The sequence below is a fragment of the Lepisma saccharinum genome, chromosome 18 (genome assembly GCF_977018435.1).
Source record: "Lepisma saccharinum chromosome 18, izLepSacc3.1, whole genome shotgun sequence".
Classification (NCBI taxonomy): Eukaryota; Metazoa; Arthropoda; class Insecta; order Zygentoma; family Lepismatidae; genus Lepisma; species Lepisma saccharinum.
In genome coordinates this window covers 40,988,341-41,132,519 of record NC_139246.1, presented here as the reverse complement: position 1 = coordinate 41,132,519, position 144,179 = coordinate 40,988,341, and the positions used below count along the sequence as shown (strand labels likewise).

The 144,179-nt window shown below is 39.2% G+C and overlaps 2 protein-coding genes across 2 annotated transcripts; one reads left to right on the top strand and one right to left on the bottom strand.

The window, feature by feature from the left end:
- Nucleotides 1-5,400: 5,400 nt before the first annotated feature.
- Nucleotides 5,401-6,477, bottom strand: LOC146002221 (histone-lysine N-methyltransferase SETMAR-like). Its single transcript, XM_083139939.1, has one exon. It carries the CDS (start codon nucleotides 6,475-6,477, stop codon nucleotides 5,401-5,403), a length of 1,077 nt encoding a protein of 358 aa, XP_082996065.1.
- A 32,014-nt stretch (nucleotides 6,478-38,491) lies between these two features.
- On the top strand, nucleotides 38,492-129,479 carry LOC146002022 (dual specificity protein phosphatase 14-like). The gene is made up of 3 exons (XM_083139730.1): nucleotides 38,492-38,689; nucleotides 128,143-128,668; nucleotides 129,209-129,479. Exons 1-3 carry the CDS (start codon nucleotides 38,553-38,555, stop codon nucleotides 129,278-129,280), a joined length of 735 nt encoding a protein of 244 aa, XP_082995856.1. The 5' UTR covers nucleotides 38,492-38,552; the 3' UTR covers nucleotides 129,281-129,479.
- Nucleotides 129,480-144,179: the final 14,700 nt, after the last annotated feature.

The window sequence follows — 144,179 nt, the reverse complement described above, 5'->3', positions numbered from 1 at the left end:
TCGTTAGTTTCTGTTACCTTCCTGACAGCATATTCTAAGGCAAAATTAAAGAGCAATGGATATAATGCATCTCCTTGTTTTAACCCATCATGAATTGTAAATTTGTCAGACACATAAATACCCACACGAATTTTACTTTCTGTTTCACTGGTGCATACTTGTATCATATTAACAAGCTTCTTAGGTATTCCAAATTCGACTAATATATTATATAATTTATCTCTTTTGACCGAATCATATGCTTTTTTGAAATCAATGAATACCTGATGGACATTTTGATTATATTCCCACTTTATTCAAGTGACTTCCTTTTACCTACGCTAAAAAAAGAAATTTTAAAAAATGAATATTAGTCTTTTTTTCAACATGTCCATTGAGAATGTAAATGATCTGTCCCTTTTTTATTTTGTCAGGAAACCTTTAAAGTTTGACATTATAGTTCTTGGACTTTTGTCGCCATTGCACTGAAAGTTTACATCATTGCAAAGGTTGATATATCTATCTACCAGATAGAACACTGGAATTGAATGAGATTAGGTAGTTGTTCTGTAATGGAGATAACACAATTCCATTATAACTTTGTCATTCGGTAGAATAATCGATTACTTTGATTTCACTATTATTCAAAATGTATCTATCTGTTAAAAGCAAAAGTAAGAACCGAAGTCCACCATACCAGCAACACTACTACTTCTAAGCAGCTCCCACAATTGACTGAGGTTAGAATGAAAGTTTGTCTTGTTTTAACCTTTTGACGCCCAAGACCTTTTTCACAAGTAAGCCTCTGGGTACCGAGCCGATTTTGAGCAAAATGCAGAGTTTCAATTAAATAAGTGTAGATCGGAAGCTAATTGTCCTAGAGAGATGAGTGATATACCGTTGTACGCGGAATGAACCAGAGATTCAGACTATATGAAATTTTTGCAAATATGTGGCGAGGGGGAGGGGGCTAACTCTCAAAATTCCAAAATTTCGGGATAAAAATTGTGTTCCCCCACCCTCCCCTCAAGCATGTTCATGCAATAATTAACATATATTATTATAGCTAAAATGCAATTGCGCGATATATATAATTTTTGGTTGACTTTCCTTTTCCAGGTGGTTCGTGCCCTTGCCTTTTTTTCGGACATTCATGCAAAGGTTCTATTTTTATTTCGCGTCTACCACTTTCGGTTAATCGCGATGATAAAGGATGTGATAGGTGATGGAAGTGGTATAAAGACAAATGACCCATCCATATTTTCTAATCCGACATTAGACTTCGCAGTGTATTACGCTAACTAATTTGCCACGGGATCGGCTTCTTCGTGTTTGTCTACTCATCAAATGATTGATTAGTTATTCAAACTATATAGGTAGGAAAGCTATATAACATAACGAAACAGAAAAAAAATCCACTTGACGTCTTCTAGTACTATCATCAGCCTACAATTTCATGCTCTCAAATCCACACAGAAAACTTCTTGTGGCATTAGTTTTACGGAATGGCCTTGGGGAATAAAGATCGCCCATTTCCTGGTTCAGCTCGAAACAATCAGGTGCCTTATCGAAGCTGCTGTTGAGCACGCAGGGTTTCTAACCTACTTCGCCGTAATTCAGTTGTTGTATGTATTGTAGAGCCAACCGCAGATTAAATAGGAGGAAAAATACTTTTTCCGACGGAAAATAAGTTGGCAATGCTACGAACACTGAGGCATTCTTGATAAGACGCCTGAGGAGGGTCGAGAAAACTTTCCTGAAAAAGCGCAACCCCAGTATCGAAGGTCATGCTACACGTGGATTGGCAACTTTCGGGAGCATGCTGTCTGTCTACACAATTCTACCCAAATACCTGTTTGAAAATGAATCTTCTGCTCGCATTTTATTTTTCAAATGTAGTTCTGACATTGTAGTCATTTTGCAATTATTTTTATTTGTTCTTATTTTGCTTTGCTTTTGTCACTTTTATAATTAATCGAAACTATGAAGATGGATGATAAATAGATGAAATTGATGAAGAGACACCTAAAAAGATATTTACAGACCAGGACTCGAACCCGGGACCTAAAGTGGATAGGTTGGGGGGGGGGAGACCGTCAATAACTCCCGGTCACGAACTGGCTTATAATGTTTGTAATTTCTCAGGAGTATTTTTTGTTCTGTTCATGCATAATGCCTGCTTTCGGAAACTTAATTTATAAGTGACACACTTCGTTCGGTGGGGACAAGCCACGAATTGTTTGAGAGGAGGGACAAATCTCATTCATATACTAGATACAATCATGGACTATACTTGAAATGGCCTCCCCGATGGCGCAGTGGTTGCGTCGTCGCCTAGTAATCAAGGGGTCCCGGGTTCGATACCCGGTGGAGGCACAAGTGGTTCGGATTCCACTTCAAACTGAAGGTTCAGTCCCGATTGGCCTTACTGTGCATAAAGTGGACTCAAAACACCAAATCAATCAATCATATACTTGAAAAATGACGTGCTAAACACTACTTTCGGAGATCAGATGGACATGGCAATTTTGATATACAAGATGCACTTTTTCTACTTAGATTGTTTATGTCCAAATTGTATCCTAATAGATAATCTCGCAACAACGCAAAATGTTTAAATTGACTCGAATTCACAATGACTCATATACAGTGTGTTTATAAATGAACGGTGCGGCTTCAAAAATTAATAATAAATCTATTTATTACCTTACACGGACAAAACTTACACCGTAATCAGCAGCAACTGTCCAAGTTTATATAACTTTTTTTAAAATTGGTATAAAGATAGAAATCGAGAGGGGGCAATTGCCCCTCTGTGCCCCCTTGCAGGTGCTCTTGCCGTCTGGAAATAGTAGAAATAGTGCACGAAAGACGTGAAAACTAAATCCATCTTGAGTATCCTTTTGTCTTGCTACTCTTAGATTCTGCAACCTTTCTTTCTATAGTCCAATGTTTGCCTTCCTTACCTCCTAGAATTGATTTCTGTACAAGTTTGAGGGCTAATCTACCCTGCCCCCTGTGGTTGTGCCACAACACCTTCTTCCGCCGTTGTTCCTTTGTGAACTTTCATCGGCTTCAAAATACTTCATTTTCTTCAAGAGCATAATATCGTTTAATAACCGGCGATATGATTCCTCTACCCTAAATTTCTGGAATAAAGTATAATAATATAAGGGCATGGAAATCTGGAAGGGGGGCGAGGATGGCCACCTCTCCCCTTTAGAAAACGAATGTCAGCTAAAAGTATATATTTCACACGTATAATTTGATTTGTCATACTAATTTACATTAATTATTATAATGGGGATGCAGGAATGCGATAATTTCGAATTCAAGTGGTGTTTCTTGAGGGGCAACACTATTATCGGGTTAATATGCAATTGCATATGGCATATTTCTCTGATGTCCATGACGAGGGGGGCATTTTACCCCTCCCCTTGCACCCCGTGCGCACGCCTATTGCTACTCCTTTCTACACTAGTTGGAAGCTTTATTCAGTTTCGAGCCAAAAATGTAATTTAATATCAAATCAGGGTTGTTAAACGTCCACGAACCCATAAATTCTAATGGGTTCTATTGGGTTCCGCAACAAGACTGGAAACTTTTTTATCGCACAGTTTAAATTCGGTCCAAGTTGCGTATTCTTTCATTTCAATATGGAACTTAGACCGTCTTTTAATTGATCCGGAAAGAAGGTCCCTTTGCCGTATTTCAATTGATCAGGAGAAAAGGTCCCTGGAACGATCTGAAATACATAAAAAGGCTCTTTACGGTCCAGATCCATTTATGCTTGCTAATATTCCCTGCTGAACCGGAATTGAATTGATTTAAAATTCCTGACCCTTTAACAACCCTGGTTGAAATTCATTTTTTTACAAACAACCATATTTTTCACGGCTATTTCACATTAATCCCATACGATATACTGAGTTATTTTTCGCAATGTTCCAATGAAAGGTAAGAGATTTTGGCTATTCCTTTTTCTTCCGTGATGTTAAATAGATTATATTCGTCACGCGCCTATAACGTTACTAGCTAACATTTGTGAATTGTTCTTTCCTTGTAACGTTAACATCTACCATACTGAATTTATTTACGTTCCTTATGTAGATGGTATGTACCCAACTGCATTTTGTTCCGTTCCGCTACAGTGGTTTACATTTTGTTACATTCCTATGTAACGTTAATTAACCATATTGCCTTTCACTTCATTCCGTTACGGAGGATTGCATTCATTACGTTCCTATGTATACCGTTATTTACTACCATGTTGCATTTCGTTACGTTTTTTTGTAACGCTAGTATATACCATATTGCATTTCGTTACTACGTTCCTTGTAACTTGTAACGGTAGTATATACCATATTGCATATTACGTTATGTTCCAATGTGCTCATTTCGTTCCGTTCCTTTATAACGTTAATATCTACCACAATACATTTTGTTACGTTCCTTGTAACGTCAGTCTATAACATATTGCATTTCGTTACGTTACATGGGTACCAGCAGTGGAACCATACTTTTCCTCCTACAAAATGGAACGTACCGTGTAACGCAAATTGGGTACGTTACGACTCCCTGGTCTGAACCACGAAAGATACGAAGATCGGCTCTGGCGGAAGTGGAGGAAGTCGTATCCAAACAATATCAGGGCGTTGAAATTGCGGCGCTTTTCGTAATGCGCAAGGGGAATCCCCAAAGGAAATGGGCAATCCCCACTGCATGTGAGCGGAAACTCGCGCAAAATGGAGAAACATGACGAGGGAACATGCTGTCACAGGACGGTCGAAAAGTGACACATGGAGGGAGTCCCCAGAGGAGCGCATGAAGGGCGACAAATGGAACATGCTTGGACAGTGACTGTCGCGCATCCCAGATGGTACGCAAAACGGAGTGATGGATGTACACGTGCATGCTACGTGGAACGCAACGTGCAATTACAATTGCGATATGAACCACTACGTGCCCCCTCCCACCGGGAATTCGTTGAACCCGGGACCTCGAGAGTACAAGGTCAGCCGGAAGTCGGCTCTCTGAGGAGCAGCACCAAATATCCACGTGCCCCACGAATGCAGGGACACCTCCCTAAAAGGCACAGCCAAAAAAAAAAAAAAAAAAAAAAAAAAAAAAAAAAAAAAAAAAAAATGGCACGTACGTATGAAGGGTTTCACATTGGAATGTACAGTATCACTTTGGCGGAAGGAAAACAGAGAGTAGCACAAACAGATAAAAATCAGTAACACAGATATTGACCCTTTGTCCTGAAAAATAGGCAACTTGTGCTAAATCTTGAATCATTGCTGCTTGATGTTTCTGTTCATTACCGATGGTATGAAGGAACGACGATGAACTCGGAATGCAGCACGTAAGCACTGCGAAGGACAGTATGAAAACATCCTTTGGCGTGTGCAGAACGGAAACTCACAACAGGGGCTCAATATGACGACCACCAACATCGATGCACACATTGTACCTTCGAAGAATGTTCTCATACAGACGATTGAAGACCAGTGGATTCTCTCGAATGAAGTCCGCTGCTGCCACAATCCTAGCAACCAGGTCATGCTCAGACTCGATGGGGGTTTCATAAATGAGACTCTTCATGCGCCCCCATAGAAAAAAGTCCAGGGGCGTTAAGTCGGGAGATCGTGGGGGCCACGGCACTTGCCCGGCACGCCCTATCCATTGCCTGTCATATCTGTGGGTCAGATGGTCCCGTACGTCCCGTGCAAAGTGGGGTCGCGCCCCATCATGTTGGAACCACATGTTTTGCCTAATGGCCAATGGCACATTTTCCAACATCTCGGGCAATGTCTCTTGGAGAAAAATCAGATAAGTACGACCTGTGACATTGGTGGGAAGTACGTATGGGCCAATTAAACGACCGGCCAGTATTCCTGCCCAGACGTTGATGCCCATTCGCTGCTGGAACCCACGAGCTTTCGTTGCGAATGGGTTCTCTTCATCCCACACATGGCTGTTGCGGGAATTAAAAACACCCTCTCTGGTGAATTTCGCCTCATCCGTGAAGAGCACCAACTGTGGAAACTGAGGCGTATTCACGCAACGACGCACAAACCATGTGCAGAAGTGAACACGTGGTTCAAAATCTGTGGGACCCATGGCGTGCACCTTCTGGGGGTGATATGGGTGCAGTTGTTGATCATGAAGGACATTCCACACTACAGACTGAGATACACCAACATCCCGCGCTACGATTCGGGTACTCGTACCAGGGTCTTCGTGCACAGCATGAAGAATTGCCTCCTCCACCGCAGGCGTGCGCCTCGTCCTTGGGGCACCTGTGTCCACTCTACTCACAACAAATGTTCCAGATTCAAGAAGACGACGGTTCACTTTTTCGAATATGGTGTGTGATGGCGTCACACGTTCCGGGAAACGTTCCTGGTACATCGCACGGGCAGCCCTTCCATTGCATCTCGCTTCCCCGTAAATGAGCATCATGTCTGCATACTCCTCGAAACTGTATTGCACCATCGTGGGAGTTTTCACGTCCACACACACCCACAACGTCGTAATGTTCCCAGAAGATACGTCGTGTGTACGTACTCAACCAATGTGTCACGTCCAGCGCTCTCTCCACACAGTCTTGCAATACCCAGAGGGCGCAAGGGTCAACTTCGACCAGGGATAGCGAGTGACTCCTAGTATGACGTCAGCGCACACCTTAATGCATCACAGAGGCTACGAACGGGAAGGAACGTCAGTAAGTACGGGTTGGTCGCTCCCGTTCCATGTCCTTCACGTGAGAACGTTAATGACTAACGTCGGACTCGCATGGGATACCTCTACACGCTCTGCAGTAATGTAGTACAGAACAATACGAACGTGTCCCAGCATTCGTGGGGCACGTGGATACGTATTTGGTGCTGCTCCTCAGAGAGCCGACTTACGGCTGACCTTGTACAGTACTCCCGAGGTCCCGGGTTCAACGAATTCCCGGTGGGAGGGGGCACGTAGTGGTTCATATCGCAATTGTAATTGCACGTTGCGTTCCACGTAGCATGCACGTGTACATCCATCACTCCGTTTTGCGTACCATCTGGGATGCGCGACAGTCACTGTCCAAGCATGTTCCATTTGTCGCCCTTCATGCGCTCCTCTGGGGACTCCCTCCATGTGTCACTTTTCGACCGTCCTGTGACAGCATGTTCCCTCGTCGTGTTTCTCCATTTTGCGCGAGTTTCCGCTCACATGCAGTGTGGATTGCCCATTTCCTTTGGGGATTCCCCTTGCGCATTACGAAAAGCGCCGCAATTTCAACGCCCTGATATTGTTTGGATACGACTTCCTCCACTTCCGCCAGAGCCGATCTTCGTATCTTTCGTGGTTCAGACGTTATTGCTCTTTGAAAGAGGTGTGAACCGATTTTCTCACGGCTCTGGCAGCCACACAGTGCCGTTTTCGTAATTTTGCCACATGGCACTTTCGGCTTGTTTTTCCTTCTAGATTCACCCCCCTAAGTTTGTAATGGGAGTTCGAAATCACCCTGTATAACATCTGGCAATAATCAGGTAGATATCTGCTTTATATTTCTGATTCTAATAATATTAGGATAAATTAAGAACATTACACAACATACGAGTACAAATAATAAAACCAAAATAATAAATCGAGAGGAGTACAGTTCTACCCAGTCAATCAATAATTATTCTGAATAATGTTAGATTTGACCCAAAATCATCCGCCCGAATTCCATTTTCAATACGATTCTCAATAACTGCTTAGTTACATAAATTCGAGGCGAAACCGAGAGAAATCCGAAACTTATATCGGTATGATATTTAATTTCAACATAATCTCTATACGTAGGTTTAACTATACGTTTCCGAACATCCCTTGAGGGGCCTCTCCGATGGCGTAGTTGTAGGATCGTCACCTTGAAATCAAGGGGTCCCGGGTGGTTCGATACCCGGTGGAGGCACATAGTGGTTCGGATCCCACTTTAAACTGTAGGTCTAGTCCCGATTAGCCTCACTGTGCATAAAGTGGCCTTAAAACACCAACTCAACCAACCGAACATCCCTTGACAAAGTTAAGGACAAAAACCGGTGAGCTCTCTCAGAAAAACTGGAGATATTAGCTGCTGAATACTAAATATGACACACGTCGATGGGAGTATTTGTCGTTTCATTCTATTCCGTTTCATTATATCAAGTTGGCCATTTAGGATCATATAAATATCTGCAATTATTTATTTGTTAAATTTGTATGGCATTTTTAGTGCCTTATTTGTGCACAAATTGAGGAAAATCAGAATTGTGCTTGTAATGACGGAATATGAAAAGCTTCAATTTATCTGTTTCGGAAGTAGTGAAAATCCACAATTACATCTTTTGTGACAATTGCATGAAAGATAAAATAGGGAGAAAATTTTGACCAGAAGTGACGTGAAAAGTGAACTTTTATTATTAAATAGTTAGTTATTTTTTATGATTTAATGGAAGTAAGAAAACAAAATTCCATCGTCTCTTTACCATCCTTGCTTTTGTCCATTATTGGCAGGTGTAGAAAATCGGCAAAGCCCACTCCGATATTTCACTGCAATCGTGTAGAATGTCGAATGATAATATCCCTAAATTGTCAGAATCGGGCAGAGGTATATTTAGTTGTTCAGTTTTGAACGCTGAATACTTAGACGACTTGATATCATATTTTACAGTATGTTAACATTTTGTCCAAATTTTCTACTCTTTTCCGTCAAAAAAGAGCTCACAAGAAGCTTTCTCATTCACTCATTCCGATGTAAAATTCATTTCCTGAAACTTATTCTACAAAAAATTCAATTTTCAAACTTTAGGGGAGCTTCGATAAAATGTAACTAATATTTTATAGTGGAAGTACATAATTTCTGAAAAATTCATTTGAAAGTTTCGAACGTAAAGCTCTGCATTATTAATCTGAAGCATGTTTATATCTTCCAATCCATTACTTCTTTAGAACTGTGTAACCACCCTCCCCTCTACAGAGAAAAGCTGAAGATTAATTTCCTAAAACCAAACTTTATCGTAACAACCATTTTACACTCATTTTAAAATCATTTTCATGCCCTTAGAAAAGTTTTCTCAAAGTGCAGATTCTGATTATGTGAAGTGCAGGGGCGTAACTAGGCTGGGGCAGCCGGGGCTGTGCCTCTGGGCCCTCAAGGCAAAGGGGCCCCGAAAATCCCGAACACTGTAACTTGCTCGCTGCAGGCAGATTGCAGTAACGTGTGAGGCCCAAAGCTGGTGGTTTCGTACAGTTGCAAGTCTGCAGTAATTATGCCACGATTTCCCACTATGCTAAGCAAAGAGTGATATCGGGGTATAATTATGTAGGTTTTAAAACAATTAAGTAAGGATTGCAACGCTGGCTGGGAAATCGGTTTACGTACAAAAAAAGAACCTAACAACTTACACTTGAAAATTGCGTAAGTCATATTTTAATTTGGTTCTCAATGCTGTAGAAGGTAACCGGTTTTCGTTTTCTGTAACAGTTCAGAATGTCTCTATATATATTTTTTTAGTATTATGCGATGGCAGAGTTAAAATCTTGAAAAAATAAGCCGATCCCAACTGTTAATACACTTAATCCAACACGACGGGCTGGAAAATAAGAAGTTGTGTCTGTTCTTAAAGAGAGGCTTTTTGATGTTTTGAAAGTTTATTTCTCATATAATATTAACAAGCAGGAAGCCAAATGAAGCTATTGGCCTTCAGGAGAAAATTAAATATTTCAGTTTCATGTTATTATTGACTGTTCAATGTAAAGTCTTGGAGCAGATGAATATAACCACACTCCGTGTTCGTATCATCTCCATCTTCGCAAATTAGCCAAAAGTGGCAGAAAAGCGAAGTAAAATAAAGCAAATCAATCAAACGAATCTCGCTATATGCCTTCATATGATCTCTTACGGAACGCTCTCTTAGAAATGACTCAGCTTCGGGGATCATTTGAATGGTGTCGTGGGAGAAGCGCACGTGGGAGGAGCGCACAGTGTGATCTGCGCACAGAGAGAAAAAGATCGTTGATGAAGCGCACATTCAAATGCTCTTCTTTCTTTCCTTGCAGGTGAATGCGCAATGGAAGTTATTACCAGTGCCAAGGGTAAACCTTGTCTCTTACTAGACGGACATCAGTATCGTGTTGGCCGTAAGACTGAAAATGTTATCTACTGGAGATGTGTAAAGGAACGCCGGCCGAAGTGCAAGGGATCACTAAAGACAACATTAAACAACGACTTTTTGGAAAGAAAACCTCATCAGTGTGTTCCGAATGTTGCAGAGTTGGAAGTTGTAAAAACCATGTCTGGGAACAACCCAAAATCCGATTGGTAGTTCCGAAATCTCCTTATGCTTGACCTGACAGTGGACATCGAAAAGAAATGTCTGGTGTTTGCAAGTAACAGTGGCAAGAAATTATTAACATCTTGTGATTCTTTCTACCTTGACGGAACATTCAAAAGTTGTCCGAAACAGTTTGAGCAAACTTATTCAATTCATGCTGATGCAGGAAGTTCCGAACAAACATCTGGCCAGCCGTTTATGTGTTACTAGAAGATAAAAATAAATCTACATATATGCAGTTGTTTACGGCGCTCAAACATTGTGGTTGGACTCCGCAGCATGTTAAAGCAGACTTTGAGATAACAGTAATAGAAGAAATAAGATAAGTGTTTCTTCAAGCATCAGTATCAGGTTGAAATTACCATTTTAATCAATGCCTTTGGCGTCATATACAAAATATAGGTCTAGCCACAACATATAAGGAAAATGAAGATATTAGGAAAATATGTCGTATGTGCGCAGCTTTAGCCTTGATACCACCTGAAAAAATTGAATAAGCGTGGCTATGCATCATGCAGACCACTCCCCAGAATGAAATGCTGATGCAGTTTCTTGACTATTTCGTAGATCAATGGCTGGACAATGCTTCTTTGCCGAAAACCATGTCGAATGTTTATAGACAAAGACGCAGGACAAACAACCCTGTGGAAGGTTGGAATAACAAGTTAAATAGGATGGTGGGAATACATAACCCAAATGTTTATTTCCTCATTCAGAAACTGATGGAAGACGCTGAGGAGATGAGCGCCAAAATTATAGCTAAAGACCTAGGCAGTCCAGGTCGCAAGAAAAGTAAACAGTATATTGAAACCGACAGGCGTATAAAAACAATTTTAGACAAATATGTTGAAACTGAAGATTTATTTCGTGGCCTCAATTCTCTGTCGTAAGTTTGATTGAAGATCGTTCTGAAAAGTTGACGAAGCTGTAATAGAAGCTGCTGATAGAAGAACTTTTAAACCACCTTCGTGTATTAATCTACACGTTGTTCAGTCCCAAGTCTGGAAAGAAAAGTGCGAGGGAAGGTTCTTATTGATAATCATACTGAGCACTAATCCCACTAACACCTGAGACCCTATGCGCTAGTCCCACGAAATCTTGCTGTGCGTTGATCTCACGTGCTCTCCTCCCACGTAATCATTTGAATCACTTGTTGAATTGACAAATAGGCTATTGTGCCAAGGAGGAGGATTTCAAGTGAATTCTCTGACAAAAGAATCAAAAAGATAAAGAAGCATTTTGAAGAACTCTGCCCAAAAACTTTTGTCAACGTATCAATATTTTCCCCGATGATAGACACAATTTGCTCACAACTGAACACTCGGTTTAAACGCATGAAAGCAGTTGTAGACACCTAGAAAGAAATACCTTTTAGTGGCGCGGTCACATACTTTTTTCAGTATTCAGCCCTCATTTTCTCACTTTTTAAGGATTACTGTGTCCAAGGGGGGTTATGACCCCCACCAACCTCTTCCATGGTCACGCCACTGCAACCCTCTTGTTGTCAAGATCTATAAACACTGAGCTTCGCAAAGGACCTGAAAAATTTGCAAAAACATTTCAAAAACCTTTTATTTCCGTCGCAAATGTTATCAGAAGCTCTATCAAACGCAACATAAATGATATGAATGATGTGAAAAAGCTCGCTCATCTCCTTGTGATGCAACCTGTACAGTCACCGGCAATAAAACGGGACAACCAGATCCAGAAATACTGGCTTTCCTTCAATGTGTTATGCGTGTTGCCCAATTCTATGCCGATCAGCTGACTTCAGTAGCAACTTTTGAATTTCTTCTATCGCCGTAGAGATTGACAATACGCACATCTTACTGTTCCTCTCGCAGTAGCAAAAGGAGAGAGATCGTTTTCTAAATTTAAAATTATGAATACTATGATTCAGGAACGACTTAGTGGTTTGGCTTTACTTTCAATTGAAAATATTAGAGCCAAAAAATAAAGTTTAACAAAGCAATCGATGCTTTTGCGTAATCGCTAACATTTAGGAATGATACTGAAGTTAGAAGAATATTACATTCTTCTAATTTTGCGTCGCTTACCTACCTCATTTCGCTAATCGTAACGATGACCATGAATGATGATTATACAGTAGTGGCGATTAGATACCACGGGAAGGAGGGGGCAAGGACAATTTACTTTCTTTCTCTTGTAAAACTGGCAAAAGTGAAAGAAAAGTGGGAAATGTTTAAACACAATTCTTAACTTTTAGATTTTTAAAATTTATCAAAAAACAGTTCTTTTTAATTTTGCGAAGCAACTTTTTATTAGTATTGGGTAGTCCTATAAATACAATATTGATCTTACATAGATCTTACATGTCTACGCTGGAAGGAAGCAGGCAACGTCGACACCTACTGTGTTTCAAAGGCAACAGATCCCGTTGTGGTAGTACTGGCAGAGACGATTCCACACAGGTAAAACAGCGATAGCGAAAACTCAGACGAAGCCAGGCCGGCTCGGTAGCTCAGTGCTTGTCGACCTCCGTGGCGGAGTGGTTAGCACAGCGCGCTGCAACGCCAGGGGTGCCGGGTTCGAGTCCCGGGTAAGGCATGGGTATTTGTGTTTGTCCAAACGTGACAAACTGAGAATACTGTAAAAATTTGAAAAAGTGTAAAAGTTGAAAAGTGTGAATGAAGGGGAATACCACCATTGGTAGAGCAATGGCACGTAATGCCCGGGTTCGAGTCCTGGTCGAGCCTGCATTTTTCGCTGAAAGTTCTACGTAGTTCTCCTGTGTGTGCCTAATTTAATGAATATTGAATTGATCTTGTTTTGAAGCTCTTTGCATCTGTTTTTTATTAAAATGCATTATCATTGTCAATTCACATTGGGAAACCGATTTTATACAGATTTTTATTCAGAGGAGTAAATCTGTGCGCAGAACATGACAACATGGCACACAGCGTTGAACCGTGAAACCTGCTGGCTGGCACTGCGAGTCAATGCTTGAGGTTAAAACACATTTCAAATTCAGAAACTAAATAAGCACATATTTCGAACAGTCATATCATTAATTGAATTTGCCGCGTGTAGAATAACAAGTAAGTGTCGTTTCGGTGAAAATATCGAAAGATTTCGCAGCGCCCCTGTAATCCAGCCACGGCGCCTTTGGGAACCACTGGACTAAGAAAAAAGAGAGGGAAGGAAATAGAAACAGGAAGAAAAGAAAGGAAGAGAGGAGATTCGGAAAAAGAAACAGGAAAAAGAAAGAAAGAAACGAAGAAAGAGAGAAAAGCAAAGATAAACAGAGGAAGAGAAGGGAGACAAACAGAAGAAGACAGGAGCAGATGAAAACAGAAGAAAGATAATAAAAACAGGAAGAAAAAGAGAAGAGACTAATGAAAAGAGAGAAAAGAGGAAGAAAAACGGAGGTAGGAACAGAGAGAAAGGAAGGAGAAACAGAGGAAGAGAAACAAAGAAAAGTAGAGAGAAAGAGGAACATATTGAGAATCAGGAAGAAGAGAGCATTCGGAAAGGAAACAGGAACAGGTCAAGAAAATGAAGGTAAATGGAGGACGTAAAGGGAAAAGCAAAGAAAATAGAGAGAACAGAAGAAGAGAGAGAGAAACAATAATAAAGTGAAAGTGAAGGAAAGATAAATAGAGAACGAAAATGGAGACAAACATAGGAAATACAAGAGAGGATGAGACTAAGAAAAAGAGAGAAGGAACGAGAAGGAGGAAGAAAAATTAGAGGAAGAAGAGAGATAAACATAGGAAGAGAGATAAACATAGGAAGAGAAACAGAGAAACCGAAAGAAAAGTATAGAAAAAATTGAAAAATAGTGAGAGCAAGAAGAGAGAATCAAACATGGGAAAGGAAAGAGAAACAAAGAAAGTAGAGAAAACAGACGAAGAAAGGGAGACAAATAGAGATTGAGACAGAGAAACAGATTAAGAAAGTGAGAGGGAAGGAAGGAATCTGAAACTCTCTCGTCCACCCAAACAAAATTCTCTGGCAACTTGGATTGTGTGGATTGATCATATTCAGCTAAGAATTAAACTCGACAAAAATAAATTGCTATAGAGGAGTCATAAACAGTGCCCGCATTTTGATGACGTCATATTTTATTTCTCATGTAGTATGCATTGCTCTTAAGTGTTAAAATAATGAATACGAAACTCTGGATATAAAAATATGAATTTTAGTGTGCATTTTTCGTTATATTTTCTATTTTTTTAAGTATTTGGTCATGTTTTTGAGTTTTACGTTATTTTTAGTTTTTTACGTCTTTTTGTTGTCTTTTTGCGTAATTGCAAAAAAAATAATGTAATTGCATGACATTTCCCTCACTCATTTTTAGCCACGAAGTGACATTTATCGCCTTGATGTCGGTAACAATGAATACAAGAATTTTATCGCCACGCGATTGTTGGAACAAAGCAAACTAAAATTAACAGACACCTTGTAATTTCAGTTCTAACGTTACAGAAATAAGAACTGTGCCGTTCTGTCATACTCTGAAATAAAGACAAAATTTTTAAGTCATTTTTTAGGTTATTTTAAAGATGATTTTTTCAGATATTTTAAGGCCATCAAAATCCCGGACCTGGTCATAAAAGATTGTCCGGCAATTTTAGCAACATTGTAATTGAAAATAACGCTAGACTTGATATTCTCTTGATGTCTAAATAGAAAATCTATACTTAGAAATGATTTCCACCAAAGGAAACGAGTGTTCATAGACAGAAATCCTCGAGACAGAATGCCATGGCCACACCATGCAAATTAGGACTTTTTAGAGTTACATATAAAATCAATTTCAAATGATATATCAATGTTTTACATAGTATTATTTTCAGCATTTAGGCAAGAAACATATTAATTAATTTAAATAAAACAAAACTTCTCTGTATTTAAAGCTTGTTCGTCTTTATTACTTGTTGAATAATTTTGAAACGTACCAGTGACATCTAGCGACAATCACTTCAATTGCACTGAAACGTGCATACCACAACCCACATATAAAAATCGTGAATTGTAAAAAATTCTGCGTGATGTGAGAAAACTAATGCCAGTTTCAGCATCAGCAAGTTAAAATGCATGTAAAACACCCAAAATTATAAAAACAACAGAACCCATGCGGCCCTGTGTAATTACATGGGGCGCCATGGCATTCTCCTTTACAATTTTTTTCCATTTAGATCATTCGGTTCCCAGGTCTGCAAGAAAAAATGCAAGAAATACGTGAAAACTAATTCCATCTCGAGTATCCTTTTATCCTGCTATCCTCAGTTGAGTTGAGTTGGTGTTTTAAGTCCACTTTATGCACAGTACGGCTAACCAGAACTGGAGCTAGAGTTTAAAGTAAGAACTGAACCATGTGTCTCCACCGAGAATCGAACACGGGACCCCGGGGAGGCCCTGCTACTCTTAGATTCTGCTAGTCTTGTTTTATATTTGAATGTTTGCTCCCCCTTCGTTCCTAGAATTGATTTATTTTAAAGATTGGGGGTAATGCCCTCTGCCCCCTGTGGTTACGACACTTTCAAGAGCACCCAATGAATTATGACATGGTGGGACCCACAGCCTCTGTCGGCCAGTACGCCCCTGTTTGTAGCTGCAAACGATTGGAATTTTGGCTGCTGAAAGTCATCGCCAAACAAAAGTCAACATGGAGCACGTGCTGGCGAAATAGTTTCAATCGCCACACACACACACGCACACACACACTGCTATGACGCATTTGGGAAGATACAGGTTTCGGTGCAATCCTCTTGCGTAACGCATACCTTAGCCCGCGAGATTCGCGTTTAAACTTGGCAACTTAACGAGAGAGGCGCTCGCGTGTCGATAAAACGAAAAAAGAGCTGCCAAGGTGTTTGTGTGGCTGGTCAAGATGCTTCTCCCCGCCGTGTGCGACATCCACGTTTACGTCAAGAAGGAGGCGCATGAATAATGCATTAATGAACCATTCGCAGCCACACAAAAGCGAAGATAAGGCTATTTTTATGTGCGCTTGTTTGGAAACAAAACTTTGAGGAGATTATTTTAGTGGGTTTGGAGATGCATAAGTACTGCGACGATTAATTTCGACGCCTTTTTGCATGTAGATGCGAACAGGAATAGCACCAATGCATGACAATCTTTCGAGCCTTCCAGTGGCGACTAAGAAAAAGTTAGAAAGAAAGGAGAAAGAGGAATAAAAGAGGGAGAGGAAGATAGGAGACTAAGATAAAAGAGGAAAGGAAAGAGAAACAGGAAGAAAATAGGGAGAGGTAGAGAAGAGACTAAGAAAAAGAGGAAAGGAAAGAGAAACAGGAAGAGAATAGGGAGAGGTAGAGAAGAGACTAAGAAAAAAGAGGAAAGGAAAGAGAAACAGGAAGAGAATAGGGAGAGGTAGAGAAGAGACTAAGAAAAAAGAGGAAAGGAAAGAGAAACAGAAAGAAAATAGGGAGAGGTAGAGAAGAGACTAAGAAAAAAGAGGAAAGGAAAGAGAAACAGAAAGAGAGTAGGGAGAGGTAGAGAAGAGACTAAGGAAAAAGAGGAAAGGAAAGAGAAACAGGAAGAGAATAGGGAGAGGTAGAGAAGAGACTAAGAAAAAAGAGGAAAGGAAAGAGAAACAGGAAGAGAATAGGGAGAGGTAGAGAAGAGACTAAGAAAAAAGAGGAAAGGAAAGAGAAACAGGAAGAGAATAGGGAGAGGTAGAGAAGAGACTAAGGAAAAAGAGGAATTTTTCAAATAATTTCAAATTCTGTCAAGCCAATAATCCCAAGCACAAACCGTATTTGCTGAAAGAGTTACAGCACTATATCTGCCATCAGGTTCTGAAAACGATACTCTAGTTTCCTGATCTGTTATGGCAAGAATTTGATTTTTAAAAAGTAAGAAAGCTGATTTGCAAGACGACAACGGAATGAATGTGTAAATATCCGGTGAGGCAGTGGAAGGAAGTTATCAAGCCAAAGAAGTTTTAATGTGTTTTGCTTTGCAGAGTATTAATTATTTTTTTAAAAAAATTTATTATCTGGTTTTAAATTGCATTTCTTCATATTGTATTTACGTTCAGAATATTGAAGATAATATTTCGTTTACAAGCTCCTCGTGTTCTTGTATTCGAAATGTGTCTACACTCTGTCTCAGTTACCTCTGTAGCAAGCGAACGAAAACAAGTCTCTGCTCCATAGATTCCTGGGATAGAGTATAACATGCCATAAAATGAAATTTTCATAGCTGTTTGAATATATATGTGCGTCACTGTATATATTCTATCTCGATGATACGAAGTCTGTAGTCCAGGAAGCTGTACATCATAATAAGCTATTCCAATTATGTCCTCCTATACAACTGTCCCAGCAACGATTTATTCTGAATGCATTTTATTTCGAAGAAATTTGCTGATTCTAAATTACACATTTAGAATTCCTCCCACTAAAACATTCAGAAGGATGTGAAGTACATTCTCTGTTGCCTATACACTATGTAATTTTCAACACTCGTCCGAGACTGCACTAAATGTTAAAAACCTGGGCGAAAAATGTTGAATATTAGATAATACGATAGCCAGGATTTCATGTTCAACGTCCGTACGATCACAGGTGGCGTGTTCATAGACATTACCTGTGAATTTGAAATTTCACGAGAGAACATTAAGGAAAGTAGATTGATTACAATGCCACACCCAAATTCACGATAGTATTTCTGTAATGTGCATTATTAAGTGTAATATGGGTGAGCACATGCATAAATGTGTCTTGAAGAAACAATATCTGTTAACTAAAATTTTTGTAGCACCTCGTAGGCAATAAAACTAGAACGAAATTGAACATGAACCGCAATTACGAAAACAATTTTTATGTCATTCTACGGAACGCGAAGATAAAGTAAAACTGCCAAACAAACGAACTACAATGCGTACAATTTTCCATTTTTACCAGGGCTGAGCCGATTCCGATGCAGATGCATCGGTATCGGAAAGTATCGGTGGGAATTCATCTACCGATACCAGCCGATACTTTTCCGGCATATTGCTCTTTCACGGGGTCCACAAAATATCGCGCGACATTTTCGTGGAGTCTAATTATCTTGGAGATCAAGGAAAATTCCAACTTTCTTTTCATTTCCACAAATTATGAAAGAAAAACTGTATTTTATTTATTTATTTATTTTACCTAAAGTTTCAGATACAGTACTGAATGACCATTTTACACTGAAACAGTAACAGCAGGAAAATAACAAAAACAACAACAACAAAATAGAGTGCAAGATGGCACTGAAAACAAATCAAAATTATACATACATCGTTAACAATTTTCTAAAACTTTATTCTGGCAAGAATATGTCCACATTTGGAGGCAGGTTATTATATGCGTGAGGAAGCCTGTAGAAAAGAGACCGCTGTAGAAGGGAGAGCCTTGTGGTGGGATTGTGGAAGAGCTTAACGTTGCGGGTTGGCCGTGTGGGAACACGTAGATGAAATTTGTTGAGCAGAAATTCGGATTTAATTTTACCATTCATGATTTTGTGCAAGAATTTCATGTCTGCTAATTCGCGACGAGTGTGTGGTGATTGGATATTGAAGACAGACATAATGTCTGTTTTGTGAAGGTGCCTCAGAGAAGGTATTCTGTGGCGAGCAATGGCGAGGAAAAGTTGAGAACAGAATCAATCCGGGAAAGATTTGTTTTTGAAGCCATGGTCCAGATAGGAGAGCAGTATTCAAGAATGGGGGAGATAAGGAATTTGTAAAATATGCTGATTGATGATTGGTTTTGGATTTCAGTGAACCTGTACAGAAGACCGAGAAGACGCATTGCTCTTTTAGTAGTGTTCGTAATGTGCTCATTGAAGTTTAGTTTTTCGTCGATGATAACTCCGAGATTTTTTTGAGAGGTAACTTTTTGATGGGATTGTTTCGAGATAGTAAGCAGAATCGAGTTTGTTCCTTCTTAGGGAAATGGTGAGGCAGGAGCATTTCTTAGGATTCAATTGAAGTTTCCACTGGCGACACCACACAAGTAGTTCTGTAAGAGCTTGCTGTAAGATTAAAGCATCGTGTTCTGATGAGATTTCTGTGAAGAGTTTACAGTCATCGGCAAACAGAAGTATATTTATAGATAGAGAGGACAGTCTGTCAGGGAGATCATGCATGTAAAGAAGAAACAAAAGTGGGCCTAAGACGCCCCCCTGGAGGGGGGGACTCCAGACAAAACAGGAATAAAGCTGGAAGAGTTGCCAGGAAGGATAACACGCTGCTCTCGTGCACTCAGATAGTATTGTAGTAAGGATAGAAATTTCCCATGGATGTTAAATCTGGATTGTAATTTATGAAGAAGGAGATTATGATTTATTTTATCGAAGGCTTTTGAAATGTCCAAATATAACGTCAAGCTGGGAATTTTTTGAGATAGACTGAGTAGCATGTGAAAGTAATACCGATAGATTGGTCAAGCAAGAGCTGCCTGGAAGGAAACCATGCTGAGCAGTGTTTATAAGGGGAGATGTAAACTTTAGCAACCTGTCTTTAATTATTTTCTCACAGACAATGGAAAGAGGTGACAAAAGATAGATCGGTCTGTACGAATTAGTGGAATTTTTGTCTCCAGATTTGTAGATAGGTACAATATTGGCACGTTTGAACAAGCCGGGAAACACACCTGTAGAAAAACAGTTATTAAGTAAGAGGCACAGAGGGTGAGCCAAGGAGTCAGTAGTTTTACGAAGAAAAATTGTCGGAATTCCATCTGGGGCTAAGGACCGGTGCAACGGCAAAGAGGAGAGGAGAGATTTGACTTCTTCAGGGGAGGTTTTAATCGAATAGAGAGTGTGTGAACTGACAGACTTGACTGTAGGAAGAGGTTCAGAAATTGTCTCTGAGGAGAAATTTTCATGAAAAACACATTAAAAAGTTGCGCTCTCTCATCTCCTACAGCGGTGGTAGAATTATGCACAATTTCCATCGGCACGCGCGGGTTCTGGTTTCTTGAATTAACTAACGAAAAGAACTTCTTTGGATCAGTCATACACTCTGATGTTAAGTTATTTACATAATGAATATACTTATTTTTGAATAGTTTTTTTGAGTGCCTCCGAATATCACAGAATGTTTTATAAGTGTGTTCATTGGGGCACTATTTCCACAAGCTCCAAGCCTGTTTCTTCTTTTTCAAAATATATGAATTAGTTCACTATCAAACCAAACCGTGCTTACATAACATCTATTTTAATATTCTGATGTAATTCTTGAATATTCTAAAGCACATTTATTGGTAAATTGATGCATGTAATTGGAGAAGATTATTTACACACCAATATTGATCATATTTTGAACAAATTTTAATTATTACAATTTTCAAGTATCGCTATCGGTGGGAATCGGTGAGAGTATCGGCATCGGCTCAAAGAGGTATCGGCTCAGCCCTAATTTTTACTGAAAATGTTACACCAAAAGTACAGTAATTTATGTTGCAATATTCAATCCACTTGACTTAATTGCTGTTGCTCCTCATTTGTGAAACTTCTCCATCTGTTCTATTTGGTACTTCTTAATTTCATCCGACGATTTTCCCGTTCCGAAGGCTTCTTCTTCAATTGACTTTTTCCATGTTTTCCTAGGTCGACCACGTCTTCGGTCTTCGGTTTCCATGAGGATTCCAATCTAATGCAAATTTCTCTATGGATCCAGGAGGTTTCCGAAGATTATGTCTAATCCATTTCCACTTCTTTTTTTTATTTGGATATGAAAATATTCAATCAAGATTATTCGATATTTACAACTGTAAACTCATACGTTTTCTGTACTTATCCATACAGCACAAATCTTCAAGGGATATTCATTGGATATCTACAACGTCCAGATCAGATCCATGGATATTATGGATATCCATCGGATATCCATTACATATCCATTTCTGGATATCCAATTTTGAATATACATGGATCCAGAACTGGATATCTGAAACTCGAACAATTCTAGATATCTAATACATAGCCCAAACATGTGTAGAACTAGCTGTTAGAAACATTATCCAATTCCGAATATCCAATATGTCGCCAGATCTTGTCCAGAACTGGATATCCAAAACACATCCAATTTTGGATATCTAATACATATGTATATCTTGTCTAAAACGGGATATCCAAACCACGTCCAATTCTTTATATCCAAAACATATGTAGATCTTGTCCAAAATGGGTTGTCCAAAACACATCCTATTCTGGATATCCAAAACATAGCTAGAACTTATCCAGAATAATGCACATAAATAGGATGTTTTTGGATATTATAAAATAATCATAATATTTCCGTTATGTATACTTTTTCATACTTTATAGTGGAATTGAAATAATAATTTTATTGAAGCATTAGCTTTTATAAACTTATTTACCTGATATTCATAGGCTGTAGGCAGGGAAAGATCTATAATATTACATGACGTGACAGGAGTGATTTTCATGTTGGAAACATTGGATGCGGTTCCTATACAGGGTGTCTACAAATGATTGAAGCGGTTCCATGATGTTACTGTACATGTATTATTGAACGTATCACGAAGTAGCTTTACAGTTTGGTAGAGAAACTCAACAAGTTTTGTCACACATTACAAGTTATGGGAATTTTCTGTTCGCTGTGGCGCCGTTGAGCATATTCGTGACTTTCCGAAACTCAATGCTTTTTGTGCAATCTCAAAATTTATAGTTTAGGGCCCCTTCTTCTCCAGCGAACAACAATTACAAAATACGAGTATCTTGACATGCCAGAATATTGGCTCATGTCGCAGTTGGAGACAGTTAGTGAGAACTTTATCCACCAGTTGGATTGTGCTCCGCCCCAGTTCCATTACGATGTCCACAAAATCTTAACCACCAGAGTATCAAACCGATGGGTCGGTCGTTGTGGAAATGATGTTCAACAACTGCTGTCATTGCCTCACGGTGACTTTTTTGTGTGTGGGGCTATGTGAAGGATCTAGTGCTTGTGCCTCCATTATCGAGTGATCTATCAGAACTGCGGGCTCGCATCATCAGTACTTTTGATCGAATTGATAGGGACATGCTGCATCGCGTTTGGGAAGAACTTGATTGTACGGTGGGATCCATGAGTATTACCGTACAAATTGTCCATCACCATGTGTGTGCACTTTATTTGACCCAATAAGAACTTCAAGAATTAAAATAAAACTCAAAACAAGCTGTTGACAACTTCTGCACCAGCATACATAAAAATCCATCGCTTAACAACACATAGGATGTAAGAGAAAAGTTAATGAAAATAGTCATGGACAATTTGCACGGTAATACTCATGGATACCACTGTACAGTTGATGTTCGCAAAATTTCAAAGGGGGATCATATCGAACACTTGTAATGTGTCACAAAACTTGTTGAGTTTCTCTACAAAACTGTAAAGTTACTTCACGATATGTTCAATAATACACAAGTAACATCGTGAAACCGCTTTAATCATTTGTAGACACCCTGTATTTCGGTTGGAAAATGAAGAAATATGCTCACTTCTGCCTAACAAAGGCGACTATCCCATCGATAAATTTATGCTTATTCTCCATATCCATACACAGTGAGGATGGCAGAAGGGAAAAGAGGATTGGACACCTGTTGCTCCAGTCTGAGAGTACAACCTAACCTAACCTATTACCTTTGTCTGTGGTACAACCCTTCCTGTGCTTCATATCCTACAAGAGACAAGAAAATAAATGTACTGTTGCCTCAAATATTACGTGTAAAATGCATATTTAAGTGTAAATTACAACTCTTAGAAGTATCGTCGCCGAGCCGATTTTAATGACCTCAGACAGGGTTTCAACCTTTCCAATGATTTGTCAGCTATGTTGGGAGACGATGACAGTGTTTTAGCCAATGATTTTAGCTTTTTGGGAAGAGCAGGCCTTTTCCACTATTTCTGACGTAGTTTTTAGACAATATTTTACCTTTTATAATGTGTTGTGTTTCTCCTATGCAGACCCCTTTACAACTTGCATATTTAACCTTTCTGAAGGGGATTTTTACACCCATTTTTTAAATTTTGAGATAAGGGTTTTAGATAAGTGCATCTTTCCTGCATACACCGAAAGGGTGCCCACGCACCCAAGTATTTTAAATAATTTTGCAGATACATTCTAAATTACTTTTAGTTGTGAAACCCACAATATGATTCTAACTATGATTGACAAACATAACATTTTCATCGTTAATTGTTACTATTTTATTTTGATAGATTCTAGTGCATCATGAACTGCTTGTAAACTTTGGCTAACTTTGGATACATCTTACCTCTTGCGTGGCGAAAATTGTTCTCGTATAATGGCGTTGGTTCGCATCACATAGAACGTGCATTTATGATAAAAGACCTTTCAATCAAGAACGTATTTAGGGGGAGTCCAGGGGGTCCTGACCCCCTCCGAAAGACTTACCAAGTACTAAAATTGAAGACTAAACTTGGTAAACGCTGTAAGTGCCACAATAATTCAAACACCGTTTTCCACGTTAAACTGTGAAATGTGCCAAGATGTGGTAAACGTGAAATGTGGCTGGTAGCCCTCTAAGTAGTTCAAAGGGCGTGTAAAGAGGTCACTAGTGTGCACGTTCTTACGGGCTGATGTGCGGAACGATGCGATTTCCCAACACTTTCGCTTTTGGCACTTACAACGTTTACCACTTTTAGTCCTCAATTACATCATGAACATACAGGATAATTCACAGTTATTATGACGTTACTACTTACGATAGAAAATCAGGCAAGGCATCAATATAAAGAAAATCTCTGGAAGTTTTATTCCCACTTAGCGGGGTTGTTCTGCTTAGCAGATGTTCCACCAGGATCGCCAGTGCCGCAAAATGGCTAATGACCAGTAGAAGGCGTATTGTGTGTTGGAGCTATCGAGAACTGATTCAATGACAATGGTGCAAAGGCATTTCCACATGCGTTTCGGTAGTAATGCATATGTTTCACATAAGTTTCATCTTTCCGATAGATTTGCCAAAATTACAACTGTGAATTGTTAGTGTCTTCGAAACCGTTGACAACGACTTGCCGTTTCGTCCGTAGCAAGTACTTGATTATCGTTTGGACCTTTTACGCGTTACAGGTGGTTCCCATGTTGAATCTTTATAATGTGAGTCATGTGAGTATATCTTCCATAGTTTTTCTTTATATTGATGCCTTGTCTGATTTTCTCTCATAAATAGTAACGTCATAATAATTGTGTAAAGTTGCACCATTCATTTTGAATTACCCTGTATAATTGTTTAGCATTTATTGTATAATCATTGGTTTCCTCTGAATTTATTGAAAGACAAGGATTATATTTGGATCACACGGCTTTGAAGGACAGGACCAAACAAGATTCATGCACGTTACGACTTATGTATAAAATATTAATCAAAAACTTTACTTTTCGCCAACTGAATCTAACATCATTTTTTTTATTCAGTAGTACATATTGAATTATTCTATTAGTCTATTTGACATTAATTTATTTGCCAAGGCACTTGTTTTTATACAAATTATAGCCCATCTTAACTGCAGGCAAGCTAGATAATTAATAAGTAGCCTACTGTGGTATCTCTATTCTCATTTCGTCTTTTTGCCTATTCATGTAATAATAATATAATATTAATAAAAAAGGTAAAGTGCTCCCCTGTGCATAGCACCACGCCATGAAGGCATATAGGGGGTGTGGGGGTAACACCCCACACTTTCTTGATCCGGTCGTGAGTGGGGGTGATGTGATCAGCATCACGCCCCTGACCGCCTTTACCCCCCCAGGGTTTCCCCCAGGTACCCATGTTATTCGACGCTGCGTGGGCGCCGGGGCCGCTGCCATCGTTAGAAAAGTTCCCGGATTTGAACCAGCCGGGGATCGAACCCGGGACCTTTAGCATGGTAGTCAGACGCGTTACCGACTGAGCCAATTAATTGATTTATATATTTTAATTAGTGTTAATTGAATTTAATATACAGTGAGTGTAAAAAGTGTTTGGACACCATTGATGGTACGTAAAAAGGGGATCCGCTCAGAGTTGTTGGTGCAGGTAGGCGAGTGGAATGAAAACCACATCATTCTACCTCATATACTTGTTTATATAATACAACAGGAAAATACGAAATATATAAAAAAACATCTATATACAATAATAACGAAAATATCACATATTTTGAACCCAAAAACATCACAAAATCACAAACATCGAGATCAGAGCTGTCATCAATTTTTTGTTCCACCAAGGAAAGACGTCAAAGCAAATTCATGAGGAAATCAGTGGAACACTACGGGACTCTCCTCCATCATATGCAGTTGTGAAGAAGTGGGTGGCTCATTTTAAACGTGGCGATTTTTCAACAGATGATGCTCCACGTGCAGGAAGATCAAAAACAGTGACTGTCAACAAAATCGTGGATGAAATTCATGACCTTATTCTTGAATACGCAGAATCTCAGCAAAACGTGTGGCAGAGATTATGGGCATTTCTCGGGAACGCGTTGGTACCATAATTCATAATGACTTGGACATGCGCAAGCTCTCGGCAAAATGGGTTCCCAAAATCTGTCAGCAGATCAAAAGCGTGAAAGAGTGAGGACATCAAGGGAAGTCATTGCCAATTTTGAACGCAATGCCGACCAATTTCTGTCACGAATACTAACCATGGATGAAACATGGTTGTACCACTACGATCCTGAAACGAAACAACAGTCAATGGAGTGGCGGCACTCAGGTTGCCCTTGCCCCAAGAAGTTCAAGATGCAGAAGTCGGCTGGGAAAGTGTTTGCAACATTCTTCTGGGATAAGGATGGAATCGTACTCATAGACTACCTGCCCAAGGGTCAGACATTTAATGCAGAGTATTACTCTGCATTACTCACAAAATTTAAAGACAAATTGAAAGTGCAACGCCGCGGAAACATGAGAAAAGGAATTCTGTTCCTGCAGGATAATGCCCCTGTCCATCGAGCACTGCAAACACAACTGACATTGCATGATCTAGGGTTTCAATGTCTAGATCATCGTCCTTATTCCCCAGATTTAGCTCCATCAGACTATTTCCTATTTCCCAAACTCAAACAACACTTGAAAGGACGCCATTTTGGATCTAATAAGGAGGTGATAAGCGCTACGGAACAGTGGTGTGTGGAACAACCTTCAGAATTTTTTTTCACTGGTCTGCAAAAATTGGAGCACCATGCAAGGAAGTGTATTGCACTTCGGGGGGAGTATGTACAATAACTGTAAAATTTTATCATTCCACGTGCACTTCTTCTGGGTTGGGCTACGAACTTTTCAGCACCCCCTCGTACGTGTATGTCAGTTCAGGTTTATTGATCGTGTTTCACAGAGGTCCTTTTTAATGTTTTTTCACTAAGTGTCCATAGACTTTCTGTGCCCATAATTTGTGGCATTTTTGTTATAATTGTTCATGGATTATTATGTTTTGATATTTTTATTTCGTTGTTGTGCCAAGAAAGAAAGAATTTGAGGTAAAACCATTGCACTTTTATCCCGCTCACCTACCATCATCCACAACGCCAAGAGGATCTATTATTAACGTAACTACATCAGTATCCAAACACTTTTTACACTCACTGTAATTATGATATGACAATTTAAAATTAAACATTATTATTATTCCTGAGACATTTTGTTTCGACACGCTCCCCCCACCCCCCGAAATTTATTTTTAGATACGTGCCTGCTTTCAATTGCCAAATTATCCTCTGAGGGGAGGACGGAAGAAGTAAGGAGAGAGATGACAATTTGGGCGCCGTATCTCCAAGAGTTTCCCGTCATTCACCAGGAGCAATGAAACCAAATAACCAACATTTGTAACAACCAAGCAATAAACCGATATTTATTGCCCGAAGACGGATCTTGCGGTAAGTTATTTTAACTTTGAAGGGACGAATGGTGACATCGCTGGCAGAACATCAATCGCCAGTCTCAATGTATGACTTTATTTTTATCCTTTCTGACATTTCCAACGGTTGCGTAATGGCGACCTTGTAGTGGTTCGGGAGTTCCCCTCCGCTGGCAGGGCTCCTGGGAGAGAGTGCAACGCAATTTGGAAAGGTCACTCTCGCAACGCTGCTGTCGTAAGGAGCGGCGTTTGTCAACACCCCACTACCTGGAGGTGGCAGAAATGTTGAACCCAGCGGAGGGGACATCTGACGTCACAGGGGGCTGGTGGGGGGAGAGAATGTCATAAGTTAAATGAAAACCTTAAAAGTCGAATAAAAATTGTAGGGCAGACTGTATGCAGCTCAAATTTAAATGAGGTATCAACTATTATTTACAAAACGACCTCAAGGCTGCAACACTAATCAAGTGACCTTCAAAATGACAATTTTGTTATTTTAAAGATGGCGCCTCCTATACATATTTGCACCAGTAAAGAGGAGTGGATTCTTGCCCTCTGTCAGCCTAATATTTATAGAAATTTCTCGGCAAATGAAAATTCAATATCTCTGTGCATGTTTACTATAACAGCAAGTTTACTAATAGATGAAAAAATTCGGCAAGGGCCTCACTTCGCAGGCAGATGGGTGGAAAGGCAGTGACTACACGTGGACCCCCAAAGACTTATTCTTCTTAAAGTATACAGGCACTAACTCAAAGCTGAAAATATATGTACATCAGCAATAGGTCTGTGCTAAAATACAGCAAACTTGTGAAACCCTTCATATAGAAATCTACTAGATAAAAAACGAAAACAAATTAAGGGTTTCATGTGACTCTCCTTTGCAATACCGATAAAAAATACTAATATTTTTTAATAGCCACGTAAGTGTAATTAGTTTTAATTAGCTGTCATTTTAATAATGAGGTTTTGATAATGAATGAAATAATAATTTAGCATGCAATAATTTACATTTACAGCAATCCAAGACCTCCAGGCTTTCTACAGCATATCTGTGGATGACATCATCACTGAATCTTTCTGTTGGTTCCTCGTCCACCTCAGTTGACACCTTCACACAAGATTGAAGCGTATCCTGATCAGAGGCGCAACCACGAATTTTTGTCTGGGGGGAACAAGTACCAGGATAACTTACTTACTGCTACCTTCATTTGGTGCAAAGGTACATAAACCTTAATCTTAAATCTCAGCTATCTTATCTACAGGGTAGGGTTCTTTGTAGACAACGAAACCAGACAGGATGCCTTCCAATGGAGACGTTTAAACGAATATATTATTCAAACACAGGATACATGGAGTAAGAATTTTACATGATAAGCTACATTCTTCTATAATTTTCTCGTTTACAGTCAATTTTCATCTCAATCTTCTTCCTTCGCAATGGGCAGATCTGGATCGGGACTTCCTTCTCAATGGACGGTCTGGATCTGGACTTCCTTCTTGATGGACGTTCTGGATCGGGACTTCCTTCTTATCTTCTCTGTGAACTTCCCTCTGGATTTTAATTTATTTAGGTTTTGACTATTTAACGAATTCCTTTATCCTTTTCCAACTTTTTCCTATAAGCTTTGGGAATAATACTAATATCCTCCCTTGGGGCTGCAGTTGGAACGCGCCACCACTAACTAGGTACAACAGAGTGTATACTTGGTGCAAACGATTTACACGCGCATCCAAGTAGGTGCTACGGTTAAACCGCGCTCGCCACTGATGTAAACAAAATTTCCCCTATGGGAATGGTAAATCAATCAGACAGATGCAATATCTGTTCAAAGACACAAACTTGTATCAGTGCTTGGACTTCCTTAATTTTCATATTAACTTACATGTGATCACTGATTTGATTTATAAAATATATATATTAATTTACTTCTTTCCTATTTATTTTTTGTCTTCTTATAATATATTCTATTGTTTTTCATCTTTCCAATTTGCTTTGTTCTTATATATAAAATTATTCACATATATTATGCCAATTCTTAACCTTGCACGCCTGGTGCTGCCATCTCTATTCGTCTTTGGCAAACTATTCACATTACTTGGTCCTATTGGGTACGTAACATTACTTACTTCTTCTTCCCTGCTGTTAGGCGTCGGGGTCCTTCAGCCATCTACTAAAACTCTTCCTAGCTTGTACCATTCTCTTAACTTCCATTAGTGCCTTTCCTCTTTTAGTAACCATCTCTGACAGGTATTGCTCCCATTCTATCCGAGGTCTTCCTCTTCCTCTCCTTCCTTCTGGTCTCGCTTCCATTACTTGTTTCGGTTTTCTTTTTTCTCCTATTCTCATGACATGGCCATACCAGCCCAGTGTTCTTCTCTCTATTATCTCTTCAATTGATTCTACTTGTAGCTGTTTCCTGATTTTAGTGTTCCTGATTCTATCTCGTCTGGTTTTTCCTACGACTCTTCTGAGGTATTTCATCTCTGTTGCTCTTAATCTACTTTTATGCTTATTTTGGAGCGTTAAGCTTTCTATGCCATAGAGCATTGTTGGTATAATTATGGTTTTGTAAATCCTTAATTTAGTACTTTCTTGTACCTCCTTTTTTCCTACTATTCTATTACTTATTTGGTAATATATTTTATTTGCTTTTTGAACCCTGTTATTTATTTCTTCTTCTACTTTTCCATCGGCTGTTATCATTCCTCCCAAATATTCATATTTTTTCACTTGTTCTAGCTGTTCTCCTTGCCAATTTCTAATCTCTCTTCATTTCCATGCTTTGATATATGCATTACTTTACTCTTCTTTGGGTTCACTATCATTTCTCTATCTTGTATTGAGCTGGCCCATTCTATTACTGTATTTTGTAGTTCCTGTTTTGTTGATGTTATTAATGCTATGTCATCAGCATACAGAAGTGATTGTACATAAACTGATTTTTTTTCCTGCCTAACCGCTTCTTTTCATGGCCGTGGGTTTAGGTCGGATGCCCAACAAGCCCTATGATGGTGGACTTATGGGATACCTTGTATTTACATGTTACATAATCTTACGTGCATAAAGACAATAACTTGTGTTTTTTTTTAAAAAAAGGGGGGCTTCTTTTCGGTCCAAGAAACTACGCTAAATTTTAATCTTGGCGAGTTCCTGTGGGAAGATATCCACACAAGGAGAATAGGAAGGTGTGTGTGTGTGTGTGTGTGGTGGTGGTGGTGGTGGGGGGTTCATGCACTCTAGGATCCAAAACAAAAAACTCGTCATTTGCTAATTCATTGAACATTAACCACCAATATGCATGGTTCGCGTGACGCTACCAGTTAGATACCGGAAATTAGGGGAACGTTTTATGAGCAAAGTTTTGCAGCCGCTGAACGATGATGAGGACAGCACGCGATTCCTTCGGAAGTCAAATTAGGGTCGATGATTCGGTGGGAGATAGCCGTTGAGAGTTTTACAGGCCACTGCAGGATTTTGAAATTGCAGTTTAAGCAGTGGCTGCTATTTAATAGGTACTAAAGTGCTATAGTTCGCTCTCAATTCGTTAAAATGATGTTTAAAAAAAAGAAACAGGCACATACCATAGGCCAAAGAAGTTTAATAAACATTAAAGTAAAGTGAAATCTCTTCCCAAATTTTCCAGCGGCGCTATGTATTCCCTTTCTTATGTAGTTTTCTTTCAAATGAATATAATTTCCACTCTGAGGAACGAGTGCATATGTATTTTGTAACCGTAATATATGTTATTATTTACTTATATTTAATTGTGAAATTGAAGAACTGCAGAGGGGAATGTTTAAAGTACAGTCATTTTCTGATATCAACAGTGAATGGGGGTGGGGGTCACATCAAGTAACCGAAATAACGGAATGCAAGTGTCTTTGAAGGCACCGCAGGAACTTCATACTTTACAGAGGTTCTATTATATATATCCCTTAATCAGAATCTTTCCTAGTTTTCTTCCTAATGGTTGTTGCCCGATATTGTCCACAGTGCTTGAATTCTTCTAGCATCGTATGTTAATTGGGCATTTTCCATTGTCTAGTTTAAAAAATATATATATTTTTGTACTTATTTTGTTTTGAGAGAGCACCTCTTGTCTCGTCTTCAGGTGATAGAAGTTCGTTTTACTGATGATGGAGATTGACACGCACCTTCACTGTCCTCTAGGACCTGTCACTGGTCACCTCTGAAATTTTTTCCAATAAAGTCGTATGTATTGTTCTTTGGAACAATTTCAATGAAACAAATCACTGGCAATCCTGAATCGCGTTGATTGATGCAGATCTGCTTCCGAGTAACGGGCATCGCTTCCGATATTAATAAACGGTTTGTTAGCTCGAAAGCGTAGGTTTATGAGGAACTAGCCCAAGGCCAATGCCGACTGGATAATGAAGGCCGAAAGGTACACAATTTGGTCCCTTTTTTTACACAGGAAAGTTGTTGACAAAATACCAAGGTAACTTTGTCAATATTTACATGAATCCATCATTTTGCATGTCGTCCTCCGTGGCCGCGCGGTCTAAGGCGCTGTGCTTTGGGCTCCGACTGCAAGACGGCATGGGTTCGAGTCCGCCTGGGTTCAGTCTCTGGGTTCTCGGCCTGTGAAACAGGACCGGTGGCAACCCACCATCGTAACGAAAATGGGGAGCTACGAGTGAATAGCGTAACCCGGTCTCGGAAATCTCCTATAACGGTTGGGGGTTCGACATGCGAACCCCACGTCACCCCATTACCGGTTGAAGATCTCCACAACTCTAGGGATGATTGTGGGAGGGAGACTGGCAGTCGGGAGATAGGCCAAGGCCCTTCGAGGGCTGTACAGCCACGTGTTATTATTATGTCGTTTTGCATAATTATATCATGTAACTTGGGATTTTACAATATCTACATAAAATAATTAAAGTTGGAAATTACATGTATTTTAAAAATATTTTTCAAATGCCAAGGGGGATTACAAAATAATTAATTTGATATCTAAAACGATTGAAGATTCTTCCAGAATGTGGCACAGATAAATGTATGCTCAGATGTTGCAGTGCTGTATTAGAATGTGATCACGACCAGATTCGACTGGGGCGACACAAGATCGAGCCTACGACGGACCTGTGATTCATCATAAATCCAGTGCGCTAATCAACTACTCAACAGACTCCCCCTTATGAGCGCGAGAAATAGCAGTCGAAGGACCTTGGCTCATTGCAGCACTTCCTTCTCATGTGGAAACACGGAAACAAACAGAGCTTTTTTCGGCCAACGATGTTGTTCCTAGGACGTTAACACTGCAACTGATATTGACCGTCGCTCCAGTGCATTCCCACTGGAATACGTTTGGCAGATAGAAAATAGCATGCAAGGTCGCCCGTAAGAAAATGACGTTTAGCATAGCTCAGGAAGCCAGGTTACACTCATGAACAATCACCAGGTTACTACTACAGGATATCGGGATTCAACAAGTTGAAATTCTTCCCGTGCGGTTAGAAAATAGTATTCAATTTATAATCGAATAATTAAGAAACAAAAGTTATAAAAACACTACAATTAATGACAAGAGTTTGAAAATATTATATTCGTTTAAAAAATTACTTACAGGTACACACGGATGGAAATTGTTTCTTCCAATTATGATTAATTTATAATCAATGTGATGCCAAGTTTAAATTTGAACACACTCAAATTTTCAAACAGTCTAAAAATGCAATTTCATCATGTCCAATTAAAAGTACAGTTTCGTGAAAATACAGTATATATACAGGGTCTGTATTTTAAGTAATGAGAATAAATCCAGAAAACAAAATTTATTACAGATATCGCTACAAATCTTTAGTAGTCTTCAAAGTATGCCCCTTGAGCGTCAACACACTTCTGCAGGCGAGTTTTCCACGCGTCGTACGCTCCCTGTAAGCCAGCAACTAAAACAGCCTTCAGAGCACGCGTGCAAGCCGCTTTGACAGCATCCAGGGTTCCGTGGTGGTGTCCTTTGAGGGCTGTTTTCACTCTGGGAAAGAGGAAAAATCTGCAGGGGCAAGGTTGGGGCTGTAGAGAGGCTGAGGAATCGTTGTGATGCCAGATTTCGTCAGGAACTCTCTAACCACGAAGCACGTGTGACATGGCGCATTGTCATGATGGAGCTTCCAATCAGCGGAAATTTCTGGTCGCACTCGGTTGACCCGTCTGAACCGAGCGGTTGTGCAATTGCTCGTTCGTCAAAACTTTCGGGACGAGCTTGGTGCAAATTTTTCTCATCCCAAGATCCTTGGTGATGATTTTGAGAACAACCATTTTATCGAGTCCTAGCGTATCCGCGATAAACCGCACACTGACACGCCTGTCCGCGTTCGACAAATCTCGCACACGTTGTTCGTTGTCTCTGGTTCTTGAGGTTGACGAGCGCCCTGCGCGGGGTTCTCCACGCTCTCCTGGCCTTCTTTGAACATTTTGTGCCACCGAAACACTTGCGCTTGTGATAAACTGTCACTGCCGTACGCTTTCCGAATCATTTCCAGCGTTGCTGCACCAGATTTTCCAAGGCGCACACAAAATTTGATCGCGTACCGCTGTTCCATGATTTGCTGCATTTTGCTCTTGCACACACTACTTTGCAGACGTCCACGCCACGCGTGATCATGCCTCAACGGACGCCAGCAGGCAACTGCCGCTTGGAGCGTTTTCAAGGTCACACACCCCACTACCTACTCCAACCGGTCCCAGCGGGCTCTGACGTCTAGTCGCGGCAGAAAAAAAATATTCTCATTACTTAAAATACAGACCCTGTATGTTGGCATATTTTGACTGATAATATTTTTTATAGTTTAGAAATGAAAGCCTACCAACCAGGAAAAAAAATGTGCGGACATTGGAGTCATAAATCAAGTCCATATTTTTAAATTTACAGTGCTTAGAAAGATATTAATACTTTACTGAAACCTGTTCAATAATCAGGTTTCAGTTAGCGGAGACATACACTCCTGCCATATGTTATCTATACAGTCGGCTATAGTTCTGAACAAATGACTGGTGTTCACTATGAAGCGTGCGACGTTATATCACCAAAGAACGCGAACATTTATATGATTAGCTTATACACAGTGCATTAGCTTATCGTCATTTCTTGCTACCCAATACGACTATTGGTTTTGCATCTTTTATAACTATACAAAGTCGATTTTTGCCCTTACACATTCAAAGTGTAATGTTAATATTATATTGGGTTGGTGCGAATGAAATGTCCGGCCCAAGTGCGTCATTGTCAAAGACCAAAAAAATCAAAACTACTATACCTGGTTAATCAAAATAGTCGCCCTGCAGCCACACACTTTTGTCAATGCTCAGCCAACAATTGGATTCCATGGCGAAAGAAGTCTGGAGTCTGCGACGCAAAGATCTCCTCAACGGCATGTTGCACAGCCCGATCATCAGCCAAGGTCTTACCTGTTAGGAAGTGATCGAGATGCCGGAAGTGATGGTAGTCAAGGGAAGAGAGGTCGGGAGAATATGCTGGATGAGGAAGGGTTTCATATTGCAACTCATGGAGAGCCTGCACCGTCCTTTGTGCGACATGTGGGCGAGCATTGTCATGCAACATGAGGACACCATGTCTGTGGACCATTGCTGGATGCTTGTGGAGAAGTTTGTGGTGCATTTCATGGAGTTCAGCACTGTAACAATTTGCATTGATGGTTTCACCTCGCCTGCGAAAGACATGGTGGATCACACCCACCATAGACCACCATACCAGCAACAACACCTTCCGTGGGTGGAGAGGTGGTTTCGGAAACCGCCCTGGACGTTGATCACGATCCAACGATTGTCCTGATCGTTTATGATTGTCATAGCAGATCCATTTTTCATCTGAAGTGACAATCCGATGCAGGAAACCATCCCAGTTATTCCTTACACTCAGAGAACTGCACACCTCCAGACGGCGAGTCTTGTTGACCGGTGTCAAATCATGTGGTACCCATGAGTCCAACTTTTTCACTTTACTGATAACACGGAGCCGCCAAACGACAGTGGTATGGTGCATGCCTAACTCGTCTGCAATGGCACGAACACTTTTCCGAGGGTCCGCTTCCACGGGGTTCCTGAGGAGCTCATCCGAACATGATGTTGGTCGATGGCCACTGGGTTCATTTTGCAATGCTGTGTCACCGAAACGAAATTTGACAAACCAGCGGCGAATGGTGCGTTCATTTACCATTCCTGCCCCAAATGCACTGTTAGTGTTTTTGGCGGCTTGCTGAGCAGAATGTCCCAGTTTGAATTCGTAAAGACAAATCACTCACAATTGTGTGTTCTCCATAGTGCACTTTCAGATGACCCTGTTCAGCAACACACTGCCTCCTGACTGTCTGGGTGCTCCAGCCTGTTTGCTCGACGTGTACAGAGTTTATGACGTTAGACCTGTGACCCCAGTCAATCCCTGTGTTGTGTTGTTGAGGTGAGTTTCCCACCAGACGTCAAAGCGGACATTTCATTCGCACCAACCCAATATTATGTGTGAATACTACATATGAGCAAAATATTGATAATATAAGAAAGACAGTTGAATAAAAAAGATACAAGTAACTTTATAACGAATTTATGGACAACTAACTAAATGAAACTGAAAGAAAAGTTGCTGATGACTGCCTTATATTTCCTTTTTTTTGAATAGTCATTTAAAAAAACGACGATGGTTACATTACACAGAGGATAATCAGGATTAGGATTACACTTTGGACATTCCTATCGCCCCCTAATATAAGGGAACAGATCAATAGGTTGATTGATTTATTTTATTTTACTTCATTTTTCTGTCACTTACGCGACGATGAGGATGAGTGATGGTATGATGAAATTGATAAAGGGACACTCACAAAGAACACCCATGCCCAGGCCGGGATTCGAACCCGGGATCTCTGCGTCGTAGTGTGCTGTGCTATTACTCCACCACAGAGACCGTCTGCAATAGTAACCTTTTCATGTATGGTCATTTATAATTTCATTTATAATTACTACTGACGGTGGCGGCGATTGGGGGGGGACGAGGGTGGGAGTTGCCCCCACCACTTTTCGTCACTTTTGCCCCGGCACTATGCTAAACCTTATCTACAAAGGGAAATATATTGTCTTCCCCCCCAGTTTTGGTACTTTGCCCCCCGGGTATTGGAACCCAATCGCCGCCACTGACCACTCACCTACTAACAGTGAGATGAAAACCGGGTTGCGAAAGGTGGTGCTGACAAGAGAGAAAGGGGTGTTCAAGCACCCCCTAGCGCTGCTATGTTCGGTCAATTTGTTCCAATCACATCTATTATTTATTATATCAACTTTCTTTATTTTGTTGTTGTTGCTGTTGTTGTTTCGTACGAAAGCATTGATGATTGGTTTGCCGAACAATTAGATGTTTAGAGAGCAACCAGTAAAAAGTAAAACGTTTGCGTGAATTTCAGTCATATGGGCTTCAACTATTTTCAAGAATATGAAGACGAATTTCTTACGAACGCTACTTCTGGAAACTAGAGGTCAGGGATTCAGATCCCAAATAAGATATATTTTTTTTGATATTGCCATTTAGCCACATCATAATTCTCATAATTGTGTCGGTTAACCCATAAGTATAAATAGAGAATTAGAAGTTACAATACAGTTTCAAACATAATAAATATTTCCATGCTTTGCTAAGGATAAAATATATACCGTGCGTTCATTTCGATCTGCAGCCGAGAGATCGGGAGAAGCGTGGCGGGCGGCGCTGACGGAGATGCCGACATTTGCGGCCTGTAATGCCCGCTTATTTTTATAGACATATGCAGACATTTATATAAATATTGCAAAACGATCACTAACCTGTGTTATAACACGCAAAAGTTCTTCTGTAATTCATCCAAGTTCTGCTCTTATATACACAAAAAAATACGCTTTAGAAACGATGTTAAGAGCCACAGATAATAAAACATTTTAATCATAGTTTTGACCAGTAACGTCCTGCTTAAGTTTATATCCTTGAAAGAGTTTTGTGCCGATGGGGATCGTTTGGAGGTTTTGAATGTGCAACACTGTATCAAGATTACGCTGTAGAAGAAACCGTTAAAAGCCAATAGTGTTCGTGAGCTTCCTTGCAATCCGAAATCTCCGAGCTCGAGTTTTTTGTTCCTTCGCGACTAGATGAAGACAGAGTTATAAATATAGTGGCGAGCAATGTAAACCAAGAGCGTGTTAATTTCGTACTGTGCGCAAGAGTGTTATTCTTGGTTACTTGCAGTTACTTGTTTGTGTTATTGTAGTGTGTATGTGTGACGTGTCAGTGAGACGATTGGAATGCCAGCCGCAAGATTCACGTTAGAACAAAGATTTTTTTATGTATGACACGTACCTACGTGAAAACAAACTCGTGTCGAGACGTGTGTAGGTAATTTGTACAGAAATTCCCATGCGTTTCAACTCCACACAGAGATACGGTTAGACATCTTGTCCTTAAATTACGAGAAACTGTATCGTTAAATTTTAAAACACCTAAGCAAAAACGACGGATTCTAACCGAAGCAAAACTCGATGATATTGGTGCAGCGTTAGAACGTTCTCCAAACAAACCTCTACGCCGTGTTTCACAAGAGGTGGGCGTGTCAAAATCATCGGCACATACAGTCACTAAGCTACTAAAATTAAAACCATACTCTTATAACACAGGTTAGTGCTCGTTTTGCAATATTTATATAAATGTCTGCATATGTCCATAAAAATAAGCGGGCATTTCAGGCCGCAAATGTCGGCATCTCCGTCAGTGCCGCCCGCCACGCTTCTCCCGATCTCTCGGCTGCAGATCGAAATGGACGCACGGTATATATTGATTATTTCAAATCGTTTTCGAATAATTACCACTATGAGGGCGAATAATGATTAGACACAATTGAGTAAGGGACAAACACACACTTATAAATCGGGGTTGCTTGTGTACCTCATCTGCTTCATCATTTCAATATTATCCCTATCATCACGATTAACGCAGAGATTACGAAAAGCGGCGTAAAATTGCCAAAATAGAATACATTGAGAGAGCATATGAATATTAGGCCATTCGATGGATGATGTATACCTGTTTACATATAAATTTGAACACACACCAAACGTCAACTTAACCTTAAGTCTTAAAAATTCTATCTGGTTTCAGTGGCTGGAAGTAACAGAGCTTTACTGCACTCTCGCACATGGGGAGTTTTACAAATTGAAAGTTTTACCTATTTATGTATCGAACGCTCGACACGGTAAACAAGTCCATTGCGCCGTGTGCGTGTTACATGCCACGCAATTCACCATGAAACGGTTCGCAGTTCTGTTATGCTGTTGGCGTAATCATTGCATGAACGTGGCCTCATCCGAGTGACAGGTGCTTGTCTATGTCTGTGTGCTTCTGAATGGTCGAGTCCGGAAAGAAGAAGCGACAACCGTTATTTCCCAAACTTGAGCAAACTCTGCCAGAACCTGAGCAACATATTGTACGCACGTCAAGTTCCGAACAGATTTGTCTACCTAGAATAGATTTCCTTGACAGGTAAGTGATCAATTACTTATTTCGAACCAGTCAGAAATCAAATCGTCACGTTCGACATGTTGAGAATAGTATTTCTGCACAATTTAGCCCAAATTCAATACGATAACTGCTCTGATACCGGGTAATTCAGCTTTAACTTTCTTCCGCTTGTACTCATGGTTTATTGTATATTGTTCACACCACAAAGCACAAAATGGTTTTGCAGTAAGAATACACCAGACGAAATTTACAAGTTATGTAGCTTCTTTTTTACATAAATTAAAAGGAAGGATATTGATCCTACGTGGAACACTATTTGGACATTCCTGTGTTATGTGTGTGACTTTTACACCTAAAATGTACAGTTCTAGACATGAGATTGGATTAAAATATTCATAGCGTTACCCCCACACCCCCTATACGCCTTCATGGCGTGGTGCTATGCACAGGGGAGAACTTTACCTTTTTTTTATAACAAACTGATTTAATCAAATTATGAAGTACTTTGTGGTGTCTGCTAACAAATGAAAAAAAAGAGGAGTATAATGGCATAGCCTGAATGCATGAAAAGCATTAATGAAAATGTATTACGTGTGTGACGCTTTAAAAATGTAGCACGGTTTGACTTCATTTTCTGTGAAGCATACAGAGGCTAGCAGTTTCTTTTGGTGAAATATGCAAATTAAATGCATTCACAAACATTTAAACCTTAATGCAATTAGAAACAATAATAATTTTTAGATTGGTTTACTTTGTTATTTACATGGAGTAGGACCACTTTTCGAGGAATACCCTATTTAGAAATTTTAGACTTTTGACAATTCATTGTAATAAAACGAACTCTTTGAAATGAAGCACAGTTCGTTGATTTCTGAGATGGCATCTAAACAAAAATGCTTCTCATATTCAAACTCAAAGAAACTATTCACCTCCCTATACGGACAAGAGAATTTCGCAAAACTAATCATTGAGAATGCCCTTGCACTTACAACGACTACATATAAAATCGCAACTAATACCTAGTATAGGCTATTATTTGACAATTTTTCAAGTTATAGTTAACGTACTGCATATTGTTTACTAGTAGTCGAAAGCAGAAGCTCTCGCTTAAACCAGTTCAAAATTTAAACCAACGATACTATAACAAATGTTTTCCTAGTGTTTAAAACCTACAAAGAAAAATGAATAGTGAAGCCATAATTTCCAAACGTGTTCTCATTACACTATTAGTTTTAAGCATATGCAATAGGAAACCTGAGTGTAATTAGAGTTGTTTATTAATCGTATACTAACACGTATCAACATAAGATTCTTGTAAGTGATTTCGTGTAACTACCGTATTAATTCTTCAGGAGAAGACTGTCATTATTATAGAATCATGACAAAAGTATCCAGATATTCCAATAATTTTATTCCTATTGGGCAGACAACAAAGTTAACAGGGATACAATATTGTTTTAGATGATAGGGTGAAGGTTGCAGGAATTTCAACACATTTTTGAACGACAATTTACTCCTAACTGTACATAGTACGAATATCCAAGGTTTTTAGAAGTATCGTATATCCTTGAAATAATAACTTTGATATCCAAGCAAGGGAATGCCAACAGGGTATATCAGTCTACATGACAGCATTCATTTAGTCATAAGCCTCGTCTAGTTGGCTGCACTTTTTGACACTCGGTGCAGTGCAGGTGTATCCAGTGTCAGCGTGGTGCAAAAGTGGTGCAAGGAAATTACGTTCAACCAACTAGACGGAAAGCGGTGCTCAAGTTCAGAAGATTCAACAAATGCCTGTCTGCTGTTTTAAACGGTCATTTGATTAGTTAGCACGCACCACGTGACCGTACACTACATACACCGGTCCGGAAGGTAATGCAGACACCAAATACATTACTTGACTCCAAATCAACCAACTAGACGACTCGGTATTGCACAGTGAGCGCAAAGAGAGTCAAATAACGAGACTCTGACGTCTGGCCAGTTTGGTATAGTTCTCTGTAGGGCTGCGTTGTTCTGTGTTTTTTATATATATTGAGTGTCCCTTTACCTCAGCTTTTAAACGGGTCTGGTGGAGTCACATCCAGGTGCTAACAGTCACTAAAACTATTTGCTAACAGCTCTAAACCTAGCGCTCCTAACCTAACAATTCCTAACCTAACAATTCCTAACCTACAATTCCGCTTAGTTCTAATAATGCATGTGTGGTTAGGTAAGGGGGGGCAGATTTAGAACTCTTAGCAATTAGTGTTAGTGACTGTTAGCAGCTGGATGTGCCCGCACCAGACCGCTTTTAACCTGGTTAAAAGTTTAGTCCTGAGACACGTGTTGCTTTTAGTTAAGGTAAGGGGCTTGACCGGGGCCTCCGAGATACTTATGTACGGGCGTCACACAAGCTTCCGTGACGTCACAGGACTAGTCAACTATAGTTAATTTACAGCATCTAACAAAGTGCATTATAAGAGTATAATATTTATTTTTCTAACTGAATCGTCCTTTGTTATTCATTCAGAACGTTGCTTTCACATCATGAACATTTCAAATGTTATACGGCATTACAAAATACGTGAATATTGTTGATCCAACCTTTTCTGCATAATGTACCTTTATTTTTCAAATTATCAAGGGCAAAAAATGCCATAGAGATAAAATTTGATCCTACATTGATACTTACTCTAAATTCGTAAAGAATTATCATCGTTAATATATAATTGCTATTGAATTGCTGTGGATTAAAAACTTACGATTCAACTTATGCATGCAAGATAATTTTGTAAAAGTTAGGTTGAGGATGAAATTTGGTATTAAATAAACTTTCCAACTTTGGGAACTGAATTCCCGTGTGTAACTTGAATACATATTTAATTTTCTAGAAATCCGGTAAATATTTGGCTGCATAAGTTTGACTGGTTTGGTTGAAGGTTACAATCTTTTAGAACCATTTTTCGTATTAAAGATTTTACATCAAGCAAAGAGAAAAAGTGTACACATACTAATGCAGCAAACGTACTAGCCTAACCTATTCGAAATACCTGGATGCTAAGAACACTAACCTTAAAGATCTAACAGTAATTAATCCTATGAAAATCGATTTACAATCACACGGAAAATGGGAATATTAATGCAAGCGACTTACTTTAATTAAGAAGTCCAAAGCAAAAAGCAGGAGAACACAATAAACCTCATGATCTATCATGAGAATATCCTTATAATTATATCCCTTTTCGGTAGACAAGCTAGATATGGTAAAATTCAAGAGACAAGTTGTTTTTCAGGATACGGTGTAAGTTTTAGGAACATCAGCGTGTATTTAATTCATCCCTAACAAGGACAATTTACTTGTAACTGTACCTGGACATGTATTGAAATCGTACCATGTTGACATAAAAGTTCATATTTATATTGTCCCTTGTACTTCGGGTATTTAGAACAGGTTGATATAAAATCTCGCTCTCCTACTTTTATACAGAGTATAAATTTAAATAAAGCAAATAGGATACATGAAATCACAATGACTGACTGTGCAAGTGTACGAAACGATTCGTTATTCAGATTCTTTATAAACTAGTAAATGTTCACTTTAGCAACTTGTCTACAGATTTTCGTTCTACATTTCCAATTACCTTAAAAGCTGGTAACACAAGAACACATTTTTTACAGTTCGCTAACTACATCGCAATAATCATAAAGCTTTCTCCCTGTCTTTGACAGAAATAACCGACAAATACAAAATATAACATCCATTACTGAGTACAAAGGTATAAAATTTGTGAAATAGGTTATTAGAGTTGAACGAAGTCGTAAAATTCCATTATGTACGTACATTATATTTCTTTCACGTGATGTACAGGGTGGGAAATAACCTTTTGCTAGGGGTCTGCAGGAAAAAGTAACAACAATTAAGAAATTATGGTAATACCAAATGTTTACTACGACAATTGTGGTTACAAAAACATAATTAAAAGTTAGTTCACGACAAGGCACCTTGCTTCAAGGCAAATGCTAAAACCAAGATCTTCTTCGGCGAAGTGGCATTGACTTCTTCAGCAGTTCTGAATGGCCGGGTGCATCACCGGACCTGAATGCAGCGGAGCACTTTGGGGCTATTCTGAAGGACGCAGTTGAGTCCTTGATGATAGTGGAACGCGGACCGGACCGCTATTCCCGGCCAACACTCCTTGCACATCTGGAACAAGTCCTCCGTGACATGGAATGGAATACGGACTGTTTGCGAATCTTCTGAGCTCCTACCCTGATCGTCTTCGTGCTGTGAGAGAAGCAAACTGCGGACATACTAACTTTTAATTTTGTTTTTGTAACCACAATTGTCGTAGTAAACATTTGGTATTACCATAATTTCTTAATTGTTGTTACTTTTTACTGTGGACCCCTAGCAAAAGGTTATTTCCCACCCGTATATCATCAAGACCGTAATTTTTGTAAACCGGAACATTCTCGAACACACACATTCTCGATCTCGGCTATTTTGGAGGTGATGTGATCAGCACCACGCTCCGGTCGGCTTTACCCCTAGGGTTGCCCTCAAGGTACCGATTGATTTGAGGCTGGGTGTGACTCGGAGCCGCTTCATGTGGGGAATAATTCCGACCTTAGATCACCAACCCCGAGTCTCCCGAGTGACAGTCAGATGCCCTACCGACTCTTTATTTGTGACTCACCACTTATTAGAGGTATATACGGTTTAGTAGGTTATACACATTTCTCTAATTTACTCCCGAATTTCAAGGTGTCTCCCCTTCCTTCATAGGAAGTGTATAATTGAAAGTTTTCCATAGTGGAAATATATATAACATACCCTCAGAGTTAAAATTTAAATCTGGAAGGGGGATCGGTGGCCAGCAGGTTACCGAATTGTCCGGTTTCACGTTCCGATCTTGATGTTTGTCCGTTTATCAATTTCATCTCATCCTCGTTGATCTTCATCGTTGCGATTAGCCAGAAGTGACGTTATCGTTAGTTTGTCCACCCGTAATGTGCGTGAACGTAAGGTGTTTCACGATTTATAATTCCGAAGTCGATGTTCTCCCTCTCCCTCACTGCCTGTCTGTGTATCTATCTGGCTCACTCTCTTTCTTCTTCCCTGTTTATCTGTCTCTCTGTTTATCTATCTATCTTTGTTACTCTATCTCACTCTGTATCTATCTCTCTTTTTCTACTTCTACCTCTGTATCTATATTTCTCTCTTTCTCTCCCCCCTCTCTTTGTGTGTCTAGCTATCTCTGTTCCTCTCTCTCTGCGTCTCTAATTCAAATTCAAATTCTAATTCAAATTCAAATTCTTTATTTACGTGGGCGAGGTTCAGCCTGAGGCTGTTCTGCCACCTAACCCGTGTCATCGGTTACATTTAAATTTACATTTCTTATGTTATTACAGTATTAATACAGTGTACAATAAACTGCATGATTTAGTTACAAAATCTATTGATAAAGTAATTGTAATAAATGTATGAATAAATTGATACAAAAATTGTGAAAAGACAACAACATAAAAATAAAATAAAATGAATAAAAAATAAATTAAAAAAAAGATGTAGACAAAATACATAACATAAACATACAAGTTACATCATAGTATTTGAACACAATCTCTGCTCTGCCAAAAGAGCTATCTATCTCTGTTCCTGTCTCTCTGCGTGTCTGTGTGTAGCTGCGTATCTATCTCTTTTTCTCTACGTCCCCCCTCTCTCTCTACGTGCATAACTCTCTATCCCTCTTTGGTTCCCACTCTCTCACGAGTGTACGGTCCGTCGATGTTAACTAGCATGCATTGCTGTTAAGTTCTCTGGCAGACGTTGCCATGCAAAAGGTATAAAACAGACACAAGACTTTTGCTTCTAGCATTCACTCCAATTTAAGCACTTGTTCCATTTGATTCCCTCTTGCCTGTGCTTGTACGGAATCGATGTCGCAAGTTGTCCTTGACATGCGACCGATACAGGCTATGTGCTCTTTCTGTTGAGTAGAGCGTTTCGTGTTCGATTTGCTGAGACTCTTGTCTGTTGGGGAAATATTGATCTCTACCGGACAGATTTCATTGTCGGATTGATAAGTCGAGGCAGAACAATGTTGCATGTTTCCTGAAGGACGGCGATAGTCACGATGTTGTACGCGCAGTCCGTCCATCGCTGGATCTCAGCTATTCACGAGCTCAATTTGTCAGCCATGTCAGAGCCTGATCAATTAGACTATCGCTGTTTTGCTTCTTATTCGTTCTTTGCGATAATTTAGTATTTTTAGCGTCAGTGAGAAACTCCGGAATGCTGTTATTCACAGCTCTGGTCAGTGTGCGAAATCGTTACAAATTTGTACGGCACACAGCGCGGGTGTGAAACTAATTTATATGGTTTAAGTTCAATTAATATACAAGGAATTAATATACAAGTAGCAAATGAAACGTTTCCCCAACTTCTTCAAATAGAAAAAATATTGCAGAATTTCTAAGATGGATTTATTATTTTTTTTCCTTTTAAGTTTCGTTTTATATTAATAACGAGCTATGATAGTTATATAATTATATTTGTCTCACATTCGTGTTTTATTTTTGTTGTGTACTGCATGTTATTGTTGTAGTACATCTTTTAATGTTCTCATAATACAAAAAAAGTTCTTATCAAGTCAATTTAATATAGGTAGTGCATTCTTTAATGTTCCCCATGCCTACAGAATTGTGTTTTGGGTCCATGCTGTTATAGTACAGGACCTGACATATTAACTGTACAGATATGCAGCCAGAACGAACAAGCAAAAGACACACAGATCAACATTTCTCTTCTTTTCGTGTGTGTGTTTTGGCATTATCTTTGGTGAAGTTTAGTTCAAGTAAAAATTTATCGCTCATCTTTACTGTTATAAAACTGGCTTCCCCCAGTAAATTTTTAAGTGGGGATTTTTAGTGAACCAAAATATTGGTGATAGGAGAAATACCCCAAAAATGATTAGAAGGTATAAGTTTAAAAAGGCGACCCCCAGATGCTGTGAAAATTATAGAGTAATAACATTACTGATTGATTGATTTGATGTTTTAAGTTCACTTTACGAACAGTAAGGCTAATCGGGACTGGATCTACAGTTTAAAGTGGGATCCGAACAACTACGTGCCTTCATCGAGTATCGAACCCATTGATTACGATGCGACGACTTATCATAATGATAAAATACTTTCTGCTTTAATATGTATCACCCATGAAAGTGGTAGAATTAAAACTAGGATATTTTCAAATGGGATTTTGACCTGACATATTAACTATAGATAATAGTATAATTAAGCAAATGTATGAAAAGTGTCATGAATATACAGGGTGGCGCAGAGAAACGGCAACATTTCAATTGACGTAAAATGCACGAATAATCACAGGAAATAATACATTTAATGATGGATATGCATGTACATACTATGCCATTAACTATGACATTTACATTAGGGGGTATCGAAAAAAGCAAATTTTTTATGATGCTTTTGGGGTAGAGCGGAAAAGTTGCCTCTATACATAAGTAACTTCTGTTCAAAATTTCACCACCCTAGGATAATGTCTTCTGTTCTGGCAAGGGACGTGAAATTTCAAAAATTTAGTAAAATCGGCAATTTTTTTTTTTAAATTTTTTTCAAATTTCACAGCACTTTGCGGTAGTGTGCAAAAGTTGCATCTATGTATGGTTAATTACAGTGCAAAATTTGGCGCCCCACGGACAATATGTTCTGTTCTGGCAAGGAGCCTGAAATTACCCAAAAATCGACAAATACACTGTTTTTTCATTATTTAACTAACATTTATTAAACATAAACCAGAATTGTCATACACTCGCATACTATTAGATATAAGAATTAAGAAATAAGTATTCAAAATTAAAAGCACGAAAATGTGTGTTTTGTAGGTAATAATAATGTAAAATATGTGTCTTTAGGTTTTGTACTGTCTCTTGCACCTAAATTCAGGCATGGCCTTTCTCGATTTCAGAGTGCAGCGAATAAATCCATCCCGTTTTTTATGACCACACACTTTCTTTGAGGCCTCCGTAACTAACTTTACTGTTCTTTCCACAGCTTGTGTGTGGCATGGGAACTTTGTAAAAGTCCAGTCAATTGGTATTGGTTCTTTCAGCATACTTTTCAAATCTTCTGTAGTCACATCATTCAGTATTGGTGGTGGAGTTACTTCGCTGGACGACCAGTCAATTAGTTCGATATAGTCGTTTGCTTCGAAGTTTATTTTTGGAATATCTAACTTTCCAATCCGACGTGTCCAACCGTCTCACATGATTCTCGTGCTTTTATGACTCTTCGAATGCCAAGGGCTCTGATATATGTGTTCTCTTATCAGTCAGCATCGCGAGCAGAATGTTTTCTGGAGATGCGAAGTAAGCATTCCGAGAAATCACTGGGTCGATGACGTTGCGGTTAACTTGATCCAAGTATCTGGATGACTGAATGAAATGGTAAAGATGCCGAGCTCCATCCTTAATTGAATGATGGATTTTGATGCGGAACCAAGATGGCACATACACCCTGATAACGAACTCTACTATGGTACGTAAGTTGTCTGATGGTTCCGTGGTGGAAACATACAGTCTTAATATCCTGTTGGCTGTTGTCAACCAGCGGGACATGTTTAGGGGACCTGGATCGCGCTTAGCAAGACCTGGAGGACACATGCCTGAGCTAACGGCGAGAGCAATATTCCTCAGATACTTCTGGTCCTTACTCAAAGTGGATATATCATCTGATGGCAAGGTGCAGTTAACTGGCTCAAATGTTACCACTGGAAGCAGCTCACACGCCTTCAAAGATTTTCCAATGCAACCAGTGTAGGAATTGGGTCCGGAGGTGGGACCATCGAGGGACTCGAACAAGTGGCGGAGAGGCAATTCGTTGAAATGTAGTTGACAAACAGCCCATTGCACAGCTCTCCCGATCTTCAGTTCAAGACGACGCAGTACCCCATTGTGAACTCCAGTATTTACGACAGTTCCATCACACCCTAGAACAAGAATATGGTTTAAACCTCCGGGCACTTCTGCTGTGATATAGTCGTAAATACTTTCAGCAATGGCCAGACTTGATCCTGAAGCTGGTGTAACATGACCAACGTAGCTAGATCCTGGTTGTTTCACCAAGGAATAGTGTTCCTCTACAATTGTTCTTTGGTAGTATTTATCATCCTCCTTTTCTGTTGACAACGTTTTGTCACGTCGGCCATCGAAGTAAAGACCTGTTAAATGATCATTGTCAATGTCCGAACTCTCACTTTTAAGCTCTTGCATGGTTCGATACCTTTCTCTAGCAATTTTGTTCTTATCAATCACTAAAGCTGTATCCGATTCAGAGACTAGGCCTACGTCGTGCAGAACGCTAGAAGCTATGGCAGCCGTGGCTTGAAGCGATACCCCAAATCTTTGGCTTATTAAGGCGGTATTTGAAAGTTTCTTTCGCATTTGCGAAGAGGATGAAGTCGACGGTCCGGGATTGTAGTCGTAGTCATCAGGTTCAGGTTCCTTATCCTCATCCATTGCCTCATCATCTTCTAATAACGTTGATGTTGATGAGAGCTCATCACCATCAGGCTGCGATGAGCAGGACGCAGTAGATTTAGAACTACGAAGGAATTTTTTTGTCTTCCTTTCAGCACGTGCTTGGAGCTTTTTGGTTTCTTGCAAATCGAGCGATCCAATGCACATTAGGCGCTTTGTTCTCTGATCAGCAAGAAATGTCTGTTCCTTAAAGGGGACCTTGGATTCCTTCGGGCAATTGCAGTCTGTAAACGTGGAGCACTTACAAGCTTCTATATAAAAAAGAAAGCATGATTCTTCTTTAAACTTCTCCACCCTTGCTTTAGTTGCCATGCTTTTCTCTATTCTTTTATAAACAGCCTTGATATCGATATATTTCTTGTGATATGCATGAATCATATCAAGGACACGTTTCTTTGAAACTGTCGGAATGGAAGCATCAGAATACAGCATTTGCAGCTTTACACAAACTTGCTCTGCGATGTAAGAAAATGCGGGTTCCTTGTTACCAGTTGTTTCAGATCCAAGACGCCACCTTTCGTAAATGCAGCATTTAATAACATCCTCTTTTGTTGGAAGCATCCCAGCAAAATCTGTCGGTGATCCGAAAATTGGGCAGTCTAATGCTCCTCGCTTTGAAAATTTTGAAGATTTTGCCAGGTTTTGTTGCTCACTGCTAGCTCAGTTCACGACCTGTAACAAAAAAAAAGATTAATAATTATTAACCATTAATTAGTGGTTAATGATAACCTGGAAAATCTGCTGCTAACATAATTGTTAATAAATCATATTTATATCTAAAAGTATAATGAAAAAACAGTGTATTTGTCGATTTTTGGGTAATTTCAGGCTCCTTGCCAGAACAGAACATATTGTCCGTGGGGCGCCAAATTTTGCACTGTAATTAACCATACATAGGTGCAACTTTTGCACACTACCGCAAAGTGCAGTGAAATTTGAAAAAAAAATTTTAAAAAAAATTGCCGATTTTACTAAATTTTTGAAATTTCACGTCCCTTGCCAGAACAGAAGACATTATCCTAGGGTGGTGAAATTTTGAACAGAAGTTACTTATGTATAGAGGCAACTTTTCCGCTCTACCCCAAAAGCATCATAAAAAATTAGCTTTTTTCGATCCCCCCTAATTTACATGTCATTTTACATGTCACTTTACTTCTTAAAGATTACATCAGAAATATGTGTTCCATCTCGCCGTACACATTCTGAAAGTCTGCTGTGATAACTCTGGAGTGCCCGCTGTATCATGTCTCGAGGAATATCAGTGATTTCTGCTGCAATCTTCTGTTTCAGTTCAGCAATGTTTGCAGGACGTGTGCTGTATACTTTACTTTTGAGATGTCCCCACAGAAAGAAATCGCAAACTGAGATCAGGGGATCTCGGAGGCTATGATATGTCACCGTTACGTGAAATGATCCGCCTTACAATTTGCGAATCGCCTCCATCGACTGTCGAGAAGTACGCGACGTGACTCCGTCCTGCTGAAACCACATGTTGTCATAGTCAAGATGTGCGTCGTTCAACATCGGTGCAAAGAATGTTTCAAGCATAGCAACATGTCGAGCTGATGTCACTGTTGTTGCAATGCTTTCCTCACTTTCAAAAAAATAAGGACCGAAAGCAGCATGACTTGACACTGCACACCATGCTGTAACCTTGGTGCTATGTAATGAACGCTCGTGAAGCTGACACCAGTAACCAGTAACAGAAATTCTGTTTGTTAACATATCCGCTAAGGTGGAAATGGGCTTCATCTGACATCCACAAATTGTTAATGAAATTGGCGTCCTCGTTAACCTTAGCCAACACCAATTCGCAAAACTTCTTACGCAACACAGGGTCTTCAGGATGTAATTGGTGCACAATCTGTAACTTATAGGGGTGGAACTTCATTTCATTCAATATTCTTTGTACGCTTCTTCGACTACACTGTAGGGCTGATGCATGTTTTCGAACGGAGCGGGGAGGGCTCCTCTGAATGGCAACTCGAACTGCTTCAATATTCTCTGGCATACGTACTGTTCGAACTCTACCTGGGGACTTTTTCTTCAACGCTGAACCGGTTTCTTCGACATTACGCACCCATGTTGTAATCGCACGAGCCGATGGGACACGAGCATGACGTCCTACCTGGTACGTAATGCTGCCGAAATACCCTTTGCGCTGCAGTCACACTATCACCGTTCTTATAAGAAGCTTTCACAGCGAAAGCACGCTCCGAACCATTCCAATGCTGCATCATTACTAAATGGCAAAGCCTCCTCAATTATGTCGCATCGTTTCCGAACAAATGCCGGCGCTACAGTGTTGCCAATTCCACATTCAAATTTTGCCGTTTCTCTGCGCCACCCTGTATCATTGACATCGATAAAATTTTAAAGATTGTAAACAAGCATTTGACAAAATGAATCTATCTACAATCGTTAAAGGTCGAGGATGATTTGATGTTCTACCAAAACTAATATATATAATTACGTATTTTCCGGCGTATAAGATGGACATTTTCCCTTTAAAAATAGGTCCGACAAACAGGGTGCCTCTTACACGCCGATACTCAGTTTTTGATTACCTCCATTTCTGGAAATTTTATCTGATCTGAGTTAGACGACTTCTTTCTTGCTTTCTTGCAGTGTGAGACGAAGAAGATTTAAATGTATTTTTTCTACTTAGGATTAGATAAGTTATTTGTTGAAAGTACGGTATACCTATACTACTTTAAATTAATTATAAATTCAGTGATAAAGATTTTTCCTCAAAAACTTGTAAGAAAAAAGTAATCCCGGTAAATGCGGCACATTTACGTTATAAAATACAATAACCAAAGTAAGAAAAAAATTAATGAATTTTCTGAAAATTTTGAAATCAATTCAGGAGTAGTCCCATTGTCAGCATTGCTCGTTAGCCTTGCAACAGATATAACCTTAATTAAGGTAGATATAAGAGGTAACATCTCGAACAGATTCAGCATATGCTAATACTCTCCAAAAACACCAAGGCATGATAGCTACTTTTCGAAAGCTAAATAAACACTGACCTAATTACAAATTCCTCAAGGGCCTCCCCGATGTCACAGTGATGTCGGCCTCCGTGGCGGAGTGGTTAGCTCAGCGCGCTACGACGCCAGGGGTCCCGGGTTCGAATCCTGATTAGGGCATGAATGTTTGTTTGTCGGGGGATATTACCGCTTACCTTTAAAAAAATGTGTTAGCGTCGTAGCCTTGTAATCAAGGAGTCCCATGTTCGATACCTGGTGGAGACATATAGTGGTTCGGATCCCACTTTAAATTGTAGGTCCAATCCCAATTAGTATTTCTGTGCATAATTGGACTTAAAACATCAACTCAATCAAACGCATTCTTCAAAGACTAGAAAATCACTAGGGAATCTGAATATTTTCAGATAAAGGACAGACGTAGAAAATGTTCAAATATCTTGGAGCAATAGTAACCTAAAATAATGCCATACAACAAGTAATAAAGAAGGAAGTACTGCAGGAAATCATGCATATGATGCATACAAATTCCTATTCCTATCGAAACTTTTATCAAAACATTCCGAGATGAGACTGTATAATGCCATTATAAAACAAGTAGTGACCTATGGTTGGGAAATATAGTTTTTAAGAAAGCATATCTTACAGATCCTCTTGAGTTTTGAAGGAAAGATAACTTAGACAATCTTTGGCCCGACTAAAATTGACACTGAAGTATAGAGATTTGAAACAAACGAGGAGATTAAGTCGTCAGCTAAGCACAAAAATATTGTAAGAAAAATTGAATTGTGGTGTAAGGGGTGACCTTCTGGCAAGGCACCCAAATGTCAACCTCATTTACACGTTGTACACCCCTGGTAATTGCTTCTTGCAGGCCAACGAGGCTCTGGCGTCTTGCCCTACAGTGAATATAATCCTAGATCTTTCTCGCTGGGGCAGATGCCGATCACTGTTGCTAACTTCGCTCATTTGAAGTCAGATCTGGCTCTTTCATGCACTCGTTTGACTGTGAACTATGGCATCCGCCCTCTGCCCCACCATAATGCCACCACTGGCTCCGGCCTATAAAGACCAACCTTTGCCATGAGTGTGCATTTTGCATGTGACGTGATATTCATATATACGTAGACTGCGTCACCCAGCCCCCTCTTCCCTTCCCAGGTATTTTTATATATAGTGCTGTGGCTAAGGTGAAGATGACAATATTATTATCAGGGAATCCTTTATTTTCGATTTCATATGAATATCATCTGATTATTGAGATGGGCGATGCCGCCAAATCTAGGTGGTGAAAACTAAGAATAAATTTCCATCACTTTAAAGCTAACGGTAATAGCAGCGCCCCCACCCCTCCGATACCTAAAATTACCCTAGGAGGCTCTTTATGCAGCCTTCGTTAATCTAGCCCCTTGAAAGTCATCTTTAGCTCTATTAATGGTGAAATGTAGCTCTTTTATGTATATCAGGTTTGGCAACACTGCCAGAATGGCCGTATGAGGCAAGGAGAAATGCATTAGGTTTATGGGACCATTATTTTATTCGTTCTCTCCGGAATATCAAACATCCAATGACGTAGAAAAGTACATGGACGGGAAAAGGACACATTGAACTATGTCATAGTAGTAGGAAGAGTCGAAACTTCCATTATTAGCCGTAACTTGAAGTTGAAGTCGATTTCCTATAAGGAATACATGGGATTCTGTAAATACTTATTAATCATATTTTTCAAACATCGTGTCTAGCTTACTAATCAACTTGAAAAACAGTTTCCACTTGCAACATGGAGATAAATCCATACTCTCTTGCATACTAAATTCTTTTTTAAATAGCAGTGCCCAATCCAACGATATTGAAATAAATGTACAACTAGTGCGTAATTGTCCGTCCTCGCCTTAAATCCAGAGAGTATGGGGTGTGGTAGAGCACTTCCCATCTTCAGTGATGGTTGGATTATGCATAAAGTGTCGCCGTTTTCGTCTCGTAGCTGCTCGCAGGTTGTTGTGCACTGTTTGTGACACTGTCGGGCTGTGCGACCTCTAGCATTCAATTTTTAACCACCTTTGCTGCTCCTGTTTCGTAGACATCGTGACTCCACTCCGTGATCGCTCACTTACAACTGCTCTGTTCTTGTTGTCACTGCGCACGGGCATGGAGTGGGAAGAGTTAATTTGCTCTGAGGGAGGGTACGCATGTAACTAACCTTTGGTATAAACAACATTGCCTGGCTCCATTGCACGGCGTCGCTAAAGCACAGTTGCCACTAATACAAAATCAGCCCATGTATATACAGAAGGTTGATCCGTCTATATGTGTCCGATTTTGACGTCTCACCTACTTAAGGAAAAACCACGGGACCACCAGCGGTTGCCCTCGATGTGAGCACCATGGGTCCTGGCAGTAGCCCTGCACCGTAACTTCCATTGTAGGAGGCTCCGTTGAAGTACAGGAACGGGAATCTTGAGTCACTCCTCCTGGCAGGATTTCCAGAGGCCACGGACAGTGGTGACACGACGAGGTGCAAGTGCCCTTTTCTATAGGCCAGACCCGCAAAAATCCATGGAACTGGCATCAGGTGACTTCACCGGTATGTCCTGGAAGGGAATAGCTTGGATGCCGGTGTCTGCCGCCATTTGTTGCAGAAATCTCTGTGTAGAACGAGATGTATCTGATGAGGCCTTATCCATATGCACACAGACCTGATTTATTGCATTTCCATACAAACGGGGCAGATCGTCTGTATAAATTGGTGTGAGGATATGTTGCTGATAAAATGCGGAGTTGATTTCGCAGTTTTTAGGCACCAGCCGAATCGTTAACTTGCCGTCATAGAAGCATTCCGCGAGAACCAGAAATCCCTTCGCGAAACTTGCTTTCACCGACGGATGAAGTCAGGACGGGTTTTTGAGCCTCGTGGGGTGTACGTTACGGCTCGAATTTTGCCACAATCGGATAGATAAGTCCATGCTCCATCGAGTGTGGCAACAAACTTCCACTTTTCCCCGGATAGATGGCGTTCGTAGAGGTGCCTGCAGTGAGTCTTTCTCTCCCTCTGATGGGCCGCAGTGAGGAAGTGTCCACGACTTTTAAACACCATCCGGAGCTTTAATTTGCCACTTAGGTTGCGGTTCACAGTAGACTGTGCCACGTGCACTCGTCTTGCCATCACACGTTGCGTAGGATGGTTTACCTGTAGGGCCATTCTGGGCAACTTCCCAGCTAAAGATGGAGTCACCGCAGTACACGGTCGCTTTCTACTCCCCTTTGTGGGTGAACGAAGTGCTGGAACATCGTGGTGTTTATGTCGATTAATTATGTTCTTGATGGTATTTAACCCCAATGCACATCCATCTTCCCCGCACTGTTTTTGAATCTGTGTCACGGGAAACTTGTGGTGGAAAAGTGCTACGACGTAGCCTTCCCAAAATCGGTTCACCTTGGGAGCCATGATGCACACACCACACACACACGAACTTGGCGCAATACTAGAGGCCTTAGCCTTTCTCCTGCTGTTTGAATCATTCAGATCGGTCGATTCTGTGAGCAGGGGTGAAGGTTTAAAATCGGACACATATAGACGGATCAACCTTCTGTACAAGGCGATTCAGAATTCCTATTACACACTTCTAGGGGTTGTAGATGGGACTTAGTAGATCAAGTTTTGGTAGGGAACCCATGCCCGGAAACGTACCGTTTTGGAACTACACAGATGACAAGATCACATAATTTCACATCTACCGCTTCACGGTAGGCAAACCACATTGACGGAAGCCAACGTCTTCAGTCACCTGATGTCATGTGTGCTGCTTACAACGTCCTCTGTTACCAATCCGGTGTACTTCGACCTTCACGTTAGTTGCTATTCAGTCATTGCGGAAGACAGTACAGTATGGTTGAATACACGTTTCCCGAGTTTTCCGCATAGTTTCACTTCATCACAGACCATTCTTGTCCGATTAGAGCAGCGACTGCGAGAAACAGGTAACTTCAAAGTTAACAGGGTCGACTGTAGTGCTCCACGGACATGCCACACTCTCGTCGTTGAAGAGGAGGTCCTCCATCGAACTGACGAGAACCCGTCGACATAAATGTGTCTCAGAGCAGCATCTGGCGTATTCTTCATGACCAGCAGCTTCACCCGTACAATCCCCAAAAGGTACAGGCAATGGGTCCGGCAGATTTTGTAACACGTGCCAAATACTGTGCATGGTTTCTACAGCGTTGGGTGAAAGTTCCCGAGTTTCCTCGGCTTGTTCTTTTTACGAATGAAGCGCATTTCACCAGGAAAGGTGTTTTCAACAGTCGGAACAGCCACATTTGGGATGACGAAAATCCTCATGCCATTCATTCTCATGGATTTCAGCAACTGTTTGGCATCAATGTATGGGCTGGTATTATCGATGGTCATCTGATTGGACCGTACATTCTTCCGGGCCGCCTAACGGGTCCGAAGTACTTGACCTTCCTGCAAGAAGTATTGGCGCAGTTCTTGGACGATGTGCCGCTGCACATTCACCAGCACATGTGATTCCAACATGATGGCGCACCAGTACACTTTTCCCATAACGTCCGACAACATCTCAATCAAACATACGGGGACAGGTGGATAGGTCGTGGTGAACCAACTCTTTGGCCACCACGATCGCCGGATCTAACTCCTCTTGACTTTTTCGTATGGGACCACATGAGTCCTGTTTATGAGACTCCTGTAGTATCGGAGGAAGACCTGATTTCACGAGTTCTGGCTGCAGCACACACCAGGTATTTTTGATCGTATGTATGCAAACATCCTTCGGAGATACACTGTTTCGGTTTGCAACGAACTTCAGGGTCGCCACATCGAGCAGCTCTTGTAGTGACGCAGGTAAAGCGGAAGATGTGAAATTATGTGATCTTGTCATCTGTGTAGTACCGGAACTGTACGTCTCCGGACATGGGTTCCTTATCAAAACTTGATCTACTAAGTCCCCTCTACAACCACTAGAAGTGTGTAATAGGAATTCTGAATCACCCTGTATATATATATGGGTCATTTCACATGAAAGTGTCCCTGAACCTCAGATTTTTAAAATTAAATGCAATGCTGTAACTTTATCCCATCTTGTGAGCTTGTGAGTGAACAATGTAGACTTGTCATTTGGATAAATGTTCAAGTATTGTACCTATTTAAGTTAGAAGGATGAAGGTATTTTGCATATGGTTCGTTTATTTTAACGTTTTGATTTTCTTTGGTTTTCTATCGTGTCCCACCCCTGACACCAAAAAACAAATAATTTCTCCTTTAACTGTTACATTCCCCACTCAACTTCACTAGGATATTCAAAGACCAATTACATTATCTCTTTGTCTTAAATAATTTATTTTTCATCATTTTACAATTCAGAGGAATTAAAATAAATTTGTTATTAAGTAAAGAAGGCAGTTTTCGTCTGTATCACCCGTGACACAAAATTGTCACTTAAGCTATAAGTCTAGGAAAGTATTATAAGGGTACTTATGCTTAATCAACAGCGTTAAGTTTCATATTTCATTACACAGAAAATGTAAGAAATATGTTGCTTAATTATCAGTACAATTAGTACGTACTTTAATGTAAAAAAATATAGTCCGCGTGTCCCACATATTTAATTTAATATTGTTTAAGTTTTTGTTATAAATCCACTTTATGAACAGAAAGGCTAATCGGGACTGGACCAACAGTTTAAAGTGGGACCCGAACTACTATGTGCCTCCACCGGCCAACGAACCCGGGGCCCCTTGATTACAAGACGATGACCTTATCACTATTAAATTATATGTTGTCTTTCTACTTCGGATATTGTGCGTTGCTTTCCTACATTTTCCATTTCAAATACTCAGACTCGAAATACATCTACAAACACAAGTCATAAATGTATCGGGACATACAAATCTACGAAAAAAATGTTAGTTGAATAAGAATTTCAAACTCAAATTTACGTAACCAACTTCAAAATAGATATCTTATCTTGCAATAATCTTCCGTCTGTCAGACAGATTTTTCTGCAAAGAACACTAACAAAGTAAACGGACTGAGATAATTCATTTTCCACGCAGCTTTCTTTTCCTCCTCGATAAAAATAACAGCTAAGCTGTGGAAAATTTACCTCAGGTCATTCATCTACATATGCATATATTCAATGGAATTTGGATTAATAAATCCCGACGATGAAGACGAATGGTGAATTGATGAAATTGATGGGACAAATACAATGCTACACCCATGCGTTAGACGGGGTCCGAAATTCGGACGTTCTTACGCTACTACACCACGTAGGCCGGCGATTCTTTGCACGTGCGTGCATGTGTGTGTGCAGAGTTTAATACAGTATGTGGCATTGGGTTATAGTAAATAGCTTTGAAGCAAAAACAAAAAATGCGGCATGACACCATGCAGCCTCGTGGATTTTAATTACGTAGCGGCATTTTGTTCCCCGTGGCGTGTTGCGAGACTGGCAGCGCAGGGAGCGAGTGACAGGGCCTGGCCAACTAATGAGCGACTGCGGATAGTGCCTTGGCGTGTCTGGCACCGTTATCGACAGAACTGCGTTCTGGACTGGAAATTACGATACAACTTTGCGGAAAAGGTCGATTCGTTCGCACCGCAGTTTGCCTTTCAGCAAGCAATAGTCAGTGCAAGACGGACCTTATCAATCACTCACAAGCTTATGCTTCTAATTTATTTATCGCGTTCTCTGACATTTGGATATTGTGAAAGTTATTTATCATGATGACGAAATGCTATTGTTACTAAAACGCTCGTCACCAGCCTAGAGCCCACTAACATTCTGTAAATGCTACCACGTGCAAATGGATAGTCATGCCATCTCATGACATGGCATAGAGATTTATCCCCACACCCCTAACGCCATCCAATTTTCCTACCTCTAGACGTTTCACAAAAACTCAATTTATGCACTTTTGACAGCACAGTCTTCCTTACACTCCCCCTAAAAATGACCTTACACCAACTAACTATTAGCCTTCTTAAACCCGAAGGTTTATGGCTGCAGCAACACAAGCCTTCCATCTGTCCCTATTCTGAGCAAGATATATCTCCTCCTTTCCATCCCTACCAATGTTATTTCTCCATCTTCGTCTTGGCCTTCTTACAGGTCTCTTACCATCAGATTTCCCAACAACAATCCTGTAAACTCTTCTTTCCTCTCTCATTCGTGCAACCTAAGTCTTCTTGTTCTGGACATGAGTACAAAATGTGTATAGCATAATAAGTAGCATAGTAAAGTAAGTTGACGTAATTTTATTGTTAAATATCATGCATTATCTGTGCGAATTACGAGGATTCACCCGCACACCCAAAAAGTTTATCCCTGTTTAAAGAAAATTATTTTTTATCCCTACCAGTGATGTATTTATCCCTTTCAATGAAAATAGAATTGGCGTATCTTAGTATCTATGCCACTTGTTAATTATGTAAAATACACAACTGAAAAACCATGCGTGTCCATGAATGGGACAGTCATGAAAGATTTCCGTGCCGAAAAATATGCAACTTTGATGGTTGGGACACCATCCTGCAACTGACCAACCTCAGGCTGTTTTCCACTTACGTTTTCATGGCACAGTGAAAGAAACTTGTAGATAGGTTAGACACACATTTAGTTTGAACTTATCAATATAAATTTGGTCAACTTTTCGGTGCTAATAGCACTGATAAACAATGAAATACTCCTTTAAACAAAACTAAGTGATCTTTATGTATTCAGATGTACTGATAACGAATATCGTATCCGTTTTCCTGTATCGCCTAAATTTTTTGCAGAACACCCACATTTTATAGTTTTATGGTTTCAGGTCTCCGCACCCTGCTCTGCATCCAGCTTAACGCTTGGTTCCTAGCAAATGGATAAGAACCTTTTAGCGACCTGGTGTGTTTATGATTGCCACTTAATATTTCGTGGAGGAAACATCTGGCAGTAGAGTAATTTCGTGTTTCTCTGTTAAAATTTGTTCTTTGGTGGGTTAGTCGAGTCTTAACTTCCTTTCAAATAACTTCGCGAGTAGCCTTCGCGAGTAGCCATATTTTATGTTTGTGTATGTTCATGAAATTGTGAATGTAAGTTGTAGTGAAGTGAAATGCAAGTTGTATTTTAACAAAACATAAGAGCATTCATAATTGTTTTTTTTAAAGAAATTGTATTATAACTCAATTAATGAATTCGCCATGTCACGCAAATGTGTGAATAACTCAAACTGTTTTGTTATGTTTGCGGGGAATTTACTCCGAAGTCACAGAGAAATACTATCACTCCTATAGTGAAAAATGCACATGAGTTGTATTTTGGAAGTAAAGTAGACGAGGGAAAAAGCTGGGCACCAGGTAAAATTTGTTGTAATTGTTCGCGAGCTTTACGTGGTTGGCTTAATGGCACTCACAAATCAATGCCATTCGGAAACCCTGTAATATGGACAGAACAGAAAGATCATATACGAATTGTTACTTTTGTTTAACAAACATAGTGGGATATAGTTCTAAATCAAAACATTCTATATTTTATCCTGATGTTCTTTCAGCCAAGAAACCTATGAGTCATGATTTTATACCAATTCCTAAGCCTCCTAAAGAATGGACAGTGGATGAAACAGAACCAAGCAGTGCTTCTCCAGATGACGAACCTGGACCCTCATATTCAAACACCGATCCAAATTTTCCTGATCCAAATATACCTCACTTTATTTCCCAATCCGAACTAAATGATCTAGTCGGAGATCTCAACCTTTCTATAGTTCAAGCGGAATTATTAGGTTCTCGTCTCCGTGGGTGGAATTTATTACAAGATGGTGTTAAGGTGTCATATCGGAAACGCCAACAATCACTGACACATTTTTTTCTGTTAGTAATGAGTTAACTTACCGCAATGATGTAGAAGGCCTTCTGCAAGAACTTGGAAGGAGTCGCAACCCAAACGAGTGGATACTATTTTTAGATTCATCTAAGAATAGTTTAAAAGTAGTATTGTTGCATAATGGGAATATATACCCATCAGTACCCCTTGCCTATTCTTCCACCATGAAGGAAACGTATGAAAATATGGATACAATATTAAAAGTGATAAATTATGAAAAATATGGTTGGCAGATATGAGGAGACCTCAAAATGATTGGTATACTGTTAGGCATGCAGTCTGGGTTTAAAAAAAAATGTGTTGCTTTCTTTGCAAATGGGACAGCCGGGCAAAAGATAAACATTACAACATTGTGGATTGGCCCATACGAAAAAACTTAATTCCTGGAGAGAAGAGTGTTAAAAATCACCCTCTACTTGAGAAAGAGAATATTTTGTTACCACCGTTGCATATAAAGTTAGGGCTGATGAAAACTTTTGTTAAGGCTTTGGATAAACACGGTGAGGGTTTTGGGTACTTGAGAAAAACATTTCCTAAACTCAGTGATAGTAAGTTAAAAGAAGGCATATTTATTGGGCCGCAAGTCCGTGAGATCCTTCATGATGACAACTTTGTGGAATTGCCAACAGAAAAAAGAGAAATGCCCATGGTTAGCTTTCAGACAAGTATGCTGTAATTTTTTTGGAAATGTGAAAGCTGACAACTACAAGGAACTTGTTGAAGTGTTATCAGCGCATGGGGTGCAATATGTCCTTGAAAATTCAACTTTTACATTCGCATTTGGACTTTTCCCCCCTAACTTGGGCGCGGTTAGTGACGAATGCGGCAATAGATTTCAGCAGGATATTTCTGTCATGGAGAAACAATATGCAGAAAAATCGGTACAGAACATGTTAGCAGAATACTGTTGGAACCTCAAGGAAGAGGTTTTTGGTGGCAGTTACAAACGGCAGAGTTCAAGAAAGAATTTTTGAAAATGTGAGTAAAAATGTGTTTTTTCCCTTTTTTTTGTATGAAATTTCTTCATTGAACAGTCAAAATCGATCCTATATATATATTTTTAATTTTTTTATATTTCATAGTTATTCACTTCAATATTTAAATCTTATTTCATGAGCAAACAAACAAAAATAATTTCAAATTTCGAAGTATTATTACAAAGGGAATTAAATTTTTATTAAAAACAAAAAATGAAAATCCAGGGAAAACAATAGGTGATGCAGCATTTCTACTTTCAGATTTGGATTCAGCGGGGTCGAATTATAAATAATCACCCATTTTCGTTCAAAGGAGCAAAAAAAAGTTTGAATTTGTTCATCAGTGTAGTTAGATAGCTCTTCTTGTGTAGGGTCCGGATTTTGATGACATTTCATCTTTTAACTGGTGCAACGTAGACATTGCTAACTAGTACAGAAATCCTGAACACCCTCTTCAGGTTGAAGAAATGTAATTTTTTTGGGTCATTTTTTGGTCATTTTTTTTTACCATTTTTTATTTTTATGTATTTTTTAAAATTTTGCTACATTTTTTTAAAACTTTGTGTCATTGCACGTTGAAACAAGAAGTTCAACAATTTCTGTTTTGTCTGAATGTTATCTTGCGGTATTTACTCTGTGTTTAACTACGAGCGCAACAAAGCCTGTCTGAAAATCGCGAAATGCAACATTGTCGAGTTTCTTATTCACAGTCCGTACAACACACCAAGGTGAAGAAGCAATTGTTAAAATGTTTGTTTCGGAATATATACACTATTTTCAATAAGCAGATTGAGTTTTGTACGAATTTTTGGGACATTTTTCAAAGATTTTAGGTAATTTTACAGAATTTTTGTTGTTATTTTAAAGGTCATTTTTCAAAGATTTTTTATACTGTTTCTTAATTACGTGCAAATTTTATTATAAGATTTAATGACAGGGTACAACCAATGTTTTAAGGTACTCAGAATCGCAAGGCAATAGTTTACTGAACGGTAACATATACAAATTTGGATACACAAAACAACAACCTACCTCCCGAGAGGACATCACACATACGCCATTGATTGGGCATCCCACCAAAGATAATTAAGGTTAATCAACATTAAGGTTAACAAGGGTGCCTGCGAGGGTGGCCAGAGATGGCAGTTGCCCCCACTGAGATATCTGAAGAAAGTTCATGTAATTCGAATGGTTTAATTGTAGCGATATGCTTTTCCAAATAATATTGCTTTCCGTGATTTAGACCGTAATTTACACCAGAGACGTTAGAATCATGCTAAGTGCCTCGACCAGGGGTGTGCTGGACGGGAAAATTTCGATCGAGATGGGATTGGGAAGGCAAATCTTATAATCCCGACCTTCTGGGTTGAAAATTTTCGCCATCTTCCGACGATAGGTTGGGATATTTTCTAAAGACACACAAAGAGACTTAGAACTATTCCTAAATAATGTATTGATGTTTATGCAAAGGAAGCAATGCGAATCCAGTGTATTTAAATACTGAACTTAATTCTGAACTTGTAAACAACGGAAAAGTATTTTCAATTAAATTTCAATTTTATGATTGATATATTAATAATAATAATAAAAGTTTAAATATAAGTTTCCACTACTGAAAGGCAAGATGTGAAATCTTACTCTGCCCCCCCTGAGAAAAAAATCCTGCGGGCGCCTTTGATATCCAAAGCCTTGTCTTCCCTCGACTTTTCATAGGTCCGTCTCAGTCTCCAGTTTGAAAATGCCTGTCAGAACCATCCAAGAAACAACGCAGTTGGCAACATCCTAGTTACCAAAATATTTCCGCCTAGGTCTACCTATTAGGCTAATGAAAGCAGTTTGAGAATTGAATACGCGATCAATTTAACAAGAACTAGAGGCCAATTCGATTTATTGTAGGCAGAGGGATTGATTAGCAGAGATTCTCTGACAGTTCTTCTGGAACGCAGTGTACGTACAGTCACCGGCAAAAAAATGGAACACCTAGATCCTGAATTTCTTCTTCCCTGCAAGACGTTGTGTGTGTTGCCTAACTCTACGGCGATAAGTAGGTTCTAATGGCAATTGTACCCCCGCCGTATAGTTAGGCAACGCGCATGATCTACGTGCCCCGTTTGTATTGTCGGTGACTGTACATTTGGGGTAACATAACAAATTACTCGTAACGGTAGTACTTAATTGTGAAGTTCGTTTCCCATCACGCCATGAAAACAATAGAAGCGCATCCCTTGTTAGGATATCGAATTTTCTTTCGATTGTCAAATTGAAATTACAAGGGCAGACGTTACGCAGATCCACTGCGCCGCTTTATACGGTAACGAAAATCGTTGACATTTGTACCACACTGTACAGTGATACGAAATAAAATATAAGACAAGACCTGAAAAATTCGCTTCCTTCTGTTACCTACAGTAACTATACACCCATGGCCGAACTTTCTGTGGAAGACTTCTTATTGAGGCTATCCCTTTAGAGTTACGTAACGCAACGTCATGCAAGGAAGCAAGTATTACAGGATATAGGCATCTCATTTTTTTTGCTGGTAGTACAAATGTCAACTATATTATTTTCGTTACCGTACATAACGGTGCAGTTGTCATTGAAAAGTTGCTACTAAAATTCACTTATCGCCGTAAAGCTAGGCAGGAAATCGAGTTTTTCAGGATGAACATGTCTCATTTTTATAGCTTCACTATTATACAGTGTCTCCAAAAGTTTTAGGACAACGATATTTTAAACTAGGCAACCAAATTACGTAAGGCGCTGGTGGGTTGCGTGTAGAGTTAGGTTCATTTTCAGGGTTGCCATATGCACAATAGATATCTATGAAATACACGAAAGGAATAAAACCAAGTATTATTGTATAAAACTCTAAAGAAAATATCAGGATTACATTTGTCGCAAATAGGAAATACTTTCTGAAAGAAAGAAAATCGATTTTCTAGTATTTCATCGCTGATGAGTCTACACAAAGGAAGAGAGGAGAGGAAACAAAAACAAATTAGAGGAGAAAAGAGATAGCGAAAGGTGAAGAGGAAAAGTAAAGGAGGGAAGAAAAGATAGGACAGATGTGGATAGAAGAACTAATGAGGAGAAAGGGAAGATATGTGAAGAGAGATGAGGAAAATGGAGGAGAAGAGAGGAGGGAAAGAGAGGAGAGGAGGAGACGAGAAGAGGGGAGTTGAGTAGAGTAAAAGAGAGAACATGAGAAGAACGAAAAGAAGAGGAGAAGAGTGCAGTGGTGCTGGAAATCTAAGTGAGGAGAGGAGATGAGAGAAGTGGAGAAGAATGGGATGGAGACAAGAGGCGAGAACAGGAAGGAAGGCGATATGACATATAAGCAGAGGAGAAGAAGGGGAGAGAAGATTGAGAAGGAGAGAAGAGAAAGGAGACGAGAGGAGAGATGAGGTATTTGTAGAAAAATATCGTCTCAGCGTCAAAAATTGATGCATTAATCAAAATATCGACATGAAACATTCAATAATATTTTTAAATGAATTGGAGAATGTATTAGATCTTTGCGAAATGCCTTTTGGCTGAGTTCAGAGCGAGATAAAATCTGCCACGTAAGATATTTGATTCTACCTGTGATTATACCACTAAAAACATGACTAAAAGTTACGAAAATTTTCTGCCACCGGAGGGGTTTGAACCTACGACCATCAGGTTGACAATCTACAACGGTAACCAATCTACAGCGGAAGCTTCCCCCATCACATTCACTCATATCAACTTTTCATTCGATATTTGCGAATGTATATCTGGAATTTACTAAAAAAAATTAAACAAACAAATGAATTGACACATGTTCAAAGGGCTATTTTTACGTATAAGATCGTGAATTATGATAATCTAACGATAATTGTGTACTGCTTCAAAGACATTGACAAATATTAATGAAATAACTATTTATATTTGTGGTAATTTAGGACATACTAATTTTACCCCTTTACCCACTCCAGTTCAATGCAAGGATACCTTGCACATATCGAATGAAAAGTTCTCCATTAAATGTTTGCCCCGATTCGTACTATCTTCGTTTTTTATGTTACAAACAAGTATTCTTTACACATTACATGTAGGAGGAGAGTTGCATCTACATTTCACACTGGTCAGCTTCTACTAGTTATTCTCAAGAGCAAAAGTTTGTAGGGTAGTGGTTACCGTTGTAGATTGTCAACCTGATGGTCGTAGGTTCAAACCCCTCAGGTGGCAGAAAATTTTCGTAACTTTTAGACATATCCAATTGTGTTTATTGTCCAAGCAGTGTAAAACGGAATGATTCTGTTTGGAATTAACGATGAGGGGAGGAGAAATGTTAAATAACGAAACATCTATTTCAACGAACTGAGAAGTGGAGAAAAATTGGATAATTCTTATAAATATGAAATTTACATTCATGTTTTTAGTGGTATAATCACAGGTAGAATCAAATATCTTACGTGGCAGATTTTATCTCGCTCTGAACTCAGCCAAAAGGCATTTCGCAAAGATCTAATACATTCTCCAATTCATTTAAAAATATTATTGAATGTTTCATGTCGATATTTTGATTAATGCATCAATTTTTGACGCTGAGACGATATTTTTCTACAAATACCTCATCTCTCCTCTCGTCTCCTTTCTCTTCTCTCCTTCTCAATCTTCTCTCCCCTTCTTCTCCTCTGCTTATATGTCATATCGCCTTCCTTCCTGTTCTCGCCTCTTGTCTCCATCCCATTCTTCTCCACTCCTCTCATCTCCTCTCCTCACTTAGATTTCCAACACCACTGCACTCTTCTCCTCTTCTTTTCGTTCTTCTCATGTTCTCTCTTTTACTCTACTCAACTCCCCTCTTCTCGTCTCCTCCTCTCCTCTCTTTCCCTCCTCTCTTCTCCTCCATTTTCCTCATCTCTCTTCACATATCTTCCCTTTCTCCTCATTAGTTCTTCTATCCACATGTGCCCTATTTTTTCTTCCCTCCTTTACTTTTCCTCTTCACCTTTCGCTATCTCTTTTCTCCTCTCATTTGTTTTCGTTTCCTCTCCTCTCTTTCTTTGTGTAGACTCATCAGCGATGAAATACTAGAAAATCGATTTTCTTTCTTTCAGAAAGTATTTCCTATTTGCGACAAATGTAATCCTGATATTTTCTTTAGAGTTTTATACAATAATACTTGGTTTTATTCCTTTCGTGTATTTCATAGATATCTATTGTGCATATGGCAACCCTGAAAATGAACCTAACTCTACACGCAACCCACCAGCGCCTTACGTAATTTGGGTTGCCTAGTTTAAAATGTCGTTGTCCTAAAACGTTTGAGAGACACTGTACACCATTACAATTTTCGAGAAAATAACGTTGAAAAATAACAGACTGGATCTTACTTGAATATAAAGCCACATTACATACATATATAATAACCCGTGGAGCAACAGCCCGAGAGGGGCAGGGTCTACCTACCGACCGCCGGCCTCACTCCCACCTGTCGAGGTAGGAGATCATCCAACCAGTATAACGGGGTGACGTGTGTTCAGCACGACGAACCCCCCGTCGTTGTAGATTTTCACTCGTAGCTCCCCAATTTCCTCACGATGGTGAGTGGCCGCCGGTCCCATACACAGGCCGAAATCCAGGAGAAACTTTGCTAAGCTTCCCCCCACAGAAGACTCGAACTCGTATGCGTCCCATAGCCGGAACCCAAAGCCTGACCTAACCTGACGAACGGCCACGGTGTAGTACTACGTACATATATAAAATTAAGTATTGGCAGATTTTTTTGGCCTATATACTGTGCTTATCATACACGTACGTATTTTGTGTAAAAGAGTTTTCCATATTCAAGTACAGTAACAAGACAAACATCTACAGTTGTAACATAATTTCAATGAACAAATAACTATATTATTATCGAGTCAACTCGGAACGAATTTAGACTTTGCAATTTTTGTCCAAAGTGAACCAATGCAAGATACGTAAGTCTCAGAATTGATGAACTTTCGTTTCAATCATGTTCTTGAGTCCGTAGAAAAAGCAAAGAGAAGGAGTATAAAATAATATTTTAAATAAAATATATGGCTTACGAATGGAAACTCTGTTGAAGGTCAAACACTGCAATGAAAGGAGAGATTTGAGAATGCAATCGCCTGCTCCCGAAACACTTAAAACAAATACAAGGTCCGCCCATAAAGAAACCGAACTGTCAAAAAAAAAGAACCAAACCAAATAAAAAGGTGCCGTATTCTGACAACACTGCAAAGAGCTATACCTAAACTTCCCGTCAGTGCATGTTTCAACCTGTTACAGGCAGTCGGTATCGGGGCAAGCATGCGTCAGATGCAGGTCCTGCGCAGGGGGCGTACAAAATACGCGCACCCAGATGGAACAACGTTACAACATAAAGTTTTGTTACAAATTGGGTAAATCGTTTACCAAAACGTTACAGACGATACGGGCAATGTATGGTGATGCAGCATTACCAAGAACCCAGGTATATGACTGGTACAATCGTTTCAAAAGTGGACATGAAAGTGTCGAGGATGAACCAAGATCAGGACGCCCTTCAACGTCAAGGAATGACGACAATGTTGAGAAGCTCGTGCACTGGTGAGAGGTGATAGACTTTTAACCACTCAGCAACTGTCAGACATGCTTCATATCAGTAAAGAAAGCTCTAGGTTAATTTTAACGGAAGACCTGCAAATGAGGAAAGTGTGTGCTCGCTTTGTGCCTCGCATTTTGACAGAACGAGAAAAAGGAAAGAGTGCTGTGAGGATTTGGTGGCAACTGCGGACCAGGACAACAACTTCCTAAAGTGCATCGTGGCGGGAGATGAAACCTGGTGTTTACAATATGACCTCGAAACAAAAAGACAGAATGCGCAGTGGACAGGACAGTCTCGCCGTAAAAAAAAAAAGCACGGATGTCGAAATCGAAGACAAAGATGCTGCTGATCGCATTTTTTGATTCCCAAGAACTGATCCACCATGAATTTGTCCCTGAAAACCAAACAATCAATAAGTGGTATTACACGGAAGTGAATGGTCGACTCAGAAACATGATTAAGTGGGTTAGGAAGGACCTCTGTAATTCTGGCCTATGGTTTCTGTTACACGAAAATGCTCGGCCTCATAGCGCATTGCCTGTACAATAATACCTTGCTAAACATTCAGCGACAGTGAGCAATCACCCTCCATATTCTCTGGACTTATCGCCTGCTGATTTTTTCCTTTTTCCCATTCTTAAGATGGGAAAGATTCTTATGAAAGGGTGAAGATTTGCCGACGTCGCGGACATTAAATTAAATGTTACGCGTATTTTGCGAACACTTACTGTCAATGACTATCAACAGTGTTTCCAAGACCTGTACAAACGTTGCCAAAGTGTATTGCCTCCTCGGGTGATTATTTTGAAGGTGATAAAAAGTAATTTGAAGGTAATTACTTGTTCTCTTTCCTAAAAAGAAGTTCGTTTTTTTATGGGCGAACCTTGTAATGTCGTCAGTCTACATGAAAGCAAATTGCGAGCACTACCTTCTTGACATGTAACATTTAGTCGTTAAATACAAGAGTGAATGATGATGCCCCGAGACATCTTAAATGTAGTGAGTATTCCTAGAGACACTACATCTTCAAGATATCCGCCATAGATTTAAAAAGGAAACCGCCATGACAACCGCACAGTCTTCAAGATCTTCGGTTAATCCTTTTCACCGCAATTCTGTCTGGAAATATACTTTGTCCCGGTTATGGAGCAAGAGAACAGAAACGGGTCTCGGTGCAATTAGTGACACGAGACGGCTCCGCCAATGAGCACGTGAGAGGGCACGGGATTGCGTGGAGGGGGAAAGCGACTGCAGTTACCAGCCTTGGCAGCAGGGTATACTGCTTCGCTCTGCCCACTCTATCCCCCCGCACCCTTCTCTGCCACTATACTCGGCCTTGCTACAGAGATAACCGGAACAGAGTACAGAAACTAGGGGTTACTGTTGAGTGATTTTTCAATCACCCACCTTGTCATTTTCCGAATAAATCATACATGTTAAGGACTTTAGGCTTTAATGACAAAATCAAAGTATATTCCTATTTAGTTTGCTGAATTTTGATTTCTATATCACATTTTTCATTATTCTTAATGTATTCTAATTAAATTTCCTGAAGATAAAACCGTTAGCTCTGAAATGTTTGCCAGCCTCGTGCAAATCTCCTGATTGTAATAGACAGAGAAATGTTTGAGCGAATAAGTGGATTGTGGTTCTTCTTACTCATGCACGTTTATTCCAGTACAGCAACGCAGCAGTGTTGGCCCACAGTATTCCAGTTGCAAAGTACTTTACTGTAAAGTACTTTAATTTTTTCTACAATTATTTCCTAACATCTCAACTTGTAGTCCTCCTAGTCAGTTCGTTTTCGAGATGGCAACCCCTAGCACCATCTTGTGGCTATTTGACAAAACATCTGTATACAGTATTTCACCCAAACACTCAGAACTCAGGGGAAGCAAGAAATGAAAACGGGACTCTGTGACCTTCAACAACCCAATAACAAACAGGCCACTTTTATGCACGATATCTTATCCTCCAATCAGCAGGGGCTGATGTGCAATCGCAGTACCATAAGTAAGATCTGCTGCTGTAGCTAGCGTAGTGTTGCAAACTGTACGGTTAAATATCTACGTGCAGGGATTTTTTGTACCAATGGCGTTGCCAGCGTTGAGGCAGATCAGCGAAGCATTTTTTAGAAATTGTAATTATGTACTTTGGAGCACAGTAGAGACGCAAAAACTATGATTTTTGACAGAAGAATACGATATCATGCATTAGTGCGATCGTTTGAAAAATCTTTTGCAAACATTGAAAGCAGAGGACATTTTTATCAAGAATCGATATGAGTTTGCAAAGACAGGGAAATACTACTTTTCACCTTCAAATAGCCACTTATTATTAAAGATCGTTTTGAAGGTAGAAAGAACTTAAATATTGTTGAGTTTCTTAATTTCTCTGGACCTGTTTGCCCAAGGGAAATGTTACAGCACGCCACTGTCCTTACTGGAGTATTTGGTTTGATTTGCTGTTTTAAGTCCACTTTATGCACAGTAAGGCTAATCGGGACTGGACCTACAGTTTAAAGTGGGATCCGAACCACTTGTGCCTCCACCGGGTATCGAACCCGGGACCCCTTGATTACAAGGCAATGACGCTACCACTGCGCCATGGGGGAGGCCCTTACTGGAGTATCGTGGGGAATGGAAAAACGCTAATCAAAGAATGTCTTTCAAGCGATCGGCGACGCCAAAGTGAAAATATTTGGCACGTCAAGAAATAACTTTTCTCCAGCTTCTTCCTGGAAAAGATAACTGTGAAGTACAAGTTAAATAAACATTCGGCATCAAGAAGAGCGAATATCGTCTGGATATGTGACACATCACACACCCGTAGACAGAAAACGATACAAGGAAGATTCAGTTGGCCTCACTTTGTTGCTTGCTTATGCATCTTCTTCCTTCTCCATTTACCGCCTTTGGGAAGAAATATGGTTTCCTGGTAGGCCCTCAACAATAGATAAAAAGCTCTCGCAGGCGAACCAGAATGTTTCTTGTGTTGAGTGCTTTTTATTTATCGGAATGTCTGTATGAATTACTGGCGTCTCTGCATGTGGAACCGACGCCTGATTCTTTCTTTTTTAGTAGATCCTTCCGCAAAAATTACGGATCACACATGTGGTGTTGGTTTGATGTGGCTGGATTCTTGGGTGAACACCGCTTTCATGCAGTCACGTGCCGCGGTGTCATTTCAGACGCCAGTCTGGCGAGCAGAGAAGATGGCTTTGGTTTTTTGCCAGAGTCTTTGATTCCAGGTCACTAACTCCTTTGCGATTCCCTGATTCACTCGTGTGGCAAGTTCAGTCTATAGAACAGCCATTCGCCTTCAAAGGATCTATTTCAAATAGCTGGTGCTAGAGATATTACCCCTATGTACTATAATAATACCGAATTGCAGGGTGGATAAAAGATCATGATTTTTATGAAAAGATTCATTTTTGATGTTTTTTTAATTTAAATCGATCTTCTTGATTTTTTTAAAAAAACATACTTAAAATTGCTTGTATGATTTTTGGCACCACATGTATAGTTTTTTTAAAATAGAAAGCATTTTTCTAGTAAAGGCCCTGATAAATATTTGAACAATTTGATTAAAGCAAATAAAAAAAATATGTAAATATACCGGGTGTCCCAGAAGTCTTTCCCTGATTACAAACTTTATTCATATCCGCTATATGCAATGTAGAGATGTGAAAGTGGTGCCAAAATGTTGGAAAACAAACCAAGTTTATTTGTTGCAGGTTTCAGTAATGTGGCTGTAGTGTAGCAGTGTCAGTGCCAAGGAATCCGGAATTAATGCTCTTGACATCGGGTAGCATCTTTCCATACAATGTTTCTTGGACTTGACAGGATTTGAGAATGAAGATAAATTCCATTTTTTAAATACCAACTTATTGATGGCAGATATTCTAGACGAAATAATTCTGTACATTTGAAAGTTCCTCTGCACTGTTATTGGTGACCGGGTCTCGTGATACCAGAGGACATTCTGAGCTTTATCCTGATTTGTGAACATTTCCGGTTTTCTGGGCACTGCTACACTACAGCCACGTTACTCAAACCTGCAACAAAAAAACTTGGTTAGTTCTCCAACATTTTGGCACTACTTTCACATCTCTACCTTGCTTATAGCGGATATGAATAAAGTTTGTAATCAGGGAAAGACTTCTGGGACACCCGGTACATTTTTATATTTCTGATGTTGTATATATGAACCTACTATGGAAATATTTTTGGGTGTGTAAATTAAACTATAATTCATAATTTCAGTAACATTCATGCAGTAAAATTGAACATTCTTGATGTACTCTATAATTGTAACTTCAAATATTTTTTAGGCGAATTTTTGTACCTATTTCTTTTTAAAATGATAGTTTGCAAAATATGTTTATTTACAGTTTAATGATAATGACATTATTTACTGTTTAACATAATTAGTATTTTGTACATTTTTCTGCACAATATGTTTGCTATTTTTGCCAATAAAAATTATTGAATTTTGAATCAAGATAAATTTAAGCGTCTTTACAGTTTACTCATTACATTTAGTTTTCTATGAGCTTCACCCCATCAGTAGGCTACACATATTTCGTTTCCATTCTTTTCCTTTCTTAGAGCCTAATAAACACTCTTAAATTATTACAAGAATAATGCATTTTCATTAAAAGTGATTCTCCTATCTACAAAATCCTTATGTGCGATATTCTATAAATTATGATTTAAATCACTGATTTTTTTTAAAAAAAATTACCCGATTAAAAATCTATGATTTAAATCGCGATTTAAATGAACATGCTTTCAATCAATCAAACTTGCCGAAATGTAACAGGTACTTCAGAATAGCATTTGCAAATTTTGCCGAACAAAGGTTTTGAAAGCCTTGAATTTCAAATTTTCCGTCAATGTCCCATACTTGCTGAATAAAACGGAAATTTTTCAATCGTTGATTTCAGAATAAACGAAAGGGAAAACTTTCATTGAGAGCACTCTTTTTAAAAGAAATATAAAGCTAAAATATATAGTTTGTTTATACAAATTTTAGGTATAATGTGAAATATATTATCTTTGTACAGTCACCGGCAATAAACAATTAGATACTTAGATCCTGAAATGCTTCCTTCCCTGCTAGGCGTTGTGTGTGTTGCCTAACTCTAAGGCGATAAGTTGGATTTTAATAGCAAATTTTCAATGGCAACTTCTACCATCGCCGTAGAGTGTTATGCAACACACAACGCCTTGCAGGGAAGCGAGTATTTTAGGATCTACGTGTCCCATTTTTATTGCCGTGAGTGTACATTTGAACGAATCCGAGACAAAGAATGCTTTGGGCTGTTCTCAGTATCTGGTCTTCCTCAATTAAGAAGTCCTTTAATATACAAGCTATACAGGTTTCATATCTTAAAGTCAAATATGAAACCGTAAGGATTAAAAAAGGAATATGGACAGTTAGCAGCAGGATTCTAGTTGTTCTAAGTAAGAGGCTTCATAAAATTAGGAGGAATAGGCGAAGTACCTAGGTATATATACAAGACGGCATGCACCTCCTTTCCTACTTACTGCCTGGCTTCACTGCAAATCGCATTGTAATCAAAGGCTCCCAGGTTCGATACCAGGTGGAGCATATGATGGTTCCGATCTCTCTTTAAACTGTAGATTCAGTCCCGATTAACCTATCTGTGTATAAAATAGACTAAACTCAAACTCGCAGCCCATATAGGTCCTTTGTCTTTCTAAAAGACAGGGTCTATGGGTCCAGGAACCCATAAATTCTAATGGGTTCTGTTGGGGTCCGCAACAGCACCGGAACCTTTTTTCTCGCAAAATTTAAATTCGGTCCAAATTGCGTATTGTTTCATTTCAATAGGGAACTTGTACCGGATTTAAATTGATCCGGAAAAAAGGTTCCTGGACCGTATTTAAATTCATTCGGGAAAAAGGTTCCTGGACCGAAATGAAATACGTTACATTTACGCTTGCCTATTTTCTATCCAGGACGTTTAACAACCCTGCCTAAAAGTGTCGCCCAGCGCAGGCGACTGCAACCAAATGGCCTTGATGCATCTCCTATTGCTGTAATCGCATAGGTTTTCCTAGTTGCGTCTTGACGACTAGTTGCGTTCGTCTAAAAAGACGCAGCTAGTTAAACGCATGCCATTGAAAATAGATGTATCAACGTACCTTAATATTGCCAGCCCATTTGCTCCTGCCTGTGGCCATCGGTCTCCATCTTTTGACATGCATTTCCGTGGGTACACTTCCACACCATCGACTCAACTAAAGGCCGAATCGCACGGAACTGGATTTCCAGTAGGTATGCTCTAGTTGGTGCTGGACTGGTTGCTGGCTGGCTGGAAATCATGGGCGCCGGGTTCGCTTAACTGGTTTTGACGACTAGACAGTGTTCTAATTGCAACTGGCTTTCTCGGCCGGATTCTGTGGAACAGCTAATCAGAGCGAAAGTTTGGCCATGTGAAGATAAATTGTGAGTTTGGCGGAGGAAAGATTCTTTTCTGTGGTTTCCGAGTGTTGGTTGCTTTCGTTCGCTCTTTGATAAAAGAGAAATTAACAGGCATGTGTATTCGTGTTCAGTTCATTAATATTTAAGAATTTATCCAAAGCGAAAAATGTGATTAGGAAAATTTACAAGTTTGTTAAATGTTAGAGATATTGAAGAAATTTTTTTTATGAATGAATCCTGCGAAACTCATGTATGAATATGCATACCTGAGTTCATTAAGAAGCTTGTTCAGTATGCTTTGATCACCTTTTTTTCCTTTCGAATCAATTTCTAGTCCATAATTTTCTTTTAATTATTTTAATTTTTAATAATAGCAGTTATTCAAAGTGCTCGTCCATCTTTTTATCTTGCCTGCTCTGTGCAATGTCTTGTGCGAACAAAAGTATACCGACGGCAGCAAGTATCGTGTGAGGCGAAAACTAGCAGCTGAGCCAGTGCCACACAACTAGTCAACAGGAAAATCCAGCAGGAGATCTAGCCTTGTGTGATTCAGAGAGAAGCCTTGGCCTGCCTGCTTTGCCTTCTTATTCCAAGTATTCCACTGACATTGAACAGATTTTTGATAACTTTATCTTCATCCATTCTCATGGCATGTCTTCGCCATGCTTTTGGTTTACTTCTTGTCTCAATGATGATGTCTACATTATTATAAATATCTCCAAATTCTCTGTGTGCTCTTATTTTCCGTTCTTAATTTACTTTCTTCAGATCAAAGATTGTTCTTAGAATTTTCCTTCCCCGTATTGCTTCAATTCTCTCTTCTTTTTCATTCAGGCATCTTTTACCGAGGCAGACATCACAATACGTTTTATTACTGTATCACACATTCAATTTGTATCTTAACATTTCTTGACATTTTTAAAATTTTACTTTAATTAATAATGGCATTTACTTTCTTTTCCTAATCTCGTTTTGGTTTTAGAAGACGGCAGAGACATGTGAGAAAAACGGGACACTTCAGGGTAGAAGGGTAGTTGTAGGTCAAGGATCAGATGATATTTTCTCATCTAGTAGGAATATTGAAAAAAGAGGAAATTTAGGCCACTAACAATTGAGCAAGTGGGCAATTTGTCATCAAATCGTGAAAATTTTAAACGAATGCGAAGACAGAGCATAACCCAAGATAAATTCATGAAAATCAGTCACATTTTATTTGCCAATATTACAACATTACTCGACTATACATTCGGCACTCTTGCATTGAAATCAAGACAAAATACATTTACAGTTTTGGCTGAGAAACAACTGTTTATTTATTTGTTAGTACTTTTCTATCTTTTTTGCTAATTATTGATTTTTTTTAACGATCACAGTAATTGAATAGTTAATCTATCATAGTAATACTTTTTTGTATGCGCTTTTCGAGTTAAATTGTAGAGCCACCACAGGCTATACTTCGCCCACAAATAAAGATCTTCTAGATTAAAAAAATACATGAATGGATACACAATGAGATCGTACAGTGATTTAGGACTTGTTTGTTAATAGTATGTAAGCAGCAGTGTGCAAATTAACGGGGGATACAGTGGATTTCTGCCCAAATTTTTCCCCTGGCAAAATAAAATTATTTTATCCCTGCCAGGGATATTTATATTCCCCTCAAAGAAATGGAATTGAAAGTATATACGTAGTATACCATGTAACAAGCACAACTGAAAAATCATTAATGGTCCAGTCATCAAAGTTTTTCCTAGCGAGTGGCCTCCACGATGGCGCAGTGATAGCGTCGTCGCCTTGTAATCAGGGGATCCCCGGTTCGATACCCGATGGTTCGGATCCCACTTTAAACTGTAGGTCCAGTCCCGATTAGCCTTACTGTGCATAAAGTGGACTTAAAACAACAAATCAAATCAATTTTCCTAGCGAAAAGTATGCAGCCTTGTGGATTAAAAGAGGACACCATTCTGCAACTGACAAACCTCACCGTGCCGAGAATTAAGTTTTCATGTCATAGTGTTGATATTTCACATGTATTAAAGTGTTCACAAGAGACTTGTGGACGTTAAGTGTGAAGAGAAATTTGGTCAAATTTTCGGTGTTAGAGGAAAAGGTCTAATTATGGGCCCCCCTTTTTATGTTTTCATTTTCGGAGGAAAGAAAATAATATATCAAGCACCTGCATTTAAAATGCATATCTATGAAATATACTATACTTAAATGTAATAGCATGCTAAAGTATAGAAGGTCTCCATCTTTTTTTTTTTTTTTTTTAAAAAAAAGCAATTTCCAAAAAATGGTAAAATGATGTATTTCAAAATTGTGGTCTAAATATGGGCTACTAGTGGCAATATCACAAAAATTTTAAAAAACAGTCATTTATCGCTAAAATATTATAAAATTCATATTTATGAATAATCTGTTGTTTTGAAAATCACGTGGAACGGGAAAAGTCGAAATTAAGAAAAACATTCAAATATTTGTTGAAAATGTGATCTCAACATTAGACCTCATGTCATAGCCCATGTTTAGACCATCATGCTATTTTTCTTCTTCAATTTATTTTCGCTCTCTGTGGTACATATTTCACAAACAAATCGTGGCATTATAAAAGCCCACATTTGTTTTATGTACCGCTAATATCATAACCTATACAAAGCAGATGAGAATTCAGGTCGCAATTCTATAACAGCGTCCAAGGCCGAACAGTTCCAATAGCCTCTGCCAGGCTGCAGCACCCGGGAGCGCTGGTAACTCCAAAACCCATATTTAAATCTTCACCCATATTTAGACCTTCTCCTCTATTAGTTCGATAGCTCTTTTTCTGTTTGAGTTTTCTTAGAATGTAAATATAGTAAGTGCTTATAAACGTGTACATGTTATAATATTTAGTGACCTAGGTTAGAAAAAAACGTTTTAAGGTACTTAGACCGCAAGGCAATAGTTTAGATTACGACTGGTAACATACAGTATACAAATTTGCATAGCCCAAAATGTCCTGATTAGCCTATCTGTGCATAAAGTGGACTTAAACAAACTTTCATACAGAAAAAACTACCTCTCAAAATGAAGTTACAAATACGCCACTGAGTGGCCGGCCTTCCCACCCAAAGCAAAATTGCTTAATTCGGACAGTGGTACGCAGGAACATAGTGGAGGAGCTTCTTCAATGTCGACTTGTGGAACGTTTGTTTGAGTTGGTGTTTTAAGTCCACTTTATCCACAGTAAGGCTAATCGGGACTGGACCTACAGTTTAAAGAAGTGGGATCCGAACCACTATGTATCTCCACCCGGTATCGAACCCGAGACCTCTTGATTACAAGGCGACGATGCGCCATCGCTGAGACGACAACTTGTGGAACGAAACGAAACGTCAAAACATGTTGAAAACTGACTATACCCTGTCTCAACTATCTCTGGGGCATAAGGAAGGAAGGGCGATCGAGTGGCAGAGCGAAGCAGTACCCGCTGGTAACTGCTGACGCGTTCCCCCTCCACGCAATCCCGTTCCCTCTCACGTGTTCTATGGTGGAGCCGTCTCGCCTCACTACTTGCGCAGAGACTTGTTTTCGTTCGCCTGCTCCAGAGTTAGCTGGGACAGAGTGTAACAAACCAAGTACTGTATTATTGTTGTAGTAAGTATTTTCTGGATATACTGGATGTAAACGAAGAGACAGAGGATGGGGCTGTTTTGCAAGGAACTTCCATTAAAAATGTTCTGCCGTGACACCGTTGGCCCGCTGCTCAAAGCCTGCCTCCGTTCAGCCTGATTCGATGCCGTTGACGGACATGCTACGTTCACATCATTCCACGTCCTGTCAGTCCGCTTATGCTAAGGGTGAGTGATTAATCCCCCTGCCACTCCGCTGAAGTCGTCGCGAGGACCGAGATAAAGTGGAGGGACCCTCGACGGATTTATCTGACTCCGGGGAAAGCTTGCGTCGCGTAATTATGCAAAGGTATTCTGTTTCCGACCGTCGCTTCGTCGGATGGACAAGCCGTCAGGGTCATCTGCGTACGGGGCACCACACTTTCTGAAGGTCTTGTGTCCTTGTGCGAAACTGGTTCATGTGCTTGACACACTGCGCTAATCGGGCACGAAAACTTAGCTGTGCGAATTAAGCTTTTTGCTTTGAGGGGGGTGGGGGATGCCAACTCGCTGGCCTATTTGTGATTTCATTTTGGGAATTATTTTTTTCTTTTAGGATGTCAATATATATATACAGGGTGTTTCTGTGACCGTGTTACAGACTTGCAGGGATGATGAAGATTGACCCAAGTAGCAATATGAGATAAGGAACCCATGTCCGGAAATGCACTATTTGGGTCTTCCTATGATAGTGGAATAAGATAATTTAAAGATACGGACGTTACTTGGGCCAATCTCCATTATCCCTGTAAGTCTGTAACACGGTCACGGAAACACCCTGTATATATTATATTACCTGTCAGTAAACTAAACTATTGCCTTGCGTTTGTAAGAAGTACCTTAGAACATTTGTTCTAACCTAGGTATTTAAATCTTATGATAACATTTACACATGATTTAGAAACACTTGCTATATTTATATTCTAAGAAAACCCAAATTCGTACACAAAAAGAGGCATCAAACAAGTATCACAGAAAACTCGACCAAATGTCTATTGCCAGGATGGCCATTTAAGCTACCTACAAGTTTCTTGTGAACACTTTAATACATGTTGGTCAGTTGCAGAATAGGGTCATTCTTTAATCCACAAGGCTGCACACTTTTCGGCATAGAAATCTTTGACGACTAGATAAATGGTCACTGAATGATTTTCCAATTGAAGACTAAAATTGGTAAACGCTGTAAGTGCCACAATAATTCAAACACCGTTTTGCAAGTTAAACTGTGAAATGTGCCATGCTTTATAATGTGGTAAACGTGAAATGTGGGTGGTAGCCCTCTAAGTAGTTCAAAGGGCGTGTAAAGAGGTCACTAGTGTGCACGTTCTTAGTGTGAGGAACGATGCCATTTCCCAACACTTTCGCTTTTGGCACTTACAACGTTTACCACTTTTAATCCTCAATTGTGTGTGTTAAATAGTTCAAAGGGCCTCCCCGATGGCGCAGTGGTAGTGTCATTGCCTTGTAATCAAGGGGTCCCGGGTTCGATACCCGGTGGAGGCACAAGTGGTTCGGATCCCACTTTAAACTGTAGGTCCAGTCCCGATTAGTCTTACTGTGCATAAAGTGGACTTAAAACAGCAACTCAAACCAAACGTTAAATAGTTCAGAAATGGTCTACTATATGATTTCAATTGCATTTTCTTTGACGGGGATAGAAAATTCTCTGGCAGGGATACAAATAAATTTCTCTTGCCGGGAATAAAATGTATTGTGGGGGGGATCCCCGGCATTCCCCCGTCCGTTAATTCGCACACTGGAAGTTGATTCCAATGTTTTGAAATCGACAAATGTTAATTGTATTCACCATCTTGACCAAATCACCATAGCAGCCAGTGACAAAACAAAAAAAGTCAATATTTCAATGAAGTACTCAAGAGAATTTTCTTCATTTTTACGGATTACACACGATTATACAAACGAGAAAGTAACAATATAGAGTTGCAAATGCTTTTCAATTAAATGACGATTGCAATTCCTCAGGACAAAATTATAAAAAAATAATGTCATCATATTTATATTTTTAAAATAAAGAAAAGTGCACTATTGTACCATAAAAACCACATAAGTTAATAGTATATTGAAGAAAATATTAAAAATCCACTTTATTGCACAAAATATTTCTCGAAAGCGCAAAAAAGAATATTCTAAAATCGTTTAATATGATACAAAATGTACAGGGTGGGTAAAAAATCACCGAACACTCTTTAAGGGGGCTTGGGGTGGCAGTTGCCCTCCACTTTTTCCACTTTTATTCCAGCACTATGCTGAAACTTATCTACAAAAGTACAGTAAACTGTCCCCGCCCCCCTCCACCCCCAAAGTTTTCGAATCCAATCTCTGCAACTGCTTTCAGAATACAACCGCAATATGGCCGCCATATTGAACGTCAGAGGCCTCACTCTAAATTAATATAAAATATAAACTAGAAGAGAAACAGAAATGGAATGTAAATTCACATGAGTGTATGGAAGAAGCGAATGAAAATGTACTAATAAACAAGAGAATAAACAAAATAATGGGACCAATAGTACACTGCCTTTCAAAAGTTAAGCACGCAATGCAAATTTTCGAAAGCGTATCTGAATTTGAGTGGCTGAAAATCGCTGCGGATGTATTTGTCAGTTTTTGTGTGTAGCTTCCTTTTTGTCATTAGAGAGTGAATAATCTGTACCTATGTGCATAATCTGTGCTCTTCAAATACCATAAAAGCGAGGTATTGCACTAACCGTCCAAGCCAGAGGGTAAAGATTAAAGTGGTGCCGTCAACATGTCAATTGGACTGTCTCAGATTGGTGCAACGTCCTGTTCACGGACGAGTCCAGATTTGCCCTGGAATCAGATGATAAGCGTGTAAGGGCCTGGAGAGAACGAGGCACACGCAATCAGGCCAAGAATATCATCGAACATCACGCATTCAGAGGTGCAGTGTCATGGTGTGGGCTGAAATTTCAATGGGATATCGCACCGAGCTGCACATCTTTAAAGGCGGTCTGTGAGGGGTGCGCGGTATCGGGATGAAGTCCTAAAGCCCATTGTCAAAGACTACGCTGCAGCAGTTGGTCCTGATTTCCTCCTTATGGACGATATCCAACATCAAGCCAACATCGTTGACGAGTATGTGGAAAGTGAGGGCATTTCTCGTATGGAGTGGTCGGCGTATTCCCCCGACTTTAATCCCAGTGAAAACCTTTGGGATGCCCTCGGGCTGTCTGCTCGTTTACGTCCTAGTGTCAGAGAGTTGGAAACTGCCCTAATGGAGGAATGGCCATTGCTTGCATCTGCGATGGTTGATCACCTCATTGAAAATCGTTGTAAAGTTTGTGTGAAGGTCCGGGGTGGTCACATACCATATTAATGTAAGTTTTGTTTGGTTTGTTTGCCTTTAAACATCATTATGTTAATGACTCAAATGTGACGTCATCATATAACTTACGAAAATTATTTTCTTTTCATCTTTGCACACAATTCTTGTTTTCTTTAATGCATAAACACATTTGCTACCTTCATGTGCAATTTTGTGTTAATCAAACCTTTACTTTTCCATTTTTGTTGATTTTTACCATCGCGTGCTTAACTTTTGGAAGCGTGTTATATATTGCCGTGAAACATGAACAACAAACATTAATAAATACGTCTCTAAATTGATAGTGCTTTAGAGAAAATATGGGGAAGAAATCATACAAGGCCGGAATGGAGTTTTGGAGAGTAAAAATAAACTGTGACAAAGACAGGGAGAGGAATTTAGATTCATGAAAGGGCAAGGAATGGTGGCTGTGACACATCGAACGTATGGGAAGAAAGCGAACAGCATAGAAGATGACAGAATGCGACTCAAAATTTGAAACATAAAAGGATCACGTTGAGAAAGCAATAAAATGTGAAATCTGACTTTCAGAAAGTATTTCAAAAGTTGTTGGAGAAACAACACAAAGAATAATACAGTTTGGTATAAAAATAAGCCAATAAGCCAACCTCCATCATAAAGAAACATTACACGTTATCACACGACTTGCTTCTGTTTATTTATGAGGTACAAAAATATTAAGTATCTTTACTGCCGCAAATCACACAACTTAGTAATTACGGTATACCCTATAGCTCTACAACACAAAACGTCTCGTTCACATTTCTCGCCTACTTACATTATATGGACGCAAAATGCAATGTATCAATGACACACGTGCTGTATTAAATGAATTTAGTATTACACCATTGCGACTTAATTGCTTTCCAAATTGCTTAAAGAACATTGTAACAGATGTTTACATCCTTTCATATTTTTCATTATTTTTGTAATAATCGTGCTTTTACAATGCAAGTAGTTGGTTGTTGTGAGGCACGTATCTAGAAATATATTTCGGGATGATCCGAACCAAGTATCCGAGAAATAATAATAATAATAATAATAATAATAATAATGTTTAAATTAAAACAATTCAATTTTAATTTAATTAAATATTAATTAAAATATGTAAATTTATTATTACTTGAATACTTACAAATATGGTATAAAAATATAAATATAACAGCATACATTTATTATCTAGTTTGAGTGTACGTAAGATCGCCAAATTTTTAAAGAAAAACAAGTAAATTAATGTCAAATAGATAAAGAATTGAATGTTATTGAATAATAAAAAAAGGATTATCCTGATTTATATTTTATGCATATTTTCATAAATGGTAGTAGTGTGCATAAATCTTTTTTCTTACTGTCCTTGAAAGCAGTATAATCCCAATATAATAATTGTTTTCTTCCAAGTTCAGAAGAAATAAATAACCATCGATTATAGTAGTGCTAAAAAGTAAATTTTCATTATTTTATTTTAGTACTTGGTAAGTCTTTCGGGGGGCTCTGACGCCCTGGACCCCCCTTAAGTTCTTTCTCGGTTCTTGTAATTGATAGTACATCTGCTTAGGTAAAATACATTTCAAGTCTACTCATTTTAAAAATATCTCGACCGGTTTTTAAAAATTGATTCGAAAACTGGAAATTGCATATTACAGACCGTACAGCAACATTCATCGTGGAAGAATCTGTATTGAAAAACGCCACAATTTATTGCACACCCTGTACACGTTACTGAGATCTACAGAATTTTCTACTGATGAACAACCCTAAAGGCAAAGATTGTCAAGAGCATGTCATTCAATGTACCATTGCAGCGCACCATGTTGTCCGTCGGTGAGTGCAGGCAAGAGGTTTTGCCAATTATCGCCCAGATGTGTGATGTTTCGCAAACCTCGCTAAACTAAGGAGAAAAAGTGGAAGAGGACATCGGAATTGTTGAACCTGGAGCTGCTCCAATCGAAGACATTCCTCTCGAGATCTTTCGCTTGCGTAAATACTTGTTTCCAAGCAGCGTTCGGAAACATTACGCCCCACTTCAATCAGTGAGGCAGTTGGCTTCGTTCTGCACTCCAATACGAGCTGTTGGAAATGCGGATATTTCAGAAAAAGGGGAAGAAGACACAATGAACTGGAATGGGGGACTGAAGATAAACAAAGAATGGAAGAAGGTGTTAGAAAGAGTGGAAAGGACAAGAGCGAAAGAGAGAAGAAGGAAGGAAGGAAGAAGGAAGAATGAAGAAAGAAAGGAAAAAGAGCGTGAGATAACGAGTCCAACCAAATCGCCTGTCAGCTGAAAGTACAGTTGACAAGGGAAGGCCACCTGCTGGAATGTTCCAGGAAAACAACTGTTATCACATACCGCTGCGACGACAAGGGTCCCGGGTTCGAATTCCGCTCGGGCTTGGTTGTTTGTGAATGTCCATTCATCAATTTCATCATTTCATCACTCATCCCCATCTTCGCAAATTAGCCAAGAGGCACAAAACGCGAAGTAAAATAAACTAAATCAATCAATCAGGAAAACAACTTTCTAATGTCTTGTGTCTGGAGGGGAGTAATTTTTGTGTATATATATATCGTCCTGTTTTGTACCTTGTTTCATTTTTACATGGTACAGAGTCTGAAGAAGTCCTTGCTAGAAGGTTGAAACGTTACGTTTAGTTTATGTTTTATAATAAAATTAATTTCTGCTTTGGTCAGCATATTGAGTTTTTGATATCATAGAAACAAGACTTAATGGTGTTATAATCGGATATTTCAAATTACAGGGGCACTGGTATTGACAATGTGCAACACCGACTCGTCTAATTCGTTGGCTTGGTGTCAGTTGTGTATTTGGTTTGCAGTACGTTTTGGATTCTTGTAGTGTGTGGTAACTAATCAAATGACAGTTTAAAGCAGCAGACAGTCATTTGTTGAATCTTCTGAACTTGAACACCGTTTTTACATATATATTACATCTTACCCTTTTACAATAATTCCCTTATATTACAAGTTATGAAACATAATCATGAAGTTTGACTGGCTTTTTTACAGTTCGACCAGATCTAGTTATATACATATTTTTACTGTTGTTTGTTTCAGTCTCAGTTTCATTTATTACAGAGTTTGGAGATTCTACAGATATTCTGACATTACAAGGTGCATATTTAGAATATTCTACAGATGTTTCGACATTACAAGGTTCATCCTCTAATATACATTTAAAATTTGGAACATTGTTAGACTTTCTTAAATATACCTTATTTCTTCTAAGCAATTGGTTATTTTCATATCTAACCATGTATGACCTTGGAGAATCATGACTTGCAATTATTTGACCTGGTACCCATACCTTATCCCTCTGAATTAAACAGTTTTCACCAGGCTTAAACTTAGGTCTTTCATTAGCTGACTTATTATAATATTTCCTAGATTTATCCTGATTTTATTTTAGTACCTGTTTTACATTCAACTGTACTTCAGGATTTAATAATTCTCTATGAATAAGTAATCTAGTTCTTACTCTTCGACTCATCAACATCTGAACTGGTGTTATATCCAAACCTGATACTGGAGAATTTCTGTATTCTAGAAGAGCTAACAACACATCACTGTTTTCTTCGTTACATTTCTTTTAACAATGACTTAGCAATTCCTACAGCTTTTTCAGCAAGTCCATTTGATTGCGGATACCTGGGACTGCTGGTTACAAAAGTAAAATTCCATTGCTTTGCAATTTTCATTCTAATGATCCAAATGGCATATTATCACCAATTACAATTTGTGGAATCCCATGAGTTACAAATACAGATTCCAGTTTAATTATTACTTCTGTAGCTGTTTTAGATTTTAGTGACATAAATTCCAACCATGTAGAGTAATAATCCATAATTACCAGATGAGATTTACCCCCATACTAAAAAATATATACACTTATCTTTTCAAATGGAAATTCTGGAAGAGTATGTTAGATTAATGGTTCTTTACAATTTGACCTCTGATACTTTTCAGACACTCTACATTTTAGGGTTAAATTTTCAATATATGTTGCTAACCCTGGACAATATACCACTTTTCTTGCTTTCAGTTTAGTTTCAGTAATGCCAAAATGACCTTCAAGCAGTAATTTTAGGACCTTTTCTCTTAAGTTTAATGGTACAATTACTTTATGTTCTAAAAATACTAACCCACTTTCTACATGAATATCACTACGTAATTTATAGTACAATTTTACATCATCTGACACATGTTTCTTTTCCACTGGCCAACCATTTCTATAGTATTCCATTATTGTACAAAGAACTGGATCATTTTTGGTGTGTTCACAAAATTCTTTTTTTCGTGACTCACTTATTTGCAAATGTTTAGTTAAACTGTGGACAACTTCTGTTAAGAATGGATCACTCTGTACTTTGTCCTTTATGAAAGATCTAGAAAACAAGTCTGTAATGTGCATATTTGCACCTGAAATATACACTACATTCAGATTATACTTTAATAATCTCACTTTCATTCTTTGTAACCTATTTCACATAACATTTGCTACATACTTCTGCATTATAGATACTAATGGCTTATGATCTGTATGCATTTCAGTTTGCCTACCATAAATGTAATAATGAAACTTTTCTACTGCAAATACAATTGCTAACATTTCTTTTTCTATTTGAGCATATGACTTTTCAGTTTCTGTTAAACTACGAGAAGCATACGCTACTGGTCTAACTTCTTTCATTAAGCAACAACCTAGCCCTTCACTATAGGCATCGCACTGAATGACAATTTTCTTTCTGTCATCAAACATAGCTAACACTGGAGTTGTAGACACTTTACCTTTTAACCTCTGTAATGCTTGACTATGATGAGGTAACCATTGCCATTGAACTTTATCTTTAAGAAGTTCTCTTAATGGAGCTGTTACAGTAGACATATATAATAAAAACGTACTTAAATAATTTACCATACCTAGAATTCCTTGTAATTCTTTCTTACTTCTGGGTTCATCAATGCTGATAATGGCTTTGACTTGTTCTTGGTCTGCTTTTAGACCTTCTTTACAAAATACATGACCCAAATACTTCACTTTCTAATACTTGTTGCAATATTCTATCATGCTCAGATTTACTTTTTGCTGCAATTAGCAAATCATCAAAGCATACAAATTCTTTTCATTGATTTTCTGAAATACTTCTGGTGACAAACAAAATGCCAATTTAGTAAACATGTAGCACCCAAAAGAAGTATTAAAGATACACAACTTACTAGAATCTTCATCTAACACAACATAGTAAAATCCATCCTTTAAGTCAAGTACAGAATAAACTGATTTGTTACTTAGCCTTGCACTTAACTCTTCCACAGTTGGTATTAACTCAAAGTTTCTTTTAATGGCCTTATTCAATTCCTGGGGATCCGAGCACAACCTTAGTGAGCCATCTGGTTTTTTAATAATTACTAAATTACTAACCCAAGTCTTAGGATTTCTTCTTTAATTATTATACCTATTTTTTCTAACTTTTCAAGGCTTTCCTTCAATTTAGGTTTCAATGAATGAGGTACTCTTCGTGGAGGCTTGGCAACTGGTCATACATTTTCATATATTTCTATTCTTAATTTACCTGAGCATTTACCTACTCCTTCAAAAACATGTTTATTATTTCCAATGAACTCAATTTTATCACTTGCGGATACTGGATTAACCTGCACCCTTTTTACTAGATTTAGAATGACACATGCATTTACACCTAGTATTGGCTTACACTGCCTGAATTGGTCCTTAATTTTTACAAATTCTAACTTTGTTTCCGACAATTGTGATGCACAGCGTAACTTTGCCACACCTAATGGACGAATTTTTGCACCTCCAAAGCTTTCTATGACCACTCTTGTTGGCCTTAGCTTGTCTTTACTTTTGATTTTATTTAATACTCTTAGCGGCATTACATTAACTTCAGCTCCTGTGTCTAGTTTAAACTGAATTTCCTACCTTTATTTTTTCGAACCACTCATTACAACTTTCTTCTTTATTGTAGGTAGGGCCTCCCCGATGGCGCAGTGGTAGCGTCATTGCCTTGTAATCAAGGGGTCCCGGGTTCGATACCCGGTGGAGGCACATAGTGGTTCTGATCCCACTTTAAACTGTAGGTCCAGTCCTGATTAGCCTTACTGTGCATAAAGTGGACTTAAAACACCAAATCAATCAATCAATCAATTTATTGTAGGTACTTGCACTCCCACTTGCTGCAAACACAGATGTAACACTTAGCACCTCACCACCACTATCTGACGTGTCATCTTGAAATCCCACATTTTTACTTGTTTCACTTTACATCCAACTGCAAAATGATTGTACCCACTACATTTCTTACAACGCTTACCAAACGCTGTGCATGATGCTTTTTTATGCTTATATCCACACTTCTTGCACTGATAAACTTCCTCTTCATTTTAATTATTCCTGTTGTTCTTATTCTGGTACGACATTATAGGATTCACCTTACCTCTTATTGGACGACCTTCTTCTTCCTTATGGGCTTTCACGACCATAACAGTATTCATACCTGCCTTCTTATTCTGAATCGTGGTTGCTTGTTGCTTACTTCTTTCTGCTGCACGCCCCATTTCCACGGCTTTTAGAGTGATAAGTCTCCCTCTCGTAACATTCTTTCTTGTAGACTTCTGTCATTAACACCTAACACTATGCGTTCTCGCACAACCCTATCTGTTTGGTCACCAAAACTACATGACTTTACCAATTTTTAAGATCAGTTACAAACTTATCGAAGCACTCTCCTTCACTTTGCACACGAGAGTTGAAAACATACCTTTCCACCACAGAATTTTTTCTCGGATTTGCGTAATGTTCATACGCCAGCAAAACGTGTTCATAATTACTCTTGGATTCTTCCGACAAATTTAAAGTACTCAGCAAGTCAACAGCTTCCTCACCTATTACATTAAGTAATATGGCATATTTTACGTCACTGGATTTCGTGTTATGTCCTGCTGCTTTCATATATATTTCAAAGTTTTGTCGAAAGCGTCGCCAGGTTTCACTCAAATTACCCGAAAGCTGCAATTCCTTGGGAACCTTAGCCGATTCCATGACGGTGAACGATAATCACACGTAGGCACCCGTTTCTACCGTCTGTATGAATCCCAAGTTTTATTATCAGTTCGGAACGTTTCCACACGACTTCACTATGTCTCGTCGTCTTACTATTATTATAAAGACTAACGTTAAATTAACAACGTACTTTATTGTACAACACGAAGTATAACAAGAACTCAAGAAGTTATAAGCAACGATCTTGGTTACAAGGACCACTCAATGTCGGCCATGTTGACATCAACAGTGGTGCCAGTTCCTTCTGTCTGAGGGCACTGTTCACTACAAATATATTACATTGACTTTCTCTCTATGACTGAAAGTGCACACGCTCGTAGAACAGCCGTATCGCATAGCAACCCGGGGCTAGAGGTAAAAGTACAAGCTGAGGATAACTAATTGACCCTCATTGAGCATGGCTCACACTCGGGAAACGTGCTGCAAGGACCTAAAATCCACCGTCTTCAACTCTGCACAAAAATTTCGGACAACGTAGACAAGAATTGGACTTCATTGTTCGACAAGAGCTCGATCGCCTGGTGAACATGCTTGCATTCCTGTGTCGGCCATAAAAAAACATATTGAACTCCCTTTACCACTATGGCGTGCCATCATGATTATGTTACGTTCTGAATTATAATTTGATTCTACATTCTCCTTATTTCAGACATATACAGCCGCTAGATTTTATCAATGTTCAATACATTGGTTTTTAGATCAGTGGTGCGATTTAGGCAACTGGTGCGATTTAGGCAACTTTCCCCTCATAATATGGAATAATTATTTATTTTTATTAGTTTATAATATTTTATAATAACAATTATATTTTATTTTTTCTATTTTTTATTACTTGTTGTTAATATTTCTACTGTTTAGGATTTATCATTGCTCATCATGGCATGTAGAGTCGAGAAAATCAGTTTTTATTTTCCATATTTGTACATATATTAGGTTTTGGCTCATATTTTACATATTTTTTCCATATTTCGGAACATTTCTGAACGCATACTCCATATTCGCGCAATAGTCCCCGTGTAACCGAAAATGTTCTTTTTTTACACCTCCCAACTGTTTGCTTTTCCTATTGTAAAACACTTGAAATTCCTGTATGTCTTCAATTATTGTCAGCAATAGATAGTCCCAAGTCGAGCAGCCCTCTAACACCACTAAGCCAGAAGCAATGATCTTGTGGCACACGTACGGGATTCGCTTCTGGTTTCTCTTCAAGACAGTCACGACAGCAGCGCCGGAAGCAACGGTTTTGTGGCACACGTACGCGATTAGCTTCTGTTTCTCTTCAAGACAGTCACGACAGCAGCACCAGAAGCAACGGTTTTGTGGCACACGTACGGGATTCGCTTCTGGTTTCTCTTCAAGACAGTCACGACAGCAGCGCCAGAAGCAACAATTTTGTGACACACGTACGGGATTCGCTTCTGTTTCTCTTCAAGACAGTCACAGTAATCATTACAATGCCGAAACTGTTTTTTATGTAGCTCTGGTGTAGTGTCTTATATTATTAGAAAGGTACATTTTTACATATTTAACTTGATATTTTTTGGTGAAAGTAAACATGTTTAGCTACTACATATAAAGCCTTTCCCTGGTTGTGACACTATTCTCAACTTTTGAGATAGCAGTTCCTGTACTACGAGAGAATGCGGAAGGGATCGAGTTGGCAAAATAATATAAAAATAAAATAGAGCGGGTTTTGCGTAGGCTCCACTATTTCTCCCATGACGTCGAATCGTATAATGCGAAACATCTTTCTTTAGTAGCGTTCCCGTGGAATCAACTCCCGCTTACCCAATGCGAGAGAAGACGAGATTGTTGGCAGCCACCGGTGCACGAGAGAGCTGTTTGTTGACGCATCACAAACTATTTCATTCTGCGTTTGTTGATCAAGGCCTTGTCCGCATTCCGGCCGGTGAAACAAGTCAAGATGCGGGGGGTATTTTTAGCCCCCTCCGATTATGCTCTTCTGCGAAGTTCCTTTGACCCCATTTCGCTGGCGGAATCTTCCAGAAAAACGTTACGAAAGAGAGAACGAGAAACAGCAGGGTGTGGAGTCAATTGACCTGCTTACTGTAGCCACGGGAAGGATTTATAGGGAGGGATAAGTGGTGTGCCCGACGGTGGGGTTAATCGGCGCATTCTTTCCTGCTGACGTCAATTCTGGCTGTTTAGAAGACTTCTTAAGCTCCGAGGAACTCAAGGAAGAACTCTGTTCCGGCTATGTCTGGAGCAGGCGAACGACGACAAGTTTCTGCGCAAGTAGTGACGCGAAACTGCTCCAGAGATATCCCGGACAGAGTATAGAAGACTTCTTAAGCTCGGAAGAAATAAAGGAACGTAGTAGTTTTATTGCATGCCCACTTTATGCACTGGCCCGAACCGGATTTAGTTTGGATTTGATTTTTTAGTGTCGCTATTATTCCATTTTTGGCTAATCGCGACGATGAGGATGATTGATGATATGATGAAATTGATGAAGAGATACCCACAAAGAACACCCATACCCAGGCAGGAATTAGGTTTGCCAAACGTCCCGGAATCGAACTCGCTTTCTGGGTCTTTAGGACATACTTGTTACTCCCTGGAATGACGAGATTTACTATCGGATTAAAAATTATACATACGCGAGTTTAGACTGCAATTAAAAATTAACCTGTAGACCTACGAAAAAACGAGTTACATAAAAATTTAGGTTATTTAATTCTTCGTTAATTAATTTTTTTCTGGTATGCCATATATCGTCCTGGAAACAAAAAGGGCCGTTTTTTTTTAGTTTTGCAAACCATCGCTCTTTTTGAAATTCTATAAATCAAAAACGAGTTGTCCGATCGTAATGAAACTTTAGTATGGTTCTGGCACAAAGGTTTTAAACACAAATCTTAATTTTCAGATTTCTATAATTTATCTAAAAAACGTTATCATCAATGTAGTGAAACAACTTCTTCTTCGTATAGGGTAGTCCTACAAATACAATATTGGTCTTGTTTTGAAGCTCTTTGCATCTGTTATTAAAATCCATTGTTGTTGTCAATTCACATTGCGAAACCGATTGTATACACATTTTTATTCAGCAGACTAAAGCTGTACGCGGAACGTGGCAATACCTCAAGCAGCTACTCGCCAGTGCCACGTTTCCACGGATCAACGTTCATTGCTCTGAGCGGTCTTAGCATAGATTAACGCAGAATTGCATAAGCTAATTTTGATGTAACTCGTTTTTATGTAGGTCTACTGGATAACGTTTAATTGAAATCCAAACTCGAGTATCTGTAATTTTTAATCCGACAGTAGTATTATATTTTTATTATCTTTATTATGAATAATTATTACGACTTGAGGAGAGTGTTTTTAACTTTCAAATTGTGGTTGCTAGGTTGTTTTCATCAAGTTAATTCAATTTTGTATTCACAGTAGCAAGAATAGATAGAAGCTGATATTCAAGACATTGATCTTCCAGAACATTCTAATCTAAAGGGTCTCAAGGCTGTAAGAAATCTGGAATTTTATTCTTTAAAGTTGACAAGCCTAGCCGAGATTCGAACTCGGGATCCCTGGCGTCGTAGCGCGGAAGTGGATTTAAAGTTTAGTATGTAACGAAAGGCAGGTTAAGCAAACACTGGGTGATGGGGGGGGGGGGGGTGTAAAGCTTCTATTGCCCATTTGACGATCGATTAAACAACGTAGAATTTCATTCTTCAATTCGAATGTTAGATTATAAGTTAACATTATGCTAGATTTCTGGCTTGACTACATAAGTGTTAGAATACAAGACTAACACTAGTAACCTGTAGAAGAAAAATATTGACTAAATTATCAGCACTATTGCTTCTACACATTATTGTTTAATGCTTTTTGAATAAATATAAGAAAGAGAATTTCAGAGTAACGCAGGCGATTCATTGACTAACTTGAAATATTATGTCTTCCTAATAGCTGGTAGTTACTCACCAGTTAAGTCACGTGTAAATTGTACAGTGGGATCCATGAGTATTACCGTGCTAATTGTCCATCACCATGTTCGTGCACTTTATTTGACCCAATAAGAGCTTTAGGAATTAAAAGAGAGCTCAAAACAAGCTGTTGACAACTTCCGTCTTCCTTTTTGACTGCGAAATTCCGCAGTCCAAAATCAGTTGCTCCTTGCCATGCAGTAATGTTTACTTATCTGAAACTAAATTCCGCCAATGGGAGGAGGGAAAGTGAGCAAACATTCGTCTATTTGATTGGTCACAGGAATTTCTAAGGTGGCAAATTTTAGAATTAAATATTGCATATTCCAGTGTAATACAAAGCTTTTCACTTGATTGTGTATGCAGTGTGGGAAGAATATTGACAATGAGATTCACTACTGCTACTGGCAACACTGCTGCCAGGGCACTGTGTTCGGTAGAGGGGTAGAAAGAAGGGACTTGGTCAGTGGTGGAGGATTTAAGATTGACCTTGAGCCACTTCTACCCACGTTTAGTACATCAGTTTATTATATGTGCATAGAGATATGCTGATTTGCAGTTATTACTGATATCGATAAATTGATATCCGTAACAAGAAGTTTATCGATCCGATATAAAACAACAAATATTTTTTACGGAGTCTTACTGAATTAGAAATTTATTTTACAGAATGTAAGTGCCTGCAAAGGGACATAATGGTGCATTCAACTAGAGACGATTTGTCCATATATTTGATCAGTTATCGACAATTTTAACGATCACCATTATCGGTAAATACCAATAGAGTGCAGCTTAGTCTGACTTCTCCAGAATTTACATAAACGTAATTGTATCTTTTAAGTATGGAACTTCATGCACGGTAGGAAGTTATGGTGCTTACAGCTATTGCCAATGAAGGGATCTCGGGCACATTTCATTGGTTCTGGTAGGGTGACCATTGTGCTCCTGAAAAATCGGTAATCATAACTGTTTAGCCTTTGATGTTAGACCTACGTTAAAGTTGAAGAATGTTAGCTCTCGGTAAAGTTAGCTCGTACCAACAAGATAGACTTCATTGTTGAGACATGTAAAGAATATTTCATCCGTCCATGTACGTTCAGGATTGAGCAAACGCGCTCAAGCTTTACACCATATCCACCGCTTTCAGAAGGACGTCATACTTTCTGTGGTCCGCTTCCAACGTACCAAAAAATATATACCCTGGAGAACCCAACCTAATTCTACTTCCAATCTTCTTGAAGTTGTGTTACAATTTTTTCTTGCAAATTACCACTGATCGAATATTTTTGCTTCGACTTCTGAACTAGAGACCATATTAGCATTCACTAATTCATTAGGAATTGTCTTTTGAGTTCGTGTCGAGACGCAGGAATTTAAATTCTTGGTACTGCTCTCATTGAAACTACATGGACGCTTCTTGGTCATGCTTATTCACTGCTCTAGAAATAACGGAACCCACATAAAACAATAAAAACCACGATGCGAGCTAACTTATACCATATACAGTAAACTGCTGCCTGCTCGAATCTTCTCGACGAAAATGTAGCGTTTCGATTGTTATGTGCAATTAGCACAAAAGTGGCAGAGAAGCGAAGCTAATTTTCATTTCTACGAATAACTTGAAACCGTGTTGCCATGACATTAGTTAAAACTTCCATCAACTTTTTTTAACATGAAATCTCTGAAATTTAGATTGAATTGTCAAGCTAACTTCTAGGCTTTTATAAAAATGGGCCATATTGAGGATTTTTAAAATATGGATTTTTAAAACCGGGACGCGACTCCAAAACGGGGCTGTACGGGTCAAAAACCTACTTCTGGTCACATTTAGAAATGTCCTGATTAACCTATCTGTAAATAAAGTTGGCACACTTCGCTACTTTTCATGTTTGACCTTGTAACCATGATAATTCCATAAGTATATCGTTCTACTTCTCGCGGGTCAAGGACAAATCCATGGAAATAATTTGTTTACCGTAGCAACCGAACCTTTCGCTGTCGATATATTAATAAAGCTGACACAAAGCGTAATACAACCAGTTCTCTCCTCTGCCTTCGCCATTCCTAAGCAAGCACTTGATAATGATCGAAAGAGACATATCGACTATTAAGTATAGTGGGACTACGGCTGATGGCTTCGCCTCAGTTCAATCTACATTGTGTCAGCGCTTATCTGATCCTGGGCTCATTACTTATCTAAGGAACCGACTTAGGTGGTAGACTTTTCCAATCAGATTCGAAACTTTATTGATTGGTGAAGGACGATTTCTATTTGTTTGGACGCGAAGATTTCTGCATTTATCGCGGAGAAGCAAATAAACTTGAGTATTGGTTGGGATTACCACAATCAGGTCTTCCAAAGTTCCTATCTATAATTCTTGAGCTACGGTGCCCAACTGAAAGATTCTTCTTCCCGGACATGGAATATACTTTACTATTGTAGCCTATTATTGTACAGGCCTCTCCGATGGAGCAGTGGTAGCGTCGTAATCAAGGGCTCCCGGGTTTGAAACCCAGTGGAGGCACATAGTGGTTCGGATCCCACCCTAAACTGTAGGTCCAGCCTCAATTATCCGTGCTATGCATAAAGTAGACTTGAGACACGAACTCAATCAATCAATATTATTGTACAGTCCGGACAGTTTCGTTCGGGTCGGCTCAAAGTTGGACGAAAATTAATTTCGGATGCGCTCTTCTTCAGTGATTCTAAGATTCTCTTTCTTCTTCAGATTATCTATTCATCTCTCATCACTCTCTCTCTCTCTCTTTCTCTGTTCTTGACAAAGACACACTCACTTTCCCCTGTTCTTCCTCTATTTCTATGTTTATCTGTCTTTTCAGATTTCTTCCTCTTTCTTCAGATACGAGAGCTATTTTTTTTTCAACCTCCGATGGCAACGCGTCAGTTGAAGCTGATCGACGGGCGCGTAGAGATGTCTGCTACCATCGACTCTCACGCCAAGTGCGAGGTGTGTTACTGGTTGACTTTATGGAGTTCAGGACCACAATCAATGCGGCTGCATACTGTGAGACATTGCGCAGACTACGCAGAGCCATCCAGAACAAGCGGAGAGGCAATACTGTCTTCGGGAATTGTCTTGCTTCATGACAATGCCCGACTGCATGTTGCTGGGTCAACTCAAGACCTTCTTCAACGATTCCACTGGGAAGTGTTTGATCACTATACCCCAGTCCTGGCACTGAGTGACTTCCACCTTTTCCCGGCGATGAAGAAGTGTTTGGGAGAACGGCGCTTCCACAACAATGAGGAGGAGCTTCAGGACACATTGCAGACCTGTCTCAACAGACAGGCGTGCCTTTTTTGCAGAGAGTATTGGAAAGCTGGTGCATCGGTTCGATAAATGTCTGAATCTTCTTGGTGATTACGTTGAAAAGTAGATTATACGTGTACGTAACTTTTGTCAATGAAACCATTTTGCTCTTCACTGTGGTTTTGATTTCATGCCCTATCGGAAGTTGAAAAAAAAATAACCCTCGTATTTCTGTCTGTTTTGCTGTTCCTCTCTTTCTACCTGTTTCACTTCCTACTTCTGAGCATGTGAATGTCCCTTCATCAATTTCATCATATCGTAACTCATCCACATCGTCGCGATGTCAAAAATTACAGAAAAGCGACGTAAAATAACTTAATTCAATCAATCTTTTGAGGGATAATTGTGTTGTTACAACCCAGAAGCGTCCGTGCCCCTTCTAAGAGTATTGATAAGCAATAGTAACGTATGTAATTTAGCACAGTGCACATGTGCGTCGTTAGGCCATTTAAATATTGCTCATCGTTGTTATTTCATTGTTTTGTATTCCCACTCAACCGTTCTCACAGCATTAGTCAACCACTTAACACGTTACGTAAGTGATTTGCAGCAGCAAGACAAGGTCATTGTCAAAGAGCTTCCTTATGAGTCACTTCTTCTGTTCCGTAATTGTTGGTGTGTAAGCCCATCTGGGGCTATCGAAGGGTGGCTCACCATTAACAAAGTCGTTTGTTCCGTGACTCCAAGTGTATTTCGATCTCGTTCATTAATTCTTACCCTCCCTTGCTCGCGCCAATGTTCCTAACACCGATTCTCGCGTGGCGTCTGACAGACTCACGCGATGACCTGCGTTGAAAACATATTTCTTTGAGGATTATTGTGGTTCAGATGAACCGAAGCGTGAACACAATTGTATTCCAAACCAATATATTTATTAAAAAATACAAAACCTACATATTTAATAAAAATAAAAAAACCTCGAGCAATACAAATAAAAAACTTACATATTTAGTTGGATAAAACACATTATTTGTTTTGGGCACAAATGCAACAAATATTCATTGAGTGTTCTAAAATACAAAAACCTACATATTTAATAAATATACAAAACTCGAGCAATACACAACAAAAACTTACGTTTTTAGTTAGATAAAACACATTATTTGTTTTGGGCACAAATGCAACAAATATGCATTGAGTATTGTAAAATACAAAACCTACATATTTAATAAAAATACAATAAAGAACAAAAACTTACATTTTTAGTTGGATAAAACACATTTTTAGTCTTGTTGTTTCTAGAACTCGTGTTTTATAACATACGTTGTATGTACGAACGATTTTGTAACCCAAGTACTCGCGTGGCGTCTGAGAGAGACTGTGCAGACAATATCACTAATAACTTCTCACCGTACAAACTTGAACTGTCGTAGCTCGTTCTGAATAATCATTTACTCATACCAGAAAGGTACCGAGACTGGGAATACCAGAGCTACCTCCTTTCAGAAGTTATCGTTACTGATAGACTCTCTGGCGTCTCCTAGACGCCGCGCGAGTAACGGAGGATTGTCTTCTTCAACATTACAAATTTCGATTAATTTAACTCCAACACTTCCTGTTTCCATCCGCTTTCTCAGTCGCCCAATCGTGTGTTAAGTTCGTTACATCACACGAATCAAATGAAAACCTTAATAATTGTAGGGCAGACTGTATACAGCTCAAATTTACATGAGGTATCAACTGTTATTTACAAAACGACCTCAAGCCTGCAACTCTACTATCGGATTCAAAATTATAGATTTTCGAGATTGGACTCCAATTAAAATTTAACCAGTAGACCTACATAAAAATGAGTTACATCAAAATTTAGCTTATTCAATTCTGCGTTAATTTACGCTAACCAAAATGTTTTTCGAGCATGTCTTATATTTTTTATCGCCGTGAGGACAAAAAAGGGCCTGATTTTTTTTAAAAAAATTTGCAAACGATTGATCTCTTTGATATTCCATAAATCAAAAACGGGTTGTCCGATTGTGATGAATTTTTTGTAGGGAGCAGGCAGAAAGATTTTAAACACAATCACTAATTTTCAGTTTTTCAAAATTTGTCAAAAAACAGTTCTTTTAAATTTTCCGAAACAATTTTTTCTTAGTATTGGTTAGTACTACAAGGTGTCGTGTCGTTTGCACCGAATCATTTGCGCCGAGGGTTCTTACCGGTTCATTTCAGCCGTGACATATGTCAAGACCTTCCTAGGCTGGTTTTCCCACAATCCAGAGTGTCATAACCGCCGCGCGCACGTGTGTTTATGGGCACATGGTGATTAGTGCATAAAGTGGACTTAAAACATGACGTTGCACAGCTGTGTTTACACTTAAATATTAAACCTATCTAGAGAGTCTAATATGACTTTACTTATTTCAAAAGACGTTACACAGGAACACTTGTATGGACTTTATTCCACAACACAAAATACATAAATCAGCATCAGCCTATTAACTATTAATCATTTATGCACTACATAAAATCCTCGAAGATAGTCCGAGCTTCTGTACTTCGAAAGAACACACTGAACACGTTTGTCCTTTTGATGTATTGATATTTTCTTCTCTTCCCAGCCAATAGACCCAATTCTGCTATCTCAATTGCAGACGAGTTTCTCTTTGTTTCCGCATTTAAGGCTTTAAGCAGCACGTAAACATTGGGTTACCTTTTCCTGCTGACTTTGTTAAGCTTTGAATGCCATGACTCAACGGCATTACTTGTCTTGTGCCTTTGGTTGCAACAGTTCCACACAGATATTGGAGCATGTTCGTTCTCCAACCGCTGTCCCACGAAGTTGTCATTAAACACTGGACCTTTTGATCGAGTAGAGAACTGTCCATGATGAGTAGGAATCCCTCTTCTACTTCTGATTCAGCGCAGTCAACGCAGTCTCAGTTTTACATTAATACTAATTTCCCAATGTAGATCCCTCATATATACTTTCATCTTACATTCATTTACCCATCACCTTCCTTTTCAATCGAAGATAAACAGCCGCAGCTGGGCAACGTCATAAACACACGCGCGCGGCGGTAATGACACTCCGGATTGTGGGAAAACCCACCAAGGAAGGTCTTGACATATGTCGCGGCGGAAATGAACCGATAATAACCCTCGGCGCAAACGACATGGACTCACAATATTGATCTTGTTTTGATGCTCTTTGCATCTGTTTTTAAAATGCATTATCATTGTCAATTCACATTGGGAAACCGATTTTATGCACATTTTTATTCAGCGGAGTAGAAATGTGCATGGAACGTGGCAACACCGCAAGCGCCAGCCTGCATTTTCCACGGTTCAACGGACATTGCTGTGTGATTTACAGAATTACAAAGAGAGCGATCGTTTGCAAAACTAAAAAAAACTGCCCTTTCTTTGTTCTCACGGCGATAAAAAATATAAGACATAATCGAAAAGAATTTGGTTAGCATAAATTAACGCAGAATTGAATAAGCTAAATTTTGATGTAACTCGTTCATATGTAGGTCTACTGGTTAATTTTTAATTGAAGTCCAAAATCGAGTATCTATAATTCTTAATCCGACAGTAATCAAGTGAGCTTCGAAACGCCATTTTTGTTATTTTAAAGATGGCGCCCTGTACACATTTGCACCAGTGAAGAGGAGTGGCTTGTTGCCCTCTGTCAGCGTAGAACTTAACAGAAATTTCTTGACAAATGAAAATTCTATATCTCTGTGCATGCTTACCACCAGGAAATAGAGGAGAAAGTTCGAAAATTGCCTTAGTTCGGAGGCAGATGGGAGGAAAGGCCTTCGCAGTGACTCATATGTGACTGCACGTGACTTCTAAGTATACAGGCACTAACTCAAAGTTCAAAATACATGTAGATCAACAATAGGTCTGTGCTAAAATGCAGCAAACTTGTGGAACCCTACGTAAATGTACTACATAAAAAACGAAAACAAATTAACATTTTCATTTGACTGCCCTTCTATCTCGAAATGAAATGGGTGAGTGAACATTGTGAACACACTGCGTGCGTCAGCATTTTCGGCTATTTGCACCCATCATATTACATGGTGAAAAAGAGGCCCCTTATATAAAATTCCTAAGCATATAAAGGGTTTAGCATACTCAAGTACTGATAATGTAGTGTCTATAACACTACACAAAGCCTGAGATCCTACAATAAACTGCAGATCCAACCCAATTATCCAACATGAGCACCAAAGCAATAATTAAACAAGTCATATTTGCGATTGTGAAAGTGTTGAAGAGAACTTATTCTACTAGTCGGTGACACATTAAATATATACTGCCTTCAGGGGTGCGGATGCAATTTTATAAAAACTGTCGCTGGTTAGGTTCATTCGGGGTTTATTGTGAGGTTTAATGTTAGAAGTCAGTAGGGAGCATCATTTATTTTATTCTAAAGACGACTTAAAGTTTTAGATGTCTTGGTGGAGGGATATAGCCTTCAGACTAAACAGGCGATTGCTATTTACATTTAAAACAACTGATAATTTATAGTTAACTTTACATATCAAGAGGCCGTTAGCTATGCACTGAGTTACTACTTGAGGCCGTATTGCTACTTTTGGACATCTCCGCCGTCCTTCTTAATCGGTCCATGGATATTTGAGTCTGGTAATAATAATGATGAGGGGCAAATGTTCCTCCAAAAGCAATGAGAAAAATAAAGCAGCAAAACCAGTGTATTTCTAAGTTGCAAGGCAAGAGGGAAAATGTTTAATTGAAGAAAAAAATATCGATGGATTTGTCACATTATATTTCCTTTACTTATAATTAGTAGTTCTTGCGTGAGAGATGCTGCGTGTTTATTTCCCATTGCCAGAGACTTTTTCTATACAATCCGTAAAAGCACTCGAGTGTCCTAGTCCTGAAGTGTTCCTTCATCTAATCATAATTCATCCTCGTCTTTGCGATTAACCACATGACGTAGAAAAGAGGGCGTAAAATATACACAAATAAAAATGTTACCTATTCTCCATTCTTTCAGTTCGGAAGAATTCCTTATCAACTACAATTTCACACAGCTGGGACTCCATTAATGTGTACTTCAATCCTAAGTTATAGGAAAATTGACTCGCACCGAATATTTAAGATCAAGGTTATTAAAGATCCAGGAATTTTAAATAAATTTAATTCCGGTCCAGGAGAGAAAATCAGCAAGCGTAAATATGTTCTGGACCGTAAAAAACCTTATCTGTAAAGTATTTCAATTCGGTCCAGGAACCTTTTTGCCAGATCAATTTAAATTCGGTCCAAGAACCTTTTATCCGACTGTCCGACTGCATTTAAATACCGTCCAGAAACTTTTTTCAATGAAAGAATACGCAAGTTGTACCGAATTTAAATTGTGCGGGAAAGAAGGTTCCGGTCCTGCAGCGGAACCTAATAGAACCCATTAGAATTTATGAGTTCCTGAACCTTTAACAACCCTGTTTAAGATATTTGCATAATACATGCAAGTCTCGTCTATGCATGGCATCACCCTCAGGCAGATATGTCCGGCAGTTTCCATGTAGATGCGTCTATGATGCAAAGTGCTTGTGAACTGTCGTTCACGAAGACAGTAAGGTTGTGCGTTGTATTGTACGGAATTAATTTGCATCAATTTCCATCCTCTTAAATGATTATTCAATGAGATACACGTGCATAGAGCAAGCAAATATTGGTGCTTCTGTCTCTCTTAAAAAAACATCTCACAAGTAAAGGGTCACTTACGGTGAAGCAAGTTGCCCGGTACTGAATATATTTCTGGAAAGTACTCATCTTAACTAAGGTACAGGTGAAGTTTTAGGGGCAATAGGTCAGAGGTTAAGAAGATGAGAGGAGTCTATGGGAAGACCATAAAATCCATCGCCAACTGACGCTAAATCACTAGTATTTCACTCCTCATAGAGTGATGAGATTTTTAGAGCAAATGAATGTCCAACTACTGAATGCAACCAAATAATAACACATTTTGTTATGACATTTGAAAGTAATTTGTAATTTGGAAACAGAAAACATGGTAATTGGATTCAAAGAGTGATACAATCAATGTGAAGTTCAGAAAACAGCGCATGGATCATACAAATGCTCATCTCGCAGTGAGCACACTATACAGATGCAATTTCGTCGCACTTGAAGCACTTGTCGGTTCCGATGGAGTCGAAGCAGAAGTCGATTTCCCTGACCTGTTCTTCAACATAAAGCCAAACGTTTAAATAAACAAGTCAGAGTTCCGATGGCTAATGAATGGGTTGTGTTCTGTAGTTGGAGATTCATTTCCTCTAAAAATCTCATCACTCTATGATTGGAGTGAAATACTAGTGCTTTAGCGTCAGTTGGCCAAGGATTTTAGGGGTCTTCCCATAGACTCCCCTCATCTCCTTAACCTCCGACCCATTGCCCCTAATACTTCACCTGTACCCTTTTTAGGATGAGTACTTTCCAAAAATATATACATTATCAGGCAACTTGTTTCACGGTAAGTGACCCTTTACTTGTCAGGGACTACCAGAGCTGTAGAGAAAAATATCAGTGGTCTGATACACCTACCAAATACATAGTAGTAAAGTCCGAGTGCATTCGGAACATCTCCAGCTGCCTGCGCGAGTCTAGCCAGCGAGCCTACGAGCAGTGTACAGCGTGAGCAATAGAGTTAGCTATAGGCGCAGAGTAGAGATGACGTCAGCGATTCACTTCTTGATTGGATGCGTCGGGAGTTATGACTCGCTCCCAAGGTGCAAGCGCAGAACGGCCAGAGCTGTTACGGAAATAATCTCACTCTAGCTCAAGGGAAGAGAAATTAACTCGACCGACCTGCTTGTCTGGCCGTAAGCGTCATTGTACTTTGTTGGCGTTTTCATTTCCGTTTAAGAACCTTTCATGAGGTGAAATACAGTGTGAATGAACACGGCGATGTGCAATTGGCCTTCCAGTTTCACTCGATTGTGCATCAAAGATAAACTATACGTGATCCAAATTGCTCATCAGCGTTTTTAGGAAAGTGAGGGGGTAACGTGAGGTTAAAGAATCAAACAAAGTCGTCAACGAAACCACCTCATGTAAGAAGTAATTAAGATGAAAGTCAATTAAGGTAGCGACGGTCAGTTTGCTTTCACGTATCTATGATGGTGACTTTAAGGCGAGGAGGGACAATTACGCACTAGTTGTGCATTTATTTCAATATCGTCGGATTGGGCACTGCTATTTAAAAAATGGTTTCGTATGCAAGAGAGTATGGATTTCTCTCTATGTTGCAAGTGGAAACTGTTTTTCAAGTTGATTAGTAAGCTAGACACGATGTTTGAAAAATATGATTAATAAGTATTTACATAATCCCATGTATTCCTTATGGGAAATCAACTTCAAGTTACGGCTAATCAAATGGGAGTTTCAACTTTTCCGTCTACTATGACATAGTTCAACGTGTCCTTTTCCGTGCATGTACTTTTCTACGATATTGGATGTTTGATATTTCCGAGAGAACAAATAAAATAATGGTCTCGTAAACCTAATGCATTTCTCCTTGTCTCATACGGTCATCCTGGCAGTGTTGCCAAACCTGATGTGCATAAAGGAGCTACATTTCACCATTAATAGAGCTAAATATGACTTTCAAGGAGCTAGATTAACGAAGGCTGCATAAAGTGCCTCCTAGGGTAATTTTAGGTGTCAGAGGGGTGGGGCGCTGCTATTACCGTTAGCTTTAAAGTGATGGCAATTTATTCTTAATTTTCACCGCCTAAATTTGGCGGCATCACCCATCTCAATAATCCAATGACGTTCATATGAAATCGAAAATGAAGGATTCCCTGATAATAATATTGTCATCTTCACCTCAGCCACAGCGCTATATATAAAAATAGCTGAGGAGAAAAGAGAAGGTGGGTAACGCACTTGGAAAATGTACACTCATGGCAAAGGTTGGTCATTGTGGTCCGGAGCCAGTGGTGGTATCATAATGGGGCAGAGGGCGGGTGCCACAGTTCACAGCCAAACGAATGCACGAAAGAGCCAGATCAGGCTCCAAAGAGCGAAGTTGACAACAGTCATCGGCAGCTGCACCAGCGAGAAAGACCTAGGGGAAATTGCCCCTCTCCCCCTTAAGTACAGTCACCGACAATAAAAATGGGACACCTAGATACTGAAATCACATAAAGGGGGGAACCCCTGAAAATTTCCCTCCTACACCCGCATACGTTCAGCGGTGTGCGCTATTGTCCCGGTGCCTTCAAGTATACCGGAACGTCAGTGACAGGAAATATTTACCGGATTCCCCCGTTTATCTTTGTTATTTATTCTTCATTTGTAATTATTTTTCATTTGCATATAGATATTATATGTCTAACTTTATGATGAGTAGATTTTAATAGCAAATTTTCAATGGCAAGTTCTGCCAGCACCGTAGAGGTAGGCAACACACGTAACACGTTGCAGGGAAGCGATTATTTCAGGATAGGTGTCCCACTTTTATTGAGAAGGTGGGCAAGCCATGTGGCACGAATGAGAGCGGAAAGAAGAGTTTACAGGATTCTTGATGGGGAACCTGATAAGAGACCTGTAGGAAGGCCAAGACGAAGATGGAGGGATAACGTTGAGATAGACCTAAAGGAAATCGGTATGGATGGAAAAGATTGGATTGATCTTGCCCAGGATAGGGACAGATGGAAGGCTTGTGTTGCTGCAGCCATAAACCTTCGGGTTTAAGAAGACTAGAGAGTTAGTTCGTTAGTGGCAACTAATTCACAAAAGTGACATCCGTGTTCATGTCGTGCTTGCGACTTGACATACGTCAGCAACAACTGGTAACGACGACAGAAGAAAACCGAGAAACTGTGAGATCGATACTTGATGTGAATCCGTGCGTAGTTCCTGACTGTGTGCAGTGCAAGCACGCGCCAGTCAATTTCCGATGACTCGGATTTCAGGTTTTTAACCTATTTTTTCCTTTACATGTATGTAAGAAATAATAAGTTATGTCAGCGTTTCGTTAAAAAATGCAACAACTGATGAAGTTTTATAGTGACTAAGACAACCTATTTTGCTTGTTAGAACCTATTTTAGGTTTATGCACCTAAATCAAGCTTTTTTAAAGGTTTTTATATATTTTTAAAGGTTTTACAGGATTTTTCTGTCACATAGAGGCATTTGCTTTGTTTGGTCACGAACAAATTCAATGACGAACGTGTTTGAAACATACTCTCTGTTGATTTCCCTTCCTCCAAGTACATTGTGATTTTTCAAAGCTCTAAACAAAGCAAGATGTCTGGTGCCACTGTTAACCTGCACAGTCCAAAATGCAAATTTCTGATCTGTGCGGTCTTGCTTACTTTCTCGTCACTTCGGTATTTCGTGGCATTCACGCCTTGCAAACTAACATTTCAGCATTGAAGTTTGCACCACTGACTATGTTTTGTTGAAGTATTGTTTTCGTCACATAAGATGATCCTCAGAGACAAAATTGCGGACTTTGACTGTGGATAACATGAAAAGAGATTGTTACCTAACTATACCGCGAAGAGTGGATTTTAATACCAAATTTCCAATGGTAAGTTCTGCCATCGCCGTAGGGTTAGGCAACACACATAACGTTATGCAAGATAGTGCGTATTTCAGGATATAGGTGTCCCATTTTCATTGCCGGTGACTATACCTAATCAGCATTTTTCAGGAATTTTGAACCTACTTTAGGATTTCTCGAGCCTAAGTTAAGATTTTTAGGACCTATTTTAGGATTTTAGAACCTATTTTAGGGTTTTTCGAACCTATTTTAGGATTTTTAGAGCCTATTTTAGGAACCAAAAAACAAACTTTTTAGAACCTAAAGATCCGAGGTCTCGTGATGATTTAAGAGCCACAGCTGAAGTGGACGTATCATATTTCTGTCTACTCTTTTACTACTTGTGGCCGTACATATAGCAGGGAGGAATCCCGGCCTGGATGTTCTTCATCAATGTCATCATATCATCACATCACCCTCATCTTCGCGATTAGCCAAAAGTGAAAGAAATGCGAACTAAAATAAACAAAATCAATAAATGTAACGTGCATTTAGTAGATCTTGGAGTAATTGTGTGTAAAAAGGGGTGTAGATGCATTTCTCTAAGTAATAATTAGACCTCGGATTTTTAGGTTCTAAAAATGCTAAAATAGGTTCTAAAAATCTAAAATTAGGCACGAAAACTCGTGAAGTAGGTTCCAAAAGAAACTCAAAATGCTTCAAAACTCCTCGAAAATACTGATTTGGTACATCTTCAAAAACAAAATTTCAAAAGAACCGTAAGAAATTTTAATAGCTATATGTGACAACCAAATATTAATTTTCTAACAAAATCTTCATTTGCATACATCATTTTCAAAATTATCCACAAATTATTGTAATCCTATATTTGTGTTGTTAGCAAAAGTTACTTGTTGATCTGAAGAATGAATGAAGTATATATTATTTGCTGCACAATGCATAAAAGCTAAAATAGGTTCCAACAAGCAAAATAAGTTATTTTAGGCAATAAAACTTCATCAAATGTTTCGTTTTTTAATAAAACGCTGATGTAACTTGTTATTTCTCACAATCCACACCTTCGCAGATAAATTGTCCAAGGGGAACAACATTTAAAATCCTGCCCTGGCTGTCCTATTTCTAGAATAATAGCTGCAAGCTCTGGATAAGTAAACATGAACACTTCCTTGCATGGTGTACTGAGTGCGTCGTTACAGTTGAGGTAGGTCCAGGGCAGCAAATACTTCTGGCACGGATTTACTTGGACCAGAACTTCCGCAGATTTGCGATGCAAGGGAAATGCAGTAACGCACGCAGCTAGCAGCGCCACCTACATCATTCCATGTTTGCTTCGTCCGAACGCCCGACGCACGGGAAGAATTCGACGTTGTTCGAGGCTTGTCCAGACTCTTAACCTTCAATATCGACGCCCTCAACTTTTCAAGGGCTGAATGCTATTTGCGGGGCCGAGGAAAAAGTGTTTGTGAAAGAGGTGTACGGAGGTTTATTTAGGGCAGCTCGATTGCCAACGCGCAGTTTGGTTCGCGTCACGTGACGAATGCAGGTGAGAGGTTTGCTGGGCATTGGAGTAGGCCGAGCTGTTGGACAGATAGGCCATTTTAGAAGATCCAGATAGGAACAATGTTCTAAACCTTTCCAAGAGGTTTGCGTAACTAGATGTTGTTCAGAGTCCGCTTTGTGGAACGATGTGGAGATTGCCAGTAGCGTAACGAACATGCTTTGCGCCACAATTTTAAAAAGAGAATAAAGTCCGTCTTTATAATACATTTATAATAGGTACATACATGTATGAAAATACATGCATGAAAATACACTGCTACTACAAAAATTACGATATTGTTAAACGCACATTAACAGTCCAGTTTTCGAGCCCTTTCGATGCTTAACAGCGCCAGTCCACTCAATCTCACTCTTGTCATTGTGTTTGTCAAATAATTTTTGATCAATTTTAGCTTGGAAAACGACCTCTCCGCTGATGAAGACGTCACAGGTAGGGAGGGTCAAATACAGCAACAAGCAGTACACGTCAGGAATGCTACTCACCAAAATTTTGTTTTCTATCAAGAGGAATTCTGGAACTTCGCTAATGTTCGACATGTTTCTTCTTTTGATTTCATATGACAATACATTCCGAAAACAAACAATTTCTGTAGCTATAGTACGAGATACAACTTCTTCGTATTTCTCCCTGTCGGTGTGTTCCGTTTCCCATATTGCACAAATCTCCCAGGGATATTCATTGGATATCCACAAGGTCCAGATCAGATCCATGGATACTATGGATACCCAAATCTGGATATCCATTGGACGTCTATAGGATATCCAGAACTGGACATCTAAAACTCGACAAATTCTTGATATCTAATACACAGCCTAAACGCGTGTAGAACTTGTTGTAAGAAACATTGGCCAATTCCGAATATCCAATACGTCGCCAGATCTCTTCGAAAACTGGATATTCAAAACACATCCAATTCTGGACATCCAAAACATATCCAGATCTTGTTCAAAACTGGATATCCAAAATACGTACAATTCTGGATATCTAATACATGTCTAGAACTGATCCACAACTTGTTATCCAACAATGAATATAAATAGGATATGTTTCGAATATTAGAAAATGGTCATAGGGCTTAAAAAGGTGAAGCTTTCTTTGATTTGTCTCATACCCTGAAATCTATTGTTTACTTGATTTACTAGATTATCTAAAGAACGATAGATAATCTTTACTTTAAAACAATCCCATGGGTCAAGAAAGCTAACATCTTCTGTCAGTTCGTCCAAGGTTTTTTAAAATACTTTTATTTTCCGTTTGGTAGAAATTGTAAATAGGAGCGGAGAGGGGGTGAAAGTCAGCGTTATCGGCGCATTTTCTTGTCTGTCGTCTACCCTTAGAGGATGTAATCAATGACTTCAGCTAATGAAGGTTTTCTACTTTTCTAGTGATTAACATTTCCTATTTCCAGTTGTAGGGGCATAAGAATGTAATATTCTATGTTTGCTAAGTGAACGTTTGTGAACTATAGGTCTTTCTTAATTTTTCATTCTTCCTGCGTCCCTGAAGCTCGTCCCTCCCCGCTTTGTGGAACGATGTGGAAATTGCACTTCGTACGAGAGATCGAATCCAGATCCACGCGATTACGAGACTTGGTAGACGACAAACAGGTCATACAGAACCAGATTTACGCCGAGGGGTGCACGATTTTGGGGCGGCAAAAACGTTCCATTGCAATGATATCCATCTTTCCTTGCCTAGCGATTTGGATTAAGCGTACGTAGAAGCGAAGTCGACTGTGATTCAAACCGAAATGTAGCTGCACCAATTGCAACTGCTTTTAAATAAATAATAATAATTATAACTGTACAGTATACAATATCCTGTCTTTGCCTCTACCTATATGATTGTTTCTTTGAGTTCGTTTTAAGTCTACTTTATGCATAGAAACGTTAATCGGGACTGGACCTACAGCTTAAAGTTGTATCCGAACCACTATACGTCTCCACTAAATATCGAACCCGAGACCACTTGATTACAAGGGGACGACGTCACCAATACGCTACCAGGGGAGGCGCACTACCTGTGTGATAAATGTATCAAGAGTGCGATAATTTACGAACCGGAAATACAGAAAATTTCGACAAAAGTAGAAAATGTTTGAATTTCTTAACATTAGAAAATTGGACGTTGCTTACAGAATGAAGACAAGTACGGGGTGAGCAAAAGGTAACTGCGCACCTACACTACGCTTCATTACGCAGAGAACTCCCCTTTCTTCATGGTTGTAGGTACATAAGGACATGGACAGTTGGTTAGTAAGACACCCATTGTTGTCAGTCACTCATTGTTGTTTCTTCAGTTGTTTCTTCGGAGCGTGATCTTGCAAAGCGTGGAACTGCATTAGCAATGGTTTTGTTACTCGAAGCTCGTGGGTTTTTGGTGGAACAAGTCTTTCGACATGGAGGTGAATATACGGAAGAAGTGCGAAATAAGTTTATGGAAAGGCTTCCTGATACAGATCCACCACATCGTAATGCAGTGCGGCGGTTGATCGATAAATTTCGCAGAACGGGATAAGTGAAGAATGCGCCGAAATCAGGCAGGTTACGAGTTCTAACAGAGGACAAATTACAGGACATTTCGATTAGAATAGAGCAAATCCCAAAGAAGTGAATTCGTAAATTGTCACAGCAAGTGAGTGTGTCGTGCGGCAGTGTAAGAACCTCACGGAAAAAGCACTTACATTTACACCCCTACAAAATAACAGTAGTGCAAAATCTTGAAGAAAGAGACCACTACAACCGTGTTGAGTATTGCCAGTGGTTCAGAGACTAACCATTGCTAATACGAGGGTAACTATTTACATTTTGACCCTAACAATGAAAAAACAGGAATTTGGCATTGAAAACTGCTTTATTGTTTTTCGAAGTACTCTCCTTTATGGTAAATACACTTTTGCATTCGTTCGAACCATTTGTCAAAGCAGTTTTTCCAATCTTCTTGAGACACCTCCATAATATGGTTTTTGAACGCATCAACGGCGTCTTCCGCCGACGAAAATCGTTGTCCACGCAATTTATTCTTGACGTTCGGGAACAAGAAGAAGTCATTGGGTGCCAAATCAGGACTGTATGGCGGATGACCCATCAATTCGATTTTTTGACTGTTCATAAAGTCGGTTGTTAGACGAGATGTGTGACAGCTGGCATTGTCTTGATGAAGAATGATCCGACGGCGCTTGTTTGTTTTCCGTATTTGACCGAAGACCTCTGGCAAACAAATTTCAAACATTCAGAGTTGACCGTTCTACGTTCCTCTAAAGGCACAGTTGCCACATGACCAGTTTTCCCGAAAAAACAGGCGACCATTTGTTTCGATGTGCTTCGAGCGCGAACAACTTTTGTTGGATTGGGTTCATCTTGAAACACCCATACAGTCGACTGCTGTTTACGTTCCGGCTCATATGCATATATCCATGATTCGTCACCTGTTACAATCTTATATACGTCTTTTGAAGCACCACGATTGTATTTATTCAGCATTTGTTTGCACCAATTGAGGCGAGCGTCTTTTTGAGTTTTTGTCAAATTGTGTGGGATCCAACGAGAACATACCTTTCTCACAGCTAAATGATCATGTAATATTTTATATATGCTGGTGGAACTAATGCCTATGGTTGCCTCAATCTCACAGTATGTCACATGACGATCTTGCAGTATTAGGTTTTGCACAGCATCAATGTTTTCTTGAACAACAACTGATTTTGGACGACCTTCGCGAATCTCGTCGGTGAGCGAATGGCGGCCACGATTAAATTCGTTATACCAGCGTTTCACAGTGTCAAAGGATGGGGCTTCATCGCCAAATGTGGAAGTAAGTTGATCGATGCACTCTTGTCTTGATAATCCACGTCGAAAATCGTAAAACATCATCGCACGAAAATGTTCACGAGTTAATTCCATTTTATTGTTGTTGCGCAATCTCCAAGGCAACATAAACAACACAAATCAAGCTATTGATAAAACATTTGAAGTACGTTATGGTCAATAATGCCAGATGTTTCCGTGCAAACATCAAATCGCGCCTAACTTCAATCAGTGTTGCCAAGGCTCAAAATATAAATAGTGGCCCTCGTACAATTCCGCGCCTTGCAAGATTACGCTCCGTAGAAACAACTGAAGAAACAACAATGAGTGATTGACAACAATGGGTGACTGACAACAACGAGTGTCTTACTAACCAAATGTCCATGTCCTTATGTACCAACAACCATCAAGAAAGGGTTTTTCTTTGCGTAATTAAGCATAGTGTAGATGCACACTTACCTTTTGCTCACCCGGTATTTGTTGAATGAAAATCTTAGAATTTGATATGAGTGCTTGTTTGTGTTAATGTGAATTTTATTCACAGCAGTGGGAAATGTTAGGTAGGCTTATGTTTGCTCCAGCCTCGAGACTATTTGTGGAGATGTTCTTATATTTGTTTAATTCCATGAAGTGTTCTTCTATTTGAATATTTCGAAATTTTGTTCCGGTCCTGAATTCTCGCGAAAAGAAATCGTTGACTTGACTTATATTCTTGTATATTTCATTCTATATATTTATTTATTTATTTATTTGTCTCTTATTTATTTGTGACGGAGATTAAGGCTCATACCTTTTCTTACACTCAACCACATACAAAATTCATAATATAGAACATATTCATAAATTGATTCATATATAAACATTGCAAATAACGATCACACATATACATTTCATGTCAAACTAACAGAGGTAAAAATATGTAATTCAAAGAAATACATAAAACATATATATACATGTACACACACTCATTCATAGGTTTATATACGTAACAGGCCACTACAAATATTTATTAAATGCTTTTTTGTAGATCATATTTATTTATTTATTTTATTTACCACAGAATTCCAAATACAGCTTTGGCTATGTAAATATAAATATAAATTTATAAGGTAATGTATCTAATGAAATGTAAGAAAAACAACAGGTAATCCAGTGAAATGTACGACGAAACAATGAATGTACCATGTAAAGGAGAAAAAACTTTCCACCTACAATGACTCTCTTCTGCAAAACAGTTTTGCAAGCGGCCTGTAGGTACCCCACTAGGAGCAGATTCTTTTAACGCTGGCAAAAAAAAAAAAAACACTTCCATCGCCACATTTTTTGCAAAGCGAACAAGACGTGCGAACTGCGCATATTATTATATTCCCAGGGCCTTCTTCGCTTCCGGCGTATCAATCGCCTGAAATATTCGGAGACATTTCCCGGAGTGTCGGAAGGGATTAAGATTCCTCTCGCAGCGTCACCGAGCTATTTCGGTCCCTGTTCTTGCCAGGCTTCCCCAAGTTATGCGGAAGGTTGCGGAATGGTCGGTCGTCCTAGGTGGCTTCTCGCATTCTCTTGCGCCAGTCTCAACGAAATTTATAAGCTGGAGCTTGGAAGTTCATGAAAATTATATTTTTTCCTGAGCCTTGAAAACAATACTAAACCCGATATCAGTCCGTTTCCCGAAGTTAGAACCAGAAAACATTTTCTTATATTTTGCATTTTGCGACCTTTTGGGTCATTTTTCAGTTTTCTGTGCCGTCTTTATTGAATTTTCTTAATTTTTGAGGTTTATTTTTGGTCTCCCCTGTTGTTTCGTGAATTTTATTTATTTATTTATTTATTGTATTGAACTCAACAGGTACATACCTAATTACAGAGCCCATATGAAGGATACATAGTGAATACAATTACATATATTTCTGTAATATAGAAATAGATATTATATAGATATAAAAATACATTTAAAATTATTTTATATATATATATATATACACACTTTATCACATAATTTCATTAGGAAATTATATGTTGAAGCTTAGGTCATTGTGTTAATAGTGGCTTTACTGAGGTCCCTTAGGTTCATAGAAAAGATGTCAATGGTGTTATTCTTGATTAGCAATTTATTGTAACTGGTGCACATTCTCCACAATGGAGATTTCTTTTTAATTTCCGATCTAGCCTTCTTTATAAGAAAAACTTCGTTTTTGAGTCTAGTTTTCGACGACGGGATCCGAAAATTTATCTAGCAGAGTAGTTGTTCAGCATCTACTTCATTATTTAACAACTTCCACAAGAATACTATTTCCTGTAACGTTCTTCGATGACACAGCTTTGTAAACCGACTTTCATATATTAGGTTGTCGTAGTGTTCAAATGTGGGGTAAACTTTCTGAAATTTGTATTTTAAAAATCTAAGAAATTTTGATTCGACTCTTTCAATTGCTAAACTGTAGTTTGCTGTGTCTGTATTCCATATAACAGATGCATATTCGAGTTTTGGTCTTACATATGAATAATACAAAACTTTTAGTGTATCTATACTCTTGAAATCCCTCCCCATTATATGAATAAACCCAAGGTTCTTGAACGCTTCACTAATTATTTGTTCTACGTGTTTATTAAAAGTAAGATGAATGCATTTTCAAGCATAGTTTATGTATTTAAATTTCCTGACATGATATTTTTAGCAAGTTTGCTAAATGGTCAATGGAAATGCACAATATTATTTTTAACTGAAAGTTCGGCAACGGATTAAATAATTAATTGTAGTACATTTATTTCTTCTCTAGCACTTAAAATACTTTGTGTGAAGCATACTTTGAGGTTCCCTTGCTGGCCACTATAATAGCTTTAATCTGGGTCTTAATCACAATGTAGAAAATAAAAATGATAATCTGATGTATGCAAAACACAGCTGTATTTTCAGATGCTGGCTGACTACTGTATTGTGAATAACTTACACAGGAATACCTTGAAGTAGAAATAAAGAAAACTACGTTAGCACTTTATTTCTATTTTCCCCTTTGCTTCAGTAGTTTAAAACACCAAACATTATCTTCTAATTATTCAACTACTCTCTTGTAATTAATGAGAAAATCAAGCATTCATTTTAAGAGCAAAAATTATTTTAAGTCATTTCGAAACATTTCGTCATTTAAAAATGATTTTAAGGTAATTTTTTACTTTTTAGGCTACGTATTGCTTAATTCGTTTCCAACCTGTCGAAAAAAGCATCTGAGAATAGATAATTCTACCATAGCTATTTTAATTCATAATGAATTTGCAGTTTCGGAAATTAAATTAAATTAAAGCGTGCTTCTGGCATTAGATATTGATATAAAATCATAATCGTAAATATATTTTCAAAAAATGGGCAACGGGTTTTAAAAGTATTCTTCAAATATTACACTTTATTGTTGTTGTTATTATAAAGAAACAATTTGAATTTACTTCTACACTGTTCATGCACTAAAAAATACCGGAATGTTAAAATCAACCGAAATTCTCCACATTTTCCGAACTTATGAAGAGTTGGAATAATGGAATTTGGGCATTAAAAAATAATACATGAAGGTTTAGAAAAACTTGAGTATGGCAATAGCTCGGATATTAAGGTTTAGGGAGGAATCAAATTTTATTAAATAACACGTCAAATGATGAAGATAAACGACGTAAAATCTGCAAACACAATTTATATTCGAAATATGTATTTTTATTTTTGTTATCGTTGTAGAGCATTCTCTTAAATTTTGATATAAAATTTTTATTTGTGTACGTGTAGCAATATTGTTGTACTTGCATAGCGATGATATTTTCTTCATACCAACAAGTCTTGGAAGAAAGGAAAAAGTGTACCTATAGGTGGGTTACGTGTGAAGTCAGGATGCGCACAGCCGCAATGTTTGCGGACAATTTTGTTTGTCGTTTGGAAGGGAATAGCCGCCACGTAGCGCTCGTTACATCTGCACCAACTGCACGTTTCTTTTAAAACACGAATGCTTGTGTTAGTATCTCCTGCCCGCCCTCTTGAATTCCGTATGCTTGCAAGAACTGGCCTCAATCATGGCTGCTCGAACCTACACAGCACCAATCTCCCAGGAATATCCATTAGATAACCACAATGTCCAGATCAAATCCATGGATATTATGGATATCCATTGGATGTCCATTAGATATCCATTTCTGGATATCCTTGGGACGTCTATTGGATATCCAGAACTGGATATCTGAAACTCGATAAATTCTTGTTATCTAATACAGAGCCTAAACGTTTCTAGAACTGGCTGTCAGAAACATTGTTCAATTCCGAATATTCAATACGTCGCCAGATCTCTTCCAAAACCCATCCAATTCTGGATATCCAAAACATATCCCGATCTTGTCAAAAACGGGATATCCAAAACACATCCAATTCTGGATATCCAAAACATATCCCGATCTTGTCCAAAACGGGATATCCAAAACAAATCCAATCCTGGATATCCAAAACATATCTAGATCTTGTCCAACAAGGGATATAAAAACACATCCAATTCAGGATATCCAAAACATATCTAGATCTTGTCCAAAACGGGATATTCAAAATACATCGAATTCTGGATGACCAAGCCTTGTGAGTCTTGACTATATAATCACAAGCTATACCCTGTACATTACCAGTGCGTAGTTACAGATCGGTTAGTTCATTTAACTATCCAACTTGACTAGTGCCTATTTTAAGAGGAAACAAGGAAATTAACAACAAACATTGGTAGTTGACTGTTGCATGCATCTTTTCATATCAAAATAATATCCAGATGAGATCCAAATGTACTATGTAGTCCAAAAATTGTACTTTTTGTGTCCATACAATATCCAAAGTGTGTACAGCAAATGTCTAAATCACAGCATAATGTACAGATTACGTCCCACTTGATGTCCAAAAAATGTCCAAAAGTGATCCAAAATGTACAAAACATATCCATTTCTGGATATCTCCGGGATATCACGTATGCGGACAAATGGATATCCAGAGGATGTCTTTTGGATGTATTTTGGACATTCACGGATATGTATTGGATATCCAGAACTTCCGACACAAATATCCAAAAGATATCCAGTGGATATCTTTTGGACATTTGTGTGCTTTGTGGGAACCCACAATGCAACAGTTTGTGACGTAGGTGAAACACACACACAGAAGACTCAAAGTTATTATTTTATCAAGTTAGTAACCATAGTTCTTAGACTAAATCAGTATGTAAATACATCAAGGATGGTTAGTGAAAAAGTTCTCTCTCAGTATGCTTTTTCCGGACATTCGAGTTATTTTTGGAAACAAAATGGAGAACCTTTTCTGTCTGGCTAAAATAATATTTCCAAGGAGGAGGAGGGGAGCAGAATTGAAAACAACTGGGTTGCAGCAAAAAAAGTTCTGTTCCACACCGACATTCACGAAAGACTCAAATGTCCCGAGGACTTTAAGTAATATTATTGCTTTATTTGAAGAGCATGTCGAGAGGGGGTAAGTGTGTTGAGTGTTCAGTCCCGATACTCTCACCACCGACCCCGATGCTTGAAAATTGTGATAATTAAAAGTTGTTCAAAATATTGATTACTATTAGTGTATAAATATTCCACTCTAGTATGCATGAATTTGCAAAGATTTTCGGTTCAAAGTATTCAAGAATTGTCAGAATTTTAAGTCAACATTTATACATAGATACGCTAATTGTGATTGGACGCACAGTTCAAAGTCGAATTCTTATTTTTTTATATTTGCTTTACTTCGCCTTTTGCGGCACTTTTGGCTAATTTGCGAAGATGGGGATGAGTGATGATATGATGAAATTGATGAATGAACACTCACAAAACATGCATGCCCAGGCCGGGATTCGAACCCGGGACCTCTGGTGTCGTAGCGCGATGAGCTCACCACTCCGCCACGGGGACCGGGTAAAAGACGAATTCGAAGCACTATGCGCCTCCACCGGGTATCGAACCCTGGAGTCCTTGATCACAAGGCGACGGCGTGAAGCATTCGTCATTTTACGAAATACATGACAAAACTTTCTTTTTTTGTTCAAATAAACAGGAGACGTAATTTTTACAATCAGGAAGTTTTCCGGAATTGCTTATTTATTCACCACCGTTTGACTATTACATTCTGCAAGAGTGAGTCGCATTGCATAAGACCTTGGCCGTGTTGATACCGTGTTTCTGCCCATGTCCATTTTACTCTATGCAATGGAATGCCTGTCCTCTCCCCTCCGCATAGCTGACCCCCTCCCCTCCGTCCCTTCGGATTCGAAAATAGAGCGGAGTGTTATGTTTACTTCGGAATTTTTTGGATTAGGATTGCGCATGCGCCGTCGCCCCGAACCAGGTAAGTGTCTCGGAGGAAGGAAAAATCGCTCGAGGCCGAGTCATTCGTCTGACTCACGCGCTCCGTGCCGTTTGGGATTGTCGAGTGCTAAAAGGCGACGCTGTCACCATCTCGCGGACGGTCGAGCAACCACAGCTGGCAAACTCGCAAGGTAACGTAAAGAGCAGTGTCGGAGGACCTTTTATCCACGTGAATATTTTTCTGTTTTGTTTTCCAAAGGTGATTTACCGATATTGTTTTATCTCTTGCGTAAATCTCCCCTTGATAATTACTTAATCGCTGCATTCTGTAAAGTGTTTGTGTGCTCAGTGGCGGATCCAGAAGATACAGTTGGGATAGGCGAATTTCAGTTGGGTACCTCACCTCACCGACAATTCATTCTGTCCTACGCTTGCGCTGTTTTGTATAAACAATAATAATACTGTAAACAGGAACCAATTACGTTCTAGAGATGAAAGTTTCTTTATTTTATTTATTTATTTATTTTGGATGTCAAAAATAGGGGTCAAGGGCTGGAATAGATTTTTATTATTGTGTGTCGTTATTAACACAAGTCCTCCCATTGCCACGGTAAACAGAACCATCAGATATGAAAAATTAAATCAATGAACAAGAAAACAAAAACTTATTCTCTCAAGTGATCTCTGGTTCAATCCTCTTTTGAGGCATCTTGCAGAGTGGTTCGGATCCCAATTTAAACTGTAGGTCTAATTTCGATTGGCATACCATGAGCAACAAGTGAAACCTTAAAATGGCCTCCCCGATGGCGCAGTGGTAACGTCGTCGCCTTGAAATCAAGAGGTCCCGGGTTCGATACCCGGTGGAGGCATTGTGGTGCGGATCCCACTTTAAACTGTAGGTCCAGTCCCGATTAGCTTACTGTGCACAAATTGGACTTAGACACCAAATCAATCAATCAAACTTTAAAAATATATATATATTCTCGAGCCTGTTAAACTTGGTGATAAAAGACAAAACATTTTAGTCTTCAAAATAAATTAGGAATAATAATGTATCCACAAAACCTGGCAGTTGGGAGGGGTGATCGCCCCTCCCTCCCTCCCCGTCGATCCGCGCCTGTGTGTCCTGCTGTTATTTCGATGTAGGTATTTTCACAGTTAGTTTAAGCTCCCAAAATGTGAAAGAAGGAATTCTAATGATGTAATTGGTTTAAGAAGAGGCAAGCCTGCACACCTTGGCCGGTAGTCGACCTCAGAATCAGAATGCTTTGTGAACTCTTAGTAGTGCCAACGTTTCTGTCGTGTTTAAGGGCTTCCGCGTATCCAAGTAGCGGAGTGGTTAGCACAGCGCGCTGCAACGCCAGGGGTCCCGGGTTCGAATCCTGGGTAAGACATGAATATTTGTGTTTGTCCTAATGAGAAAAACGGAGAAGTGTAAAAATTGAGAAAGAAGTGAAAAACGGGAGATGGCATTCCTTAAAAACAACAAAAAAGTGGTTAGCGCTCTCGTCTTTGGCGCGAGCGGTGCCGGGTTCGATTCCCGATGGGAGACCCCAAAATTTCGGCGTTGACCCAGCGTCGTGAGGAGAATTGGAGAGCTACTTGAAAAGAAGAAGCGGCCTCCGGTCTCGAAAACCAGAAAAGGCAGTGGCGATGGGATGTGTTGCGCTGACCACGCGTCACCCAATGAAAAGCCGCTCTGACAGACCCTGGTTCTTTGAGGGTTGTTGCACCACGGAGTTTAATTTAGGAGTCTGATTATTGAAGCTGGTTATCGTTTTGTAATTAATTTCAACCAAGAAATCTTATTTTGTATTCAATGCATTTGCAAAGGTTCCAACAGAATTTGCAGCTTCTTGAAAACGTCCACTGAAAATCGTGGCCAGAATCCTATCACAATTTCCGTAACCACTTTGATATAGAGTCCAGCACAGATATTTCTGCCGTGCGATGCGCGAAACAACTAAAGAAGCAGTGTTGCTAATGGAGCAGATAGAAAAATCGCAGCAGTGCGCCGATGCACAGCTGTTACGTACAACAATAAAATTAGAGAATTCAGGTCTATCTAACGTTGAGTTTTAAACGTCATGCATTATACCAGGACTAGGATTAATATGTACTAACAAGTGGCTTTGTATGTAGCTACATACATATGGACTAAAAATTCGCAAAATATGAACTAACACAATTACAAGTAAAATTACCAAAAATGCTGCAAAGAAGACTTCTTCATACGATTCCTTATTTGAGTGATTTCAAACAAAATAAAAAAATATATATATTATTTTTCATTGCATTAATGCACTGGTGGCGTTCTAACTTTTCACTCCCAAAACCCGTATACACTGGTATGGAACTGCAACGGCAGATAATAACATGCCAACGTGTTAAACCGCTACAATTGGACCATAACACTCCTCCTCAAGCAGTATTATTATTTCCTCTCTGAGATCGGCGACAGTCGGTTGCCTTTGTTGTAGATTTACAAACGATGCCGCCTTCCACAACAATAACAAGTACATATACTGCCACTAGACGATAAGCTGCGCGGCTTTTTCTTTTGTTATGAACCAGGGCCGGCGCTAGTCATTTTGCCTCCCTGGGAGGTGGCGGCAGATGCCGCTCTATTTCGACCCCCCGCCCCGGTCATTACGCAGCAACGGAAAATTGAAAATCAATATATTCCTAACTAAAACATCAAAATATAAAATAAATAATGAGACTTCTTATGCTATTTCAATACTATTCAGCGCAAAAGAATATCTCGCTCGATCACAGTTTTCAATAGGCTTATTTTTTTCTTCTCTTCAAATTTTGCCGCTCTGGGCGATGGCACGGTTCGCCCTCCCCTTTCGGCGGCCCTGCTATGAACTTGGTCACCCATCAAAGCATGGCAATTTTAACACAGAAAACAATGTGTATCGCATTAAGCAGCAAAAATGACAGCCTCCTCTATGCAATTTCTACAAGAACACGTGCCGGAGCCAGAGTTGAAATGATGTTGGAGCCACATAATTTATTTATTTTGAATAATTCCAAAATTATGAAATATGAACAATTTGTTGCTGCTGTTCGCTGCTCTTTTGCCAAAATGCTTTATTGGGATGCTAACACCATGACTGGCTTCCTCCTTCATGAACTCGTGCACGTTGCTTAGAATTTCCCGAGCTTGGCTATGCAAGGTTTTTGATTTCAACTTCGACAGAACTGGAGGCATTATGGAATTTAACGTTCATTAGCAAACACACACTTTTACATACACACACGCAATACACGCACACAACGTCAAACCGGTCAAATACTTAGTATAAAATAAAAATATGGTGCTTCCAATCCAACAAAACTCACCGCCTCTTTACCTGCCTTTCCCCTTCCGTGACAGAAATAGTGCTTCATTATTACAGTTGGCAACACTAGTTACTAGCTAGCCAATGAACATGCACTGCATAAAAGAAGCAACCACTACGCCGTGCTATATTGCCACATTACCGTCCCTGCCGAACGGTGGGAACCGCGAGCTGGAGCGCTATTCAATTGTTTTCAATGATGTTTGCGCGAGTGTGTCCAGGAATGGAATGACAATATGGCAACAATAGCGAAGGTTTTCGAGCAGGGTAGAACACGTGATGCTAAGAGAGAGGGAGACGAAACGAAAATTCGTTTCTACGCAACGGCAAATTTATGTGTGATGCACTCTACCTAATGTCCGTCCGTTGTAACTTCATATTTTAATTTGGAAACCGATTACTCGTTCCTTTCAAAATATATACAGAGTGTGCATTTTGTATTTTTTTCGAACATACAAAATGTTTCAACTTCTACTGAGTGTACTCGCTTGGTAATTGAAACTTGATTTAAAACCTCACGATGATAAAGTTACACCACGTAGGCGTGCGCAGACCCTCTGATTAAGGGGGCAAAAGCATTGATGGAAGTTCAGTCGGAGAAGGAAAAACCTTATTCCATCTCACTGTTTTATTGTATTGATGGTACTAAACAGGGGCGTATATCCTGCCCCACCTAAAACCACTCTATTAGAAGAATTCCAGTTTCCGTGGCACAAAAGTTCTCTGTTCCCCTCCTCCTTTATTTTCCTTCTCTGTGGTTCAGACTAATTTACATATAAATTGATTTCGTACAGCAGATTCAAAACAACTACACATAATTTATTCATTTCCAATGTGTGACCGATTTATTCTGAAGCCACGTATGTGTAACACAACAATACGTGAGTCTTAATAACAAGTAATTTGCTGGAGAACGAAGTGAGATAGTTCACCCGCCGTAGTTGCTTGGAACTTTCGTCGGCTTGAAAATACTTTATTGTTTAAAAACGATAATAAGATTTCTCTACAATAAATTTTTAAGAGCATTAGTTAGGGCAACTGCCCCCCCGTGCGCACGCCTATGATTCTTAGAGGTTGCAAATGAAGTCCCATTTACTCATTTCGGTGAGATAAGCCTGTTCTGTCAAAGATAACATTTGCAACAACCTGCTGTTGTTGGATGAAGAACGCTTTTCAGAGGCGCTTTGGAAGACGAATGGAAAATGTTTGTGCCGCAAGGTGATCAGATCTTGTAAAATGTGACTGTACGGTTATACATTTCTGTGGAGCGAGGAATAGTTGAGTGAAACACGTAATATTTTGCACTGCATTAAAGAGTTCAGAATTATCAGCGTCAGGTCATCTACTATTCATATTACGTCTAGTTATTTCAACTTGAATCCTTGTTTTTATTAGATAATTGCTTCGTTAGAGATCCAGAATACTATGCATGTTTCTTTTTATTTCTTACGACCTTTATGAGCACGTAGGGACAAGATTTCAAGTACAAAATGTTATCACCATGATATGTCCGGTGCATTTTTATAGCGTAACGACCTATTACAAACATCGTGTTCGATTTTCGAATTTGAATTTTTCTTTCGCCGGAAAAGCGTGGGTTGGTTGCGTGGGAAGAGAACGGACAACGTACAAAGGGAGGAAAATGAATGTCACGCGAACGGTGCCAAGTGCCAACTAGGCTGGGTCAATTCAAAGATCGTCGAGATTGTAAGTTGTAATAAACTCGTATGTAGATATCTAAAATATTCAGACTTGTCTCACGGTCAGCGGCGGCGCCAGGATTAATCATCTAAGGGTGCTGAGGGAGTGCGGAAAGAAATTTAGGGGGCGCGATGTTGAAAATAAGAAAGACATTAGGCACGCATGGGGTGGGGCAAGGACAGTTTACTTTCCCTTGGTAAGGTTTAGCATAGTGCGGGAGCAACTGCTACCCTAATCGCCGCGACTGATTAACATAAATTACTGACTGAAATGAAATTAAAAGCAGCTGAAATTTTTGCTCCAGTGTGAGGAAGAACAAGTAGGCGGAAAATAAAATGTTTATCAACAATGCAATAAAGAATAAACAAAAAAACAACATAACTCACATTATAGGCAATTATCGAAAACCACAAACATATCACTTGAAGAAACAAAAAGAAGAAAAAAATCATAACAAGAATGCAGACGAGAGGAAAAGCCCTCATCTTCATAGAGGCTGCCGCCAGTACAGAAAAGCATGTACTATATATACATATATACACTCTCTTATAATGCTTGTCTGTTGCATGTAGCCTACTATATATAGATATATACAATCTCTTATAGTGCTTGTCTGTTGCGTGCAATAATAACGGTCTTACTTCAGTATCTATCATTCGGCGGTCAATATGACGACATGACATAATATGACACTCTAAGGGTTACCTCTCGCGCCCCCCTGGCGACGCCCCTGGTCAGTTTTTATGGTGGAAGCGGGGAACTATTTCCCTACAAGTCCTCTGAATAACCACATCACATTTGGTATTGGATCGTTGTTGCCATCGGCTTTTTTTACGACAGCGTCAGAGAACCACTTGCGAATACAGTTTTTACGATACTGTGTCACAAACGGGATCGCACGATGCTTTCCCCTTCTCAGGACGACTTGGTGGCATCTCAAGTTCATGTTCATGCAAGATGCGGCCTCCCCGCTGGCGCAGTGGTAGCGTCGTCGCCTTGTAATTAAGGGGTCCCGGGTTCGATACCCAGTGGAGGCACATAGTGGTTCGGATCCCACTTTAAAATGTAGGTCCAGTCCCGATTAGCCTTACTGTGCATAAAGTGGACTTAAAACTCCAACCCAATTAATCAATCAATCAATTCATGCAAGATGCTGGAAATACTCAATTCTGCCTTCCATTGGAGCTCGCCCCCTCCCCCACGTAGATTTTTTTTTTAGGTATACAGTATTTCGGTACGCACTCACGTACCCAGGATATTTTTTCGGAAGGGGTTGGAATTGTAAAGGTGGAGGACAAATCTGCTTTCTAGGAAGACTGTAGACTCAATAAGATATTTCGTATGTTTGGAACTTTCTATTCTCATAAATGGCAATTGGGGGTAATTTTGAGATGGAGGATTTTTCCACTCTCGTTTTTCCCGAGTTCTTCACTGCTTTTATTTGAAAATGTTGATTTTCTCAAAATTTCGGAGACTGCTGTAGCCCCATCAGCTCCCCCTCTGCGCACGCCCGTGTCGGCACATACATAACGATCACGTCATCACAGTTCCCGGGTTCGAGTCCCTGGTGACCCTTCACCAATTTCACTTACCGATACTCATCCTCATCGTCCCGATTAGCTAACAATTGCACCCTCCAAAAGCGATGCTAAATAAATAAATAATAATAAAAAATACACATACAAACACAATCTTTCCTCATCTGTTTGGGAAGGCTGAAAGTCCAAATGAAGTCCGTTCGAGCTCAATAACTCGAAGATAGACTATGGAAAACCTCTATGAGTCGAAGTTAAATTCTAATCACCTCTATAACTCGAAGTTTTAGTCCCACGTACCTCAATAAGTCGAAGTTTTAGTCCCACGTACCTCAATAAGTCGAAGTTTTAGTCCCACGTACCTCAATAAGTCGAAGTGTAGTAAACTCTAGACCTCTATAACTCGAAGTCGGCGATTTTGTCCCTCCATAACTCGAACCTTGGTAAGTTGAAATCTTTGATATCTCGATTCCCCCCCCCCCCTCAAGTTCGAGTTATCAAGGTTCCACTGTAGTTCGATTTGACAGTTCCTGCAACGCAGCTCAACAAAGCCGAACAATAACACAGATTTTACATTCTCGCTTAACGTCTTGCATAATGTATTATTGTACTTCTACGCAGTACCTTTTATAGCTGCGATAACTCGCAACCAAGGCTGAGTGAGACCAGATCAAAAGGATATATTTTGTCTTGTTCTGTCTGCATGGAAAATTTCCAGTTCTGAGAGCAATGAACAGCCCGTTGCAGTGCTACACGGAGCAATAAAAGCTGCCTATAAATAAATTAAGTCTGTTTCACGTTGTTGCACACTTGAAGCTACCTATCAAAGAAACGAACATAAAAGCAAAGCTTGTCATGAGGTGGTATTAAAGACAACGCAGTTTCTTGAATATAGTTTCTATTTAATTTCCAGGTATTTTTTGTTCCATTTGTATACACCCTGTCCCGTCTAACTTTGGAGCAAGGCCGCGCATGGCAGCAGAGAAGGGGGGGAAACCGAGTGGGCAGATCGAAACACCACACGCCGCTGCGAAGTCGCTTTCCTCCAGTCAATCCCATTCCCTCTCACGTGATCGTTGGTGGAACCGTCTCGCGTCACTACTTGCGCGGTGACTTGTTTTCTTCGCTTGTTCCAGGGATAGGCGGGACAGGGCATAGAATAAATCGCAACGGACAATAATTATTATTTCATTTATACCTGCAATAACAGGCCAAACATAAATTAAAGGGTGTTCATTATCGTACCATCTGTTTACACTTTTGGCATAAACTCTCTGTACCGAGCAGAACTGTAATTTTTACCTTTCGAAAAGTTTTAAAATGTACTCATCGTCAAGTACATGGTGTGAGGAACGTTTTGTAATTCGGAAACCAAACCGAAACCCTTAAGAAAATTCAAGCCCGGGAAGTGTAGGGGTAGTTAATCGTTTTTTTCTTTCCTGTAGTTGTTTTTCCTTCGCAGTATTCGGTCATATTAACTTTTCATTCTTAGAGTAGTGAAATAATGTGGAAGAGTACTTGTCAAATTTTTACAATATTTTGTGAAAGATTGTACTTAATGTTTTAGAAAAAAACGCAAATGGTAAATGTATACAGCAACATTCCTGTAATCAACTGAATTTATATAAAACGTTTATTATAATGTATTCAAGCATTGTGTGTGTGTGTCCAGTGTGCGAATTAACGGGGGAATGCCGGGGATTTCCCCCTCAGAAAAAAATATATCCTCTGCAAAAGAAAATTATATTTAGCCCTGCCAGGAATGTTTTTATCCCTCTGATGAAAATTGAATTGAAAGCATACAGTACAATCTCTTAACTATGCAACGAACACCATTGAAAAATCATTCCGCGTCCATTATAGTCCCGGCATCAAGTATTTCCCTGCGGAAAAGTATGCAGCTTTGTGGATTAAAGAAATACACTGAATTATAAACTGACCAATCTTATCGAGTTGAGAAAACAGCAGGCTGTTTTGCACTGCTTATATGTTACATGTATGAAAGTGTTCACAAGAAATTTTAGGTGGGTTAGGATGGACTTAAGTTTGAACCTGGCAATGGAAATTTGGTCAACTTTTCGGTGTTACGACTTTGATAACTCTTTTTGTGTATGAGCAGAGAGTATTGGATCTAGTATTAGAATGCATTTCTCTGTGGTATGAGTTTAGGTGTTCTTAGAATGTATATAAATAAAGTAAGTGTTTCTAAAATACGTATAAATGTTATAGAAATGTAATGAAGTAATGTTTTAAGGTACTTGGTTTACTGACTGCTAACGTTTACAAATTTTTATACACAAAAAAGTCCAGCTCCCGAAATGAAATCAGAAATATGCCACCGAGTGGGCATGCGCCCCTCAAAGCAAAATGCTTAATTGGCACAGTGGCCCACTCATTGGCTACATTATTATGAACACTGTAATGGGCGACCACCACCTCCAATAAGGAAAATGTGTGCATTTATTCTTTCTTTTACTTTCATCTCTGTTTAACATTCCTTTTATTCTTGCTTTATTTCTTCTTTTCTCGTTCTTGGTACATCTTTGTTAGTGCTTCCTTCTATCTTCGTGTCATTTCCTTTTCTATATTTTCTCCCCTTTTGTGTTCCATTCTTCTTCGTTACTCTCTCTTTCTCTCCCCGCCTGCTTTCCCTTCTTTCTCTGTCCCATTTATTTCTTCTTCTCCCTCTTGCTTCTTTATTCCAATTTCTCCTTTATTTCTCTCCCTCTCGTTCGCTTCTGTGTATGTTTATTTCTTTCTTTCTTTACCCTTTTTTCCTTTCTCTCTCACTTGTTTCTTTTATCTCTCTTGCTTTTATATTTCTCTTCCCTTTCTTTTCCGTTTTCTCTTTCATTATCTCTTGCCGTTTCTCGCTTTCCTTTTCCTCCCTTAAAACATTTTTCTTTCTTTTCATGTCGCATAAAATGAAGTGACATCATTATATTCCACTTGAGGACACAATTTTTCGATTTGACCCGCCCAAAAGATTTTGTTCGGCGATCTCTTCGAGCATCGAGTTCGACTCCATCCCAAAAATGTTCTATGTGGTTGAGATCTGGCGTCTGCGGAGGACAATGGAGTACTGTAGCACTGAAACCATTTGTTAAGAGCTTTGCAAGAGCAATTATCCTGCTGGGAGAGGATGTCAGTTCTCACTCAACTGCGTGCTTTCATCGATCTTGGAGCGTTTCTAATGAAGTGGTCAATGTGTTGAGACTAGTGTTGAGCGATATATCGTCCAGACGATATATCGTCACCATATTTTGGCGATATATATCGTATTGGCGATGTATCGTCATGATATCTGGCGATATATATAGTGTTGGGGATATATCGTCACGATATTTGGCGATATGTATCGTGGAGACGATATCACGATACGGAAAAATATCGTATCATCTGTGACGATATTTTCTGGACGATATGTCGCGATATCAAATTTCCGATATCGTCCAACCCTAGTTGAGACTTTCCGGGGCTCGAAATGGACCGGAGAGGATCGGAACGGAAAAGGAATTTAGCAGAGAATGATGGCGTTTATGTTGTCTTCATGTGCTGTGCCTTGTGCTTCCCTTTCCACTTTTTAATTGTTAATTATGATTAGTTGTCGTGTCTTGAGAGAGATAGCCTCCTGTACGTACAAGATATATACGCAAAGTCTGGTTCCCTTTTTATGGTCACTTATTTTTATTAAACTGAGCTGATACATTGATACATTGATGACGTTCTGAAGAATAAATCCCATCCTTGATCATACGCAAAATAACAATATGGAAATATATTTCATTTACGCAAATTGTCTTAATAATGATCATTCAAAGATTCAAAATATTGAGGATACGTACATTGAATTTTTAAAATCCAGGTTGGGTGAGCTGACTACCATTCACGATTTCAAAAGGAGAGAAAATTCCAGAAGACTCTTGTTCTATGTATTTGATGTTTATGTAAATATTTTAATATTAACTATTATTAATTATAATACAGCATATCATCTCACTAGTCGTTAAGCTTGTCACCATGTTAACTTAGGTAAAGCGTTCCGTTCCGAGCCCTGATTTCTGGAGTAACGCCGCACGTAACTGTAGAGAAGGGAAGTGGGGATTGGACAGATGGTTGTGCCTTCTGCTGCAAACGTCTGATAGATGTAGTTGCGTTGCCCCTCTATGAAATCCCTATCCATCTCACGCGTTTATGGGTCGAGTCGTCTGGAATTACTACTTTCTCAGAGGACTTGTTTTCCTTCCTTTCTCCATAGACTCCTGGGACGTCGTATAAGAATTTAAGTTTTCCATTTCCTGATTCAAATCAATTGGAAAACCGCTGATTGCCATTATTTCATGTCAGGGTGGATAAAAATCATTTTTGTTTTTTTAAAATTTAAATATGATTTTCTTCTATGGACATGTTTGTTGAGTGTGTTAATGAAACTATAATAATTTCAGTAACTTTTTTCACTGAAAATAAAACATTCCGGATGTACTCTATAATTGTAACTTAAAATATTTTTTATAGTCATTGTAGGTGAATTTTGACAATTTTTTAATTAAAGTCTGCAAAATATCAACTGCCATGTTCATTTATAGTTGATTGATAACGACATTAGTATCTTCTATATTTTTCAAAATGTTTGCTATTTTTGCATATGGAATTGATTAAATTTAAAATCAAGAGAAATTTTAGTGTGTTTACATATTACATTTTCTTTTGTATGAACTTCACCCCATCAGTACATGTATTTTGTTTCCTTTCTTAGAGCCTAATAAACACTAATCAATGATTCCGAGGTTAATATACTTTCTGGTATCTACAAAATCCTTATGCACATTATTCTATAAATTATTTATGTAAAGTGATTTAAATCAGTGTTTGAATTTTAAAAATGTATTGATAGTGCTTTCTCTCTTTCCAGGTGCGCAGCCACCATGAAGCCGGAGGAGACGATAATGTCACAGATTGCAGAAGTCACGGACTGTCTGTACTTGTGTGCAGCGCGTGCGGTGAAGGCAGGACGCCTGAAGGAGCTTGGCATCACATGCGTCGTCAACGCCACTGCGGAGCTACCTAACCTCCCGCTGGAGAAGATAGACTACGTGAAGATCAACGTGGACGATTCCCCCTACACCAACCTGTACAGCTACTTCGACGCGGTCGCCGATAAGATCGACGAAGTGAGGAAGCGCGGAGGCAAGACGTTAGTGCACTGCATCGCGGGGGTGAGTCGCTCCGCGTCGCTTTGCCTCGCGTACCTCATGAAGTACGAGAAAATGCCTCTGAAGAAGGCCTACACGTTCTTGAAGTCGCGACGCGCCGTCGTCAGGCCTAACCACGGGTTCTTTCGCCAGCTGATCGACTACGAGAAGAGACTGTTTGGCCAGGAGACGGTGTCGATGGTTCACAACTCGGCGGCGGGGATGTTGATCCCGGACGTGTACGAGGTGGAGTACAAAACAATGATCTGGTTTCAAAAGCACTTCAACAGAAACTTAGGCCGTCACTAAATACTTTTGTTATTGACGTTGCGTTTTGCTCACTGGGACCATTTCACCTTTTTTTTTTAATCACTATTATTTATATAAGTGGACTTCTATATTTCTTCAAACGCTATGGGATTTCTTGTGACTATAAATTCTGTTTTATTTTTTACCTCGGTTCTTTCTCTGAAGGATGTGAATAAGTTTTCAAGGACGCATGTTTTGGTTCTGTGTGAGGTAATCCTGTAACGCGGTGTTGAACGTCTGTGATCTTAATAAGCACGGTATAATTACACATCAGTTCTGAGCATGATTATTTAGAACGAAACAAGGTGTGTTTACTGCACTTCTTTCTTCCACTCACTTGCAGATGTTTTTCCTTGTGTGTGACATTCATCAAGCACTACACGATCGCACATTGCGCACCAATCAAATTGCAAAAATAAATATGATAACAGACAATATATATAGCCTATTTGAAAATACTTTTTTCTCGCACTTCAGGGTTCCATGCCAGAACTTAGAGCACCAAAGATTGACGTCCATCCGAAGATAGAGGACAGTAACTCGAAGTGAAAAGAGGACGAAGAAACAATTGTTGAACATTTGGTGAAATATTCTAGTGTTTGGGTGGTTCTTCTTCTTATCGTATATCGTACATTTGACATTAAACGGAAGGAACTGTGTGAGAATTAACAGATATATTTATAATATGCAAAAAGACATATTTTTTGTGATCAATACTATATATTTTTTATTAAAATGATGAACGCATTTAGTATACAGTCTTTTTGCTTTCTACAAAACTTTTTTGTCCTTTAAAAAATAAGGCTGTATGGAAAGAGCTCCAAGTAGAAACCGAAAAAAAAACAAGGTTTTTCCAAATTCTAATTTTATCAAATAGTACTGAATTTCTCATACCTACTTTTATCTGCTTGTATCTACAGGGTGTACCAGAAGTGATATCGCAAACTCAAACGCTTGTCTCCTTGCGCACTCCAAGGTTTCTTTGTTTGAAACTGAACACTGCCGAACATGTAACATGCTGTACAGTACAATAGTCCTTGGTAATAAAAGCAACAGTAAGGTCTAGCGAGGTGAACCTTTTAATTCTGTTATTTGTTACTAAGTAGGACTGGCACAGCATACGTGAAAAGCGTAGGACGTGTACAAACAATCAAGTCAGCAGCGGATCGTAACCATGCATTCGAAATTATCTCACAAACGGTTCAATTACGACCCCATGTTTACTGTGACGTTTTTTGCTGCTACTATCGCGTACTTTTCACCGTTTCAGTTTGCGCTATCACTTGTGGTACACCCTGTATAAATAGTCTGTTTATATTGAATATTTTTGAGAACATAGTGTTATTCACTTACGAATATCCGAAGTATGAAAATCCACTGGTCTTTTAAGCGTGCCATTGCATTCTTCATACTTGTATCAAAGTCACATGATCTCAACACTTTTTATGATCGTTGCATTGGTTTTGGTGCCAAAGGCACTTTGTAGTGTTAAGTGAAATTCCTTTCTTCCACCTTTTATAAACAATTATTTTTTTGTTGTTGCTTTTTAAATTCAGGATATTTCTATCTAAAAGAACACTACATTCACAAAATAGGGAGTTTCATAACATACATACAAGCAGATGAAAATTTGCGCAACATTTTATTAAATGTATTTGCGTATTTATTACCGCAAGCATTCTTCAAGAAGATAGAAACAAGGTAAAGGACAAACTTGTCGACCTAAAATTGGCTAAAATATGAAAAATATCTAACCATTTATCCCGAATGAATGAGTTACAATTTTGGGTGCGTCGAACGTATGGTCATTTTGCAGCCTCCAATGTATACGGGGAAAGTCCCCTGATCTAAATCCTTACCTGAGAGTTAAAAAGGGTGCGTAAAAAGCCCCTTGAGGAAGGTTGTAAATGGACTTGCACAGGACAAACACAACACATTCAGATTCCCTGAAGATCTTCCTCTGTGACAGTGGTAAAGGATACCTCCCTACTTGCAATCAGAGTTGTTCAAGGTCCAGGAACACATAAATTCTAATGGGTTCTATTGGGTTCCGCAACAGGACCGGAACATTTTCTCTCGCACAATTTAAATTCGGTCCAAGTTGCGCATTGTTTCATTTCAATACGGAACTTGGACCGGATTTAAATTGATCCGGAAAAAAGTTCCTGGACCGTGTTTAAATTGATCCGGGGAAAAAAAGGTTCCTGGACCGTATTTAAATTGACCCGGAAAAAAAGGTTCCTGGACCGAATTGTAATACTTTACAGATAAAAAAATGTTCTTTACGGTCCAGAACCCATTTACGCTTGCTGATTTTCTCTCCTGGACCGGAATTGAATTTATTTATAATTCCTGGACCTTTAACAACCCTAAATTTCGAAATGTTGAAAGAGTAAGCGTAAAGTCGCATCTGTGTCGAACCCATGGACCTGTGTACACCCATTTTATGCTCAAGATAGGCTAATGGAGACCGGGGGATCCGAACAAGTGTGCGTTGTTTCTCCACCGGGTATCGAACCCCGAATTCTTTGGTTACAAGGCGTTACTACTCTTCCCCAACACATCATGGCATCCGGATATAACAATAATAGCATCAAAATTTTTACACAAGTGAAACAGACAAACACAATGTGTTTTAAGCAGGAACGGATTTACATGTAAATCCATATTTAAGTATGAATCTGAAATCAGTTTTATTTTGTGTTATCTTTGCATATCATGGCATGCAGACTCGAAAAAATCAGTTTTTATTTTCCTTATTTGTACGTACATGTATTAGGTTTTGGCTCGTATTTTACATATTTGTTATTTTTTTACACATTAGTTCCATATTTCAGAACATTTCTCAACATATACTCCATATTCGTGCAATAAATGTCCCCGTGTGACCGAAAGAGTTGGGTGATTTTTTTGCAAAACACTGACAAAGTCCGAAGCGTCATTAATCAAACGAAAGTTTATGACCTCCTTTATACCCTCCAATTGCATAAATTACAAGTTTTCTGTCTTCTGAACAATATATTTTTTTCAATTTTATACCTCTCAACTCTTTGCTTTTGCTATTGTGAAACAATTGGATTTCCTGTGTATTTACAATTGTCAACAATAGGAAATGAGGGCTCAAGCATGGCTCCTGGTTGTTACAAACGTTATTTTGGCAACGTTGGAAGAGAGTTCCAAGTGGAGCAGCCCATTGCTAACCTACCCTCGCTACTAGTTGCGCGCCAGAAGCAACGATTTTGTGGCACACGTACGGGATTCGCTTCTGGTTTCTCTTCAAGACAGTCACGACAGCAGCGCCAGAAGCAACGATTTTGTGGCCCACGGGCGGGACTCGCTTCTGGTTTCTCTTGTAGACAGCCACTGTAATAGTTACAATGCCGAGAATGTATTTTATAAAGCTCGTGTAGTGTCTTATATTATTAAAAAGGTATTTTTTAAAAATTTTAAGTCCATATTTAACTCCAAATTTTAGTGAAAATTAATTATGTGTTGACATTTTTATTACATATATATCCGTTCCCTTGTTATAAAAGACACATATGAAATCCTTCAAAATAATCCAACTCGAAAAACAGACTAAAGACAACCGCACAGAACAATTTTAAAGAATATTACAAAGTAACCATCCTTAATTCAGCCATCAAAGCAGGTGCAAATATCCAGACTACAGGACAGCGTGGCGCCAACAGTCACTGCTAAATAACCTTCCTATGCATTATCGCTCATACTCATCGGAATCCCCAAACACATGTATTCGGGGACTGCCTTCAGATCAGTGGCGGATCCAAATGTCGGGAGAGACGAATTTCGGTCGAGTACATCGCCTCACCGAGAATCGTGACTAACCTACACTTGCACTGTTTGTATATAAACACGTCGCACCAATGTCAAAACCACGAATGTGCTATATCTTGCTTTCGAGATAAAAGCATTTTAATAGTCAAGCTCCCGGAAAAAGAAAAACAAGTTTAACACTTAGTTAAATATTGTCATGGGTAACATATTACGTACTTGTGGGTATTTATTTGATCACATAAGATAGCATAGGAATCCATTAACAAAACTAGTTGAAAAAGTCAAAATTTGCATATTCGTGGTTCGGCATTGGTACGACGCAATAGTATTCCATAATACAGTATCCAAGCTGAGTTCCATGTTCTAGAGATTGCTGTGTGTAAAAATAGGGGTCCAAGACTGGAATAGATGGATGTGGTTATCATAATTCTTCCCGTTGCCAAGTGAAGATGAACTCTCAGATATGAGGAACAAAATAAAAGAAACAAAGAAACAAAAACGTATTCTCTCAAGGGATCGCCGGTTCGATCTTCTTTTGAGGCTTATTGCACAGGGGTTCGGTCCGTTTAAACTATAGGTCAAGTTCTGATAATCAGCACAAACAAGGTTTAAATAAGTTTTCTTCAGCCTGTTAAACTTTGTGATAAAAGACTAGATTTCATATTTCAAAAATATTAGGCATAATGATATATCCGAAAGCATAACATTTCGGAGGACCGATCGCCCTCGCTGTGTATTCACGCCTGCTTTAGATGTCCACATAACGCAGTAGTCCTTCGCTGTACTTTTCTTCGACTCCCTCTGCACCCGCGCGTCTAGTTGATTACAAAGTACGATACCGAGCCGTCTACTTCGATTTGGTGTCACGTAGTGTACTTGGTGTCTGCACCATTTGCACTACGCTCTGGAGTGGTGTAACGTGTGGTGTATGTTCACGTGGTGCGTGCTAACTAATCAAATAAACGTTTAAAGCAGCAGACAGGCCAGTGCCCGATCTACAAATTTTGCCCCCCCCCCGCAAAATATTAGCAAAGGCCCCCTCTGCCTACCTACCTTCACACACACACATTGTATGTGCGTGTGTGGTGTGGTGTGTGTGTGTGTGTGTATATATATATATATATATAATGTGTGTGTGTAATTCTTATTTCATGTTGACAATGTCGCATACAAGGGCCTACAGGGATTCAAAAGTCCTTTAACACCCCTATGAAAAGTAATGAATTTAGGCTGGGTACAATTGGTCATGGTCCTCCTCCGTGGCCGTGCGGTCTAAGACACCTTGCTTTGGACGGCGGCTGCAGGTCGGCATGGGTTCGATCCCGGGTTCAGTCCCCGGGAATTTTCGGCCTGTGTATAGGGCCGATGGCAACCCACCATCGTGAGGAAATTGGGGAGCTCCGAGTGAGTGAGCGTAATCCGGTCGCGAAGTCCTACAACGGCTGGGGGTTGGTCGGGCCGACCACCATCCCCCTAGTCTGGCTGCAGATCTCCACGCCCCACTGGTGGCCCGCGTGGGAGGGAGGCCAGCAGTCGGTAGGGAAGCCAGGGCCCAATATTGGGCTGTAACGCTATAAGGTTTACAATAGGTCATGATAGAAACAGTTTAGACTATTTTGCAATGGGACTGGCTCATTGAAGAGCATGAAGACTACAATATGCCCATGTTTTCTCCTCTAGTCTCGCACATATTCATTCATAATGTAACATGCGTTTTCCTTAATCCATTGTCGGATTGAAAAAGGAAATACTGAAATAGTAAACGCACCAGCATAAGAAAGACACTCAAACTAAGTTATAGTTCCACATTATTGAATTGATTGATCAATTGAATTGTTGTTTTGTTTTAAGTCCACTTTATGTACAGAAAGGCTAATCGGGACTGGACTTACAGTTTAAAGTATGATCCGAACCACTGTGCCATGTGCCTCCACCGGGTATCGTACTCGCGACCTCTTGATTACAAGGCGACGACGTAACCACTACCCCATCAGAGAGGCCTCCATATTATATAATTGATTTTGCCCATTTCAGAGCACAATCCTGCATAATTTCCGACTTGTGTGCGAAGTTTCTGTGTGCAAAAGTTATACATTGGGTCCCTTATAAGTGGGGGCCAAACGAGAACTGGAGGGGCCCTGGCACCCTGCCCCATACATTTGTTACAATCATGCAGTCGTAACTTTTTCTGATTAAAGATAGGTTGCAGAAACTTTCACCGCTTCATTTCTCTTGAAATTCTAGCCTGATTTGATTCTAGCCTGACTATCACGCGGGAGACCCGGGGTAGGTTATCTAAGGTTGGAATTTTTCCGGCTTTGTCCCCGCACAAATCGGCTCCATGGCCCGACCATCCTCTAAAAGGCGGCCGGAGCGTAGTGCTGATCACATCACCTCCAAGATGTCCGATATCGCAAATATGTGGGGCCCTACCCCCGACATACCCTAAATGTGCTTTCATGGCACGGTGCTATATGCACGGGGAACTTTAAATTTACCTTTACCTGTATATATTGTATTCTTTTCTGTACACTTCAGTAAGTATGTTTATTTTTTTACATACACATATACGAACCCTCTACTATGTCGATGGCTGAGGGCCCCCTAAAAGCTTACTTGTCTCCGCCCCCACCCCGCACTGCGGGGTTTTGCGGCTTATAGATCCGGCACTGAGACAGGCATTTGTTGAATCTTCTGAACTTGAACACCTCTCTTCGTCTACTTGGTTGAACGTCATTTTCTTACACCAGTATGACCCCGGGATACACCTGCACTACACCTAGTGTCAGAAAGTGCAGCGAACTAGACGGGCTTAATTTATTTATTTATTTATTTATTTATTTATTTATTAAACACTACAGGCAAATGCCCAGTTACAGTGCTTTGAGGTTAACTGAGTTCAGTTTACATACATATTGACAAAACAAGTAATTAAAAATTGGTAAGAGAAAACAACAAAGACAAGTAGAAAATAACTACGTATAAGACGGAACAGAATAATCATTACATAACAACAATATATAATACAAGGGTGGTATATCATAAAGTATACAACATATTTGGTTACAATGCTATTATATACAGGGTTCACATAATAAGTTTGCTTTTAGGTCTAAATAGATCAATGTCAGGGGTATTATTGGAGACTATATTGTACGACGCGCACATCCTCCTCATGGGATCCATTTCAGCCATCCTGGTTCTACCGCGTGAAATTTTAAAGAGGTCATTTCTGGGTCTTAATTTTGAGCATGGAACGTAAAAGTTTATTTTTGCGAGAAGTGCGGAGGAGTCTGTTTTTCCATTGACAAGTTTCGAAAGGAATGTTAACTGGTGCATCTGTCTTCTTTTTTCAAGGGACGGGACACTCAGCATGTTGCGTAAGATGTCACCCGAAGTGAATTTTGGATAAATGCCATTTAATTTATATACTAAATACCTTAAGAATTTATTTTGGAGTTTCTCTATTTTTTCGATTTCCTTTATAAATAACGGGTCCCAAACGACTGAGGCATATTCAAGTTTTGATCTGACAAACGTATAGTAAAGTAGCAAAAAGGTTTCTTTTTTCTTAAACTGGCTACACATTCTCATCACAAATCCTAGGTTCCTGTGCGCTTCACTGAGGATGCGCGCAGTGTGTGCCTGGAAATTTAAAACTTTGTCAAAAGTGACTCCAAGATCAGTTACAGTATTCTCTCTTAGGATTTCTGTGTCGGAAATGTTATATGAATATTGGATGGGATGTTTGTTACGTGTGAATGACACTACTTTGCATTTCTTGAGATTGAGATTAACCTTGTTGTTCTTGCACCAATCAAGTACTTCGTTAAGTTCGTCTTGTAATTTCGTACAGTCGTGATCACTTTTAATTTGTTTGAAAATTTTGACATCGTCAGCAAAGATTAATTTTTCGGAGTTTTTTAGTGCATCTGGTAAATCGTTAATGAAAATCAAGTACAGCAGGGGGCCTAGGTTCGAACCTTGGGGGACACCGGAGCTGGCTACGTAATAGGAGGACCTTAGTCCTTGGTGCATGACATATTGTCGTCTATTCTGTAAATATGAAGCAAGTAGTTTTATAAGTTGCGGGGAGAGGCAGATGTAAGCTAGTTTCTGAATTAAAATATCGTGGTGTACCGTGTCGAAGGCCTTTGAAAAGTCCGTGTATATTACATCGACCTGTCCTTTATCGTCAATAGTTGACGCAACGTAATTTGTTAATTCGACGAGATTAGTCACAGTTGAACGGTTTTGTACAAATCCATGCTGGTGTGGAGAAAGGATAGGTTTGACATGAGAGTAAATATGATTATAAATTATTTGCTCAAAGAGTTTAGCTGGAGCTGACAGTTTCGCGATTGGTCCGTAGTTACTTATGTCTGTCTTATCTGCTGCTTTGGGGATTGGACAAATCTCCGTCGTTTTCCAACTTGCGGGGAATTTTTCTGTTTTCAAGATTAAATTAAAGAGGGTGTGGAGAGGGAACTTGAGCGCCTCTGAGCAACCTTTAATAACGTAGGGGGGGATTAGGTCCGGTCCAGCTGCTCTTTTTGGTTTGAGTTTCTTGATGGCTTTTTCGATTTCTTTTAGGGAGATTTCTGGGATGCTTAAGAGACTAAGTTGGGATTTCGGGAGCGCGTTCGTACGTGTGGTTTCGTAAGAGGACGGTTCCGCGGAAAAGACAGATTCGAAATATGTAGCATAAACATTCTGGATGTTATTGTTATCGATAGGTTCACCATTGAGTTTGGTTGGTTGGGCTGGTGGATTCTTCCTTTGATTCTTAACTAAAGACCAAAATAGATTTGGGTCGCGAGTCAGATTAGCTTCGCAGCTGTTAAGGTAGTTTTGGTAAGCTTTGTTTATTTCCGCTTTTAATTTCGTTCTTAGGGCTTTAAAGTTAGCTTCATGATACCCTACATTCCCTTGTTTTTGTTTCCATTTTTTATGATGGTGCGACTTGATCTTTATGCCTTTTATAATATCTAGCGTGAACCAACATGGGTACTGATTAGAATAAGTTGAGCGGGAGAATGGGACGCATTCATCAAATATACACTTAATTATTTCATAAAATTTGTCCACTGCAAGATCGATATCTTTGTATTTATGTAATTGTTCCCAGTTAGCCGATTTAAATTTGTGAAACATACTGACGAAATCAGCTTTCTTAAAATTGTATCGCTTAATACTCGACTTTGAAGTTTTACGCTTAGGTTTGGGGCGTGGTACATTTATTCCTAGGGGAGGGTGGTGAGTATCTTCAGGCACCAGTGCATCCTGCCGGAGTATCGTTACATTATCTATATTTGTTAGGACTAAATCTAGGGTTTTACCGTTGGCATTTTGTATAGTATTTAAGTTTTTGAGATCATTAAAATCAATAAAGTACTTCAATTCACGACAGTGGGAACCTAACGTGAGGAGGTCGTTAGTAGGATGAGTTATGTCAGGGATGTTAAAGTCATCAGCGATGAGCAATGGGGCCCCTAGAGGACAATGTGCGGTTATGTGGGAGAAGAAAGTTTCATATACCGGTAGGGGTGATGACGGCTGGATGTATATTACAGAAATATAGATGGCATGTGCATGTTCCGGTTTTAATTTTATAATTACACAGTCTATGGTTTGTTCAGTTAACGGTAAATCCACCAGTTCAGGGCAATGTTCTTTCTTTACACCAATAAGAACACCACCTCCTAGGGTTTTCCCGTTTTCTCGTGGGTTGCGGTCCGATCTAAAAACACTGTATTGTTCTGAAAATATTTCCGAGTTGGATATTGAAGTGTTGAGCCAAGTTTCAGCGCACAAGACCACGTCGTAGTTATTCGCCAAAATGCTGAGAAGAAACTGATTCGTTTTCGTGCGTATACCTCTTAGGTTTTGATAAATAAGTACAAAAGTATAAGTATAAATACACTAGCCTCAAGACGAAGACAGAACGAATCTATAAATACAAATACATAAATAAGAACTTACAAATGGCCAGCCTCAACTAAACTAGTGAGTCATCCTGAAATCAAGAAACATGTCGGCATGTCGTACTTCACCGTACTGCTTGATTGATTTGCTTTATATTACTTTGCTTTTTGTGCCACTTTTGGCTAATTTGCGAAGATGAGGATGAGTGATGATATGATGAAATTGATGAATGGACACTCACAAACATCCATGTCTAGTCCGGAATTCGAACCCGGGACCCATGACGTCGTAGCGCGATGTGCTAACCACTCCGCCACGGGGGCTGACATTGTACTGTACGTGGGCTATTCCTATAAGTTTTGTATATTTTAACTTTTAGTTTCTTAGATATTATACGAGAAGATAGAAGCTTATGAAGAGAAAAGTAACACGCATTTCCTGAGTTAAGTCTGCTATTTATTTCCTCTTTGATATCATTTTTATTTGTTAGTATTACTCCAAAGTACTTGAATTTGGAAACTGATTCAAGCGAGCTGATTATTTTGATTATTACCTAACACTTTAAGGCAATAGTAAATGACCTATAAAATTGCCTTTTAGTGTTAGGTAATAATCAAAATAATCAGCTCGCTTGAATCAGTTTCCAAATTCAAGTACTTTGGAGTAATACTAACAAATAAAAATGATATCAAAGAGGAAATAAATAGCAGACTTAACTCAGGAAATGCGTGTTACTTTTCTCTTCCTAAGCTTCTATCTTCTCGTATAATATCTAAGAAATTAAAGTTAAAATATACAAAACAGTAATTTTGCCTGTAGTATTATATGGATACGAAACTTGGTCCCTGACATTATAAGAGTATTTTAAAATAAAATTCTTAGACAAATATTTGGACCTAAATGGGACGAGGAGACAGGTGAGTGAAGAAGGTTACATAATTCAGAACTGCATAATTTGAATTCATGTCCAAATATTATTGGAATTATTAAATCAAGAAGACTTAGGTGGGTAGACCATGTGGTACGAATGGGAGAGGAAAGAAGAGTTGGGAAACCTGATGGTAAAAGACCTGTCGTAAAGCCAAGAATAAGATGGGGGGGGGGATAACGTTGAGATGGACCTAGAGGAAATCGATAAGGATGGAAAAGATTGGATTGATCTTGCCCAGGATAGGGACAGATGGAAGACTTGTGTTGCTGCAGCCATAAACCTTCGGGTTTAGGAAGGAGAGAGAGTTAGTTAGTTAGAATGGCCTTAAAACGATTTAAAATTGACCAATTTTTTTAAAAAAATATGACGTAAAAATTATGTTCTCTCTTAAAATGAAATCTTAATTTTCTCATAAATTACGTACAATTCGATGAAACCCTTTGATTGGTGGTTTAACTGCCGAGGGATAGGGAAGAAAGTGCTTATGTAGGTGTCCATATTTTTACTTCAAGGTTACATAGAATACACCGCAAGATTTTTCTGTATGTTATTTACCAACTTTCAAAAAATGACCTGTAGAATGGCCTTAAGACGGTTGCACGGTACAGTAGTTGGTCAGTATTTGGAAATACAGTTCTGTTTCGCGTGCATAAGATTATAATTTTTTTAAAGACTAATTGATCTTTAAAACAACAGATTATAGCGATACTAGTGGCCATCAAGGGAATCTCAAAGTAGTTTTCACCCAAAGTATTTTACGTTTGCTGGAGGAAAAATAAATTTACCATAATTAATTATTTAATCCATTGCCAAAGATTTCAGTTAATATTGTATGTACTTTTGCATTGACCATATTTTCGACTAATGGTGTTTTTTTTAGAAAGAACATGTTAGGAAGTTTAAGCATGTAAGTTATGTTAGCATATACATTTATAATTCACGAAACAACAGGGAAAGAAACCTTAAAATGATAATAAATGCAACAAGAACGGCAAAGAATGCTGAAAAATGATCTAAAAGAAAAGCAAAATAAAAACAATGTTTTCTGGAGGGGGATTATGGCGCAGGTTGTGAAATCGAAATTTTTGGGGGGGGATTTTTCACCATATTTAATCCATTAAATGAAGAAAAGAAAGTGTTTAAGGGTATTATCGAAGGGGGGGAGGGAGAAATATCCAACTCTTAAATATTAGGCCTTAATTGACACATGGGTTCTGGGGGGGGGGATTCTGAATTAAACATTGGGGGGGACAGTATCCTACTCTGTCTAGGTCTTAGATTATGGCGGGTATATTAGTTTGAGGGGGATTGAGCATTAAATTGAGGGGGTATCCAATTCTTGTGTATTACTATTGTCTTAGATTGGAGGCAATATACACTCTTTAATATCAATAGTAAGTCTAAAATTGGCATGGACATTTTGGTGGTAGAATTGAATAGCCTATAACATTTAAAGGGGATTTAGGAAGCTCCTGATAAAGTGTTAAATCTTAGATTGTCAAGGGATTTCTGTAGTGGGGAGAGAGAGAGAGAGAGAGAGAGAGAGAGAGCGAACATTAAATTTTGGAGACTGAATTTAGCGATATGGTATCCACATGTTTTTACCCCGAACGTGCCAAAAGAGAAGCTGGAATCTGGGGATCCTAAGAAATGGATGTAAAAATTTTCTTGTTCATAATGAAAGAAAGAAAAATAACCCCCTCGCCCTTCTAGACCCCATTTAACCCTTTTCCCATAGCAGCGCTGTTGTGTATTTGTTACACAAGTATATAAGCCACCGAAGAAACACAAACTTCAGGTTTGTACAGTCCCTACCAAAAGTTTGAGACCACCTTGTCACGTGTTTTTCAGACAAACAGAAAAAGTACATATGCGAGTGCTTTTCATGAAATAAACACTTTAATACAAAATTGGAATTACTATGTAATGTTATTGAAAGGTACATCAAGATCAAGAAAGTGTAAGGGCATATTAATGCACTTATAACTAATAGATGCAACTAAAGGTACAATTTGTAAAATCATTAAATCTGAACTTTGAAAATATACTTGGAAACAAACATTTCTCCTGAAATTAGATGAACGAAGTATGAAATTTTAATAGTCAATAGGTCCATCTTTAAGTTTCAAGCACATTTGCACACGTTTTCTCATGCTGAGAACCAATTTCTGGCATTCTTGGGGCGTAATCTCATTCCATACTTCGGAGATCTGTTCACGAAGTTCCTGGACATTCCTTGGCTGGCGTCTGGCTACACGAAGACCAATGATATTCCATAGGTTTTCTATAGGATTCAGGTCCGGACTGCGTGCTGGCCAAGGCAACAATGGGATTTCCCTCGCTTGAATCCAAGCCATTGTTGATGCTGACGTGTGGCAAGTCGCGTTTGTCCTGCTGGAAGATGAAGTACCCGTTGTGGAGTTTCTGGGCGGAAGGGAGCATGTTATCTTTTATTGTTTCGATGTATTCTTGTGAATCCATGTAGCCAGCAATGAATCTCAAAATCCCGGTCCCTGCAGCAGACATGCATCCTAGGATCATGACTGATTGACCCCCACCCTGAACAGCTTGCACGAGACATTCGGGGAGAAGTTTCTCGGTTGCTGTCCTCCGAACTCTCACTTTTCGGGAGCTGTACAGCACGAATCTCGATTCATCACTGAAAAGGACCTTAACCCAATGTTCCATGGACCAGTTTATTTTATTTCTGCACCGCTTCACACGATTACTCTTATGTACATTGTTGATCAATGGCTTTTTGAGAGGAGCGTAAGACGCAAGTCCACATTCCCCCAGACGACGCGAAATGGTCATCTTTGACACCCTTTTGTTAGTGGAATCTTCAAATTCCCTCATTATCACTGGAAGAGGGGCTTTACGGTTATTCTATGTTACTCTCGCGATAATCTGGTCCTCGCGCACAGACGTTACCCTGGGGCGGCCGCAGCGTGGTTTATCAACCACTGTACCTTGCTGCTTGAATTTGTTTATTGTGTTCGCCACGCAGGTTTTACTCACATTCAATGCGACTGCAATTTCTCTATGAGACCTATTCCATCTGTACATACCAATTATTTGCCATTTCACGGCCACGGGCACAGAATTTCCCCCCATTATCACGTAGCTTGCGATTCAAACAGCCTGTTTATTATCAAGCGTAATGAAAACAGGTTTCGTCTTGCACAATGCTGCTACTCGAGATATGTCTTTCTGTGCCATCTATTGACACACATTTCAACTAATGACTGATAAAATTTGTTCACTCCAGCGCAGTCGCTGAGGAAGATATTGTTATCTGAAGACCTCTCAGTTTTCGCTGTATTTTTTTTTATTTTGCGAATTTTAGAAAAAAAATATAAAACACGAGAAGTTTTTTTTCAATTTTTTTTTGCGCGAAATCCTTCATTCATGTTCCACAATACTGGAAAAAATTCAGTACTGTCATAACGACGTCGGTTACATGTATACACATTCATCTGTACTTCCAAATGCTGAATTTTTCAATCAAGAACTACAAGACGTATACCAATATTTTTTCGGCAATATATGTCTAACACACTATATTACTTCCATACAATTTTACTCCATACTTGTACCAAACCTTTCGGTCAGGATTCATTTACATGAAAAACTTGGTGGTCTTAAACTTTTGGTAGGGACTGTATATAAACAAGATACACAAACAATCGCACTACATACTATAATGTTTCCTTCTTCCCTCATTTATTATTTTAATTACCGGGATCTAAGTATAGGGTGAAGAAAATGGGCTAGCGAGAGGTTGTGTAAATAGGCTCAGACCTTTATAAGTTCGGAGTGACGCCTCCGTCCTCCAGGTACATACCTGCACTCTATCTTCCTCGATGTTGACTCACACAGACCAAATCCAAAACTGATCTCGAAATTTCCTTCCGATCTTCTCAGATTGGTTCGGTTGCTTCGCTATACAAATTCCAATATCTGTCGATTCAGATCCGTTTGTCAGGCTGGTACGATGTCGTGTCGTTTGCGCCGAGTCATATGCCCCGAGGCTTCTTATCGGTTCATTTCCGCCGTGACATATGTCAAGACCTTCCTTTGCTGGTTTTCCCACAATCCAGAGTGTCATCACCGCCGCGCGCACGTGTGTTTATGGCCACATGTTGCATAGTGCATAAAGTGGACTTAAAACATAAAATCAAACGTGTGTTTATGACGTTGCACATCTATGTTTACACTGAAATGTTAAACCTATCCACAGAGTCAAATATGACTTTTCTTTACTTATTTCAAAAGACGTTACACAGGATTACTTGTATCAATTTTATTCCACAACAGAAAATACATAAATCAGTATCACCCTATTAACTATTAATCATTTATCGTTAATCGTAAAAAAAACATTGTAAATACAGTGTTATTTTTTGCAAGCATTATATAAGTAATAGCTACGTATATATAAACACAATATTTCAATACACTTGCACAAGAACAGTACAAACGTTATTTGAATTCTTGTAGGTATGCAAATGCTCGAAGGCATCCTCAAAGATCGCCTGAGCTTTTGTACTTCGAAAGAACACAATCAACACATTTGTCCATTTCGATGTATTGATATTTTCATATTCTCAGCCATCTTGTCGTGTCTTACAAGTCTCAGTTTTACATAAATACTAATTTCCCAAAGTAGATACCTCATACATACTTTCATCTTACATTCATTTACCAATCACCTTCCTTTTCAATCGAAGATAAACAGCTCCAGCTGGGCAACGTCATAGACACACGTGCGTGCGGCGGTAATGACATTCCGGA

Excerpts from the sequence above, each read along its gene's own strand:
- LOC146002221 (XM_083139939.1), bottom strand. The coding sequence starts at position 6,477 with ATGGTGCAATACAGTTTCGAGGAGTATGCAGACATGATGCTCATTTAC.
- LOC146002022 (XM_083139730.1), top strand. The coding sequence starts at position 38,553 with ATGGTCGAGTCCGGAAAGAAGAAGCGACAACCGTTATTTCCCAAACTT. Across the intron at positions 38,690-128,142 it reads AGAATAGATTTCCTTGACAG|GTGCGCAGCCACCATGAAGC; the intron begins GTAAGTGATCAA and ends CTCTCTTTCCAG. Across the intron at positions 128,669-129,208 it reads TGATCCCGGACGTGTACGAG|GGTTCCATGCCAGAACTTAG; the intron begins GTGGAGTACAAA and ends CTCGCACTTCAG.